Genomic DNA, 144,179 nt, shown 5'->3' with positions numbered 1-144,179 from the left:
CGACCAGTGTGGGCGGTGCTGGCAGGGCCCATTACTCACAATCTTTGCCAGCAACGATAGCCCCATAATTAAACATGAATACTTGTGTTGATCTGTTTGCCCTTGGTGTTTTATTTTTTTTATTTTTTTTTATTGCCCACCACTAAAATGGTCTTGCCCTGATCACGACCAAAACTAAAAATTTACATCCATGTACCTTGTTCTCCTTGCGGTGACCGTTTTTCGCATGGTACTTGATTCCATTGACGTTCTTGTAGCGCTTTTTACAACCCGGGACGGGGCAAAGGTAGGGTTTGTCGTCTCCGATCTGAGGATTCATCGTCCGGAGGATGACATCGGAGGTGTACTCCTCTTGAGTCGTCCACGAATTGTCGCTGTCGGACTCCGAGCCTAACTCGTCAAATTCATCATATTCACTCCCTTAAAAAAAAATTTAACACGGCATGATGAAGTCACTTTGTTAATCATGCCAGTGTGCCCTGTGCTTTTTTGGGTGCCCTTTGCAAAAGGCCAAAACAAACTTAAATTTTCCGCATAAAGTGTCTCTTCGAGAGCGAAGTTCAAGGCCTGTATTGCTGAATTTTATTAGTTTTTGTTTGTTTGCATATCGTTTGAAATAAGCGTGTATCGGCATGCACTGATTCCCTAGATTAAGTGCATTTGGGAGAACCTTGGTATCGATGTTAGGTAAATTGGTTCAATTTCGTGACTAATAAATGGCAACATATTGACTGGGCAGATCTAGTACCTGTACTCGGTGTTATACTTCTGATAGTAGCCACACTGGGTGCACTGGGTTTGGGTCGTTTCTTAACCACTGGTGTTGTGTCATGGTGGACGTGCTTTGCAGCATCGGTCACAAACCTGTAAAAGTTTTTTAAATCAATTTTTTAAAATTAATTCAGCGCATCTATTGAGTTCAACTCCATGGTTGAGATAAAGGTTATAGAACATTTTTATTTTACTATTAATATCCTGATTTGCAGATAATTTGAATAAAGATGGCAAACGACAAACAACAAAAAACAAATATAGTAATGAAAGTCTTTAAATTACATTTTTGACACAATCACATTATCACCTAAGCTTAATTTTACCTCATTTTGTTTACCTTGCTCAATTAAGCATTTACCATATTTCACTTCTTGCTAAATAGCCATTATTAGTAATATGTATTTAAAGAAAAACAACACATGTAGGCCTAATGACTTTTTTAAAAACATTATGCAAAAAAAACAAAAATCAATATTTGTGTTGGATGTTAACTGACATAGCAGTTAGAATTTAATCATTAAATTAAATAATGCAGGTTAATGTTCCAGAATAATGTAAAAAGATCACGGTTTTAACCCTTATAAGATGTAGCAGTGTTCCTGAATCAATTTTAAAATCCTCCAAATTCTGAACTATGTAAACAAAACTGAACTATTTCATTTATAAGATTATTAAACAAAATTTTGAGTACACGATATTATGAGTTTTAAAATCACATGGTAAAACTTGGACTGCTCCGAGTGAAATTTTAAACATTTTAACTGAAATTTTAATTTAATCGGCCACATTTAGCGCAAATAACTGCTTGATATATGCTAGATTGAGCATGGGCAAACACTGCGAATATAACATAATAGAATTTCAAGTGATCATGAAACAGCCACTTTCCTTTTTACCAGTACGAATAAATTGGGGGAGTCAGAACTCATATCAAATGGATCACATCTATATTAAATCGTTGCGGTACCTGCTGCTAAATATAGAAGCCGCCATGCCTCTAGCCACTGATCTATTAGTAATACATCTGCTTTAAATTTAACATCTGCTCTAGCATGGCAAGGTACTGGGTTCAAATCCCACCCAAGTGATAACAGGCATGCAACTGCACCAAAACAGGAGGTTAATAATTACAAAACTTGATTTTGTTGAGTATTTTACAATGTTGAATGGTAAAACGGAGACTAAAAAAGAGGAAATCAGCTGATTATGGTGGATACACGTTCATTACATTAAACACTATTGGGTTTGGGTAAGTTTGTCTGTATACACCCAAACCAAACAGTGCACTCCTATAGTGTCAACAATACCTCAAATAGGCTTATACCTGTGGATTTTGTTTCATTTTTTTTTTTTTTTTAAATATACAGTGCTCAAAAAATCTGCACCCTAGTCAGCTGAGCTCCATGTGTCCTTTAATACCAAGGAAAAAATCCCTTGGTGCCCTTGCCCTTTCAAAGAAGCATACACCAGGCATGAGAATGGGTGATGATAAAAAAACAGGAAAAAATTCAGTTGATTGGAAATGTCAATATTCCATCATTTTTGTGTGCAGCGCGAAGTCCCTTATGGCCGGGGTCCAGGGCCCGCTTAAGGGCCCTGGGAGCTCTGGGTATTTTAGAAGCTCTGTGGTGGTCTCTGATGCATTTCTGATACCTATTTTTCCAGGTAGAAGAGAGCTACTTTTGTGTGATTTTTCCTCTCTTTTTTTTATAATAGGTCTAAGGGAAAATAAGGAATGTAAAGCTCAAACAATTCAAACAATTTTGGGTTAGCCTGCGATTTTGTTACAATTCCAGAAAAAGAAAGGGGGAAACAAATAATAGTAATAATATTGTTATTTTGTTGACGATCTTATCCCTTATTTCTGCCCTTGAAAATGCTTTTTTTTCTCACCAACAACCATTTTTATAGGTTCTTGATTTGAAATTCGGTTGTGTAAAAGAAATTCTTTTGCAATGAAATGTTTGTGATTTTAACGATCCGTCGGCGACGCACATTTTAAAATATATATAGGCCTATTATTTGGCGAGAGCGATGTGTTTTTGTGAAAGAGGTTGTTATTCAGCATAGGGTATAACTGGAACAAGGTTGAGATTAGACCCCAACATAGAAATAGAACCAATGAAGAAAGCACGTCGTCCGGACGTACAGTGTGTTCGCTGGTTCCCAATGTATCTTTCGTTGTGAGGCAATAGCAGGTACCAGTTTACCATGGCCTGCCGGCGATCTCAGATTCGTGCCGTGCCGCTCATTGGTTCGTGTGCAAACCTGCACGTACACAGTACACAGTACACAGTACATGGTGCAAACAAGTGTATTGTTTTTTCAGTAGACTTTTAAAAGTCTCATCATGTGTTATCTTTGCTGCAGCAGCAAGCGCATTACACGCCAACATTATTGAACCGTACCACTATAAATGAAGCAAGGAATGAGGCAAGTTTATACATCTGTCGCTGCTGCTGCATGCATGCGCGATGCCAGGAGGACAACAAGCGGTAAATTGGGCCAGCTGCTGGACGGCAATTTATTGTTTAGGTGCCGGTTTTTCATGAACGACGTGTGGGGATCCGCGATAATATCAATTACAAAGGTAAACTTACATTGTCTGACTAGAGAAGAGGGATTAGAGAAATCCAAATGTATACCCCCAAAAACCTACCCCCCGAATTTTATAGCAAATTCACATCGAACTCGGAGACCACAATTTTGAAAGGAAAAAAAACGGAATTCCGGTTTAAACCGGAAGATTCTCATGCCTGATACACATGTACATGCCTAGGAATACAAGACAAAATAAATTGACACTTGTCAGAAAGTGAAACTTACTTGATGACGTAGCTAAGGGCCACGGCTGAGGGTTGTTGTCCTTCTTGTTCTTCAACAAAATGGGGATCAGAATCTATTGTAAATACAAATAAAACAACAACACTGTTAAATGTCTATGCACGCCTGATACTTCATGGAGGAAACAAAGGCGATTGCCTCAATGCCCCCTGGTCATTGCTTTGGAACCCTCGGAATACTCCCAGTAGAAATTTAGAAGTTCCTTAGGATAGGGTGCCCTTTGCAAGGAGAAAATGCCTTGGTGCCCTTGCCCTTTCAAAGATTAATTATACGGGCCTGTCTATGGTCTATTTTGTTAATAAGCGGGCCATAATTCCAATAAAAGCAATTGACCACTCTTCAACACACTTTGGCTCATATAATTAACACAGCCTAAAGGCAGATACATGTAGGCGCTCTGCATTGAGCAAGGTTCTCTAGTTGTTCGTTTGTTTTATTTTCAAGAAAACTTACACGCACAAAACAAAACTACTATAGCCCCAGATAAATATATCAGGGCTAGAATTTGAAGAAAAATTCCACAAGACTACATGGCTTGAAGCTCAACACTTTTACTACCAGAATTTATTTTACAGTCTTGACCAAAATAAAAACGAAATGAACAAGCTCTCAGAGACGATGCATCTCATTTGAGTTTTGAATATTTCGATACTCTTAAAAGATAATTGAAAGTTAATTTTTCCACAAGGACATCACATACACACAATGTGATACATTTTATTTAATTGAAAAACAAATTGGGTTTGTCCCTTTGTGTGTTAATTGGCCTCCACTAAACCAACAGTGGCCAAGTGTTAATTTTGAGCCCTGTATATTTGCTTGTGAATGTACCCTCATTTGGTTGAACAAACAAATACTAAACACTGAACTAAGGCTACTGCTGCACTACTGAGCACCAACACTCAGAGCACCTACTGCTGCACTACTGAGCACCAACCCCTTTAAAACAAATGGCATCACAATTCAGATGGTTTGTGCCACATTTCACACTTAATCAGCAGGTACCTCATCATTTAAAAAAATATTTGGTAATCATCAGTCTTCAAACTCCAAGTGAAAGTTGTAGAAGAGACAGTCACAGCATAAGAGAGGTGTTCTAATGACCTATTCTTCTGGTTTTACTCCAAACCTATGGGGTGCAAGATGTCTCAGCTAGCAAATACATCGCGATATTTAATCGATATCGCGATTATCGCGATATATCGCGATATATCGATATTTCGATTAAAACCAAACCCATCCGTTATAGCAATCGTTTCCAAATTAATATCGCGATATTCGATAATATCGTGATATCGCCCAAGCTTACTGGACACTACTGGTAATTGTCAAAGACCAGTCTTCTCACTTAGTGTACCTCAAAGGGCACATCCACCACAAGCCTCGGCTTTTAGTATGATGCCTCCATGTTAATGATTGAACATGCATAAAACAACAAACCTTTGAAAATTTGAGCTCAATTGGTCATCGAAGTTGCGAGAGAATAATGAAAGACGAAGTTGTGTGCTTTCAGATGCTTGATTTCGAGAACTCAAATTCTAATTCTGAGGTCTGGCAATCAAATTCAAATATATATTAGTGAGAAACTAAATTGCTTCTTTCTCAAAAACTATGTTACTTTAGAGGGAGCTGTTTCTCACACTGTTATATACTATCAACAGCTCTCCGTTACTTGTTACCTGTAAGATTTTATGCTCATAATTATTTCCATTAAGTTACCAATAGCGTCCAGTGCCTTTAACTCACAGACAAGGTTGGAGTGAACTCTTAAATGTAACTCCACACCAAATTGTTTGGACTTTCAAAAAGATTGGAATGCCTGACCTATTGATAAGCACCTGTTCTTTTGGCCTATGGATCATCATGGCATGCATGGACGAATGTTAGTACAAGCCCAGTCCTGAATCATTGATCACTTTTGCAAATAATTCGAAGGATTTGGGACTGTAGTGTCAGATGTTGGCAAACTTCAACATGACTTTTGACAAACAATCTCATTTGACAGCCTTTTATTTATTAAGCAACGCATTTTCAATGATTCGGGCTTACCCCTTAGGTCTAATGTTTTAAAAATATAATTAGTTGTTTGTAAACTGGTCTATCGGAGCTCAACTTATTTGATTACTTAATCAACTAGTTATAGTCATTGTCACTCATCACATAAAACCATTGCTCAAGGCATACATGTACTCTTCTTATGTATGTCCATGGAGGAATGTCACTGTCAGTCCCTTTCTGCATGTTTCCATTCACATTATTAAAAAAAGCCAATCCGAAGCAGTTTCATCCATATTTTATCACTCCAAGATATGAAATGCAAAGTGTGGGGATAAATTATTTCCTTGACCCTTTTTAGCCAATCTTTAGTGTACTATAAGTAAATATTCTTCCACAAAACTCAAACTCCGCCATCACCATGAATGATGATGCTGTAGTTAATTAATTAGTACCCTGTTGGTGTTTGTTTGTAAAACAAAGAAATACACCATCCATCATTATACAAATGCTGCAAAAACCAATGTAAACAAATAAAAAATGGCTACAGCCATGCTGAATTCCTAGATAGTTCTTCTAGTTTGTTTGTTGTTTGTTTGTTTGTTTGTTTGTTTGTTTGTTTGTTTATTTGTATGATCTTCCCATCAAGGGAACTCGACAAACTCCCACAGGGGGATATAAAAAAACACCAACCTGGCAACAACCATCTCTCTCATACAAACATTGGTTTAACGTTTATTATGGTCATGAGTTGCACAAATCAAGAAATTGTGATTCAGTAACTAGACGACAATATTTATTCTAGTCATTGAGAAATCAGCAGTTAACTGGGGGATTCGAACCCACAAACTTCCTTTTGTTGTGATTGCAAGTCCAGCAGTCTAACCACTTGACCACGGTGAGTTGTGCATGTTCTGTTGTGGTTGTGTGTGTAGAGTCTGCTTATGCGATTGATGCATTAGCTTTTGCCATTGCACTATTTACAAACAACAACAACAACCTACTTTTGACTGACTTATCATTACAACAGTGTACACTAGCTAGATTTATAAATTATAGAACGATTACCGTAAGAAACAAAGCAAAAACACCAAAGCAAGAACTCAATGCGACCATGGAGGAATAAATTAGTTCCTCCATGATGCGACCAATCATGGAGGAAGGATTTCCTTCCTCCATGGACCAACTAAGCATCGTATCGTTCTGACATTTAAACAAACGGGTTAAGAGCTATCAGCTAAGGTAGGCTACGTACGGCTACGCTTCATCTCTCCATTTTAAACCATTTCATCCTTGCCCGGCCCAGCAGTGACACTTGACTGTTTAGTGCATGTGCTCAACAAACGACGTGCGTAATTCATGCTGCGATGATGAGCCATGCAATGACAATAGACAAAAACAAACCCCACACCCGGGCACCGAGCAATTGATACACAAACCTCACAATAAACATGTCGTATATCATCCCAAATTCTAACCTATATGCGTGTCTTCAATGTGCTCGATGAGTTGGCCTAGGGATGAGAATGTGAGAGTACAACCGCTGAACTTGCATGTATTCGTGAAGAAAACGGCCATCTCAGAGACAACGGGCATTCAAGATGATGTTGACATTCTGCCGGCCCCATGTACGTACCGTCGGTTGTTATTATATTTGGTTTGGCGCATGATCTCGCAATCGCACGCAGTAGTACTACACCAGTACTACGTATGTCTCTGTGTGTTTTACATACTAAATAGTACACACAAAACATGCCATCCACACGAACAGTCAAGCACTACATTGTACATGTACATACCATGTATATTGACATACATGATTTTCCCGGGAATCGCCTCGGGATTAACGACGGCTGTTGGCGGTTTTTGAAATGTCAAAAATTGATTCATGCAACAGTTACAAGAATAAAGTCAACTCTCGCGAGAGGTATGCAGAATATATCACGTGATTCGGATGATTTGTGTATTAAAATTTATTGAGAGGAGGAACCGTTTTATATTGTTAGATAAACTAGAGTAGAGGATGATTTTACAGAAAAATTCAAACAGAAAAGTGACAAAATAAAAGTATTGCGTTATTCTTAAGAAAAATAATATCGTTTTGTACGAGAGACGTTCAGCAGGCGAGCAGTCGGGTTTCCGCCCTCTTACTGAACGTCGTTTTTGTACGTATAATAGTCTGGAGTCGGAGAATTTTGCCAATATCCTGCGCGTGCGCTGAACAACCCTCCTGTATACCGGTTGCAATTTTGGTAAGTGGAAAGTCGCCGGATTCTATTGGAATCCAACAAAATTTAAAGTAATCCGTGACTGAAAATACATGATTTTGTAAATATTCAGTAGTATTAGTTTTAATTAATTATTCTGTAGCATTATTTCCATGTAGACAAGCGTACTTGATACCTTAAATCGTCCAGAGATTTGTATGATTTCCATATACCGGCATCTATCTAATTCTTATGTCTTTGCAAACTTTCTTGAATTTCAGACGTCGTCGAGCGGTCAAATATCATCTAATTCAGCATGTATTGTGCAAAACTGTGCACCCCTGCCGCTCAGGCATTGGTATGTATTAAAGTAAATAAATATTTAATAAGGTGGACCTGATGCAAAGTCAAAATGTATGACAAGATTAAAGTGTTTTAGTTCAAATTAGCCCCCCAGCCATTTCAGTTTAACTGAGTGATATGTGTAAAAAAAAAATTACACAATCGACCGAACCTGCTCCGTCTTCGGATTCACAATATCACTGACACACAATATCACAGACACACAGATGAATTGTTGTGCCCACTATCGCCAATGCTCATGCTGGACCCTCTGTGTTTTGCCGTGTGCCGAAATGAATTAGTAAGCAGGTAAGGACAACGTAAAATTAAAAAAAGAGTGGGGGGGGGGGGGCGGGCGCGGGCGGCACGACCAACTATATAAAATAAGTTCAGAAAGAATTCCAAGGGCCCATCCAACAAGCATTGTTTGTACACAATTTTTTCTAGGGTGCACTTGGAAAAATTTCAGTATCCTGCCATCACCACTTGGCATTCGTTAAGATTAAGAAACTAAAGGAAAATGAGTAGGCCGCCAAGGCCTATCTGTATCTAATTTTAATTTAACTCACAAACAAATGAGATATTCTTTTTGCATTTTTGGCTAGTTGCGATCACGTAACCCTCTTGATGGCAGAGCCGGAGGGTTACAAGCTAAATTTGAATCGTATAGGGCGAAATGGCCAAACACGTACAATTTCAACAGCTAGTCAACAGATTTGCTCTAATCTAATTTTACGAGTTTCGAAAATCATGACACAAATTCTAGGAACACTAGAATTCTCAATGTCTAATGAATTCTTAAAAATTCCATTAAGAAAAGATTTTTAAGCAAAAGGATAAAAACTTACCAGATCCCGGAGCGAAACAGTCACAAATTTCCCGGAGTGATATGTTGCACCTGTGTATCATCGCATGTTTTTGCCTTCTCAATACATTCAACGCTTTATATTTTTGGAGTATTGTCATGGAGAATGTTGGTCACTTCATACCCAATTCACTTCATACCCAAGTCGCTTCGTATCCAAGTCGCGTCATACGAGTATGAATTGGGTACGGTTAAAACTACCCTTCAGGTTTTTTTTTCTTTTTTCCATTTCAAACCAAAGTTAGGGAATCGTTTTTGTATCGAAAAACATTCCCTATCTAAGAAAAGCTTTTAAAACAGCAAACGTAGTAATTAACGGAGGAAACGCTTGTGTAAAAATGGAGCCCATATGAGTTAATCGCGCCAAAGTGAAGAACATTATTACATCAGCAATAATAATAATAACTGCATACTTTTTCTACAAAGGATAGTGGTTAACTTTTATTCTGATCTTCCTGCAAGTCATTTTTAGTTACTATGAAATAGTATCGGTGTCGATGTCCACATGAAGTAAATAATGAAGGCCGGCCACATCAGTTGATATACAAAAGTGTTTGGAGAAGAGCTGTCCCAGAGAAATTTGAGTGTTCCAGCCAGTGGTATTCCTTCTCAAAACCCTAGATCTTACAGATAGTGCTGGGCGAATAGTGAAATTTTGATATTCGGATACCGCTGGCCAACTATCCGAAACTAACCGGATATTCGAATAGTTTCTTTCGCCGCTAGAGGGCGCTATTAAAAAAAAATTAAAATATTTATTTTTTTGCCGCTAGAGGGCGCTGTTCGTTTGTGAATGAGATCGTATGGGCGGATTGATATTAGTTGTAGACAGTGTCACTCGGTTCATTCATAAAAATAACCGGATCTAATTTAAAGATGGCGATTTGCTTTCTCTTTTGATCGTGATTGACTCCGCGTGAAGGAAAACTTTCGTAATCTTTGAACAAATTACGTCTGAAATGTCATTGTTTTAACTCTTGATGGAGGTGAGCATACTTAAATACTTAATTTATGCTGTTTATTTCGCTGTCTTAATAGAAGTTTCATAAGGATTCAGACAAAACATTCCTAGCAGTTGTCGCCCGACGTCCGCGGATATACGATATTAAAAGAATATCCGGTTACTTGGTTGTAATTACAGAACTATACGGTTTATAAATAGGTATTCGCGCCCTAAGCGGATATCCGGTTAAGGAAAAAAAGGCATTCGCGAAGCGGTTACGGATAGGAAAACCTATTTGCCATTAACCGGATATTTGAATAATTCGCCCAGGCCTACTTACAGATTGACTATGAACAACTTTGCAAAGGATTTTGTAATAAAATTCAAATCCTCTAAAGGAAGATGACCCAGAGCTGCAGTTAGAGCATCTAAGGAATAGAGTATCAACTGCTGAGCTATCAACTCAATTAAACTTACCATTGATTTTGTCTTTTCCCCCCGTAGTTGGCCAGAAGTTCAAGAGCTCTGGTCAGGCCTCTAGGAACGATCACCAGTCAAGATAAGTCAACCAGGTGAGAAGAGACACAGACATAATGTTTTACATTTAGGTCTTTGTTACTTGTTAAAGGAACCAAGGGTTTAGCCTGGATTTGGTAAAAGGGTGTGGAAATTTCCTGGAAATTTAAAAAACTTGGTGTCCCAATGGGAGACTTTAAAAAGCTTGGTGGCAGCAGACTTACCAGGTAAATTTCCATTGTTTACGTAGTTCTGAGCATCCGCACATTACCGAGAACAATGGATTTTACCTCGTGAGTCTGCTGCCACCAAGCGTCCCAAAAGTCGCCCATTGTTCACTTACAATACATACATGTAATGACACGTATAACTTGGTGGCAGTAATTAAAACAGTGAAGAGACACTCAAATACACCCAGAAGGGCACCAAGGCATTTTTTTCCTACTTTACAATTTCCTCATAGGATGGCCTTTGGTGATCCTATGAGGAATATGTAAAGTCTAATGGAGCATTTCAAGGGCACCAAGGCAATGACCAGAGGGCAAGGAGGCAATCACCTTCATTGCCTCCGTGAAGAGTCAGGCCTGTTCCCCTCTGGCTAACACTATGCGAGGAACTGGATCTTCTTAATACACCTTATACATCAAAAAGTTGTTTTTTATTGTCTGACCTTGCTGACTACTAATTTCCTAACAAGCTACATCCTGCTGGACAGGGCATTTTGCCAAAGTTCCCCAACTGCATTTCGTCCTGTGTATTCTTTAAAAAGTGGACTCCCAAATGGGTTACTATAGAGACTATGAGTGATTTTGTATTGCAGTTTTAGTTTTTAGTTGACTTTTTTATATCTGTCTAGTGTCTATAGCAGGTCTATAGTGACTGAACTTTTGTTGTTTTTCTTCATATAGTTCACCAAGGCGTACCTTGGCAACATATAACGGTCTAGCTGGACTTAACACCACTATCACTGCTACAAAGACAGCAAATGTAACAGCGCTAGTTAATCAGGTAAGATGGTCTCCCTTGCTTCTTCATCAACACAGTGTTTACCTACTCCAAAAAATACGCAAATCATGTGATAACAGGGTGTCTCCTCAAACCTGTCATTCACTTTGTTTTATCTGTGTTCAGTATATTTCTGTTTTTGTGTATTTATTTTTTGTATTGCGTGTATGCAAATAAATTTTCCTCCATGGTAGGACTGGATAAATTGAGTTGACATGAAACGAATTGATTTATATTGAATTGAATTGACAGGCCTGATACTTCACGGAGGCAGCGAAGGCGATTGCCTCCATGCCCCCTGGTAATCGCCTTGGTGAACTTTAAATGCTCCAGTACAAACTTGCAATTTCATCATACATTGTAGGGTGCCCTTTACCAAGAAAAAATTCCTTGGTGCCCTTGCCCTTTCAAAAACGAAGCATACAGCCCTGAATTGAATTGAGTTGAAAACTTGTTGTTTATATGTAAATTTTTTCTGAAGGTTTTTAGTTGTATTTAAAACAAGTATCAGTAGAGCAAGCATTCTTTTTGTGTTTTCCCTCTGCTTAACCATTTTATTTTGTGTACATGGCCCAATTTCATAGAGCTACATAAGCAAAACGTTGACCAACATAACTTAAGGTTACCAGCTTAACTACCTTCAACATGTTAGCTGCATGTTACAATTGTAACTGGTATCCTGCTTAGTTTTGCTTAGCTGGACAATTTTTAGTAATATTTTCTGCTTTAAGCAGCTCTATGAATTTGTTTTCCTAACTGCAAGAGACAAGCATGCTTTACTTTCTACTTACTATAACGTTATTACGATTTTAGTTTTTCCCTGAAACAATTAAGATTTAATGGCCTGAAAAGTCTATTAAAGCCTCCGCCATGTGTACATATTGGTCAGCCCTTGTACTTGGTAAAATGTTCATACTGTTATTAATATCATGCATGAAAATAGTTGAATAATGTCCAGAATAATAAGCTGTCACTTATAACCTTAACTCAACAGTTTTAACCTTGCAATTCTTATGTATTCGTATTTATTTATTTACACTTTTCCTTCTTTAATTAAAATGTATGTTTTCTGTCATTAGGATCACCACAATGATTATTTTAATTGTTTTTAATTCAGTGTAATTTTAAATGTTTAATTTAAAATCTTGCATATCGTTCATGCAAAATGAATCTAAAAGCTTTAGAAACATATTTTTCCCAGCTGCTAAATGACCCAAAGTAAACTCTTTTTCATGCAGGTCCTAAACCGTGGTATCCAAACCTCTGCCGTACAAAAGGATGTTGAAGCCGCCGCCAAGTTCATCGGCGCCGGTGCCGCCACCGTGGGTATGGCCGGCTCCGGAGCTGGTATCGGAACGGTGTTCGGCAGCTTCATCATCGGTTACGCCCGAAACCCCTCGTTGAAGCAACAGCTCTTCACCTATGCCATTCTGGGATTTGCGTTATCCGAAGCTATGGGGCTCTTTTGTCTTATGGTAGCTTTCTTGATTCTGTTTGCTCTGTAGATTAATAGGATTCCTCTAATGGCGTGTTTTATTTTGTTTTTTGGAAGAATGGTTGGTGCATGTTAGCCGCACGTACGTGAGAGACGGGAGGGAGGTACAATGTTGTTCTTGGAACCTTACTCAGGAGGAAACCCGGGTATCTATGGATTGCATTTTAAATCCACCCCCGTTATTACGTGGTTTATATTGAGAGTTATTAATATTCAAACCAAAAAAAAAAACAAATGTGTAAAGATTGAAAATGGTATCCAGTATGATTCCCACGGTTTTAGAATGAAATGGTTTTTCCCATGTGATTCGGTAGATCAGCAGACCAAATTAAACTTTGAAAGGGGGGTGACTGAAGATCTTCAAAAGACATGAATTTCAATCCTGTTTTGCATAGTGTACATGATTTCGATTAAGTGTAGTTTCACAGTTAATTGGGAAGATTTGTCATTTCTACACGTATTCAAATTTATCCCCAATGCTGGCTTCTTTGCGGTTTGGACACTTTCTGTTAAGTATGTAGCCAGCCCTGCTATAGCAAAACACAATCATCTTTATTTCAGTATCATTTAACTTTTATTGATTTGATCTCGTTTGATGTTTTTCCTTTTTTTTACAGAAAAAAAACACACTTTGTTTTATTTGTCTGTGACGACAAAGGATTAACAAGAAATAAGGCCTGAGTTGAAATCACTCTTTTGCCATACTTTGAAACATGATTTCAAATTTGCACTATTTTATAATAACTTCCCTCTGGTAACACATTAATGGAAATTTACCACTTAAAACAGCACAATATGTTCAGCAGAACCAAATGGCCCTTGAATGTTTAGTTTGTTATAAATTGATCCATAGCTTTATTCTATTATGTTTTAATTTGGAAGTTATAAGATTTCTAACTTTATAGTTTATGGACGGCCCCTCCCATCAGGTGGGATGGCCCAAATATTGTTTTCATGTTATGGCGAAATTAAATATTGTGTGATTGATCTTCCCACGAACATTTCTTGTTGGAACTGGAGTTACTTTGGTGTCATAGGGTTTGAAAGAGGACTACTGTACTGACAATATGTTGACAAAGTCGGTTAGTTTGCTTTGTCCTGTAGTTGCTTGAACTACAACCCCATTGGCATATTTCTTTAAAGAAGGAAGCCTTTTTCTTTTTTGCAAACCTGCCAAATCTGTTCATGTTGTGGGGAACAACTTTGAAAATCTCCCTGAGTGTGGAATCGGAAATGCTTTTCCCCTATTATGTTGAATGTAATTACATGTATAAATTATCTCCCTGGTTGCTATGCATGTTCAGGATACGATCCCCCTGACTGTAAAATGCTAGTTACATGTATACTGATTTGAGAACCGGCCCTTAACTTGTGTAACGGTAGTAGCATTTGGGACACTTGTTATGCACCTTGATGCGGAGAGTAGAACCATTGCACATGGTGCTTGGAATGTAATGGACAAACGGTTTGACTGGACGTTGTGTGGCATGCATAGTTCGGGAGATTTTGTGTCAAAACGTTCGTTCGCGTATAAAATGCTTGTGAAGAAGGGTTTATTCATTTTATGGGTGCGAAATTGCAGCACAAACTTTGAACTCTCACTAAAAAATAATGACCATGTGATAATGTGACCCTTGATGGGGTTCAGCAATTGATGCAACGGCGCAAAAGCTATGGAGGGGGGGGGGGGGGGGGGGGGGGCACATCCGGATCCTCCATGAATATGATGATCCAACCGACGCACCTACGAGGGTAGCTCCACTTTGGGGAGGCCGTGCTCTTCGTCTTGGGAACCACGATGATTCTTAAATATTATGTGATGTAGTCTGACTAGAGGATTTGTCTCCGCAAATGGAAAGAAAATGTTATCTTTTGCATGCTGTAATGAGGCAGTTCTGATGGTTTTAACAATCATGTTCCCACAATGCGCTGAAGAAACTTTGAGTTTAATTCAAGAGAGGGCGCTATCTGATGAAATTAAAAATTTCTAAAAAGAATGTGATTTATATAGACCTAGACCTACTCTGTAAAAACTTCAAAGTATTCTCGGCATGGTTTGAACAAAACTGATTTTGTTTGTTTTATTTTATCTTAAAGACCGGGGGGTACGCCACTTCGCCATGTAGGAAATAACTTTTTATTAGTTAAAAAGGGCCCTTTTAGTTACCCTGCTCCTGAATGCCCCATCCCACTGCGATTCATTGTGCAAAACATGGTTGTGAAAGTAAAATCACGAGGCGAAAGTGATTTGCTGTGAATGAAAGTATAAACACGTAATAGATCAAACCTTGAGCTTGTTTTCCTAAATATTCTTTCCCTTTTGTATGTTCAATGACCTATACATGTACATGTAAATGGTTTACGGACAGAGACCCGTTTCATAGGCATAATAATTACTGTTTGTTGGCGATGGACGACTTTTTAGTCAATGTCATTTCCATACAGATTACATAGAACACAATAATTGCACCACCGGGTCGGACCGGCTTCTGAACTTGGGACATTGTCTCCAAACATTAAGTTAAAAACCTCTGTTTTTGTTTTTGTTTTGGCTTTGTCGGCTTCTGCTCATGCACTGCTCGTACGTTTTGGTACATATATACATTGTCTTAGCCGAAGCCTTAAAGTCACCTGGAAGTGGTATTTTTTCAAAATAAAGCTTTTGTCACTAATATATGTGTTTTGATGAGTGGAATGTGAATAAACAGTTAACTAAGGTTTTAAAAAATCAGTTCTTATGTTATTTACAAATTTAAGAGTAGACCCCGACCCGAGAGGGCGCTGTTCGTGACGTCAATCGAGGCAGACGTTGCCTGTAATGCGTAGAGTAAACACAATTGCAAGGTACATGTACGGACCAAATCGTGAGTTTGTACGTTTCAAAAAAAGAAGAAAAAGAAAATTCCGGCAATGCCGACCAGGTGTATTGCTGCTGAATGCAGAAAATGTACCAACTCACGACTTGGACGTACATGTACTTTGCGCGTGTGTTTACTATACGCATTGCAGGCAAAGTATGCCTCGATTGACGTTACAAAAGGGGTAGGCGGAGTCAGCCCCCAAACAACTTTATATAATTATTTTTTAAACATATAAATCGTGACAAACAATTACTTAAAAAATGGTTTTATTGTTCGTAAGCATATTATACTCTTATGTTTGAAAGAAAAACAATTCTATTTCCAGGTGACTTTAACCATGGTTTCAGAAACATCTTACAAGATAGTTCCTTGCTCTGTGATACAATGTGCAGTCGAAACCATGTCTTTTGGGCCTACAGGCTCGCTCCATCAGTTTAAATCTGTAGGACTATAATTTCCTTATAGAGCGTAACTTATCAAAGCCTGAGCCCAAGCCGTGGTTTTGAAAAGGGCCAATCGTTTTTTTTTAATTAATGTATGTACTTTGGAACGTTTTGGCTCATGTTTTTTTTTCTATAAGTCCCTAGATAATAGTTGGGGAAAACCCGATTCAATTGCCAAACCATTCCTGGAAAGTCACCCGAATGCCCTTAACCTGTACAGTTGTACTTTGTGTTTATGCCATTGCATTCACTGTGTGTTGGTGTCAGTTGCACCGGTGTTGTAATGCCAATGATGATATAGCGGTTCGTAGGCCTACTCGATACAACAGCAATTGTTGAACCGAAAACGGAACATGAATATTATTTTTTGTCACTAGCGGCAAGCGCTCGATGTTATTGTGCATGAGCAAAAACCTACCAAGAATTGGCATGCATTATTTTAACCACAACATGACAAAAAGCGAAACAATTCTGCCTTTATAGAGAAGTATCGAGTGTTTTTATTCAGAACAACAGAAGGTCTAGATGTTGAATGGTCTATAGATTTATCAGTATTTTTCTTGAGCTGTTAACGAATGCTGCACGCATTGCTTCACCCAGCCTTTTGTGTTTTTTGTTAACGACTTTATAGGCCTACCATGTCATCAGATGGGTGAGTATAAACTCAAACGAAGTGTGAATTTGTATTTTTTTTTTTTTCACGAATACACTCCAACCCAATCTTCAAAATGCATTATAAATTGGGCGTTGACTGGAGCTTCAAGTTCACTTTGTGTGATGGCTTTTATAAGAACAGTAAATTATAAAATTAACATCATGATGATTTTGTTGAGCTGTTCATTTATAAACATATAATTTGTTGTATGCATTTACCGTGTTGGACTTCACCAGAATCGGACGGGAAACGAGATGCTTAAAATATTATTTCGCCATACGGTTTAAGTGCGCCCAATCGTCATGGTTCAGGTAGTAATAAAGTGGATCATTATTCTCACCAAGAAGTAACCCAAAATCGGGACACACTGACTGCTGGCGGTATAGTAGGGGAGATAGGGGGGGGGGGGTGCCAATTTGAACCATGATTCTTCCATTAAACACGATACGCAACAATAGGCCTACATTTGTATTTATTTTTGTTTTTTCAAATGAAAACGGTGGGTTGATGTTGACATGTCTCAGTGGTTGTCTGTCCATGTATTTCATTTATGTGGACCACCGGGCAATTCGAGTCCCGCCTATAACGAGTCAGCGTGGCTCGGAAGTAAACGGCAAGGCACGGAGTTTTTAAACAAAAAGTTGTTCAGAAATTCACAATAGCTTGATATTATGCCTTGAAGAAAGCACTATCCAACAACGTGAACTTCTGATTTACTTGTACATCACACTCGTACATTATAGGCCTTCTTTATAATCCAGGGGCCAGGACAAGATGGCCGTGTGATAAAAGGTTGTAACTCAGCTGTGGAATGAGATACGCATTGAACACGGCAGTTCTGTGTGGTAAACTGAATAATCATTGAGTCTTCATCAAGTCCATTCCAAGGGTTACTTTGTATAAAATTTGAATTGAACTATGAAGTGTTCACGTGTGTTCTTTCCTGGTGTAAACCTATAATCATTGTATCATAGTTTGGTTATGAAACGTGCATGGGTAATGTGTATGATAGGCAGGTGTGTGGGCGGGGAAACTTGTATACCAACCATGCATGGCCCAGTATTGCTCCATGGTTTCATTGAGCTGCCGCAAGCACCAAAAGTGTCTAAGCTCACCAAATCATGCAGAAGAAGGTTACCAACCAAATTAATATCTCACATGTAGGCCCTACATCTTGTGAGTGGTATCATGCTCATTTCTGCTTGAAGGCAAATGTTCAGCATTTCTTTCTGCCTATAAGCAGCTCTATGAAATCGGGCCCATGCCAGAGCCCAGAAGTGAGGATTTTATACTAAAAAGACAGTCGTCATAACCCATTGAGTTTAGTCTAGTTGAAAACTCAACTCGTCTGTCATAGATTGGGGAGGGACACCATAGATGGAGGCCTTTTGATATTAGGTGGTAGCAGACTAATTACTGCAGGTAAATTGTTCTCGGTAATGTGTGCATGCTCAGAACTAAGTAAACAATTGAACTTTACCTGGTAAAAACTGCTGCCATATATCTAGCGTCCCATTGAGATGTCCGTGCTCCCTCGTCGGATGTCCCAAATTAATGGCTGGACATTTAAGGACAAAATTAATGTATGCGAGCAATGCTGTTTTGCATATCAATCTCCTCTGGAATTATAGGATGCCCTCCTCGGTCAGACCCAGATTTGGGGTCCCGGGGAGTGGAGCCTGATCCATTTCCAGGTAAGGCTGACCCGGAAAGTGGCTATGATTAGGTCGGATTCTGCGTTATTTCTGACCCCATAATGGTACAGATCCCTCTTCATACTGACCCAGGAATGGGTCAGGCCCAAAGTGACCCGGATTCGGGTCAATTCTTGAGCTTTTAAAACGTATTTCTAGACCAATATATATGCCGAGACCTAAAAAAAAAAACATGTCCAACTTAAAGGAACATAACAGAATTGGTTTTTGATAACAAAACAGTTGCTGTATGAGTGATAAACTCCAAACACGAAGTTGATTATTTATTTCTAATCTAATATGACATTTCAGACAGAAATATTTCAAGGGATGTTTTCAACTATCATCATTAGACCGTGAAAGTTTTATGTAAATCTGTGATCTTCACGTTTTTTTGTTTCTTTCCAATTCTGTAACGTTTCTTTTTGTTCATTTCTTTAATTAGCATGGACCCTATGCATTGAATTAACTGAACATAGCTCGTGTTTACAAACGCATGTTTGTTGTTTCTTTTATTTGCAGTGATTGTTCTAATATGGGTGAGTAACTTTTTGTATTGGAGTTCAAAACAAAAATAAGGCACAGCTAAGATGCCATAAGCTAAGATTTAAATACTCAAAGTTGCTTGCATTTGTAACTCTCTCATGTAAATCATTATTTGTTTCATTGTTATTTTGTTCACTTTCCCCTTCTTCCTGTTACGCACCATGGTTTCTGTTTTCTAAAAACGCAGCCTCCTAACGCAAAAAACGCACAAATTGTTCAATTATTATTTGTTGGTGAAACCCCTTATTATAATCCAACATAGGTGTTCGGTCTTTCGTATCCATCATGGTGAGTCTCTGTCACGGTTTTCATTCGCTGGGAACATCCATGCTTACAACTTATATTTGTATTACTATTTACAGACGTCTTCCAAAGATTCATGTTCTCTTAGATTTAAAGTTTTTTCTCAATAAGTGCGTTGGAGCAATGGAATGGGTGATTTTTTTTAAATCAGTATCGAAAACATTTGGGGTGCAGAAGAACGCGTGAACGCAATGACTTTTTTTGTTAAAACATGATATGACAAAACAAATAACTATAATGCTAAAACACCGATATTGATAACTCTTCTGAATCATATTTCCACCCGTGTCATAATATAACATCACGTGGGTTTTAGTTTCGTATAATTGTTACGGTAAAACCCAATCAGGAACTGTTTTCCACAGTCACTTTCAATAGCTTAGGTTTTACATGAAAGCTCATTAATTACAGCAAAAATAAAAATAATAACCAAACCCGTTATTATAATATGGGTTCTGTTCATAATAGTCAGTTATTACGGATTCGAAAAACCGTTATTACGGATTCCCGTTCCATTGTTACGGTTCAAAGCCGTTGTTACGTTCGCGATCTGTAATAGCGAGTTGTGATCCGTTAAACATTTTGTAAGATTGGGAAATCACTGATTTGGACCTGACTTAAAGCCATTATACACTTTCGGTAACAGTATTGTCCAAGTCCCACACTTCGTGTATCACAACTTATATATAAAACAACAAACCTGTGAAAATTTAGGCTCAATCGGTCATCGGAGTCGGGAGAAAATAACGGGAAAACCCACTCTTGTTTCCGCGCGTTTCGCCGTGTCATTACATGTGTTTAAAATAAATCCGTAATTCTCGCTAACGAGAATTTATATTGTTTTAGTGTTTTCTCAAAAAGTAAAGCATTTCATGGACTAATATTTCAAGAGAAGTCTTTCACCATTACCTTCTGTAAATCCTGTAAATTATTTGTAAATTACTTTTATTTCTTTTTCTGTACCGAAAGTGTGTAATGGCTTTAAATGGTACAACGATGGTCATGGTCATCGAAACAGGATTTTAAAGCAACAAATTTTTGTTTAACAATTTTTTCCTCCAAATCGTGAAAAATATGCTGTAGATTTTACGAATGGATAAATCACACGTATTTGTTGCATTATATCACACTCGTTGTCGTGTTTTAGTTTCAAGGGATACAACAATCTATCCCTTCCTCTTTTTCGGTTGGTTTTGAGCAGCAAAGGATAAACAAATTTATCCCTTCCACTTTTCAGCTTGATTTGAGCACCAAAGGATATACAAATCTATCCCCTCCTCTTTTTGGCTAAGTTTGTGCACCCGATATTGACTTTGTTCTCCCAAAGGTATTTTAAGGAGAAAAACAGTATAGTTTTAACATTTTGAAAACATCTTCAAGAAAAGTTGCTATATATTACCAAATTTGTCAAGTTCATATCTTAAAATGTTCAGTATGGTCTGAGAATTGCTCTCGAAACAGGATTTTAAAGCAATAAGTTTTTGTTTTACCATTTATCCTCCAAATCGTGAAAAACATGCTGTAGATTTTACAAATCAACCTAATGTTGCTATGCTACAGTTTAAAAATAGATAAATTCCACTTATTTGTTACAATATATCGCACATTTTGCCGTGTTTGAGTTTCAAGGGATAAACAAATCTACCCCTACTACTTTTTGGTTGGTTTTGAGGATAAACAAATCTATCCCTTCCACTTTTCAGCTTGATTTGAGCACCAAAGGATAAACGAATCTAACCCTCCTTTTTCTTACTAAGTTTGTGCACCCGATACTGAATTTGTTTTCCCAAAAATATTTTATGGAGAAAAACAGCATAATTTCAACACTTTGAAAACATCTTAAGGAAAAATTGCTATAATTATATTACCGAAAAAGGCAAAAAATTAAAAATCGTAGTTAATTATGAACCTGTTTTTTCAAATGTTCATGCATTTATGCACGTATAGGTGTGCCCCCCCCCCCCCCTCCCCGTAATCTGCGTGTGACCCTGTACAACTTTTGGGTCAGAATTGACCACGATCTGGGGCCCAGGGGGACGGAGTCATTTCCGGGAGAGCATGACTCATTTCCCGGGTCAAGTTGACCCAAGATCCGGGTCAGCAATGTGTTATTCAATACTATCTAAGGTTGATAATGAAGTCAGCCTAGTCCAAAAATAGCAGTTGCCCCTGGATTCGAAGAGATTAGGAGCCAGTTTTACAGAGTCTGTACAATTTGGAAGGTACAAACTTCTTAAGCTGCTGCTGCTCTTTAAAGGCAAAGTAGACCTTTGGTTTTTGGAGCCGTTCAATTGTATTAATCCTATACAACAAGACTAACAATTGAATTTTTCATTTCAAAATGGTGGTAGCATTTTTGAGATATCGCCGAAAATCCGAAGTTATGTTCCACAGGAAAAGTAACCCGTAATAGGAACCACAATCTGACAAACGTCACTGGGAGTAGCGCTTCCCATATTTAAGTTTGGGGTATGAAACAAACTGATATCATTTTACATAACCATATTAATTCGAAGTGAAAAGTTTCTCAAAATGCTTTATAACAATCGAAAGCTGCATTATAGGCTTCTTACTAAAAGTGTGTATTGTCATTATTTTTAAGAGTGATTTACCAAACGTGTACCTTTCCTTTAAGCACAAATAATCAGCAAAGCACAATGCTCGCAAAATAACACGAGAAGTTATCAGTCTACAACGCCACGCGTTGTTTACAATATCTTATGTCTTCCCGCTTACTTATGCTTAGTAGAAATTTCTTAATAGACTATTCTGCTCTACAGGGCAGCTTTGTTTCTTTAAATAATATTGTGCATGACCAGTATTTAACAGCCACCAAAGCAAGCATTATCATTTTACTATTTTTAGTATAAAAGCTGTGCTCGAGGGAGCTGGTTACCAGCCTAACATGATGTAATGTTTGTTGCTTGCGTCTGGTTCCGGACGCTGCTTATTTCTTTTGAGCAGATAACTTAGATCGGGAATAAGTTTGTTATGCTTCACTATTGTGCACTGGTTCACCATGAGATTGGGTCATGTTCATTTGTCCCAGTGGCGTTTTCCCAGAACAAAAGTCGTAAAGATGACTCGTCAATATTAGTTGATTTCAAGCAGAATGATAGTAATATTCCACACACACACACAAAACAATGGAAGTGCGGCTGCGGAAAAAAAAAATAATAAAAAATAGGAGTGCGGTTATTTTGTACATCCATGTCTGCCAGTCAGGTGAGGTTGGTGTATCGCCTTCCACCTCTGGGACCCCGGTTCGAATCCTACCGGGGCACTTATGTGGATTGTGTTTTTTAGTCCATGAGGATGTGTGTTTTCCCTGAAATAAATCTCCGGTGATTTCCTCCCACATCTAAAACTGAAATTTCTTCCTCGTCCTGTTTGGCTCTAGTTAGAGCGTTCATGAGACCAGATTCAGATCCAGAAGTCAGAGATAAAAAGGGGGAATAATGTAATAATGAAATGTATGAAGTACATTCATATCTCGGTATACGTCTTTTCAATAGGTTGTCTAGGTTTGTATATCTTGGTGACGACTGCTGTGAACTTATTCGCTTTGATTGTTTTGATCGTGGTGGTTGTCGTTGCATTGTGGAAGATCTACCGTCAACAAAGTTCTATAATTACTTGGTAAGTACCAAACTATAACGGTATTCCCTTAGTCTAAGGGCCTTGTGCAACTTTGTACTCTCCTTGCTGATATTTTGTTTCATAGGGTGTTGGGAGGTCCTGATTTGTTTATAGCCCCCGTCACAATGCGCATGATCGGTGCACACAAAATTCTGGGCGAAATCCGAGTCCACAATAATGACATATTATTATAACAACCATAATGGCGCGCTTGTTTTAAAGAAATGTGGCACACTAGTACAAAACCTGACATTATAGCATACAAGCAGAGTCCATTTTGTATTTGCAGCATGCAGTTTCCGAGGATCTATGTCAAACTTTAAGATATGGCGCCTGTGCATATTGGCTGCTTGGATGAGAATTGCGGTGATTGCTAATAATATTGTGTATTGCGTTCTGAAGCGCCGTTATAGAACAAACAACGGCAAACTTATTTTTCCTGTGATCGAACTACGGGAATCGCAGAGAGAAAACGAAAAAGACCAGGTGAAGTATTTCTTCTTATTAACTTGGCAAACAAGTTTACGATTTTTTTTCCGGGGAGTGCTATTAAAACGAGTTGCGTTACACACCCTTCAAATGCCTAGACCCGCAGTTTCCTGTCAGTTGGGGTAGGGTTAATAGCTAAACATAGAAGCACTGAATGGTGTTTGTAGCAGAAAATAGCAGTAGGGTTCGGGGACTTTTAATGAATGGCCTTCCTGAACTTTCCCGCCATTTATATCCGGAGTTGATATCCTAATCTATAGTTCCTACAGGAAACCATGATGCGATACCTATGGGAAATGATATAAGAAACCATGTCTGTATGTAATAATGCCACTATCCTTTAAAAATGAGAATGTGGAGCGGGAATTTCCATTGGCTTCTGGCATAACTTGTGTTTGCCTTTTTGAATTGTTCAATGAGCTTTATTATACTCTAAAAACTTCCGCGCAGTAGAGGGAGATTGACCAACAAGATCCCGGTCCCGTTGAGCCTGATCCCATTTCTTAACCACTTTTCGGATCAGCCTGACCTGAAAATTCGTCAGGCCTATTGGGACACAGAGCCCAGGTCTTTTGAGAGTGTAAGAATAAAGTCGGATGGGGAGGTTGTATATATGTAAAACGACCTTACCAGGGTGGAACTATATACGGTAAAAACAAAATCGGGGTGTCTAAAGTTAAAACAGGAAAATACACTGCACCCCATCCCCCCTGGCCAAGGTTATAATAGCACAGCAATGTTATCAAAACAAAAAGCGCTCATAGTCTCCCTTACTTGTTATTATGAAGGATGGTCGGATTGTTGTCTGCTTGAAAAAGGGGTAATTAACTTTAAGAAAAAATATATTTTTATGTATAAATTATTGTCGGGATCCAGACTATGTCATGTCCATCAGTCATGTGCAAAAGGGTTTTGGTTTGCAAAGGCCCATGCCACACGAGGCAATTTACAAGAAGGAAATCCGTTCTCTTTTAAAGTTTTTATAGAATGTCTCTTTTTCTAGCGAAGCGTTCCGTATCCACATAGTGCAAATGATTGCCTCCAAGTTGCCTGGAAGTAATGTGTCATGTGTGTTAAGGCCCTAAATGTAGTTTAAACTTGCTTGTGCATTGACATGTTCGTGGCATATGCGAAGGTGTTTAATGAGTTTCGTTTTAAAACACCACAGTCAATATTCGTTCACTGCAAAATAACTTGTGTTTCTGAAAAAAATGGGGCAGAGCAACTTTAATTATAATGGGGAAAGAATCCTTTTTTTAACCATTCATTTAATGGTTCCAAACTCGAACACAAATCCGTGTGTTTGTCAGACCCTTTCCGAATCTGATTGACCCATGGAATCAGGTCAACGAGGTCCACTGTGGATCAACTCTGACCCATTGACTCACTTCGCACAATTCGGTACAGATGTTATCAGTAAGATATTGAATTAGTCAATTTCCCAACATGAGCATGTGCCTTTTCTGATAAAAAAAACACTATAAAAAAACTTTGAGTTTTCGAATCAACGACCTATTAAATATTGTAATAGCCCTACCTCGTAATGGATACTCATAATTTTGGCTAGTGTTGAAATATGGTCGATTGCATTCACCCGAAATCGGCTCACCCTATTAATTACCAAATCACTCATGTGAGCTGTGCATGTTCTTGTGGGTGGGGCGAATACCCAATGGGGAGAGATGTTGAAACGGATCACGGTTAGGCTGAGCAATGAGCGGGCGGGAGAAAACCTGTATCGGGGCCAATCGCTTCAAATCACCGCCAAGAGATTCGCGGCAAACGCTAATTGACTGTCATTGCCGAGCAACTTCATCCAGACGACGGCGAGGTTGGGCATAGACTTCAATCAAGTCCCAATCCCGTGCCATCGCCAGAAAACTATTGTTTTGTGATACACGATAGCTACATTTTGACTGCGGCATGCTTTTAGGGACCTCTCGCACGAGAAACGGGACTTGAATCAAGTCTAGGTTGGCCACGCGCACTGGCAGTACATCAATGAAGAAGATGAAGATGGTAGAATGCTTCCCTTAAAATATTACTTGCTTTGCTTAAGTTTTTGAGAAATGAGCCAAACAAATAATGTTCGTCTCAGGAGACCTCAAAAAACCAACCTCACATGTGAATGATTGTACTGTTTCCTATAATTATGAGGAAACAGCAACAACATCAACCAGACAAAACAAATATCCAGCACAACAATAGAAAGACAACCGAGGTTCTCCATCTTTTATCGTGATTGGACTGAGATTGGAAAAATCACCCTCACTGGTGACTGATTGTATTGTTTCCGATACAAGGAAACAGCAAAAATGCATACAGGATGGTTTGTATTACCCCCATCACAATAGAAATTTATTATCACGCTGTCACCATCTTCGTCATGTTCCCTGTTTCCATAACAGTAATGATTGCTAACAAGTAAACATGGCACCAGACTATTAGTTCGTCCAGCCTCAGTTTGGTTACACTAAGTTGGAATTGAGTAAAATCAAGATGGCCACACCGTGATATTATGTATTTATACCCGCTTGGCCCACGTGACAAACCAGTCTGGTTGGGTGGGGGGGGGGGGGGGGGGGCACGCCACCTTATGTGTCATGCTCTGATTGTCTCCCTTGCACAGTGGTTTAAAACCCTATGTGACCCCGACATCGACAACTTTCTGTACAATAATCGGTCAAAATACCTTCATAATCGGTCAAAAATACCTTTATAATATCTCAAGCATGTCTCAATGTCATCTTTAGGTAGATAAAACGTGGTTGTCCATTAAAATAATCCACAATTTATCGATCCGTGTCGTGATTCACGAATTATTGTGACAATTTTTATGATGTGGTTTTGAAGTCAACAGAGGGCGATATATCTTCCGTGTGTAATGTTAATGTACACGATGTTTTTGGTTAAAAACAGCGTTCTGAAAACTTAGTTTTTGGGAGTGAAGGCGATCTTGCGGGATTTCGGCGCTACTTTATTTTCAAAGCTAAGTAGTCACTCTATCATTTTATGGAAACAAATACAAAAAATATGTTGGCCGTTGGTGCCCGATTGGGAAAATATCCAACGATTTGATTTTTGTTTATTTTCCTTAATTTTGCGATGTAAACAATTGCTTTTTTGAAAATTCTCATTTTCAGGAATAAAAACTCATTTTCGCTAATTTACCGTGAATTTCTAGCCACAACGAATGGTTACTTTACTAATCTATTACATATTTTTAGCACTTCGTCCAGGCCCTTAATGGCTTATTTTAAAGATGTGTGGCGGTATTTTTTTTTATAAGTAGCATTTTTTGACATTTTAGTCGAAGATTTCAAAGCATTTTTGCCGTATCATCAAATCTTCGGTCCGTATTTAATTTTCTACAGTGCGAAAGGTCACTTATACAGGTAATTTAAAAACAATATTTGTTTTCTCAAACAATTTGTATATGCCTACCCTGGTTTTTTTTTTAACATAAGGGTTTGTGATTTTTGCTGAATATAAACATATGTCACAATATACGAACTACAAATCCTTAAAAAACCAGGGTCATAAATTTCAAAAAAATAAAAATTCTTCAACAAATTAGTTCTTCTTGTTCAAGTCACCAAAGATATGTAGTTATCTCAGAAAAAAAATCGGACCTGATGTCTGGGTCTTAAACCACTGTGCCTTGGTTTTTCATCAGGATTCTCGATGTAGACAAAGAGGCAGGCAATGGAAGATTCAACCTCGTACACAGAGGTAGGTGTTGTCATTACGGGGAAATTATAGATTACCACAAACAAAACATTAACAAATCCAAAAACACTTTTGAATTGTTGCGACATTTTCATTATTGTGGTCATGTGTTATGGCACGCCCAATGCAAAGGCAATTTCTTATATAAAAAAAATGAGTTAATGTTCGGTCGTCTGGTTGTCTATGGACATTTTCGGTAATTACTCAAAATAATTATTAGCATAAAACCTTACTTAGTAACGAGTAATAGGGAGAGGTTGGTAGTATAAAACTTTGTGAGAAACGACTCCCTCTGAAGTGATGTGGTTATCGAGAAAAAAGTAATTTTCCACGAATTTGATGTCGAGACCTCAAGCATCTGAAAGCACACAACTTCGTGCGACAATGGTGTTTTTCTGTCACTGTTATCTCGCAACTTCGACGACCAATATGGGCTCAAATTTTCACAGATTTGCTATTTTATGCATAAAAATATGTTGAGACTCGCCATTTAGCTCCAAAGATTGCGGCTACTTGTTAACTCGGGCCACTTAGGAACTGATACACAATCGCCAATTATCAATCGTGAAAGCAAAAACAAAAACAAAAACAAACTCAAAAACGTTAATCTGCCAAAAATCACACACAAAGTTGGATCATAATTATTACCAACTGATTGATTTACACTATATAGAAACAGTTGCATTCTCATTGGTTGAATTCGACAGGTTCCCCGAGGGTGTCTAGAGACACATACGCACCGGTACGTTCAGACTCACCGGGGACCGTCCGTGAAGAGCTACCAGTCCCTCAGTCTTCTCCCAACCCCGAAGCCCGGGGCCAAGACAGGTCCAGTGGCGGTCAGCAGGGCGAGACCAAAGAGGACGACTCGGTAAAGTCTAAAGGCGCAGTGGGCGGACTCGTCCAAAGAGTCAAGCCGACCTTAGCTCGTAAGAACAAGCGCTCCCTGAGTCTTCCAAGAGGTAAAGCCAAGCGGGCACATGCCACCGCCACTAGCAAGCCTCAATTCGATATGAAGAGGATCACATACGAGCTACAGAAAACGGAGCCGTTTCAGAGGACGAGCGGCGAGTGCGACGACGCCCCCGGACCGGAAGATACAGGCACTACTCCCTCCAACAGAACTCTCGAGAGACACCGGGATCGAGCTGGAGATGGGAACGAGTACGCTTCGACTGTGATCTCCAAAAAGCCAGATTGCCTTCCCCCGGCACGTGATAATACAACCAAGGGAGACCCTTTCTACTTCCAGCTGAACTCCAACGCTCAGGAGAATGACGTCGACACGGGAGCAGACACCCGGGCGGTTCGGGGTCGACGAAGCATGAGCGACGCCTCGTTCGTACAGAGTGCTGTCAGCCGATTTCCCCTGAAGATGATCTTCGACAAATCGGGTAAGTCAAACAAACAACGTCAGACCAAGAAGACCAAATCGGAAGATCAACCTCTCCCTATGTTGGAGTCGACACAAGACAATGAATATGAGCGCATCAACCGGGAGGCTTCGCTGGTTAAGAGACCGCGTCACGCGGCAGTAACTACGGCCGAGTCTGACGGTGAATACTCAAAGCTAAAGCGCAATGGGACCAAGGATAATGGAGCTGGCCCTGCCGAAGGATACGACCGAATTTCCGCCGGGGCTTCACCGACATCACCGGATAAGAAAGACGGAAGCAAATCACGTTTCTCGATGATAAACTAAATGAATACATCAGTGCCATAGAAACTGTACCCTAACGGTACTTTATATTGAATGTCACTGGCCCAGTGGTTAAGACGCTGTGGGACTTGCAATCACAAGGTGGTGGGTTCGAATCCTACAAAGCTAACCACTGATTTCGCTATGCCTAAAATAAGTACTGTTGTCTATAGTTGTCACAATTTCTTGATTAGTGCAGTTCATGTTTGGCTTTTGCAGCTTAGTGTTTATATCCCCAAATTCCCTTGACAGGAAGATCAAGCAAGCAAACATGTTAGTGTTGTGCTTTCTTTCTGAAAGCAAGGACCATCTTGGCTGTTAGTACACGGTTGGTAATTATGTTTGTGCTCTAGACTGCAAGGTTGGCTCACTTAGCTTATACTCGTGGTTGAAGAGAAGCCACCGTGATTAAATTTTTTGTTCGGTCATTTTTATATTGAAATTCACCATGTCGTCAGAGCTCCCCATATCCTGAACAAGGTGGTTCAGTTTAATGCATTGCATCACCTGTAGCTCATTGTAATGTACTGATGTATTGTACCAGGATCATGCTGTTATTATTATCATAATATGTCTTTTATCACTTACAATGTTTGTTTCAGTAAAATTATCACAAACTCTGGTTCTCTCTTGTTTCGTTATGAAATAGATCAGTTAAACGGACGCCGATTCATTTCAAAAGAGCTGTAATTATAGCGATGACCAAAATTACAATATTTTGTCCATACTTGACAATGTTTTGCGAAAGATCTGTATTTGTAAAAACCTTTGATTATGATGCATATATGGACATCTAAACTCTATGTACATTTGACGGAGGATATAGTTTGTTTGCCTTGTGCTGGTCACAATACGGTGATAATGTACTCAAGAGAACCATTGATAAGATTGTATATAATAAGAAATAGAAGTTGAAGGACTCATTGTACATGTACTCGGAGATCCAAGATACCCGGTACTCGTAGACTTGGTACTCAGAAATTATAATATTTGGTACTCGGATGTACTCGTAAACTAAGGCCTAAATACTTGTATTCGTTCTCAGGGATCAAATATACTTGGTACTCGGCTGTTGGACTTGGTACTCGGCTGTTGGACTTGGTATTTGGATATCAGAATACCTGGTTCTCGGACACATGTTGTAAAACCTTAAACCTACTACCCAAGCACTCGTATACTTTAGTACTATAGTCGGCAGCACTTTGTACTCGACTGAAAGCTACTAAAAACATCAGACTACATTTCACTCAGCATTTAACTATCCGATTATGCAGAGAAATGCTTTAACTTTTAGAAAATACCCTCAAATTTATTTTGTTTGCAAAGTAAAAAGTTAAAATAATGTTAACAATAATGTCAAATGTATAAAGTAAAGATAACGTACAAATATTTTCAAAGTAATGACAAAGAAGGCTGGCAATTTCTTCATTAATTTTGCTTTTAATAAGTCACGACAAGCACTAGTAGTTCGTCTGCTCATAGGTATAATACTGGCCCCTAGTGCAATTTGTATAGATATCGCAAAACTGCTTTTGCATATTTTGGAGCTCCTGGTAAATGGAGTTTATTGATCATAAAGAATCATTTGTTTTCCAAGTAAGACATTCATTTTTTCAAACGTGTACGATTTTTTTCAAACGTGTACGTTTTTTTGTTATGTAAATGACCCTTTTATCAATACGTACGTGTATAATGACCTTCTAGTTGGATTTGGAACTTTGCATGGTGGAAATACGATATAAAAGGTTTGCGGTAACACCTTATGACTATCTCAAAATGAGTTGGGTGGCTCTGAAAAGAACCGTTGGTTTCAACTCGACGTTTCTATCAGTATGCTCTGAGCTTTCTCCAGAAAAACAATCAGAGCATTCTGATCGAAACGTCGAGTTGAAGCCAACGGCTCTTTTCAGAACCACTCCAACTCATTTAGAGATAACATGGTGTTACCGCAAATCTTTCGAGACCTTATAGTTCTGAGCTGACGACTTCAAGATTTTACTCCGTTGTTTTTTCTATATGCTTGCTTCGCTTTGAATAAAAACTTCCAACAATTATAACAATACAAATGATATTGAGACGATTAATATCATATTCATTGCCATGTCACCTTAGTAATGTGGTCGTATTCTTGAAAACACATTGAACAGTTTGTTATTAAAATGTGACATCGAACGCCAAAACAACACACTTCCCGGAAACGAAAACTGCATGAAAAGTGAACACAACCGAAACATAAGACATGATATCATTGTGATGTGGTGTCTTCAACATTCTGTATGTTGATATACATGCTTTCATTATATGCCACTGTTAATAGTAATGTGGAAGCTCTACTTCTCATCTGCATGTAACTGACGAGCAGAAATTCCCCAGATTTTATAGATTTGGCAGGAAGTGCCCCTTTTTTGGCATGACATTTTGTAAATTGTAGTTTATGGCTATGTAACGTGATTCTGACAACCTTCTTTTGTGGCGTATTCTCTGTCGTGTCAGTGCGAAAACATTATACGACTCTCTCTAACAAATGCAACACCTGTTTGGAAGAGTACCCCCCCCCCCCCCCGCACCACCCCGCGAAAGAAAGAAATAGATATGGAATAAATTGAACAAAACAATAACAAGTTAATGTAGGCTACGGCGCGCGTCATCACACTCGAGAGAACAGTCACTTAGTTCGTTACACCTTAAAGTTTAGACGAACAATTGCAAATAACATAGAGCGGGGTGGCGTTTATACATAAACAACAGCGGTGCCTTTGTTGTGCCTTAAAGAAATTAAAATAATTCTTTGCAAAACTGTACATCGATTTAACATGTTGGGAAAAGGGTTTGTTTATTCATTTACACAATAATAATCGAGTTAAAGGCAGTGGACGCTATTGGTAATTACTCAAAATAATTATTAGCATTAAACCTCACTTGGTAAAAGAGTAATGGGGAGAGGTTGGCAGTATAAAACATTGTGAGAAACGGCTCCCTCGGAGTGGAGTAGTTTTCGAGATAGAAGTAATTTTCCACGAATTTGATTTCGAGACCTTGAGGTCTCGAAATCAACCATCTAAACGCACACAAGGGTGTTACTAGGGTGTTTTCTTATTTCATTATTTTGCAACTTTGATGACCGATTGAGCTCAAATTTTCACAGGTTAGTTATTTTATGCATATGTTAAGATACACCAACTGTGAAGGCTAGTCTTTGACAACTACCAATAGTGTCCACTGCCTTTAAGTCTACACGTGGAATTGTATACGATACTACATAATGCCTTGTTTATTTTGAAGGGTGAAATACCACAATGTAACCGATGACTGTCCAGATATCGCTTTTTAAGTTTTTAACAGAACTTCGAACTATCGATTGAAACTTTATAGGGACAAAATCAAATAGGCTGTCACATATGGAAACCAGTTCTTTATACTGATTTGGCTCACCTTGGGTAAATAAAGGAAATCAATAAATAATCGATTGGATTGATTTTCAATCTAAAACTTTAAGGGTCAGAACCGACCCTTTCCTGGGTCAGGGTGACCTGACATAATGCCCAAGAAATGGGCCAAAGAGGAAGCATAATCCGAGCTAAAGTCCCATTTAACAAAAAAACATTTTCGGGATCAACCTGACCTTGTTTTGGTTCAGCCCCCTGGGAACATTGATTCGGTAGTTTTGTTTGTTTTATTATTTGTTTTTAGATGGCAACGTTTTAAAGAAAGACGTTACCTTGGATCGGACGAGTTGGTCTATAGAAAGCGTTTGAAACCGTTTGTTATGAAATGCATATGGTTAGAAAGATGTTTTAAAAGAAGAATATAATGATCCACACAAGTATCACTCAAAATTGCACGGTTTTCCTTTTACGTCGCGAACTAACACGGTCGGACATTTATTTTTATGGGAGTCAAAAATTTTGCTGGGAGTCAAAAATTTTGCTCCCATAAATGGCAGACCGTGTTAGTCGACGAAGTAAAAAGAAAACCACACAATTTCGAGGCATATTTGTGTTGATCATTGTATTCTACTTTTACAACATCTTTCTACCCATAATTATACACTTTATAACAAACGGTTATACGAATTGACCAGTTGTAACTTGTGATTTTTTCTGTTCACAAAATCCCATAGGGAGGCTTGTTGAGTTAGCTTCGGAGCACAGCCGCCTACTTGTCATTTTATACAGAACGCTTTTCAAAGACCAACTCGACCGATTCAAGGCAACGTGTTCCTTTAAACTTTTTATTGATATTCAGTTAGAAATGAAAACGGGCATACGCTGTAAAAACATCAAGGCATTGTCAAGTGTTCCTAGTGTGTATATATAGAGTAACAACAGGTCTGTATGCAACGGTAGCATGTATGATACTTTATCGAACATTGGGATAATAACCATTTCCCAATGCAGTAGTTAAGTAGTGCAAGCATGATTACTGATGAAACTGAACCCGAAACAACACAACTACCAAGGGTTAAGTTTTTACCAAACATCACACTAGTCGCAAGATGTTTTTATAGGCCTACACAATGGTTTATCTACTGGAAACCGATTAATGTTTCTAATTCATCGTTCACATCTCAACATAATTTCCAGTGTGCATAATCAAGTATATTGCATACAGTTGCGTATTATACATTATTATTTAGATCAATAATTAGCTATAATTTACATAAATTAGCATATTACATTTGAATTAATTACAAATGAGGCCACTCTCATTCTGAAAACACCTGTTGGTTCCATACCGAGAAACCCAAGTGTTCCCCTTCATCAAGGGGCCGTAGGTGCCAGTAACACCCTGTGACAATTTCCTGCTTTATATACACAGAAACGGTAATAAGTAGGTTCCGTTCTAGCATAGCACAACAATATTACAATGAATCATGGTATGAAATACTTAAAGGCACTGGACACTTATTGGTAATTAATCAAAATAATTGTTCTTAGCATACAAACTTTGTAACGAGCCACGGGGAGTTGTCGATAGTATATAACATATTGTGAGAAACGGTTCCCTCTGAATTAACATAGTTTTTGAGAAAGAGGTAATTTCTCACTGAATATTATTTAAAGGCTTCAAGCCTGAAGTCACACACGTAACATGTAACAACGGTGGTTTTTCTTTATTATTCTCTTGCAACTTTAATGATCAATTAAATTACAAAACATGTTCAGTGCCTTTAATGCAGTAGTTCGAAAAACAATAATTGTAAGAGGTGAGGTTCGCATCTTGCACTTTCAGAGGTCGAGCTTCTTCAGAAAACTACTTGACAGAAAATACTATAACGGGAGTGCTTTAAAACTTGTACATAATATTATTCTTGTTTATCGTTTCAAATGTCTTGTTGATATTGTGGTCACTACTGAATAACGTAATTATCGTTCAAAAATTTAGGTCCTCGAAAAAAAAAATAGCACTTCTGCCGTTGACGGCGTGCAATACTTTGACGTCATTGGTTGGATGATACTTTATTATTATTATGGGTGCGTTCGATTAGCTTCCCTGGGTCGACCCCGGTGTGTGGTGTTTTTTTCCCAGGACGAACGTGGGTAATTATCTGCACACGTTCGTCCTGGAAAAAGAAAACGCCACACAACGGGGTCGACCCAGGGAAGCTAAACGAACGCACCCATAGATCCATGCTGCAACAAAAGCGGCTGTACACAAACAAAGAGCTGAACTCCAAACTAATGAATTAACGTGACTGGTGACGCAAGGATGGTCGGTTTTTTTTTGCACATTGGAAATCTGTTTAATACTTCAATGAACTTAAGTTTCTTATTTATTGGAAATATTATAAATGAATTTCAGCAAAGATTGTTGCCGTTTTCGTTCAAGTGGGAGATCAATCTTCATTAGCGCACATAGAGCAAGATAACAATACCATTAAAAATAAACCTCACACACAATAATTGTTTAAAAACAAACAATCTTAAAGGTACTGGACACTATTGGTATTTACTCAAAATAATTATTAGCCTAAAACCTTACTTGGTGACGAGTAATTGGGAGAGGTTGATGGTATAAAACATGGTGAGAAACGGCTCCCTTTGAAGTGACGTAGTTTTCGAGAAAGAAGTAATTTTCCACGAGTTTGATTTCGAGACCTCAGGTTTAGAATTTTAGGTCTCGAAATCAAGCATCTGAAAACACACAACTTCGTGTGACAAGGGTGTTTTCACAGGTTTGTTATTTTATGCATATGTTGGGATACACTAAGTGAGAAGACTGGTCTTTGACAAAAAATTACCAATAGTGTCCACTGTCTTTAAGAAATTAAATTTAAAGATAATGTTAGATTTTAACAATATATTTTATATGTTATTATTTCATCAATGTTGTGTGCTATATTAAAATGACTTATATATACAATTGCACTTGAAATATTTGTATCATGTCATTGTTTCAACAAAAGTGGTCTCTTTAGCTGTTGGGCATGTACATGAAAGTGCAGACTGAGAACTTCGCCATAATGGTTAAAGCCATTGGACACTTTCGGTAAACAGTATTGTCCAAAGGCTCATACTTCGTGTATCACGACTGATATAAAATATAACAAACCTGCGAAAATTTAGGCTCAATCGGTCATCGGACTCGAGAGAAAATAACGGGGAAAACCCACCCCTGTTTCCGCACGTTTCGCCGTGTCATGGCATGTGTTTAAAATAAATCCGTCATTATCGACAACGAGAATTGATAATTGTTTTAATATTTTCTCGAAAAGTAAAGCATCTAATGGAATAATATTTCAAGAGAAGTCTTTCATCATTACCTTCTGTAAACCCTGTAAGTAATTTGTAAATCTGTGACCTTTTTTTTTCTATGCCGAAAGTTGATAATGGCTTTAAAGGAACACGTTGCCTTGGATCGGACGAGTTGGTCTATGAAAAGCGTTTGAAACCGTTTGTTATGAAATGTGTATGGTTAGAAAGATGTTTTAAAAGTAGAATATAATGATCCACACAAGTATCACTCAAAATTGCACGGGTTTCATTTTACGTCGCGAACTAACATGGTCGGCCAGTTATGGAGTCAAATTTTTGACTCCCATAAATGGCCGACCGTGTTTGTCGACGAGGTAAAACGTAAACCATGCAATTTCGAGGCATATTTATGTAGATCATTGTGTTCTACTTTTACAACATCTTTCTAACCATACCGATTTTATAACAAACGGTTACAGAACGCTTTTCAAAGACCAACTCGACCGATCCAAGGCAACTTGTTCCTTTAAGCGCGCACATCTTGTTGTAAAAAACATTTACAGCTGTGAGCATTATATACGTACTATTCATCATTATTGGTGAGGCATGTACAATAATGTTGAAGTTTAATAACAAAACATTTATAGCAGGCCAGCCAAAGCGTGAAATTAAACTTTGGACGACATAGTCTGTTAATGGCTGGCACCCATGCTAGATGTATGGACCATGGGCTCATGAAGACGAGTAATTACATACGTTTAGTCATTAATCAACATTAGTTAAAAATACATTTTATGGATAGATCTATTATCAACATGTGGTTAAAGGCAGTGGACACTATTGGTAATTACTCAAAATAATGTTCAGCATAAAACCTTACTTGGTAATGAGTAATGGGGAGAGGTTGATGGTATAAAACATTGTGAGAAACGGCCCCCTCTGAAGTGAAGTAGTTTTCGAGAAAGAAGTATTTTTCCACGAATTTGATTTCGAGACCTCAGATTTAGAATTTTAGGTCTCGAAATCAAGCATCTAAACGCACACAACTTCGTGTGACAAGGGTGTTTTTTCTTTATTATTATCTCGCAACTTCGATGACCGATTGAGCTCAAATTTTCACAGGTTTGTTATTTTATACATATGTTGAGATACACCAAGTGAGAAGGCCGGTCTTCGACAATTACCAATAGTGTCTATTGTCTTTAAATTGTATATAAACTTCGAATGTATTGGTTTTTGACCTTATTTGACCTTTTGACCTCAAAATTACCTTAACATTCAGAATCAAGCTTGGCATTCATCCTAATCATCTTCAGGAGCCCATGATCCATACATCTAGCATGAATGCCAGCCATTATAACAAACTATGCCCTGGATTATTTTCTAGAGCACTTTTAAAAGTTTGGCTGGTCTACTATTAACAGAATCGAAAAGCAGATTAGGGCGGTTGGACAACTAGTGAATTATAATCTTTGCCAGATTGCTTCTTGAGCGACTTAACCCCTCGTTCTATCCGGTCGTATTTCATATAAGCAGCGTTCTCCCATGCATTTTCAACCACGACAGTTTTACCAGACTGTCCCGCCTCCTCCCTTGCTGCCATGAGGCTGCGCATGAGGCGTGAGGACGCCGTGCGCCTCCGGTACCCCATCTCATCGATGGTCTCGTACAGGACCTCGTCCCCATCTAAGTTATCGTCAACCATCGCCTCGTTGAAGAGCTCTTGCACGGGGAGGAGAAAGCGAGACTCGTCCAGTTGCCTGGAGTTCCTCTTAGCGGAACCCTTCCGGTGGAGGTTGCTGCTGTTGAGCGTGCTGGAGGTACCCTCGTCCCCGGAAGAGTGGATGTTTTCCAGGGTAGTGTTAGCCGTGACCGAGGTCCACCGTGCCGACGAATCGTCATCGTCTGCATCGTACAATTTGAAATAGTGCGAGTCGTAGTTGCAGGGAAGTGGAAGACTGTCAAGGCACCGGGAAGAATCCAAGGAAGTCTGCCGGCACAGCTGAAGCCGGCCACCACGCTGCCTCGAGTCGCCGTCGTGATCCGACAAATCCGGGAGCACACAGTCAAGCTCCAGCTGGGTCGGATCCTGGACCAGTAATGTCTGTTTTCTCGCGGCCAACTCTTCAAGGATCCGGGTGTTCCGACTGAGGTTCATGAGTTCCATGTACAGACTGCTCCCCGTTGAGTGCCGATTACTGATAAAACTATTACACAGCGAAGGTGGGTAACTCACAACATCCGGGAGATCTCTATGCAGGACAGCAGAAGTCGTGTGCTCCAGCTCCCTTTGAGCCGGATGATCCGCGGTTACATGTACTTTTGGCGTAATGGCAGCGAAAGTAGGAACCATGGTCAAGTCGGAGATGTCAGAGGACATACGCTCTGCTTCTTCTCGCTCGTCGTTCCGGACTGCAAACATATTGACTGCAAAGTCACCTTTGCCACAAGAGAACAAATAAATAAAATAAATTAATAAATCTCAATATGTGTACTATTCTTTCCAATTTGCTGTCATGACTCATCCACGTTTTCTTTAGTCCACATTTGACACCAATCACTTGCAAACAAAGTTCTTGGTAAACCAAAAATATTCAGTGAAACTGGACCAATCATTAGGGTTTAAATGTAGTTAGTATAATAATCTCTAATTTGTAACGGTCTTAAAGGGAAATTATACCTTTAGTTTGGGGGAACCTATGTTCGTTTGTTTTAATCCAAGAAAACAATGAAGACGTAGGCCTTATCAAACCAGAACATGTGCACAATTAAATTTCATTTCAAAAAGATTCGGCGAAAATCCAGAGCGGTTTAACAGAATTAGCCCCAATAGGAATGTCGTTACTGCAGTAACGCTTCTCAGATTAAAATTTGTGTTGCATAAATATTGATAATAATAATTTCACATATTCGCCTCACTGAAATTTATCCCAAAATCTTGTATACTATCGAAAGCTAATAAAGACTTCGAACCACTAAAAGTTGTTTATGTCATTATAGTAAGAGTGTTTAAAGGCAATGGACACTATTGGTCATTACTCAAAATAATCATTAGCGTAAAACCATTCTTGGTGACGAGTAATGGGGAGAGGTTGATGGTATAAAACATTGTGAGAAACGGCTCCCTCTGAGGTGCCATAGTTTTCGAGAAAGAAGTAATTTTCCACGAATTTGATTTCGAGACCTCAAGTTTAGAACTTGAGGTCTCGAAATCAACTATCTAAACGCACACAACTTCGTGTGACAAGGGTATTTTTTCTAGTTCGATGACCGACTAAGCTTAAATTTTCACAGGTTTGTTATTTTATGCATTTGTTGAGATACACCAACTGTGAAGGCTAGTCTTTGACAATTACCAATAGTGTCCACTGCCTTTAACAGACGTATATATTCCAACTAAAATTAAAAATTGTACAAAGAAGTTAGTTTCAGAATGACAAACGTGTAATACGGTGACTGTTTTTTTTGCTGATCGAACTATGTGTTTTAACTTGTCAATCTTTACTTTCGTGTTTTCTTTATACCACCACTTCCTTGTAGTGGATTCAGTTATTCTTTTCCGTTTGTTCTTTGACAGCTTGTGTTGTTTTAGTTTCATCGTGTTTCACAGCGAAATCGTTTCCTCGTTTTCAACGTTTTAAAGGTACTGCCGTCGATTTCACCAATTTCTTCCTAATCCTAACTTAGGATTAATCTTAGGTCTTGGGACGAGTTCAGTTCCGTATCCAAAGACGCTGTAGGACGCAGTGAACCAATCCTAAGTTAGGACGGGTTGTTTGTCCTAACTCGAGATAAGATTTATCCTCGCGTTTCGTGAAATCGGCTGCTGGTCACCTTTGGTGAATAATTAAAAGGTACAATGCAAACGGGGACAAAACAAGGAATGGTACACAAATAGGGCTTGTTTATATGACTCCTTATGGCTGTGAATCACATAGTTGAGTGCACTGCACAGAAACCAATTCCCTATTTCGCGAGCTGCACATACCTTTAAAGGCACTGGATACCTTTGGTAATTGTCAAAGACCAGTATTTTCACTTGGTGTACCCCCAGCATATTATGTGAACATTCGGACTCAATATTGGTCATCTATGTGGCAAGAGAATAAAATGACAGAAAAACACTATTGTTGCACAAATTTGTACGCTTTCGGATGCCTAAAATGGGTATTAGGCATAAAGTCTTTTAATATTTGAGAGAGAATAATTATAATCTTTCTCAAAAACTACGTTCATTTAGAGGGAGCAGATTCTCACAATGTTGTATGCTAACAGTCCTACATTGCAACAAGCCGAACGAAGTGACACAGACTAATTCTTAGCTAAAGTCCGAATAAATCTAAACCAATGTTGTATAATATTCATGAAGTGTTTACCCGTAACAGAATCATTTGTATTCCTGAAGGTCACTGTGTTAAATGCGCCCGGTCCCGTCGGTGGTGGCGCCATTCGCTGATGAAGATGTCCCATTTCCACGTGTTTCATCCTGTGAAGAAATTGAACAAAAAAAGCAAATCAGAGATTTCATTATGTGGTTCACATCAGTCATTTTGCTATGACAAACACGTATTGGCTCAGTGCCATGACGTTGATAGTCGGGTGCCCTAACGGATTACTCATGGGATTGTTTGGTGTGTTTGAGTTGAAAAGTGGTACATTACCACAAAATACAATTATGATTCTCTTCGAAAGTTTATCCTCCCACCTACACTGGATCTGAACAAACTGTTGGCAAAGGGCCGACTTCTTACAACACCTTATGTCCCATATAAATACATTGAAAAATCACAACCACGATTGCGCAATCATCAACACCCGATCGGTGTATTAAATGAACAAGTTGATGTGCAACACGCAGGGCGCTGCGTTCTGTGGAGGAAGGGCGTGGTTGAGTAATTCGGTCTGTAATAAAAAATAAAATAAAAAAAAGGCAAGACGGCTAGCCCACTTTTGAAATGAAACTTACTCTAAAGTTACGAAGAGGCAAACTGGCAAAACGGTTACTAGCCTACTTCTTACATGATACATAACAATAAATTTATGAAGAGGGATCTCTACGGGGCTTTATTTAATGGTTGGCACAGGGGGACGGACGCGTGACGCATCGGCCCGGGGGGGGGGGGGGGGGCTCGAGGGGGGGGGGAATGTCATCCCAGCCACAACCCCTTGTTTAGTCACCCTCTGCTTCGTTTCCTGCCAGTAAAATTTCAGAAATCTCAAAGTGTGGTTTCCCGATGTCGGTTTTTGTTGCAGAATTGGGTTTGATGCATTGAAGAACATGATTATTTCATTCTGAGACTCCAAAGGGTTGCTTGTGGCATTTTATGTACAGTTCTTTGGGTTTGGATTGTTAAAAAAAGGTTGAGGAATTAAGGCAATGGACACGTTTGACATTTTGTCAAAAAATACAAAAAGACCAGTACTCTCACTTGGTGTTCCCCTAAATAAGCATAAAACAACAAATCGTTGTAATTTTTTACTCAAAATTGGTCATCAAAGTTGCCAGAGAATAATGCAAGGAAAACCGCTTTTGTTGCAAAAGTTTGTGTGCTTTCCATATGACTAAAAGAACTAATTTTAATATTTGAATGAAAAATTACCTCTTTCTCAAAAAAAAATAGGCCTACGTTACTTCAGAGGGAGCCGTTTCTAAAAAAAAAAAAAAAAAAAAAAAAAAAAAAAAACGTTTTCTTTATTTTAAAGCTAGCCCTTGTGCCTTTTCACATGGATTTATGTTGCACACACGGCAATGTGTTTTGCATTAAGGTTGTTCTATAATGTAGGTCGCTACATTTCATATCCGTCTGATAAGTTGATATCATATATGCACCAGCACCTCATTGGTCGCAAAGCGTCATCAATATGGAAGACACGGCAGGAAGGGGGTCAAATGAAAACGTGTTTCAGAGTCGGGAATGTCCTTCAAAGTATGGAACCACCTGGATCTATCAATTAAGTATTGCGGGGGGTGGGGGGGGGGTTACTAATGTAGGTCTGCAGTCTGATCCAAAGAATACCGCTCAACCTAGATTTTGAAGAAGATAGATGCTTTTGGGGGGTTACTGTCTAAATAATTATAAATGTTGCTTTTTGAATTTATTAAAGGATGGACCTCCCTATACGGTCACCAACAATAGGGATACTACCTTCAATGGTGTTTTTAAGAGCCGTTTCAGACCGACTCGCCACTCCTTTATCCCAATTCATAACTTCCCTTTTCGGGGATAACTGTATTAAGGAAAGGTACTAGGACCTTTCTTGTCTGTACATTTTGTTCAATAAATTGCGTCCTCCCATGGAACTTTGCCAAGGGTCAAATCGCCGCGATACACACCAAACGGTTGTGCGAAATAGATTTTTCATTGAGTAGGCAACCTTTTTATATTGGACTGGTCAATTTGTGTGCATATAAGCTTGCGCGTCGCTTATTGCTAGTCTATGGAGTGTATATACCTCAACCACATTCCCAGGGGTGATCGATCTCGTCACGCCATCTTTTTTACTATAGCGTGCCTCGCTCTCTCGTAACCTCATGGGGCGTTTTGGCGGTCGTAACCAATAAATGTTTCGGTCAATGGCCAGGGATCAACCCATGGCAAGATCAACCGAAACGGTATAATGGTTACGACCGCCAAAACGCACCCCTGGAACTTGTTCATATCTACGTGCCCCGTTCAAGTATCATGGTAACCGCAAAAAGACTCTAAGCTTCAAGTCAAAGGACAACTGGTCCCCTCTCACTCTTCTTCGATCTAGTGACTTTTATCAAACTGTATTTTGAACGTTGCTAAGAAAAAAAGGGAGATGGCTGGTTCGTGACGTCAAATTTATTCAACGTAACTGGAAAATTGTAGTCACCCTTTGGGGGTAAAAGTGCACTCTGGATGGTCATAAATCAGGACACGTCATATTCAGCTGACTTCACGGACTGTACCATACATCAACCCAGATCGATTACTTATTATTAGTCATCTGCACCGTGTCTCCCCCCTCCCCCACATAAACACACCCCTTCGGCCCTTCGATGGTAAAACAGCATAACAAAGAAATTGACATTTTGAGAAAATCAAGTAAGGAGATGCTGTTTTGCCATAACGTTGTTCAAGATTGTATTTATTAGATTGTCAATGAGCCTTTTGAGATATGGCGGGCACTATGGAGAGCACACAGTGTATACGGGAACAAGATTACCTAAATCCAATAGTGCCACTGTGTCCACCAAACGGCGTGAACGTCTCAGGCCTCTTTCAACCGTTCAAATCAATAAATAAACGTTGCTAAAATTCGGAGGAAATGGATTTTTCTTGTTCTAAGGCAGTGTTCCTAATTTGCGTTTGTGTCTTACCCAAGCAGTTGAGCGTGGTGTGTTCCTCCAGCGGAGTTCCGGGCAAAGTACAGAGCTGCAATCATCATAGTGATGAAGAGTAAAGACAGCACACCCATGGCTATGAACGGGAAGATTCCGGAATCTAGAAACAACTCGGACTTCTTCTCGTTCGGATCTGTTCCAAAAACCGGAGCAACACAAAAGAAACCATAGTGGGCTGGCGATTTATGAAGTCTTTATAAATTATTGCATTCTTGAAGTTGCAGTGTTCGGTTTGCGATAGCACCATCTGTGAATATCTACTTTGCTATTATGTATGTTTTGTTGCAAATGAAATACGATGTTACGACTTTCTAGCGGTTTTAATACCAATTAATTACCAACTTTTCATCTGTTTCGAGCAGAGAATGTGATGATTAAAAAGAGAGGGTTATTTTGCCGAACATCAGCGACAACGACAATAATAAAGACAAGCAATTAACGACACAAACGAGAAATCGACAACAGCATCAAGACCAAACAGTGCCCCAATGGCGTCAATGAATACATCTTTGGCTGATAGGTCTTTCGCATTAGCAGTAGCAGCATCAGCAGAGAGGGAAAAAAAGTAGTTTTTTTTATAAAGTAAAAACTACCAAGTAACTTGGAACATTCTCGGCATTATATTTCCAATCTACAGCTCCCGCAATATTCTTTTAAAAAATCAAAACACCTTCCGCTGAATTTATGGCGAACATCCAGGTGATGGGATTGTGAGTTGTGGAAGGGTTCGGGTGGCACTGTTGTATTGGAGATAGGGTTCATGCTAGCCTCATTAATTTTCTCTTCCCGTGTGAGGGAACCAAGGCTAGGGTATATGCTTGGTGTTCTTATTCGGATAATGATATATCTATAAATGTCTTACATAGTTTATTCAAGGGAAACTCCTCCTCCCTATCTACGACTTTACTTTCCATTGTCGTTGCCGGTATCTCATCCACCACACCAACATAGTCCCTCTCCGGGTAAGGTTTACGTGGAGCCAACGAATCCAACGTATCATCAACCTCCTCAGCCGGTGGTAGGGCACCTGAGGGACCGCGGACCTCGTCCGAGTTGACTCCCGTATGGCCCCCGGCGTGGAACTCCTTCTTCGGTGGGAGAGGACGGGTGATGGATAGCGTCTCGTGAGGAGCGATGGGTGGTTCCGTCGCGTTTGAGCCCTGGCTGTTCGGGTTGCCTTGTTCCCTCGTTATAACGAGGTCTTGGCCGATGGTTGACGGCACGTTCTCTCCTGCAAACGAGGTATTTGGAAGAAGAGGAGAGCAATATGATATACAGAAAGGTTTGCGGTAACACACTGTAAGAGAGAAACGCAGGTTTTTCACAAGGATTGTGTGTATCATTGTGTTATAGAGCAGACTATGAGACATGCATTCCCCGCCTCTTTTATTTTTAGCGACTCTCATTTGTACCTAGGGCAACCTGTCTGGCTGCAGATATAGCTTTATACACCTCCTTAATCAGTGGGTACGTTCGTTTAGCTTCCCCGGGTCGACCCCGACGTGTGGCGCTTTTTTTATCCAGTACGAACGTGTGCAGATAATTACCCACGTTCGTCCTAGAAAAAAAAAACCGCCACACACCGGGGTCGACCCAGGGAAGCTAAACGAACGCACCCTTTGACTATCAGTTCGTAGTTAGTGATCCATACATCAACTTTGGCTTTCGCCCTTTTCAAAACGACGGGTTCGGCTTTGGATCCGGCTCTGGCTAGTTTTGCCCTGCCGTTTGACTTGACAATATTGCGCGTGCTTTGCGTATACGCACTTGGGGCATCATGCAAAAGAACGGAGCCTGGAGCCGAAGCCTATCATTCTACTTTGGAGGGATTTGTACTTAAAATGGGATTCCCGTCGGTCTGCAGTCTGTCATCGTTCTTCAGCTATATTGGGCTTGTGGCTTTCTTTATTTGCACAACTGGCTAGTAGAATTTGCCACAACTATTGACAATGGCCAGCTTGGTCACCATCGTGTACACAAATTAATAGTGTCATGATTTGCCTTTTTGTTTATACTGTATAATTACTTCGCGATGTTATTGCATTTTTTTAAATGACCATTAAAGGTAAAAGGTATCAGATAGCCACATTTTAACGTCCCTCGAAGTTGGAAATCACCCAGAGTTTGGTGCTTATAAACCTACCTTTATTGCATGGTTTATCGAGCATCACTTTTGTGTTGTTGGATACAGCTCCATTTCCAATGGCCTTTGTTCTGGAATAAAACGTTTAACAAATTAATGTTAACCACCATTTGAAACAGACAAATATAATTAGTTGTCGCGAACTGCTTACCCACAGTTAACATTACGTGTAATTTGAAATTCAAACACAAGTTAATGGCCTGACGCTTCGCGCCTTTTCTCTGAGGCTAAATGACAGTTCAACAAAATAAACAAAAACACCCAACCAACATCACATTGTTTTACTTTGTGGATGGCTTTTGATGAGTGAATCCATTTTTTAGCGTAGTTTACTTTTACCAACGAGTTGTACAATGTTTTGGGTTCTGTTTTTGATTAGATGGCTCTATAGACGAAGCCCTGGTGATGCTTGGACCTCTCGATCAGTCCCTGTCTCACAGGGCTTCACTAGGACGTTTCTCGGGAGTGTACCATTGGATACACGCCAACATGAATGTCTGCCACTGATGGCGGCATACCATAGCTGATCATTTGGCAGCCTATAGTTGAGTAAAAAAGTCCGACGAAATAAAACCCATCCAGTTGTTTTGTTTCTATGGCATCACATTTCTGGAACGCATCCATGTCTCCACCCCTCTATTATTATTATTTCAAATCGTAAAACAATCTATCTTTGGATTCCTCCTCCTTCTCCCCCTACACTCCGCCGTATAGAGTCCACTCATCGAAACTGCAGCAGGTTGAGTTTGCCGTTTAGGCACTCATGAGAAATGACGTTTCAGCGTAAATTCCAATTAACGTATTGTGTATCTTTAGGTGTGTGAAATTAAGCAAAATTATTATGTGCCTGACCTCATCACATATTTTGTTCAGATTAAGCCATGGGTCTGAGCAATCAACCCTTACCGTCACTCCCGTGTGCAGAGAAGAAACAATAAACGTGTCGATGTGTGTTTATTTAAGTTCAAAACTAACATGTATAAAACGTACTAAAACGTTTGCGCCGTGTAGTTTGCCTTTCAGATTCATACACTGGTCTAATCAATCGATCCCTTAAGTTGTACTCCTGTGTGCAGAGAAAAAAAAATGGACCATAATGTTTGACGGCTTCGCTTAAAAGTTCGACCCCAATTCAAACGGCCTAGTTTGCAGCTTTGCTCAAGCCACGCATGCCGACACAAAGTACCAGATTATTACACTAGTGATTCAAAGGAACTCGGGAGCTGCTAGTCACCACTCCAGCTGTTTATGAAGGTCTTTGGCAATAATCCAAAAGGCCTCTCCTTCAAGCTTTAAGGGACGCCTTTCGACTACAACTCGTTTAGTTTTAAGAACCCCTTAATAATAACGTCAAGAATCAGAGTAATTGACCAAAATGGCCACCTGTCTTTTTGCAGTTTATAAGGGATGAGAATGTCTTTACCCGTTTGTTGAGAGTTTGTGACGAAGTACTACAGCATTATTGAACTAATTCGCACACCCAGTTCCACAGTGCATCCTGTAGACCATTTTACTAGCTGACTATTGACTGTAGCAACCCCCCGACCCAACGAATGTTGTCATCACGTTGAGGGTCAATGCGTAAAGGGTTCCCATCAGGGATCGACCAATATTCATGCGCCAATCTGATTACCGTTAGTTTGTAAACCCACAACTCTTTTTTAATTATAACGTTTTTGGAGGTTATGAAACTAATAGATGTGCAATTATAATAATCTATCATAACCTGGGGTTCTGGGTTTTCACCTTTTGAGGAGATTTCATAAATGTGGGCTTTAAAGTGTGTCCTTTTTAGCTTGGGAGTTGGAGGAGTACCCCATAAAGAAATGGGCGGCAAGTCAGTTTTCGATCTGCCAAAAACTGAAAAGAACACTGCAATTTAGTGGTCAGATTTTATTTTATTTATTTTTTTTTTTTCAGTTTTCAAGAGGCTCAGAGACTATACAAATGTTTTCTGAGAATGTTTGAATATTTAGCATGTAGCATTGTTTGCTATAATTATGGGAGTCTGTGGTGCAACCATCAGGGATTGTGTGGACTGTACGATTTCAAAAGCACCACGTGCGTCCACACACTCTCGTGCCTGACTCCTTCAAAATGGCGGTCTTGATAGCATACTGAACTCATGCGTTGGCTTACAAATTATCCAGTTCTGAAAATGTTAGTTTGTAGAGTTGATGAAAGATGTTTACAGTTTTTTTCAAATGGTCCACCATATTATAAGTTATTTAAAATTACTATAATAGACTAAACGAAACATGAGTGTTTCGCCGATTCATTTTACTTGCCTTTCGTGACACAGTTTCAGTGGCTCTCTTAAAGCAGACTAATTTAATAACAATGTTTTTTATGGAAACTTCTATTTACCGTTCGGTTTCTAATTATAAATGTATAGATGTATAAAATAAAACTAACTTTTGAGCGTTTCATTTCAAAAGTTGGTCGTTTTTTTAAATAGATAATCGCCGAAAATCCGGAGCGATTAGTTCACACACTGACAGTACTGACATATTCAAATTCTGTAGCATATAAACTGATGCTCTGTTAAATACTTCGAAGTGAAATAATTCTAAAAAAGATTGAAACTGTATCGAACGCTGCTGTAGGGTTCTAACCAAAAGTTGTTACTGTCATTTTTGGGGGGTAAGAGTGATAACCAAACCAATACCTTGCTCTTTAAGAATCAGAAAAAAATGGTGAATCAATTGGAAAAACAGTGCCTGCCAGAGATTGTTAGCAAACCTATGAGAGTACACCGTCAACACCATTCACTGGTGAATAAGGTCCCTGCACGACTCCGTGAAGGGGAACTTGAGTCACGCTCAAAGCCGTCAAATCACACCGGTGACATGGGGCAGATATTAGTTTCCCCCCTTCCCAAGTTCCAGAGTCGTAAATGGTTCAAAGACAGCGACAACAAGACGGTGTTTCTTAACTTCAAAGAATATGGGTGTACTTTTTTACAGGGCAATATACTCATGTAACCAGAAATAATGTTGATGTTATGGTACACGCATAAAAGTAACATCAAAACTCTCCGTATAATTTTGCTAGAATAAGATTAGCGCTTGACCTACGCCCCACGGGCGGCCGTCATATAAAAGCTCTCTTTAGAAACAAGAGGCATGCGGAGCAAACAACAAGATGGCGTCAATGAAGGTTACAATTGCCGTCACTCCCCTCTAAGAATGACTCTGACTTTCAATTCAAGAGGAAATGAGAGTGAAATGAACAGGCTCAGCACAACTCCAAAGCCATTGTAAATACCGAACAATAATATACCCATCAGGCTTGTAATAATATTATAAGCCTTCAATTTTGTGATTTTGACTTCCGAGGCTTGTACGTCATTTTTACCCGATTCTAGGTAATTGTTTTACACATATTTCGATTCCTACTGACCCAGCAATGGGGTCAGGACCTACGTGATCCGGATCCGACCCGTGAGTTTTTAAGAGTTCATATTAACCGAATTCTATCCTAATAATACTGTTATCATTGTTACCAATCATAATGGAGAACATTGACATTTTCGTCAATTCTTATCGACAGAGCTTTAATAATGCGCACATCCGCTGTGCAGTGGAAGTCGCTGAGAATGTACACTCTACGACTATTCGATGTGTTTTTTAATAAGTCTGAAAAATCAGTCTGGGGGAATTCATAACGAAACGTTTCCGCTATTGGTTTGATTTTTGTTCTTTTTTCGATCATCATTTTTCCCGCTTAGCGAGGATGAAGATTATTAATACAACGACGTGTGCCCATGCTGAATTACAGTGACTAATGGTAAACGACGACGATTTTGAAAATGGTCGCTAGATATTCAAATGACAACGGACATTATTTCGACGACTAATTCCTGGACCCAAACCTCTGCATAATCAAGATTTCCTGTTGGATTATAATCCAATACAGTAGCAGCAAAAACTACAACAACAGCATCAACATTAATATTAGGGCACATATACTTTTCAACGAAATGAGTTGGGAATTGCGTTAAATTATATTGCATTATAGGTAATGCACGAAAGAGCGCCCATGGCGTCAAATTCGCACTTGGTAGCCATCTTGAATTACTACAACGCAGACGAGAACAAGACCTTTCCATTGTTTACAAACACCGGCCACCATTTTGTAGGGGCTGTCTTAAGTATTGAACACAAAATAGATAACTGATTTGGCACTAATCATCCCTGTTTAATAAAACTTTTCAACCTTTTGTTTGTGTTTAAAGTGATCTTTGTGTTAGGTAACCCATTTGATTTAACAGCAGTGGTACGTAAATTGATCAAGATTGTACATTGATTAAAACAATAGCATAAACAACATTGAAATACAAATATCAAGATGAGCTTGGATTGCAAAAATAGCAGGGCCCAATTTCATAGAGCTGCTTAGCACAAAAATTTGCTTAGCATGAAATTTCTTCCTTGATAAAAACATCATTACCAACCAAATTTCCATTTTTGTTGCATATTGCTTGTTACAGGTATTTAGCTGTTGTTTGCTTATACTGAAAACCACATGGAAATTTGGTTGGTAATCCTGTTTTTATCACGGCACAAATTTCATGCTAAGCAAATTTTTGTGCTTAGCAACTCTATGGAATTGGACCCTGGTGTCAAATAATTAAGCCGCTTACTACAGACATTTGACAGGCAACTTCTCCCCGTAAATTAAAAATATTTAACCCTTAATGTGGTATCCAGGAAGAACTTTATTGTCTGCAGTATATAGATTGTACTTGGCACGTTATCTGCAGTACTGCCCATGATGGTGGTACACGGTGGAACGTCGTTATATAGTGTTAATATGTCCGCTATTGCGTTGTTTCGTTATTGCGTGGGAGGATTTGGTTCTTATAACGGCAAGTTGTGGTAGGCCTACTGTTATACTAGGTTGTATGCTTGAGTACGCTTTTTGTTTAACCTTGGACAGTGCCAGAGTGATCTGTTATGAGCACAATATGAAAAAATCGCAGAACACACATTCTCCAGTTGATGTGCATCATGTGCCAATGGGTTTTTCACAAACAGAAGCAGAAATTCAAAACACACTGCCCCAATGATTTATTTTCCCCGTGATTTCCTAAAGCCTGTATTCACCTGCAAGGTCTAGTCACCTTCCTAGTCACAACTTGTCTCTGTAACTCTCCAAACACGGCCATTTCCATCCACAACACGATCACCAACATCCACATCAGTCTCCTAAATTCCATTTTGTGACCGTCTCGATACAGTTAAAGTCCGTAAAGTTCTCACGAAAACCACGATTTCAAATGGTCCAAAGTTTGTTAGTAGTAGACTTACAGTAGGCGAGCCCCGCCATGTTGAATGTTCATAGCCTCTCGACTGTGTGACGAAGTTAGAATTCTCTCAGTTTGTGCCTCGGCTGTCTTCGTAATACGTGGGCATGACTGTACTCTCTTGTAAACGGGAGTTTGGTCTGGTTGAAAGTTCAGATGACTCATGACTAACGAACCCCCCCCCCCATCCCCCTCCCTCTCGACCCCCACCCGTTCATAATCAATGAAATCAAGTGGCTCACAATATGCATTAGTGTTGATAAACTAAACACGATGAAATCCACACCCTTTAACAAAGATACGAACTGTGCATTTTATAAAAAAGATAAAGTTTTAGCAATGTTTTTTTTTTTTTTTTAGGTATTTTTTTTTTGTTTTTTTAAACAACTACTTGCCTTTTATGTCTCCAGTTTTGATCAGCATCACAATGCGTTTGGGTGGGGGAAAACATTATGTATAACACTGTGTGGACGTCCACAGTGTTTCAAGCCCCAATAAATATGTGGGCTTCTTGTGTTCCCATGTCCACACCTGTTTATGTACCGTTAAAAACATTCGGTTTGCAAATTCTCTTTTATTTATCGGAAACCCCAATTAAAATGTCAGCAGGTTACACGTTATACTAAAGCCTCAAAGCAAAATGAACCCTTGGTATAGTCAACCCACTTCACGTTAATAGTGACAATTAAAGAACTGGAAATTCAATAGACCTAAAATAAGAAAACGAAAACGGAATTTCCCCTGAAGCTCGACATGCAGCAAACTATTTGTAAACAAAGACATTATAATAATTATAAGTATACGGTGTTAACATATGTACATCGGTGTGAAGACCAGAAGATCTTCGCACATATCCCCTGTCCTCAATGCACTTCACTGGCTTCCTGTACATCAGCGGATAGTCTTTAAGGTGTTGGTTCTGGTTTTTCGCACTCTCCATGGCACAGCACCAACCTCCTACAAGAGCTGCTACAACGCCATGAACCAAACCGACGCCTTCGCTCCTCTGACACAAACCTTCTCCGAGTACCCCTCTCTCTTCACTCCTGGGGAAACCGCTCTTTCTCTCGGTCTGGTCCTTCCCTATGGAACTCACTCCCCATCAAACTCAGAAAGGAAACTTCCTTCAACACTTCCAAGAACCAACTCAAGACCCACCTCTTCACACAAGATGCTTCTCCTTCTGTTTATTTTGTTTAACTAACACCCAAACCATCCTCACCACCACAACACCCCAACATCCTCACCACCACAACACCCCAACATCCTCACCACCACAACACCCCAACATCCTCACCACAACAACACCCCAACATCCTCACCACCACAACACCCCAACATCCTCACCACCACAACACCCCAACATCCTCACCACCACAACACCCCAACATCCTCACCACCACAACACCCCAACATCCTCACCACCACAACACCCCAACATCCTCACCACAACAACACCCCAACATCCTCACCACCACAACACCCCAACATCCTCACCACCACAACACCCCAACATCCTCACCACCACAACACCCCAACATCCTCACCACCACAACACCCCAACATCCTCACCACCACAACACCCCAACAAAGGAAAACAAACTAATACAAAACAAAGCAACAGGCAAAAATGAACTATCTGAGCTTTCAGTTCTACAAACTGTGAATATGAAACAAAGACAAGTTCAAGACAGCTGTTTTCTTCTGAGAAAAGTGGAATAAAATTATAATGCCGGATGCGCCTAATTTGTCAAGCAGGGTTATCCTTAAACCTGTCTGCCGGGGTGCCAAACCGGTAATGTTTTATCATAATCTTGCCTTAGATAATCTCATGAAAACTTCGTATAGAATTATTATCCTCAATTAAGTTGTACTATTATTACGGAAACTGTAAGTGAACATCTGCGTTTACAAATGTCGGAGATATTTCATGTTGTTTATTTTATTGTTGTAAACATTTAACGTTGCCTGATAATAATGGGGGTAACTACAGAGCCCGGGAAGGGACAGTGGAAGAAACAAAATGCAGGTGCTAATTATGTTCGAATGAATTAATCCGCGGTATTGCTTCTCGGATTCAAATTTTCGGACATAACAAATTATTGTTATTTTTTTACGAATCGAAATGTTTCTCAAAATGCTTTATACTTTCGAGAGCTGTTGTAACAATTGTTATAAAGACTAATAATAACCGTAATTATTACGCGCCTTTGCTAAAGGATACACAGCGCCAAGTATGTTTACTGTAAGGAGTGGTACGAAGTTTGAGCTATAAGACCTAATTCTTAGCACCATGTATTGCTTTCGCTTTCATCCATTTGATGTTGATTGAACATTGTAATTTCTTTTGACTTGGTTTGTGAACTAGGTTGTGAACTGGGTATTTCCCTGGTATTGTCATGCAAACACGGGTGCCCTTCACAAAAAGAGGAACTAAATTTAGTTCGATGCCTCAATGCACTGATGAGGTTATCTGTTGATTTAAGTCCAAGGTCATGATTGTACAATACTGAAGGCAAACACTAAAAATAATTCATGAAACAACGTTATGAAAAGACACTAAAATCAAACGATTACACAATTTCACTGGGATGGTGAGCTTCTGATTTGACCTGATCTGATTTGATTTGAAGACGGGATCAGTTTGATTTGATATCCATTTGATCGATTTGTGATTTCACACGATGCCCATTCGGAGTGGAGGTTGCCTGCGGACATACGTCTGTTTTGTCCTGGTGTTCTACTGTTTGACTAGGACCAACTGTCACGAAGGGAAACTGCATCATCTCCAAAAGAGGTAAGTACCACGGGCAATTAACGATTCCCTCCCGGGGGCTAATTTGTTTTTCCCAAACAACATTGCAATGATTTGGTAAAAGAGCAGGCCAATTTCATTATGACGTAATTTTGGCGGAAAAAGCAAATTTTGAAAATTGAAAGAAAGGGGAAACAAATACTGCAATGTCGTTTGGGGAAAACAAATTCGCCTCCGGGGGGGGGGGTGATAGTCGCAAAAAATCTGATTACGAAAGTACGAAAACAAACCAAATGGTGGATTTGCTTTACCAACTAAATGCATTGGACACCTTTGGCTATTGTCAAAGACCAGTATGCTGACTTGGTGTATCCCATAACGTAATGCATAACATAACAAATCTGTGAAAATTCGGACTCAATTGGTCATCGAAGACGCAAAGGAACAATTAGAGGAAAACACCACCGTTGCACAAGATGTGTGTGCTTTCATATGCCTGAGAAAGGCTTCAAGCCTGAACTATTTTAAAATTTAAGTGAGAAACGGCCTCTTTCTCGAAAACTACGTTACCCCATTGGGAGCCGTTTCTCAATATAAGTTATACTATAAACATCTCACCATTGCTCATTATCAAGTAAGTTTTAATGCTATAGTTTGATTAACTACCAATAGTGTCAAGTACCTTTATAAACAGCTTGTAATATTGGGTCATGTCACTAGCATCATGAAGGAAAGGCATTCACATTTGAACGTGCACATATTATTCTTGGGGATTACAAGAAACTGCTACTTGACGAGAAGGGCTTGTAACAATTCTCTGTTGCATTTCCCGTATGCCTGTACTATATGTGATGTCGATTTTTTTGTTAATATTATGAAATAAAATACAAACCACAAGGGAAACGGACTTTTTACATATTTTTTTTTATGAATTTGGGGTTGAACACATACGGATTTTGTCTTTGTTCAGTTGGGGTTGAACGAGGACAAACTCTCCCCAAAGTCAATGTAGTAACTAAACTTGACGCTCTTTGTCCCCCTTCCCAGGTCTTCAGACAGCACTCTGTCGTGCCACTGTGAATCGGAGTTTGTAAACCTGATGTGTACTGATGAACCAACAGGTAACAACTGTATTCGTATTTAGTGTTATTAAAGTATTTAGTATTATACATACTACAGAGCAAGTGCCAATGGTTCTGGGGGATGCCCATACACCTCGGTTACAACCCCCCGACAAGCCGTGTTGCTGCTGCTAAAGCCAACAACCAAGGTCAGTGTAAAACACAGTTCTGCCACAATACAGTTCTGCACTTGAGGAGTATCAAATACATTGGCATTTTAAACACCACTTTATTATGTGGTTTGGAAACTTTCCGTTTTCACAAGGGCTCTATCTATTGGAACTGCGTTTTCACCTCGGAACGTCTGAATAACTCGAACGCTTGTTTAAAAATAGTATTAGTCCAAGGTACTTCCTGGACGGTAGGTGGCAGCAGACCTAACAAAAGGAAACAGATTTTTAGTGGCAGCATTACGTTGTCAAGTCATGGTGGACCACATAAAATAACAAAGTTCGTCATTGGTGTCACTTAATTTGTATGATTCTTGTCCCAGTTTCATAGAACTTAAACTAGAAGGCACCGTTGTCCTTTGCGAAATGGATCATTGCAGCGCACTCAATTTGGTGATACACAGTCATAGGGAGTCATGTGGTGCAGCATTATTCCACTCCCCCCCCCCCCCCCCCCGTTTCAAATGTTATTTTGAACAGGGTAACATTTTAAAAGGCTGCACTGTTTGATAAAATCATTCTTCCCTTTCTCTGCATTGACCCAGACTGCACTCCGGACGAAACGCGGTACCGTAACTCTTGCTACCGATTCTTCCAGAACGACCTAAAGTCACACGACGATGCTCAGCTCCACTGCATGCAACGTCACAGCCATCTCGTGTACATCGGCTCATTCGAAGAGCAACTATTCCTCCAAAATGTTGCGACCATTCTTCGGAATGGATCGAGATATTATAACAATGATAACTACTGGATCGGGCTCACCTCTACCCTGAAATTGACTTGGCAGGACGGAAGACCACTCCAGCCCGGCCTGGTTCCCGAGTTCCCCAAGGAACAAGGGTGTTTTTACCTCTCCGGTGAAGAATTAGAATTGAAAGTCGGAAATTGTGAGATGACTAGCCGATTTATATGCGAAAAAGTCACGTCTGAGGGTAAGGAAGCAATTGTTGGCAAATAATCCTCAAGAACTTGACAAAATCAAGTTTATTCATTACTAAGTTTGATCACTATCTAGTGTCAAAGTCAGCACTTATAAATATGAAGGGTTTTTATCCCGCCAGGATCCATCACACAATACGTGAAACTACTATTCACAATTACACTGTACTACAAGCAACTGCAAACAACAAACCTGCGATAATTTGAGGAGAGTTAACGGGTAACACGTAAACAACAGCATTTGCCCATGCATGTCTCAAGATGACAATCTCTAAACAGCACTGTAGCGTCTCACTTGAGATCCATACCTCACATCACCACAGAGATAAATGAGGTCGTGCATGTCTCGAGATGACAGTCTTTGAAAAGCACAGCTTTTCAACACCAGCAAACAAATCTTTCCATATTTCGTTAATTATACACCGTGAACAGAATTAGAGAGAGTACTTACCACACTTACCATATTTTGTGAATGTTGAGAGTTTGGCTGTCGTACTCCCTAATATACGTATTGAATATGTTTTCGTCTGCAGATTGCAAAGGATCGAAGAAGGCAAATTCGTGCTACATGATCTCATCTGAGTCGTCTGCTCGTTTATCACAAGGCGATGCTCAGTTAAGATGCAGTCTCATCCACAGCAGTCACTTACTGACGATCGACTCAACAGAAGAACTAACATTCATCCGGGGCCTTCACCTGGGACATACCAATGTAAATACAACGTACTGGATCGGCCTCAAGTCTGAATACATTTGGTTGGATGGGACAAAAGCAAACTACCAAACCTTCGTTAGAAAAGCCAGAAGCCATGGACAAGGAGATATGTGTTATAAACTTGATCCTTGGAATGGTTTTATGTGGGATGATCATTACTGTACTGGCAAGCGTTATTCTTACATCTGTGAGAGAGAACTACCTGCCCGTAAACAGCTGCACACTTCAGGTATATTGGTAGTATTTCTTCCTTACAGTCGCTATTCTCCTTTTTGTATTACCTGTTTTTATGTCGAGGAGCTTAACGGAACACGTTGCCTTGGATCGGACGAGTTGGTCTATAAAAAGCGTTTGTAACCGTTTATTATCAAATGCATATGATTGGAGATGCCTCGAAATTGCACGGTTTTCCTTTTACCTCGTCGACTAACACGGTTGGTCATAAATTAATGTCCGACCGTGTTAGTTCGCAAAGTAAAAGGAAAACCACGCAATGTCGAGGCAAATTTGTGTGGATCATTGTATTCTTCTTTTAAAACATCTTTCCAATCATTTGCATTTGATTATAAACGTTTACAAACGCTTTTTATAGACAAACTCGTTCGATCCATTCAAGGCAACGTGTTCCTTTAATAGTTCTCTGTGGGGAAACAAATTATCTACCCATTTTGCAACTTGACAACTTTGTGGGGTAGTCTACGGAACTTTATGAAATCAGGGCGTTGGCTTCGGCTTGGGCTAAGGCTCCGCAGCAGGACGTGCGTTTTATCCGTGTTCCAATCAAGTGGAGCCGAACCCGTAGTCCAAAGGCGTGGTTTCGAAAAGGGCCTTTGGAAATGTACCTGTTATATCAGACGCCACCAAGTGTCAAGAGAGCTCCACCTGTGGTATGCTTTGGTTTTATGACACAGTTTTTTAAACTTTCAGATGACGTGTGCTCTCCCCCTCTGGCCAACCTCAATCGTCTCGTCGGGAATGGTTCTATTTGTGTCCGCAACAGCAGCGATGTGTTTGGTATCCCAATCCTCTGTAGGTGCGGAACCGAAGACTGCGTTGATGGATGCAGTTGCGTGATGTTGGATAGGTATAGCCTATTATTTGGAAAAGGCTCTAGAAACTCCGGAATCAAAATTGACCAGGGTCTGGTTCTGTGGGGTCTTACACACATTTCTTGGTCATATTTTTCTTTCCCCCATGGTATGACCCGGTATCTGTGTCAAAGTTACCAAGAAATCGGTCAAACACTGACGCAGAAACTGGGTTTTAAATCTTTAACCTTTCTTTTATCAATGTCTTGGTAACTTTGACCAATAATGAGACCCGGAATCCTCCGTCCCAGGAAAACCTGTCCCCGGATACTGTCCCCCGTGGAAAATTAACGTGGGCCGAAGGAAGGCGCTGTCACAAGAAGATTGTAGAGTTCGCCGAATGGGGGAGGGGGGGATATCTCCGGGGGCGGGGGAGGACGACAACATCTCCTGCCACACCGGTTCAATGTTAACCCGGGATGTTTTTAGAGTTTAATTTAAGCACCATTAGGAGTTCTACAGGAGTAGATTTGATACTCCGAATAATAAAAGTCAAAACCAAAATCAATTATTACAAAATATGTGCGATTGGTTCGATATTACTATAAACTAGCTAAAGCTTCAAATTGTGCAACGATTTTCCTTTGATTCAAATTATGATACCATTGAATTTAAGAAGTTCTAATTTAATTATTTAGAATTAAATGTTACATAAAAAAAGTCATGTTCCAAAATTAGTGCTTCTACTTTCTTACAGGAGACAGAACTTCACGTGCACCTGTGGCTATTGCAGTTTTTCTGTAGGTATGTAAATTGTTACAAATTCTGACGTCATGTACGGAGTTGGTACCTGGCGTTTACAGTCACCAATTAGTAGACCGTTCGATCTCTTTTACTTACTTACTTACTTTTAGGTTGATGGGAATAAAGCAGTTAAACCTTTATGACCCCATACTCAGTTCTTTCCAATATTATGCATCAACTTGGTTTAAACAAGTTGGTTTAGCTTTCGTTCACCACTCGAAGGGAGGTCTTTCCATTCGGAAATAACTCTGATGGACTTCTTGGCGTTCTTTAGTCCTGGGTTAAAAAGCTTTAGCGACGGTCAATCACACATTCTGCCGAGCTTGTGTCTGGTGCTCTTACCCGCTCGGCCAGCACAAACAATTGTATAATGTTGTTCGTCAAATCGGCGTTTACCTTTAATAATATTTAACCACACTCCTTGTTTGACATTCTAGCCCCAGTTCGAAACCTGTCTGTCGATGAATGGCAAGTCACAACCCCGCCTCTCAGCTGCGCGTGTACAGACAGGTCAGGCGATAGTAGGAACCAGACGAACGCGTACGAGTTCCAAGATGGCGCCTTCCGCAGCCTCAACAACTCAAGCTGTGTCGTGAATGAACTGGCGTCTTCCAATTCTGGCATTAGTGTTGGTGTAATCATAGCAGTGTTGGTCACAGTGGTTGTCGTTTCTTTGATTGTTCTTCTCTTTCGTCAAAAAAGATCGAAAAACTCACCTCAAAGCAACCTCACACTCACAGTGTAAGTTATTTTTAAAGGCAAATGATTGTATACCTTTGGCTTTTAATAGGAGACTTTCCAACGCTAGGTGGCAGCAGACATACCGGGTAAATTTCCATTGTTTACGTAGTTCTGAACATGCGCATAATTCTGAGAACAATGGATTTACCCGGTAAGTCTGCTGCCCTCTATCGTCCCAGAAAGTCTCCCATACTCTTTTTATCTGCTGTATCACCCCACTATAAAACCATGGTAGTTTTGGGTGGTTTTCGCAGCAATATAGACGCTGTATTCAGCTGTGACTTTTTTGTGTCCTTCTTAATACTATTTTTGCCTATTGAATACCCTTTACAATTAATAGGTATTGCGGACACAAAACTAATCTATAATATTGGGCTTCTGTTATAGTAAACCAATTAAGACAATCTTCAGGGGACGACCAAGTTGCAGAACTTAAATAACCTTGTGATTTTGCGTTTCCGTTTGTTCTCTCTCCCCACCCCCCAGAGATCCAAAGACAAAGACAGAACTTCCGCACGGTAGGTTTGAAAATGAAAGACACAGTAATATATTGTAGACTTGATTTCAAGGCTGAGATCGCGACTATGTTTTCTGCGTTAGCCAATTGCATGCCTTTGAGTGAACATCTGACGTCACACTTCGAGACTCGTGATTATTTTACGCCCGAGATCTGCCGGTGAGCCTACGTCAATCCTCGGCCATAATCACATTTCACCTACATTCAATTTACATGATATGTTATAATACATAGTGAACACTGCATTTAGCAGACAATTCCGAAGCTCTCCATATGCTTTGATTGGTCCAATGTGATGTTTGCCAGCTGCATCCACATCACATCGGACCAATCAATACACAGGAATGGGAAGCTTATGCTGCACGTATATCAAACGAAATCATTGTATCCAATGAAATCAATGGTTCTGAAACAATTGACCCATGTTTGGTCCTTAAAAAAAAATCATTTATTGTGAATTTTTCTTTGATAGTTTTTCTTTGTTACACATGAAGAAAATGTCCTGCTCTTGAATACACAGTCGTGGATCAACATATAGAACAATTGCCACACGTAAACACTCAAACGTCACATAGGCAATCTCAAACTATGGTATCTCTGTTTGTATGTTTTTATATACAGACTACGAGACCACAACTTCTTCGACAAACAACCTCACAACCACGCAAGAAAACGCCACACCCAATGTTGTTGCAGGAGGGGTCGACGATGACGTATATTATGCCAACCCTGATTACGAGGACCCAACTACAGTAACTCAGCAAATGGATAAGCCAAGGAAACCCAACGATCCAGGAATACCCACACCTCCAAAAGTTGCACCTTTCAACCCGAAGGGAAACGATAGCAAGTATGAGTACGTGAACGAAGGGGGAACTTCAGGTACCAGACGAGACGACGTTCAAAATGAAGGGGGTTACCAGGGGTTGATAAAGCCTCGTGGATGGAGAAAAAACAGCAATGACGACGCCCTTACAGATGCGTACGCAACTCTCGAAGACCCAAGTGGTGTTGAGTCTGTTGATTGACAAGTGAAAATAAGAAATTTTTTAGATTTAATTCAATTCAATTCAAAAATACTTATTAGCATACTTCCTTTCCAAAATATCGATAATTACTTGTACTACGGTGTAAAGCTATCATTAAGTAACAGTAAACATAAATGTGTTGAATAGAGGGATATGGGGCCGTTCTAATAAGCAGAAGCTTGTAAGCAAAACATCCAAACAGACAAAGAAACAAAACAAACAGACAGACATGCAGACCAAAGGACAGACGATCATAAGACATGACACAACGAGTTCATTATATAAGCGACAAGCTGGCAGAACAGTTCAAGCAGAAGCGATATAAAACATTGTAACCAGGATATATGAGGTGGATGTGGTACACATGATATAGACGATGTGACCTATGTTTACATTCAAACCGCCCTCTGTTGACAAAACACTATATACTTCATGTTTCGCCGGGCACTGAGTTGCGTAGTCATAGTAAGATTGCGTACACTTTCTAGCTGGCTGCCAAAACACAAAGGTTTTGCCCGGCGGTATGCGCGCGAATCATGTTATGGTTTTAGTGTGACGTCAGAGGTCACATCGTCTATATGGTGGACTCACACTATGAAACCGTTGGATTTCGGTAAATATGTCTGTATACACCCAAACCAAGCCAGTGAACTCCTGTTAGTTTCCACCATATCTCAAAGACATTGGACACTTTGGGTAATTTACTCAAAATAATTGTTAGCATTAAAAACTTACTTGGTAACGAGCAATAGAGAGCTGTTGATAGTATAAAACATTGTTAGAAACGGCTACCTCTGAATTGACAAACTTTTAAAGAAAGAAGTAACTTCTCACTCAACTAACATTGAAATACTTTAGGTCAGAAGCCCTCTTAAGGGCATCCTCATTGTACTCTTGCAACTTCAATGACCAATTGAGTCAACATTTCTGAGACTACTGGTCTTTGACAATATCCATGTTCATGTGCCTTTAAAACCAGCACGTTGACTTGTACCTTACCCGTTCCAATGTGGCGAAGGGACCCCCCCCCCCCACACACACACACCAATGTTTCTTAAAAAAAATTACACAGTTACACTTATTCGTCTTATTCAATTCTCAGAATACATTGTCATTTCATTTGTCCCTGTAGTTTAATAAGAACCTTCCCAAGACTTTGTACACAAAAATCCTTGTGGGGCACTTAGCAGCGTAAGTCCACTAGGCGCAACGTTTATGGAGCAACTTGCGCCTATAATTCCTCTATCGAGACCCTTTGTTTTTTTTCCGTTTCTGTTTTGTTCTTGGTATCAACCAGTAAGAAGTGTTCGGGGTATGGGGAGGGGGTACACCACTTTCACGAGAACAAAATCACAGTCACATCTTATTTTTCGTTTAGCATGTTTTTAAATTTTATTATATTGATTATGGTGTGGCGCGAGTTCTTTCCATTTCACAGATTGTAGGGAGACAGACATGGTAGCTGTGATTTGTATATTTTATTACATGTAAATATTTATATTGGGGCATGTAGGCCCATATTTCTTTGAAATAATAGTATTAAGAAGAAGAAGAAGAATAGATAGACGAAAAAACTAGCAACAATAATAATACTGATAATACACGTTTTTTTACATAGCATCTAACCCCAAAAGGGTCCCGAGGCATCTCACATTATAGCAGTGTATATTACACCAGGACAAAGGCCCGTTTGTGTACCAGTCAATTGGTTAAACCATTGAGACAGCGGACCAGCCTATGTTGTAAAATATCCAGCAGGTAAAATTTCCTTGCCCTTTCCCCCTGTTCCTCAAGCATTATGCTCTTAGAAGTCCGGGTAAACTCATACGCAGAGTAAGTAACAATTGTTTAATATTAGCCCCACTCAAATCATTGTGGATGGCTACGTAGCAGGAAAAAAAGGTGGGGTTGAAAATAAAGAAAATAGAGTGAGCAACAATTAGAGCAGACATAACTAGTGTATTTTTGTTTAAAACAATCAGATATGTTTACAGCCCGTGCAGAATGAATTATTGCGTATAGTTCGTCGACGTTGACGTAGGTCTCTAATGCCAAAAAAGGAAAATGTTTATAATGATTAACATGGAAATGTTTGTGCATGTTCTTCGTCACCAACATTATTGAGATAACCCAAACAGAAACTATAAGTTTCTTCACTACTACCCAGACGGCATGAAGCAGTGACGCATCCATTCCCCGCGTGTGCATCAATTAAAGAATCGTAAACTGTGCCAAAAAAACAATTGTAGAGTTTGCACTTGTTGTTTACCAAGATGATCTAGCAAGTTGCACTGAAACAGTTTCGTTCTCCGAAATAACAAAATAAACACACTCAATACGAGCTGTAGCCTCTTTTTTGTTACGATCAAGTTTTGGTAACCAATACGATGTTTACTTTGTCAATAGAGAACCCGTGTTAATGAGAGTCATATAGTCTTACCTCATTTTGTGCGTAGAGAAATGATTACCCAAACTTCTACATTTTCAGTAATCACTTGTACCTGTTTGAAAACCAATCGTCTGCGCAATTATATATTGTTTACTAACTCGTTTACTCTCCTTCTTCTTCTTTTTCCTCCATTATACTGACTCAATTAGATGAGCAAAAACGTAATTGCCGGGGCGCGCGCTGCCGCACCCAAGGGGGCGTGGTTCCAAGCAGGGTTGGTGCTCCCACCTTTTACCCCTTACCCCCGCTGCTGAAGCCACATGGATGTGATAAAATAAATGTACAACTAAAATAGTAAATTTTGTTCAATATTTATCATGAGAGACACCAAAATTACCATATCATTCTAGTTCGTCATTATGTGCACTTGTTGTTTTTGAAAAGTTAATTATCAACATAACAAAGATCGTTGATGCAAACTTGTTGAGTGTGCTTTAGTTTGGTTTCGATGGTCAAAATGCGTAGTTATCAACACAGCTTATTAAGGCTGCTCCTTCATTAGGCTGTAACCAGTTGGACTGGTATAAACAGGAAATATTTTATTAATACCAGTTACGCTTTACAAGAAGCGAGCATTACACCTTGTAGACATGAGTTCGCATGTTTCCTTTGGAAAAACTTATTAAATTGGTTGACTTGTATTTCTTTATATTAAACAAATTCGACGTTCAGACTTTCCAGACGTGTTTGGGTTCTCTAGTGTGAACATTTGACATTTTTTTACGTATTTTGAATAACATTCAAACTATGGAAATGTATTGTATTTGGCCTCGTTGGTTGAATGTAACCACATATCAGCTCGTAAGCCTTTGTCTGCTGCTTGTGACACTCAATGGGAGGACTGGTGATACTGCTGGAGTACCATCTACAAGGCAAGTAATTCGCATTACATACTAACTGTATTGTAAGTTTAGTAAAGGAAGATGCTCACGGGAGCTGAGTTACATCTTTGGGGATGGTCTGGCCTCTCATTCACACACTGCAATAAATACATAACATTTAAAGCAATCGTACTGCTGCATCGGTAAACAGTATTGTCCAAAAGCCAACACTTCGTGTATCACAACTTAAAATAAAAAACCTGTGAAAATTTAGGCTCAATCGGTCATCTGAGTCGGGAGAAAATAACGGGAAAACCCACCCTTGTTTCCGCACTTTTTCGCCGTGTCAGGACATGTGTTTCAAATAAATTCGTTATTATCGGTATCGAGAATTGATAATTTAAAAAGAGTAATGCATTTCATGGAATAATATTTCAATAATAAGAATAATACCTTCTGTAAACCCTGTAAATTATTTGTTAATCTGTGAACTTTTAATTTTTGGTTCTGTTCAGAAAGTGTCCAATGGCTTTACAGGCAAAGTATATATACCTTTGGTTTTTGGAACCGTTCGATTGTTTTAATCATAAGTAGTTGGCCACATCTATAAATATCACCAAAAATCTTAAAATTGACCGGGTTCCTGGGACTTGACCCATTTATAGGCCAGTATTTCCAACATCTTCTGTATAAAAATTGCCCTGAAATCTGTAAAAAAAAAATTACGTATAGTATCCGAATCCCAGATGTTAACCACGGTAAATGGTAACTTACTAAAAGGTAAACAAGGTATGGTCACTCTGTATAGTTTGTGCATGCAAATCAACAATAGCACTATGCCCATGTGCTTATTATTTAGAACATCATTGATGTTGATTGAATTTCACAGTTTTGTTCATGGGTGGAGTAGGCCTATAAACAAAACTCGAAGAATACTAATTCGAATTATAAACATATGGTTCTTATTTGTTTCCATAACACAGATTGGTAAATGATCCAGACACGGCGACAATTTGTGACTGTCCAATGTCGTCTTCATTCCTTAGTTGCCAAACATCTGCAGAAGGTACAACTGGTTTGTATAAGCATTTTTGTGCAAAGCCATTTAGCGTAGCCTCTTTGATAATAATAATAATAATTGTGGCTGCTTATAAAGCGCACATGTCCGTCCCCCAGTGACGCTCCTGGCGCTATAACATACTATATTTCCTGCCAGATTGTGGGACTACGTTTGAATTATGAGACCTAATTCTGATAGCACCATGTAATGCTTTAAAAGATGTTGTGGCGCAATTTGCTGTCGATCGGACCAGGAACACCGGGGCGAACCCCTTCTGTTTTCGATAAGTTCACTGTGTTCTTTTACATGCGTTACATAACACATGGGACCAACGGCTTAACGTCCCATCCGAAGGACGAATACAAACGAATGACGAGATAATACTTTGTGAACGCCGAAGCTGGCCGCCTAGTTTGCGAAGCTATACGAAATACGCATGTGCTTAGCAAAACGTGTTTGTTAAAGACGTTGCTTACCAAGAACATGTCACATAAGTCAACTGTTTCAGGCAACTCGGAGGCAATCAACTGCACTGCATTTCAAGGAACACTTTGGCAGCATCACAAGGGAGACATTTTTCCAGCTGCTACTCATCATCCCAAGAAAAAAAATGCGAAAACTGGAATGTGAATGAATTTTCTGATAGGAATGAATGGGCTTGGACTGGTTTAATTTAAATTGCCTCGTGTGACATGGCCTTAAAAATACTTCTCTACGACATTGGCTAAGAAATTTACAAAAACAAAATTCACACACTCTGTTGTGCTCTATTATAAAGCCATGGTGACACTTTCCATGACAAATTATCATTACCAACGATCCCACATTGAATGTCGTTGTTAATCACTTAAAATGCTCAAAATGTCTAATGTTTTTTTGTTTTTTTTAGAATGTGAAGCCGACGAAGTGCGAGACGGTGACTCGTGTTACAGATTCATTACCGAGTCACGCAGGACCCACGAGGGAGCTCTCCTTGATTGCATAGAGCGTAATAGTCACTTGGTGTACATCGAATCCATGGAAGAGCAGAACTTTATAGTCAGCCGGGCATCGACATTGACCAGAATCGATTATTGGATAGGTATTGATTCATTATTAAATTTGTATTGTATTGAGTTTTATTTGAAAAAAAAAAAAAAAAAAAAAAAAAAAAAAAACGGGTACGGAAAAACCCCATATCCTGGAGACGAGTTACATCAATAAAAACATTTAAACTTATAACAAAGAAGGTTAGCAGGAATAATGTTAAATTATGTTTTGAGTTTCCAAGCAGGGAATATGTTCTTTGCAACACAATTCATGATGGTTGTAACATATTTGTATATCTGTGTATTCATTATAGGTCTGTTGTTTCTATCGTTTTAAACTTGTGTCTACCAATGTGTATTGTGGAATCTTTTCCGTGGGATATTTCCCAAACAAAATAGGGATGTTTAGCTGCACGTAAACGCGGGCAAACACGTATACATGAAGGTCAGAAAATTGTGTTGTTTCAAGGTCGCGTGGTGACGTCATGACGTCAACACTTGGGCTTATTGTATGCTCACGTAAGCCGTCGGCACGTACCCACCGACGTGAACAATGGTACATTCACGTATCATAAAACGTGAGGTTTTAACAGCACAAATTTCTGACGGTCGCGTTCACGTATTTGCTCGCGTAGCGCGCAATTTGTTGTAGGCTTATGTTTTAATGTTTGCATGCTTTTAGCTTTTGTTCTGATTTTTAGGTACTTTGAGGGTCCTTTGAGGAATCTATGATTCACAATGCGCTTTGCAAATTATGTTTGTTATTATTATTCTTATTCTAGGACTGATAGCCAAGAAGACCTACACCTGGTCTGACGGCACCGTTCAAGTACCAGAGCGTTTAATAATTGTTGGTAGTATTGGTGAATGCGTCCAGATGCGTCACTCGTCCAATGTCTTGTTGTTCTTCACATCACGTTGCCTCCTGTTACGGAATTTCGTGTGTGAAACTGACACTACTCCAACTGGTATGTGCATGCGAACAACAAACTATGACTTGGCTGAGTTGAAGAGTAGGACCCAGAATCTATATCAAATTGAACTGAAGATGGACCAGAATGACACAGAATATGAGTTAAAATCCCAAACCTACGGGAAGTAATTCAACAATACCACCCTCCGCAAACAATTTCGTTCCAGTTCGAAATATCTTCTTACACCAGTTCCAATCCAGACAAAGTTCTTCGATCAACGTTCCTTCCAATATGCTTCACCTAAACTATGGAACTCTCTTCGAAACAATGTTAAAACCTGTCCCACGCTATAACAATTGAAATCGAAACTTAAAAATATTTTTAATCACAGAAGCGCTTACAGACTTTTTTGGTATCATGCGCTATACAAGAACTGCTTCTTACACTGTAAAAAATTACCGTAATTTTACGGTGAAAAGTACGTAAATAGCGGTGTTTTACCGTAACGAGATTTTTCCATGACTTTACGGTGCAACCCCGTAAATACCGGCTCGCAATGCACCATGGGATTGTTTCAACAAATTACCGTAATTTTTACGGTGATAACGACATTTTTCAATGACTTTACGGTGCAACCCCGTAAATACCGGCTCGCAATGCACCATGGGATTGTTAAATAAAATCACCGTATTTTTTACGGTGAAAAGTACGCAAACATCTACGGTGTATTTTATATAAAAAATAATTTTCTTGACTTTACGGTGTAACCCCGTTAATACCTGCTCGCAATGCACCATGGGATTGTCTAAAAGGAATGACCGTAATTTTACGGTGAGAAATGTGTATATTTCGACGGTGAATTACCATTCTCGCTTTTGCTCGCCAGCCTTTTACGGTCAAAATCCGTATCTGGGCACACCAAAAGAACTCTTGGGATCATCGCGCACGCGCAATGCTTATGAGGAAGTTCAGGCGGGGCGACTAGAGTAACTAGATTAACCCACTTTTTGTACTCTATTGTACAATCCCGTGCTCATGGTGTATTACCTAAAGGTATGATACATCATTGGTTTTGGTTCTGGAAACAATGAGTTCATTCCAATTCCAGTCGTCTAGTTTTCAAAATACCCATCATTGGTAACCTGATAAGGTTTCTATTTCATCAGTTATTCTATGTGGATGTTTGTATTTTGTTATGAAGACCACTAAATGCAGCGTCTGAATTCGAACAGTGCAAATCGAAAGCAGTTGTTGCCTTTTGATGGTATTCAGAACTTTTCTTGAATATCAGCATTTAAGATGGAATTATTTTGAAGGGAGATTATTATCTCATTTGCAGTTTTATGATAACAATTATTTAGAATTATATTTCTTGCCAAATTATTTTGATAATTACCAAAGCTGTATCGTACCTTTAACATATGGTTATTTCCCACTTTTTTAAATACATTACCATTGGAGTAATTGTACTATTGTAATAAGCCATTACAATTACGGTCAGTTTCCACTTTTTCAAATACGGTCCCATGGCAGTAATATCAAAGTGTAATATACCGTACAAATCACGGCACTCTGTGACCTCGTGTACGGTTTTACACCGTAAACTGACAGCTTTCTCACCGTAAAAATCACGGCACACCGTAACTTCGTGTACGGTTTGCAACGTTAAAATTACGGGAATCGGTTGGCATCTCGCTGCACAACCGATTCCTGTAAATTTTACGGGATTTTTTTGTTACAGTGTAATATTACGGAATCCGGTGGTTCTATTCTGACTTGTGGGTGCTCTGAGTTGCCACAATAATTATTTTCTCTCTCAACCTGTTTCGTTCATTTAACTCTACACAGATTCTTCTGCTCTCTGTGGTAAGGGTTGTAGAAACACTTTCCAGATTAGAGTGTTTAATTTTTTTCCAAACAGGTTGTCCCAACAACTGGCACCCTTTTGGCGGTTCCTGTTACGAGGTCGTGCAAGAAAGCCACCAGCGTAGAACTCAAGGTGATGCCAGACGATTCTGCGAAGGCAGGGGAGGTCATCTGGTATACCTCGAAACGAGAGAAGAACTGAATGACGTCAGAATGCTCCTGCCCCAAAACGGCGCCACTTTTTGGACTGGACTGACGATCGTTGAATATCATTGGATGGATGGAACCCCCGCGTTGTTTCAGATCTTTGACCCGGTTAGTGGCGATGATGGGAATGAGTGCTTCAGGATGAGGCCTCACAGTCTCAATTGGAACGACAGGGGCTGCCATAACCTGTTTGGTTACATCTGTGAGAGGAAGCTTTCGTTGGGGCCAATTGATCGTAAGTGGTGATACCATGAAGATACATGATAAACATTCAAAACACAAGTAAGGTTTGCTGTGACATCTGGCTCTACTCTGAGCTCGAGAAGAGCCGGTTTATTCTGCTTGATGTTTCGGTCAGTGTGCTCATGGCAGTTTGGACTCTTGTTGTGCAATTTTTTTCCGCGTCACCATTTTGATTTTCTTGAAGTACGGCATATTTTTTTACTAATTCGACTTTTGTCGCAATATTGAGTTCGATGTTTTATGATAAGATAAGGTTAAGTCCTGCAGCGTATGAGGTCGTACACGTTATTCAAATGTTTTGTTTCTGAAACACTGTGTGTCTTTTGAGGCAATGTTAACTGTTGGGAATTGTTTAAAGACGATGCTCACATGGTGTATCCCAAGACAAGCACACAATAACAAATCTGTGATAATTCTGGCTCAATTGGTCATCGATGTTGCAAGAATATAATCCAAGAGAAACGCTTATGTTGCTTTTAGATGCATGAGTAAGGCATGACACCTGTTTCAGATTCGAGTTTTGAGGTGAAACATTACCTTTCTCTACTTAAAAAAGGTCGTATCTTCAACAATGTTTTACCATATCTACAGCTCTCCAGTACTCTTTATACACCAAGTACGCTTTTTATGATCTTCACCTTGTGGTAGTAGTCACCAACAGTTTTCTTTGAGACGGCCTGTACAGAATCTCCATCCGACCGTTCCCTGTAAAATGGTTTTATTTTAATTTTAGTCTGTTTTATTTTAATTTGTTTAAAAAGAGTCTGTGGATTGTCCATCTTCGCCTCCCGGTGATTTGATGTTTCTCAGCCAGTCTGGTGCCATGTTTGTCGACGATGATGACGACACCACCCCGATACTGCGATCACGAGACACGGGCAATGGTATTGGTGGGTGCGGCTGCGGTCAGACCAAGTAAGCATAAAATGCCCTGTGAACATCTTTGGTAATACTGTCAAATATAATTATTCTCACTTGGTAGGCATATTATATCCCAACATATGCATGTGATATCAAACTTTGACTCAACATTGGTCATCAAAATTGCAAGAGGAAAATCATGCTTAAAAAAACACTATTTTGTGTGCTTTCGAATGCCAAAAGTCTTTTGACATTTGCGTGAGAATTTACCTCTTCTCAAAAACTATGTTACTTCAGAGGGAACCGTTTCTCACAATGTGTTATATTCAACAGCTCTCCATTGCTCACTACCAGCAAGTCAGTTTGTATGCTAAAATTTATTTTGAGTAATTACCAATAGTGTCAAATTGCCTTTTATACACAAACAGTTTTGAATTTATTTAACTTTAAGTGTGTTTGTTTCAGAATGGGCTTCGTCATTAGCCCACACAAGGCGGAAGCATTTTTCTACTATGGACACTCTTAAACATTTCCTGGTCAGAATTTACCCAGAACCGTATGTGTCACTAGGGGCCTGACTCATGTCTGGGTCAGAATGACCCGGAATGAGGGGTAAAAATGACCCGTAAATTGGTTAAACTAACGCATAATCCATGTTAAAATCTCACTAACCATCTTCCGGGTCACAGCCGGACCAATGAATAGATCGGCCCTAAAGGGACTCAGACTCCAGGTGAATTCTGACCTGTGGGAAACAACGGCCAATGCCAATGCCTATAAAAGGCTCCGTTAGATGTTTTGAAACACGCGTTTTTGGTATGGGACATCAGACAGTCTGATGGAGCCGAAGCCGAAACTGCCCAGAGGGCGAAAAAGGTATACCAAACTATAAATTAAAGTGTGTGCTAAATCCGTGACATAGCGCATGGCGGTTATTAACTTGTTCTTCTCATATATGATTTCCTCTTTTCTAATTTTAAACAGTGATGACCTGGTAAGCTGCAGCGTTGGTTCCTGCAAAATGACATTTAGCAACACCGGTAAGCACTGGTAAATGTGTCAATAACTGACCCCGAACTGGCCCTGTAAGCACTAAAAGCAAATAAAACCGTCATTAGACAAACCCTTTCTTAAATAAAAATTTACCCAGCTTATTCACTCGCTACACAGGAACCTAAATGCATCGAAAACAAACTATTGATGGATGATAAGCTATTTTACTATCAACGTCTTTTTGTTCCTCGAATAATCCTTTTAGACCCCAACTAGCCCTTAGCATTAAATAAAATATTGTTAGCCATGTATCATTCTTTCAATTAAAATTTATCCAGCTTATTCACTCACTATACATTAACAAAACTGATAAGAAAACAGGATATTGAGTCATGATAAGCTATTTTACTGTCATTATGTTCTGTCCGTCGAAAATACCCTTTGAACCAACTGTCTTGGTGATGTTAATTATAGATCACCAGTGGCCATCTCAGTTCAACTGTTCATGCTACAGTCACGTTAGGAATACTACGTTTGATCTAATTGCTGATCAAGGATCAATCGTCTGCCCGATTCAACTTTTACCTACTACCCCAATGTCGACAACCACAATGCCGACAACTACACTTTCGACAACCATGCTGCCGACAACTACACTGCCGACAACCACATTGCCGACAACCACACTACCGACAACCACACTGCCGACGACCACATTGCCGACGACCACACTGCGGACAACCACACTGCCGACAACCACATTGCCGACAACCACACTACCGACAACCACACTGCCGACAACCACATTGCCGACAACCACACTACCGACAACCACACTGCCGAAGACCACATTGCCGACGACCACACTGCCGACAACCACACTGCCGACAACCACGCTGTCGACAACCACACTGCCGACAACCACGACCACGCTGTCAACAACCACGCTGTCGACAACCACATGGTCGACAACCACAATGTCGACAAGTGAAGCAGCTTCTTCTTCGACCACGAGTCGAGACGATGTGACCAATGAGGCCGGAGCCGCAAGTGGAAGAAGAGGTGGGGCCGATCGTTCGACAGGACTAACTGTCGGAGTTACAGTAGGTGCTGTGTCGGTCGTTGGGGCAGTCATTGGAGCAGTCGTATGGAAAAAACTGGGCGGCACATTGGCGCTGAAAGCAACCGAAGGGTAATATTATTACACATTTGTTTTAATCATCACAATCATAATTTTAGGCTGTGTTCATCCAGTGTAAGATGTCATTCATTTCTATTTCTTGCAGTTCTTGGCCATGCGGTTCGTGCATAGCCTGATGTCTTCTCTCCATCTTCTTTTCCTTGTCCATTGTCCTTGCTTGCAAATCCATTATTTTCGTTGTCATTGGGCAGTGTGTCCAACCCATAATGGTTACTCCAGTTTGCTTTCGTATTTCTGTGTATTTAATCCTGTCTCTGCTGTCTCCCCATTGCTCTAAATGTGTGCTGCATGGAGTTTATGTTCAGATATCAATGTTGTTGTTATCTGCGGTTTTTTTTCACAGGTTATTGTCGGAAGCAATATCACAGTCTAAAAAAGTCATGAATGAGCTTTGAGCGCAGCTCTTGAAACACAATTTACAGGAATGGTGGTTTATTAAAAATTCTTGGACAAAATCAAAACTTCTTAACTTCTTCAATAACGAAATCAACATGCTCAATTCTTCAATAACCAAATCAACATGCTCAAACAGTTCTGTCAATATTTTTTTTTTTTTGCAGAAGTTTGGGGTCTCCGTTGACACCAAGCGCGCAGTTGGCTGGACCTCAAAGTGCTGGCAGTAAGATGAAATTTTTGTATCCTACAAAATAATGTTCAATTATTTGAAAAAATTATCATACACGTGTCCACCAGAGTCAAGCTCATTATCCAATGTTAGTAATATATGTATGCAGACGTTTATTTATTCAAATAAAATGACTTGTTGGATAGTACTTCTCATCTTATATCTTGTGAGCATGCAAAAACGGCATTAACCCCCCCCCCCCCCAAAAAAAAAAAAAAGAAGAAAAAAAAACACCCCGAAACGCACGTTTTATCATGAGAATAATAAAAAAGGGCAAAACGGTGTAATAACTCGGACACAACTTTATCGTAAGAACGAAAAGTCGCACCCCACAATTTCTCCCTTTTTTACGAAACTGCAAACACCAATGCTGGTTTTCCCCTTAGAACTATGTTAAAGTACCAAACTTGTTGCTAGTAACATAACCTACAAGTTGACTTAAAATTATGTTTGAATGAATGTAGCTTTGGGCTGTGATTAATTCCTTGAATTGCCTGTTTCGTTCTCATTTCTTTAGAACAATGGACAGTTAACCCAATGTATGGCCTCAATGGAGACACACTGGCTGCAGGCAGTGACGTGTTGGCAGGGGTAACCGAAGGTGGTATGTATGGCGTCCGCAATCCTATTTACGAAGGTTGGAAGGGAGACGTCGACCCCATCTAAGTATAACAAACACACTGACGTATTGCATGGATGAACGCCGATGTGTTGCGTCCGCAATCCAACATACGAAGGTTGGGGGAAGACATCTCTCAAAGTAATAATTGAACACATGAAATAACATTTGTTTGCTAACATAATTGTAAAGGTTTACAAAGCTCATTTCTTGTTCTACCTAATCGCCAATGGTTAATCACCGGTCAATGACCGAAACAGCTGGGTTAAGACCGTCAAAACGCACCCATAAAAATCACATGTATACAATGTATAGTTTCGTTCAATCAAAACTTTAACGGGAGTTTTTTTTTTTTTTGTGTAATGACGTCATCCCGATGGCTCGTACATATTTATTAAAGGAACTTATACAATATTTTGGAAGGACTTCATTAGAATTCCATCGGATTCCTATTGGATAATGTAAGGGTCGTAAACATTTGATTAAAGGATGCTTTAATGTTGTAGAGTTGAAGGAAAACTGTTAGAATCCAACATAAATCCTGTATAAATAGAACAAAAATCCTGTACAAATCTACATACTTTGTTTTCCAGGACTCCTATTTGACCCGCTCTGTGAAAATGAGTCAGATGTACACAATTTACAATTTAAAATAGGCTGGAGAGAACACATTAGCAGCATTGATTAAGTTTAATGTCACTAAGCTTTAAGGTGTATCGCATTATATTGCTGAGTTATACTTATACGGATTTTGTTTGTTAGGGAAGACACTGTCATAATATCTTAGGAAGAAAATCAGGTAGTTAATCAAGGAGGAAAAATGACAAACGATTATAATATTAGGCTCAAAATGTTGCCAACTCAGTTAGGATAAACCGTAGTGCAGAAGCTCAACAATTTGTATGGCACCACGAGGGCTCCGTAAGAAAAACGATATTAATTGAATTGATTTGATACGTAAACTATATTTGTGTACAAAGCCATATTACTAGAAAAAGCTAATTTAAAGGAACACATTGCCTGGGATCGGTCGAGTTGGTCTTTGAAAAGCGTATGTAACCGTTAAAGGGTATATGTCACTTTTGTAGGACAAAAAAACACAGATTTACACTAAGCTAACACAATTTGAAGATAATGATAGTAGAAAGCTTCCCTGAAAACATTACGTGCTGAGGTGCTGTAGTTTTTTTGGAAATGAGTAAAACAATGTCATGACAATAGTTTTCGTCTCATGAGACGAAAATTATTTTAATCATTTACAAACATATTTTCATGACATTGTTTTACTCATTTGGCAAAAACTACAGCACCTCAGTACGTAATATTTGAAGGGAAGCTTTCCACTATCATTATCTTCAAACCCTGTAAGTTTAACGTAAATCTATGGACATTTTGAAAAGGTACCCAAATCCCTTAAGTGATATTTATGTGTGGATCTTTATATTATTCTATTTTTAAAATATCTTTCTAATCATTTGCATTGCAAATGATGCAAATGATTAGAAAGATATTTTAAAAGTAGAATATAAAGATCCACACAAGTATCACTCAAAATTGCGTAGTTTTCCTTTTACCTCGTCGACAAACACGGTCGGCCATTTATGGGAGTCAAATGTTTGACTCCCATTGGCTGATCGTGTTAGTTCGTAAAGTAACAGGAAAACCTCGCAATTTCGAGGCAAATGTGCGTGGATCATTGTATTCTACTTTTAACACATCTTTCTAACCATATGCATTTTATAACAAACGGTTACAAACGCTTTTCAAAGACCAACTCGACCGATCCAAGGCAACGTGTTCCTTTTAATGTTGTGGAATCACTTTGAGAACACTTTTGTTAAATCACAAGAGTCATTACTCAACCAACTGATACTTCTATCAATACTGCGTTACCAGTATAATTTTCATTTTAGAAAGAAAAAAAAAAACCGTTGTTGTTGTTGTTGTTGTTGTTGTTGTTGCTGTTGTTGTTGTTGGTGTTGTTTTTTTTGTCGTTGTTGTTGTTGTTGTTGTTGTTGTTGTTGTTGTTGTTGTTGTTGTTGTTGTGTGTTAGTTGATTTGTTCCTCACTGTATGCCTTTGTTTGCTTGTCTCTCTGTTCACATGCTGATTACTACACAGGCCTTTATGGTTTATCAAATCGGCCTCCATGTTGTTCCTTTTCTTTGATTTTAAAATCGCTGCTAGATTAAAGACACTGGACACTTTTGGTAGTTGTCAAAGTACCCGTCTTCTCACTTGGTGTATCTTAACACGCATAAACTTACACAACTGTGAAATTTGAGCGCAATTGTTCGTCGAAGTTGCGAGACAATAATGAAAGAAACTAAACACCCTTGTCTTGAAGTTGTGTGCTTTAAGCTGCTTGATTTCAAGATAGACCTCAAAATCTAATTTTGAGGTCTCGAAATCAAATTTGTGGAAAATGAAAGAAGTGGAGATTTTGACTCATCCTCATTTATTAACATGTTTAGTTTCCATCTTCAATTTCAATGCACATTTGTTGCGACACTGTTAAACCTTAAAAGCAGTGGACATTATTGGTAATTTCTGTTTGTTATAATATGTTATCTTCCTCTTTGCGATTTGTTTGGATGCAGTCATAGGGAAAGCTGTCCCCAGAGATTATGTCCCCATTAAACATGCACTGAAGGGTTGGAAGAAATTGTTTGTTTGCCTTTACTTTTGTCTTAAAGCCGCCCCCCCCCCCGTACAACCGCGCCTGTCCTGATTAAAGTCACCTGGAAATATAATTGTTTTCTTTCAAACATAAGAGAGTATATGCTTACGAACAATACAAAATGTTGTAATTGTTTGTCACGATTTATATGTTTACAAAATATCTAAAGTTGTTTGGGGGCTGACTCCGCCTACCCCTTTTGTGACGTCAATTGAGGCAGACTTTGCCTGCAATGCGTATAGTAAACACACGTGCAAAGTACATGTTGTAACAGTTTGTGGGAAAACTACTTCTTTAAATGGCTGATAGTTAATGTGCATTGTTATAGGCATAACATAGGAGGGGCAATAATTGTTTGGTTCGCTATGGTTGGAATGTCCCGTCATGCATTTGGGCTGCTTTGTAATGGGTTTCGTAGAGTGCACTATAAAACCAAAGGAATTTTATTTTGTGGTTGAGATTTGCGTTGCGGGTGCTGAGAAGGGTACTGTTTGGGTGTGAACCAGCGGACAGCTAGGCCAGCGTTGAGGCTGTGTCGTGTCGACCCGTCTAGCACGGGTAGGGGTCCGGCGGCGGGTGTTTTAAGGCCCATCAGCAACGCAAATCCTCCCGGGAATCTCGGACCCAAGGATAAGCGGTGTCGAAGCCAAAGGCATTGTGAGTAACTTTAAACTAATTTTACTGGGATTTAATCAAGCCATGGGTTTTTCACTAAATGTCCCTTGTTCTAAAATGCATGCAGCCATTGACTATTGTTTGCCTAAAGAGTTGATTATTGTTTGCCTAAAAGATTCTTTGTTGTTGTTTAATTGATCTTTTGGGTATGGCCATTGTGAAATTTGTGAAGGCGTAGCTTTACCGGTGGGTAGATTTGCGTGGGTAGATTATTAGGCTGCTGCTGGTCATTGCTTGAACATCATAATCAGCAACAGTGGAATTTGGAGCATCTATATAGTCACCAACTTCACTTGAGGAAAACAATTAGACTACCATTTTTTAGGATCAGGAAATCATATTTTATGTTCAAGCCCCGCCTACATGAAATAATTTAATTTCCATCCCCAATCGCATTTTGTTCTCCCTACATCAAAATTGCCACTGTCGTAGTTCTTTTGAAGAACCATTTTTGTTTCTTCTATACATCGATTCAAAATGGGAATCAAACGTTTTGAGGATGCAAAAATTGCCCGAAATTATCTGCGATTAAAAGCCCTTGAAAACCATACGTCATTTTGGAGATCCCTGTGCTGCATGCTGCTATGTGGCAGCTACCTTTGAAGCATTGGCCTGGGTCGACGTAACCATGTTTTTATGTGTAAATTTTCATGGTTTATGAACCATGATTTGTAATGTTTATTGCATGTTGGTTTGTAAACCATGATAAACTTACACACAACAAATAGTAATGATTATGTCAATCATAAAAAGGATTTGGCAACACTTTCTATGGTTTACAGAATTGCTATAAACCATTGTAAACATGTCTAAACAAATAAAAGTGCCAACAATTGACAGACGGCGCCCCATACGAAATTACCACAGGAGTGTCGTAGTTCCTGAATTTGGATTTTTGTTCTTCTAAATCGATTCCTAAAAAGGAATCCTTCAGGAAAAACCCAGGAAAATGTTTGAGGATGAAGATCAAAAATCGCCCGGTTATTCGGCCTCACAGTATTCAAGCGCAACGAGTAGTGATTCACGCGCGCGGTCTCGTGAACCTTTCGCCTTGAACTTTGACCCGAGCGGAAGTAATTATTATAAGGCAGACTATTTTCATTTCGCATGACGACAGTTTTGTGTGTGTGGAAAGTGCTACGTGTCGCTTGAAGATTCCGTGTGCAGTCAGGTAATTAGGTTGACAATTCATTTGGCATTTAAAACTTATCTTATTTTCGAAATTGTAGATTAAGTATGAAACATTGTGCGTACATTTTACCATTTGTTGTTACAATAATTTAAGGAGAAAACTGGAAGGGGACTTTTTTTTAGTGCCCGCTCATTTTTATTGACTGTGTCTGGTACCCAAACGTAAATAAATTGTTTTCCTCAATATGAATGATACATACTTGCACCTAGACCTCAGTTTTTAGTCGCCAGACTAAAATATATTTATTTTTATTGGTGCTTGAAATTTCTTGATTATTAACGTAAATTATAAAGTCACTATTTACAAAAGAAATCACCACAAGTATTTCTTATTCGATTTTTTCGGCTCAGCTCATACTCATAGCATCTCATCTTGCTTAAATATTATATGGAACCAATATTATAAGTGCTTGACTGACTCTGTCCATCCAGATTCCATGTCTTGTCTATCTGTCTGCTGTCTGTGTCTCATCTCATGCTCTGTTTTCCATTTTTAATTTCACAATCGGGTCAGTCTACTCTAGTTGTACCATTTCTAACTCCATGGTTGTACGTTGTGTGTAGTAAGTATTTTTCCTAGTTGCATTGAGCTTGTTGACTTGTTTTTCTGGGCTGACTGTCAAGTCCAATGAAATTTGAAAATTGAATGAAAGAGGAAGCTTCTTTCATCATTCATGATCTGACTGCCTTCAAAGTTCAGTTTACACACAAGTTATACTTTCTACGGATAACTTTCCGTATGGCGCCACCACTTTTTCACCCTTTTTTACAAAAAAGGATATCTCATTGAGGTAAATTAGATACTATCTTATTTCATATTGAGTGAAAAAGTGGTGGCGCCATACGGAAACTTTTCCCTTTCTACTAACTACATGTATGTAGGTTTAAAATATCACAATTTATTACCGCCTGACTGATTTGGCTGGCCTGAATTGCCGAAAAAGGCACTGCGCACTGTGGGATGGAATAAGGCCCAAGGGGCTTTCAAAGCCCCCTTTTTCCATCCCATGATGCCTTTTGGCCATACAGTAAAATCAGTCTGGCGATAATGCGATACACCATCATATTATATTTCTCTATCGTCTCCACACGGACGATAGGCCGAACCCTATTAATTTGATAAGACTATTCTAGGGGTACAATTTATGTACATAATATGTATGCTGCCTGCATTACGTAAAAACCAAATCATAAATCTACTTTACTTTGTCCTAATTATGTGAATGGTAGAATATCCTGTGCTAAAAAGAAAGATGAAAACGGGTGTGCACAAATATAGTACGTATTTACTCAAGTGTCCTGTAGGCCAACTACTGCAGACTACAACATGTAGGACTTCCACTATCGTTTCCACATGTACGGTTACCCCCATTTTAATGCCAACATTACACTGGACTGCTTCCACATCTCGAGCATTTTGACACTAATTAGGACAAGTTAATGCAGAGAATAATTGTTCCGCTGAAACAACCTTAAGTGAATAGAAGTTGCGTTGAGTAGAGATGCCCCCTAAGGTTTGATCTCGGAAGTCCAAAACCCAATCTTAAAAAAAAAATAAGTGAAATCAAGTTTTTTACCCTCTCTTGACTCCAATGAAAAAAATAGTTTCAGTTCTCACAGCCTGTTTGTTATTTCATCAAAAAATGTTAGTTGGGTCAAATGTCTTGATACTGGTCTCGGACAACCAATGTTGTCCAATTGTTTTAAAGGCAATGGACACCATGGGTAATTGTCAAAGACCAGCCTTCACAGTTGGTGTATCTCAACATTGTATAAAATAACAAATCTGTGAAAATTTGAGCTTAATTGGTCCTCGGAGTTGTGAGATAATAATGAAAGAAAAAAACACCCTTGTCACACGAAGTTGTGTGCGTTTAGATGGTTGATTTCGAGACCTCAAGTTCTAAATCTGAGGTCTCGAAATGAAATTCGTGGAAAACTACTTCTTTCTCGAAAACTAAGGCACTTCAAAGGGAGCCGTTTCTTACAATGTTTTATACCATCAACCTCTCCCCCATTACTCGTCACCAAGAAAGGTTTAATGCTGATAATTATTTTGACTAATTACCAATAGTGTCCACTGCCTTTAACATTGGACCTCATGAGAGCTGTGCAGAGTCTAAATAAAAATTTTGTAACATATCAACGTGATTTACTTGTCTTCCAAATTATAGATGGTTACGACATATGTTTAACAACTGGACAATATAACACCACTGATGATGAAGATTCCCTCCCTGGCAAATTTCAACGTCTCCGATTAAAAACTGACACCATGGGAGCCAACAGCAGTAGCTTCAGTGAGCTTGACACCAACCCGTTCCTGCAGCGATTTGTCGGCAAGGAAACCATCTTGGAAAGCGATCCGTTCTGGACTCAACTTCTGTCGTTCTCGTTCAACGTTCCTCATAGTAGCTCAGATGCACGACTTCTGGAGGAGTCGATTCAACACTTGTGTAAAACTCTTGGTGGGTACATTTATTTCGCCAATCTCCTGATGATGACTAGAGAATAAGCTTGGGCGATATCGATTTATTTTATTCACGATATAGCGCCGACAATATATCGCAATATTCGATATAATCGCGATTAGTTAAATTTGACATCATCAGTCTTCAAACTTCCAGTGAAAGTTGTAGAAGAGACAGTCACAGCATAAGCGAGTTGTTCTTACATGTATGACCTAATCTTCTGGTTTTACTCCAAATCTATGGGGTGCATGATGTCTCATCTAGAAAATACATCCCGATATTGCGATATTTCGATAAAAAAACAAATCGATCCGATATCGAAATCGTTTCCAAGTTAGTATCGCGATATTCGATTAAATCGTGATATCGCCCAAGCTTACTGGAGAAAGCAAGTCAACATGCCATTGTGCCATGGCAGGGCCTGGAAGCACAGGGAGGCTATGGACTATGTTTGCTTTTGATTTGCCAGTGCCCCTTTCAAAGTGTCACATAGACCCTAGGTTTTTCAAACTGTGCCCTTTTTAAAAAAATAAAATGGCCTCACAGATGGAATTCCAGGCCTGACATTATGATGTTGAAAGGAAAGATTTTTGTGGAGCCAAATAAACATTGAATTAAGTGAATTACTTTTTATAAATAAATTAATTTTTTAAGAGGCGTGTATTATTTATTTATTTTATTAATGGTTTATTTTAATCTGAATAAAAAACAACCAAAAGGTTGACAACATTCAAATTTACAAAGTTTTTACAATTTGTATATAATTTGTACCATACTACAATGTACATTGTCTAAAAATATTCCAGGAATATTGTTCCCCGACTGGGACTCAAACCCACATACGAGACGTGACTTTCTGATGGAATCAGAAATTTCAAGATAATTGTGCATAAGGCCTACCACAACAGTACGAGAATATGCGAAAGCAACACGCAGACCTGTGTTCCTTAATCCATCAGTGTCATGTCATATCATGTGCAAAGTCTGTTTTTTTAGGCGGGCGTGCCTGGAGAGCATTGTATTTGAAAAGTTTAAAAAGAAACTTTGAAAGAGATCGTAACAAGTATAATTTCAGTAATAAGAAGAAACTATAAAATAAATAGTAAACTTGCGGGTACAACCATGTGTAAATCTCTTTTGACTGATTGTTGGCTCTGAGACCGAACCAGCTCTTTTTAGAGCCAACACTCAGTCAAAAGAGATTTGCACATGGTTGTACTCGCAAGTTTACTATTTATTTCTAGTTTTATTTTATTTTCGCCAAACAATGCAGAGCTTCAAACAATACTAATAATTTCAGTTGATTCATTATTTATTATTGACAGCCTTTTTTTGTAAGCGTGGCCTATGCACAAGCTTAGCAGCATCCTTTCATTGTTTGTTTTATTTGCTTTCCCATCTTACAGCCCAGAACAACCTGCAATCAGGTAACCTCTGTACATTGGTCAAAGTATTCCTAAAGAGGGCAGCAGAGCTGAAAGAGTACTCCCAGAAAGAAGAGTGAGTTCTGAATGTTTGAAAAGGAAACTTTACAATTTTTATGCTTAAATGGGTTTGGTATAATGCAGACATGTCTGGTATGAAACCAATGAAGCCTGTAAGTGAACTCGATCGGTAACTGTAGATGTAGATAATTTATTTAGCAAACAGTTGAACAGTGTCTATTAAGAATATCGCCTTTTCACACTATTTCGATATTGTCAAAAACCAACATCGACACTGACGATACTGTCCTTAAAGGCAGTGGACAGTATTGGTACATGTTGTAATTACTCAAAATATTTATTCGCATAAAACCTTATTTAGTAACCAGTAATGTGGAGCTGTTGAAAGTATAAGACATTGTGAGAATCGTCTACCTCTGAAAGGAATGTTGTTTTCAAGGAGGAAGCAATTTTTCACGAATTTGATTTTGAGACCTCAGAATCGAGCATCTGAAAGCACACAACTTTGTATGACAAGGGTGTTTTTTATTTCATTCATATCTCGCAACTTTGTCAACCAATGTAAAAGATGTAACTTTCCACGAATTTGACCTTGAGACCTTAAGTTTAGAATTTGAGGTCTCGAAATCAAGCATCTGAAAGCACACAACTTTGTGTGACAAGGCTGTTTTTTTTCTTTCATAGTTATCTCGCAACTCAGACGACCAATCAAGCTCAAATTTTCACAGGTTTTGTATTTTATGCATATGTTGAGCTTACACCAAGTGAGACGACTGGTCTTTGACATTTACCAATAGTGTCCACTGCCTTCAATATCATATCCTGGCGATATTATTCTGATATCGTCCAGGGTTACTTACTATGTAATTGCGAAGTGGTGGGACCGTGAGAACATTTTATACTTCATTCTTGTTTTCTCATGAAATCAAACCATCCCATCTCCTTCAAACAGCCATGTCTTCATCTGGCAGACGTACAACGCTCTCTTCATCGTACGCAGTGCCCTCAAGTACTTTCTTGAGAATCTTTCTGAGGGGCGCATCATCCAACATCTGTCTGTGATTGTCTCCAACCCGGCCCGGACGGCAGCCTTCTTGGAGGATGGCCTAGAGGGGATTGATGGAGAGAGCGGGTCGATTGAGACTCTGCTGGAGGAGTTCTTACACTCGTTGGTGACCTTGATGGTGGAAGTTCCTGTCATGTAAGATATAAATTTGAAGCTTTAAAGGAGTTTTTATTCCTGTAGAGCAGGGATCATATTTGGGAGAAAAATCAACAAGTGGAGTGAAGGGCTTTGTAGCTCAAAATTTTCTACTGGACCCAAGTTTGTTGTACAAGAACAGAATCAAAAGTCCTGACACTGGCGGAGTTTAACATGCAGGTTTATGTTTGTATTGAACCAGTATATTTTGCCACCACATTCCCCTTTCACAATGACAAACTTGACGGATGCAGTAAACTTTGGCAGATCAGACCTACCTACAAACTATTTATATGCAAACTTGTTGCTGTCAAGTCAACAGTCATAAGGTGTCGCTGAATTAGGGTGTCATGGCAAAGCGGTAAGAACACCAAACTCGAGCTCAGGTGTATCTAATCATTACACTGTGGGTTCGAGTCCCGGTCATTACATTGTGTCCTTAAGCAAGACACTTAACCATGGCTTTGTCCTTCAGGTTGGAAGTTACGCTGTAGGTCCCTTGTGTTGTTAGCAAACTATCAATGCACTTTAAAAAAAAAACACAGACCCACACTTATCGCAAAGAGAAGGGGTTCGCCCTGGTGTGTCCGGCAGTGCAGTTATCTTCAATCATGATGGCTGCACTAGAAAGAAAGAATATGGACATTACCATCATTTATTTACCATTCATAAATACCTCAGACAGTTTCGCTATTCCTATTGGTGAAGAGCGCATCACGTGGGGTGTTTAAACCTTTGATAATGACCAGTGTTTATAACCGGTTGTGAGCGCTAGTCTGAGTGCAAGACGTTTCTTGTTACGGGTGATGCGGGCACTGTCGGTAAGTTGGCCGCGCTGTGTGTGAAAGGAAAACGAGAACGTGTTGCACCAAGACTATACGCGCATGAACGGAACCGGAAACTGTCGGGAAAAAGGCGTCTCAGTCACAACAATGCAACACATAGGCGTCCTACATGTACATACTGAGCTTAAGTACGTCGGAAACCGATAAGTTTTACAGAGTTTCTTACTTTATTACGCATTTTAATCAAAAAGGTATTTATGAATGGGAATAAAAGAGTGGTGACTTTTTTAACGGCCGTTTAAAACCTTGCAGGGTCGATGCCGTTTGATAAAGGCCCTCGCCTTCGGTTAAGGCCTTTATCACACAGCAACTACCCTGCCCGTTTTAAACGGCCGTGAAAGAAGTCGTCGCTACCCTGTTCCCTTATTTATTTATACTACAGGAACTTCAGTTATGTTCTTCATCTGGAGACGATCAACACCCTTCTGATCATGCTGTCAGTTCAGATGTTCATTCCTAGAATAGCACATAAGACGCTCTTCTTTGATTGCATGATGCAAGGCAACTGGTAAGATAACGCCTGATTGTTGTACACTATATCCCTGATACAAAATGTTTGCATCTGTGCCTTTACTTAGAGAAAATGCCTTGGTGCACTTTCCCTTTTAAAATCAAAGGATCTTGGGCATAATGCTTGGCTCTGCTTACCCTTAGCAAAAAAATGAGCGCTTACAGAGAATTTTGCAGTTTCGTCAAGCTTATTTGAAGGGTAAGCAGGGATTTTTCACCTCTGCACATTTGTGCTCCACGTTACTACACATTCTTCGCTTACCATCTAGCGAAAAATCTAAAAATAAAAAAAAATTGGCGCATGCACAGTAAGCAGAGAAGGGTGATCATTAGCGCAGAAATGGGCAGTAAGCAGAGCCATGAAATTGGGCCCAGGCCTAAAGAAGTATGATACCAAGATGTTGAGGAAATATAGATTTACATGAATAGTCCTACTACTAGAGGCATTTTTCCCCATGCCCTTTACCATAGGCCAATTTGAGATACGGTGGACATATAATAATGTCTGAAATCAGCCAAACAAAACAGGCAATTCTATAATGCCACCATATTTATGAAAGACTATACTAGTTGCCATGGTGCCCCTTGAAATAATTCAGTACAAATCTACATTTGTCATGTTGACATGTGCTTTTTACCAAGGAAAAACTTTCTTGCCCTTACAAGAGCACAATGTCAAACCTGCACAGGGCTATGCTTATGCTTTATTCTCTCTGTCTCTCTACAGTGCAAAGGATGCCCACATCTTGGTGAAAGTCTTGCTGGATCATTTCACAAAGCACGAGGAGTGTCCAGTGGAGTTAATGAAACACCATGATGAATCCTCTCCCAGCTTCCTGTATGGTATCACAGCCGCTGTAGCAGGTATACTGCCCCAACCCTCCTGAATTCCTCCCAAAACCTCTTCAAGGAGTTGTGAGATTAGGGGGGATTTTTGAACGAACGACTGAGTAACAATGGCTTACCACTGGGTCAGGCATACCAATTTTTCCAAGTCTAAAGAAAATCTTCCTGATTGCAAAGTGCAGATATTGGAAGCTCTGATACTGAATCTCTTAGCCCTGTGGAACATCCCTGGGGAGACCCCAGGAGGTTTTCCCCCAATGGGTTACCCCAGCCCACTTTCACACTGTCCCCGCCTAGGTCCCTATTCCATGGGGTTCTGGTTGCACATTTCAATAATACCCCATGGTTTTACTGCTTACCCCTACTCAAGAGCAGGGGTTGCAATTCCCTGGGATATGCCCATCTTCCTGGGTAGATAAGGGGTAACGGGATCCGAGTGTGAAAGGGTCGGCTTTTATGCAATTGGGTTGCCCCTCGGGGAATTAGAGTAGTGTGAAAAGGGCTATAGAAATGTTGTGGGTCTGACCACATGTGATTCACGTAAAATGTACAGTAAAACATGAGGAATCTTACTCTCAAAGTGTTACAACCAAGATCTATCTGGTGCAACCAAGATCTATCGTTGATGATAACAAAAGTTTAAAACCCGTTGGTTTTACTTCACCCAATAAATTCATTCTTACTCTGTTTGTGAATTTGTATTTCTTTTTTCTCTGCATTTGATTTTATTTACTGTAATGCGCACTAGTGTATATTAATTTTGGTCACCGCGCAATATAAATGTCCGTATTATTATTATTACACAATGTATAATGTTAGGTGAATTGGCTCAATAGAGCTGAGTCTTGGTTTAGCTTCATAACTCAAATATGTTTTTCTGCGGTGGGTTTTGAGTGCATATATTCTTAAAAATCCGTCATTTTCATGATGCAGCTCCCAACATTAAGGAATTCCCATTTTTGTTCGTACTTTCACAGTCTGCCAGACGCGCGTTACATTTGCGTGTTAACGCTGTGCAGTCAAGATACAGAGACCAAGAATTCATGCGTCTTGCATCATGCGTCTTGCACGCGAATGTATATATGCAAACGCACGGCAACAGACAACACTGTGAGAAAACGATAAAAACTGGAGTTTTTTAACGTTGGGAGCTGCATTATTTCACGAAAATGACGGATTTGTGAGGAATATTTGAGGGCCAAAACCCACCGCAGAAAAATGTATGCCGCCATAGAATGTGAATCTGTTAAATTTAGTGGCTTGTTGCAGGTAAGATTTGAGTAATGAAGCTTTGAAAAATTTTCACCCCAGAAACGGGCCTTAATAGTTAGGACTCTGTATCTGTGTACAGAGGAAGAGTCCTACATAGGGCTAAGTTTTTGTTGTACCTTTTCTCATGTTTTTGTATTTGTATCCATCCACAGCCGGTCTGTGGGCCGTCCTGACCCTAGGTTACGGCTCCAAGTCCAGCAAGGGTGAGGAAGAGGACAGGGGTCTATTAGCCAATCAGAGTCTGTTACTCCTGATGGTTCTGACTAATCACTACACCTATGAGAAGGGCATACACAACCCTTACAGGATGGCGCTCTGTACCTTCTCAAACTCACAAGGTAAGGTTTTTTATTGTCTGGTCTCAGAATTCTTTCTTTTTTGGCAGCCAAAAAAATTCCATTGATGCCTCAATAGAACCATTGCCCAATTTCATAGTGCTGCTTAACGGTAAGCAAACTTTCATGCTTACTGTAGCACAACAAATTTGCTAAAAGGTGTAAGCGTATTTTTTAGCAAGAAATTTAGGCGACCAGCTTGCGCTTTCACCATGGATTTGCGTTGTGACGTCATTCATCTCGGGCAGTTAGCACTGGAAGGTTAGCATTCCTTTTTGTGTGCTTACAGTTAGCGGCACTATGAAATGGAAATCGTACAGAAAGCACAAAATCATCTGTTAAGCAGCTCCATAAAATTACATCCCAAACTATTATCCCTGCTAGCCTCAATCCTAGCATCACAAGACCCAGACGGCTACTTCAAGGTGAGGGCTACGACCCAAATCAACTGTCACCAGGGGCATGTTGCCACCTACGCCTTGGTCCGAAACAGGGTTATCCTCTTCACAGTCTGTAAGAATGTAGGCATGGGTATCATCCACTAGGAGCCACCTACTCCTGGGGCTGAAACAGGGTTACCCCCTTCACAGTCCCTAAGGATGTAGGCATGGGTATCATCCACTAGGAGCCACCTACTCCTGGGGCTGAAACAGGGTTACCCCTTCACAGTCTGTAAGGATGTAGGCATGGGTATCATCCACTAGGAGCCACCTACTCCTAGGGCTGAAACAGGGTTACCCCCTTCACAGTCTGTAAGGATGTTGGCATGGGTATCATCCACTAGGAGCCACCTACTCCTAGGATTGAAACAGGGTTACCCCTTCACAGTCCCTAAGGATGTAGGCATGGGTATCATCCACTAGGAGCCACCTACTCCTAGGGCCGAAACAGGGTTATCCTCTTCACAGTCCCTAAGGATGTAGGCATGGGTATCATCCACTAGGAGCCACCTACTCCTAGGGCTGAAACAGGGTTATCCTCTTCACAGTCCCTAAGGATGTAGGCATGGGTATCATCCACTAGGAGCCACCTACTCCTAGGGCTGAAACAGGGTTACCCCCTTCACAGTCTGTAAGGATGTAGGCATGGGTATCATCCACTAGGAGCCACCTACGCCTTGGTCCGAAACAGGGTTATCCTCTTCACAGTCTGTAAGGATGTAGGCATGGGTATCATCCACTAGGAGCCTGGTTGGTAGAGCAGATTGCACTACTTATGCCTTCCCAACTTTTTAAGAAGCAATATTAGTTAAGTGCCTTGCTGAAGGGCACAAGTGTCATGACCGGGATTCAAACCCACACTCAGCTGCTGACAACACAAGAGCTTGGGTCCGATGAACTGGATCGCTCGACTGACCAGGAAGCAAGTGCCATGAGTTTTAATGGCACTGGCAAAGACCAGTATTGGTGTATCCCAACATGGATACAATAATAAATCTGTGAAAATTATAACTTGATGTTCTATAGTTATCATGGTTATAGGGAAAGAAAACAAAACCCTTGTTGCATACATTTGGGTGCTTTCAGATGTATAAAAAAAGCTTCATGCCTTAAAGACAATGGACACTGTTGGTAATTGTCAAAGACCAGTCTTCTCACTTTGTGTATCTCAACATAATAGATAAAATAACAAACCTGTGAAAATTTGAGCTTGATTGGTCGTCCGATTTGCAAGATAACTATGAAAGAAAAAAAACACCCCTGTCACACGTAGTTGTGTGCTTTCAGAGGTTTCGAAATCAAATTCGTGGAAAGTTACTTCTTTCTTGAAAACTATGTCACTTCAGAGGGAGCCATTCCTCACAATATTTTATACTATCAACCTCTCCCCATTACTCTTTAGCAAGTGAGGTTTATGCTGATAATTATTTTGAGTAATTACCAATAGTGTCCACTGCCTTTAAGTCTTTTAATTTTTGAGTGAGAATTTACCTCTCTCTCAAAACCTACTTTACTTCAGAGGGTGCCGTTTCTCACAATGTTTTATATTATCAACAGCTCTCCATTGCTCCTTACCAAGTAAGTTTTTATGCTACCATTTGTTTTGACTAATTACCAAAAGTGTTCAGTGCATTTAAGTGGTCCTTATTTTCTCCTCAGACGGTGGCTCAGCCGGGACTCCAGGAGGTACCATGCCGCTCTTCAAGACCAACTTTGCCAACCTGTACGAGGCTTTCTGCAATCACCTGAAGGAGGATCAAGCTACGTTACTCCTCTACTCACTCCTACATCAGAATCTCAACTTCAGAACCTACATCCTGTCCAAAATAAACATTGACCAGTTGGTAGGTTCACTTGATAATAAAAGTGGCTTTTTATATTTCGCTCAAATCCGTCACTCAGCTCATGGGTCTCGTGCATTATTACCCCCTTGGGTGGATTTCACAAAGAGTAAAGACTAGTCTTATCTCAAGTAAGGACGAGTTACTCACCCTAACTAAGAACTAGCCTTAAGTTTATGATATATCTTGGGGAGTAGTCCTAAGGTAGGCCTAGTCCTAACTCTCACCGGGCCATTTATTGAATTCCTTAAACTTTCTCAGCTCCCTGGAGAGTATACAGCCTGTGCTGCTAAGTATGTAGCACACTCAGCTTTAATCAATTACAATAACCATCTCTGCCCTCGCAGGTACTCTTTTTACCCCTGAGTGCTCAAGGACACAAGTGTCTTGACCAGGATTCAAACCCACACCCTGATGACTTAGCCACAACAACTTAAGTTTGATGCTCTTAACCTCTCGGCCATGAACACCCCAATGTTTGTTTAAGTTCTGGGCCCAATTTCATGGCTCTGCCATGACCTGCTGGTTTTAAACGGCCGTTTGAGGACTTGTTGCCTACTCTTTCTGCCCTTAATATACATGTAACAATACAGTTAAGGCATGATTCTTCACGGAAACAACAAAGGCAATTGCTTCAATGCCCTCTGGTCATTGCCTTAGTGCCCTTAAAATGCTCCAGTTGAAATTTACAGTTTCCTCATAGGGTGCTCTTAATCGAGGAGTAAATGCCTTGGTGCCCCTGCCCTTTCAAAAATGAAGCATGCAAGGCTGAATTAACATTCTTGGAGTCCTTTTGTTTGGAGGCAATTAAAGACAGTAGACACTATTGGAAATTGTCAAAGACCAGTCTTCTCACTTGGTGTATTTCAACATACACGTATGCATATAATAACAAACCAGTGAAAACTTGAGCACAATTGGTCGTTGAAGTTGCGAGATAATAATGAAAGAAAAACACCCTTGTCACACGAAGTTGTGGGCTTTCAGATGCTTGATTTCGAGACCTCAAATTCTAAATCTGAGGTCTCGAAATCAAATTCATGGAAAGTAACTTCTCTCTTGAAAACTACATGTACATCACTTCAGAGGGAGCCGTTTCTCACACTGTTTTATACCATCAACCTCTCCCCATTACTCGTTACAAAGAAAGGTTTTGTGTTAATACTTATTTTGAGTAATTACCAATAGTGTCCACTGCCTTTAACAGTAAACTCAGCTTGTTTATTTGTTCTCCTTTATCCTTTTCAGGTGATACCGCTTCTCAAGATTTTATACTACGCTCAGGATCGTAACTTCCATCATATCTACATGGCTCTTATCGTTCTCCTTATCCTCAGTGAAGACGATGCGTTCAACAAGAGTGTCCATGAACTGGTAAGAATTGCTAAAATGTGTAAATCTCTTTTGAAAAAGGTTGGTTTTGAAACGAACCGGTGGTTATGGAGTTACAAGTCTCCAACCTCACGTTAAAATGGTTGAACATGCCATTCGAGTATTTAAAATTTGTTGTATGCTTATTTTGTGTGATCTTCGAGTGACCGTAGTTAACCAGTGATGACTACTAAACTGGTGAAATTGAATGAGCTTGGTTGTAAAATTTTATTAAAATTGGCCAGGAAAACCTACAGTAATAAGAACTCATGTACAGTGTGGGAATGCCACATATAATATGTTGGAGTGCATTTAACAAAGGAGCTGTGTCATCATAAAAAAAATAATAATAATAACATTGAAGTCTTATATAGCGCACAGTATCTACCAAACAAGGTACTCAAGGCGCTGAATATATACAAACTTTCAGAAAGATAGGTAATTGCAGTGATGAATTTTGAGACCCAGTTATTTAGCACCTTATAAGGGTTAACAAGGTGCTACTGCGCATACAGCAGCCACAGCCAGGAACACCGGGGCGAACCCATTCTCTTTTCGAAAAGTGCACTGTGTTCTTTTACATGCATTACACAACACATTGAACCAACGGCTTTACATCCAATCCGAAGGACAAAACAATGGTTAAGTGTCTTGCTTAAAGGAACACGTTGCCTTGGATCGGTCGAGTTGGTCTTTGTTATAAAATGCATATGGTTAGAAGGATGTTTTAAAAGTAGAATACAATGATCCACACAATTTTGCCTCGAAATTGCGTGGTTTTCCTTTTACTTTACGAACTAACACGGTCGGCCATTTATGGGAGTCAAAAATTTGACTCCCATAAATGGCCGACCGTGTTAGTCGACGGGGTAAAAAGAAAACCACGCAATTTCGAGTGATACTTGTGTGAATCATTATATTCTACTTTTAAAATATCTATCTAACCATATGCATTTCATAGCAAACGGTTTCAAACACTTTTCAAAGACCAACTCTTCCGATCCAAGGCAATGTGTTCCTTTAAGGACACAAGTGTCACGGCTGGGGATTCGAACCCACACTCTGCTGATCAGAAAAACCAGAGTTTGAATTTGGTGCTCTTAACCGCTCAGCCACGACACTTCCACATGATCAAAGCAGGGCTGTGGATGTACATTAAATTATGAACAATCACTCAGTATCCATCCACATGAAGGCGGTAGCTTGTTAGTTGCTATGGTGGAAGCAAACTCAATGGCTCAGTCAGTTAGTCTTCATCGTTATGTCCCATAGCTTTTTTTGGTATAGAGGACGCTTTAGTATTGCACTACTTGGTTTGAGTATCTACTGACAAATTTAACCAAACCTATGTCGTAGTGCTGTGTCCTTAATATCTCAAAATGGCTTATGGTTTTGCGGCTGTTGGGGTGACACTGCACTCTTGATGATTTGGCTCCACTCTTGTTGGTTTTCAGTCAGTCTGATGAGTCCCTGATCTTTTTCTTGATCAATCCCGTATTGCGCTGAGCGTCCTTGCTTCCGAGCACCCTCCACAGACTCTGTTTATGCTGACCTTAATCAACATCAATTAAAATGAAGACCCATTGTTTTCCACTTTTTTCTCTCTGTTGGTTCAGGTCGTGAAAAACATCACGTGGTACACTGAAAGAATTTTGTCTGAAATAACCCTTGGTGGTCTGATCGTGCTCGTCAGTATCCGGACAATTCAGTACAACATGACTGGTATGAGGGTAGGTACACCAATATTAATTTAATTTCGTTTATATAGCTCTCATAGCCGTCACTCAGTGATGCTCAAGGAGCTTCGATATTCAGTATTTTCCTGCAAGGTATTGTTTTTGAAGTATGAGAACCTTTTTTTTAGGAAGTAGGGATTCATGTCATAGCCAAAAACTTGATCTACAAAAGGTAACAACCCCGATTATTTATCATCAATATGACCGCAGAGACAGCAAGGGTCCGTCGCACCAATCTCCTGTGTCCACGTCCTCCAGCCTCACGCCACATGTGGTCAATTTCGCTAGGCCGGCCAAGTTGTTGGGCCCAGGATGATCGAGGACGGCCTCTGGGTCTCTTCCAGCCAGGAGCCGGTGCTAGGCCTCCCCAGTATTTATGCAGCTCTATAAAATTGGACTTGGATCACCTAATATAAATTCAGATGTAAATTTGTTATGATTCGGTATTAGAAGCCTGCATGATTCTGGTTTACACACAGAAAGTACTACATGTATATTAGCCTACAGGGATAGGGTTGGTTTTTAAAAGTTTGAGATACTCTGGACTACCCCAATGTGCATGTTGTAGCCCACTAGTCGTGATATGTTGTCCTGTCTCTGACAGTGGTGTTTGTAAATTAAGGCTTAGCCTGAATTTGATGTCAAACCTCAAGGCATGAGAATTACGCCAGATACCTTACCTTGAGCTTACGTCCAGATCCGTATGAATGCACCTTTGACCTCGCATTCGTTTCACAAAGAGATTGGCAGTAAAACCCTTTGTAAAACAAAATTACATGTATGCACATGTACATGTACATGTACACAATATACAACCATTTTATGCATGCTGCATGCAGACAACCGGCAGTGCTGCTGACAAACATTACCTTGGACCAATCACAAACACAACTATTGAAAGCTTACGCCACTGCATGTTTATCCAGTGCAATCATTGTATCCAATGAAATCATTTGGCATGTTAGACCAGTGCCTATCCTTGCAGATAAAGACAGGGGACCAGTCTACATTTAATTAAGGCCCGGCTGATGTGTTTTTACATGTTGAGTGGGCAGTGAACCAGTGTATCTTTTATGGAAGATAGCTGGTGTTGACATACAAACCCATGGTTGTGTGTGACACCAACAGAAATTATTGTTGTGTTTATAATACCCAGTACTGGTTGAATAGCGCCCTCAATTGGTGGTGAACAAATAATTTATGCCCATATGTTCAGTACAGGAAGTTTTACACTTAACTTGACTTAGCCCTCTGAGCATTTTATCCCACGTTTGCCTCTATAGGGCAGGGAGGCAGAATGAACATGGTCCAATTTCATAGAGCTGCTTCAGCACAACAGGATTGTGCTTACTTGACCTAAGGTTACCAGCCAAAATACCATGTAACACATGTGCAATTTGTGACTGGTGTGCTGCTCATTTTGCTTACCAACAACTTGAAAGCAACATTTTCTGCTTAAACAGCTAAATGAAATTGACCCCCTTGAATCGACATTTGAACACAGTACAATGGCAAGGTTCATTACTAACAAGCCAGGCATGCAACTTTTCTTCAGATCAGCAGATTTTCTCCCTTTTTTAATCTTAGTTACACCATTCAAAATAAAAAATACTGTACAAAATCATTGAATTTTGTAATTTCCTCTTTTTTGATGAAGTTACAGTTGCATGCCTGACTAGCGTTTCTTCATGTATCCTAGTGATTAAGCATGCAAAGTTTCTGTCAATGGGAACAACTACTTCCATCTCGTTATTTGGCATCCCCAATGGTCTAGTGGTTAAGGAATCTGCTCTAATTTGCGGGGGTTATGGGTTTGAATCCCACCTAAGTAGTTTAGGCTGTAAGTTTTGTTCTCCATAGGACTTGGAAAGCACCAAGTATACAGTGTCATCAAACATCGGAGTAAGGGTTAACCTACCTCAAAATAACCAGTTGTAAAGGAGCAGGCTCAACCTAACTTTTCTACAAAAATGGAATAAAAGAGTAACACAGAGGTCTTTAAAACGGCCATACATAACCGGCAGAGCCCTGGTGGAGTCCTTTATCGTACGGGCACGGCCCTGGCGATTTTAAATGGCTATAGGCCATGTTGCCACTCTTTTATTCCTTGATGATTCCTCGATGATGTTTGACTTTAGGGTGGTTAATCATGCATTCACCACATGATGTTGTATTGAAGGCTGGCATCAATCAAAACTACAGTGGCTGATACTAAATGGTCAAACAGTAGGAGGGTTGACTGTATAGGATGTCTGTGTACACCACATGATGGTACACTACAGGTTGGCATATTGAACTCTCACTACAAGATATTGTGATTTAGGCTGGCATGTTTTTGTATCAAAACCACAGTGGATGATATTAAATGGTCAGCCAATAGGAGGGTATCTGCATACTGTACACCACATGATGTCATAATACAGGTTGGCATACTGAACTTTCACCACATGATATTTTGGCTGGTATCAATCAAAACTATAGTGGATGATGTTTAATGGTCAGACAGTAGGCGGGTTGACTGTGTATTGTATCTGCATACACCACATGATATCATACTACAGGCCAGCATACTGAACCACATGATATCGCTGGTTTTTACTGGTAAACCCAAAATTCAGTTCAGATGGTGACTACTTAAAGGGAAGGTACACGTTTGGTAATAACTCAAAACAAATATTAACTTAAAAACTGACTTGGTAACGAGCATTGGAGAGCTGTTGGTAGTATAAAACATTGTGGGAAACGACTCCCTCTGAAGTAACCTAGTTTTTGAGAAAGAGGTAATTTCTCACTAAAAATTAATGTTAAAAGACTTCTAGCTAGAAGTGTTTTATTCCTATCTGAAAGCACACAAATTCGTCCAACAAGGGTGTTTTTTATTTCATCATTTTCTCAAAGCACTTAAGCAGCATGCATCAGAGTCCAGCTTTCTCCAGAAGATTATCAGAGCATACTGATAGAACGTTGAGTTGAAACCAACGGTTCTTTTCAGAACCACCCCAACTCATTAGAGATAGTCATTACATGGTGTTACCACAAACCTGTCCAACAAGTATTTCCACCATGCAAAGTTTCAAATCCTACTTGAAACTCGCAACTTCGATGACCAATTGAGCCCAAATTTTCACAGGCTTGTTATTTAATGGTTATGATGGGATACACCAAGTGAGAACACTGGTCTTTGACAATTACCAAACGTGTACAGTGCCTTTAAAAGGAACGTGTTCTCTTTCTTTTCTTTGTCAGTGTATACAAAGGAAAGTGTTTTCAAGTACGATTCATTGAGGATTAATGACTAAGATTATGTAATTTTTTTAGTGGTAAAAGTAAGTGAAAAACTAGTGTTTGCTGTTTCTGCGTCGTTTTATTTCTTAAAATGATTTGACACATTGCATGGTGAGGTATCAATATATTTTTGGTTCATGATAAGGCCATGTGTATCTACTTGTCAGGTAGAGTTTGTTCTTTTAGAGAACTGTCTTGCTATACATGTACTACCGTGGAGTAGATTGTTCAGATTTCCGGAGATTTCTCAGTTCCGAAAAGTACTGTTCTGCTCTTAAACTACTACCTGGGCAGAAGGTAGAAAATCAGCCAGAACTACTACTTATAGGATCATTGTTAACTGCACTACCGCAGAGTGAGTTCTTATTTCTTGTCATAGAAATGATTGACTGAGGGGTAGGTAGGAATTGTTATATTTAAAGGAGTTGAAAATCAACACAGAGCACGCTAGGCATTACTGATCAAATCTTTACGTTTGACAAGGCAAGATCCAGATTGATGAATGTTTAAAGTCTGTCATGTTTTGACAAGGTGTAGACACCACTACAAGAATGAGTGTTTTGGTCTCTGGCTTCTCTCTCTCTCTCTTTAAAGCTGTCAGTGGTTTACCCAATCCAGGGTTCAGGCACATAGGCGGTCAAGGACCTATCAGTCGAAACGGCATGTCAGAACTGAAGAAGGGGTGACGCGGCACTTTTGCAGTACCCCACAAATTACCACACAGCCTCGATGTTATGAAGAAGCTCATCGCACTCGAGTCTCGCTGGGGGGCAGGTGGCTCCGTAAAGGCTCTTCTTCTTACCTAGGTGTGGTTCGAAACTTAGTCACGGTCGTATGAAGTGTGTTTACTCATTGTAAAGGGATTGCAAAGTACTTTGTGAGTACTTTTTTGTAAGCGGCTCCGGTAACAGTTGTTCCCCAACCGCAAAATCCACCTGGTGCCGGTTGCGCTAATTGACGCGCTTTGCGGCTGTCGGTAGTAGTCGGCTTGCCGCAACGTGACAGTTGCGCACTATCAGTCGCTAATTGCTTGTCTGTGGCAATTAAGAAAGTGTCGTCAGACATCATCATCAAAAGTTCCGAGTCTCGGTGAGATTTGATCTCGAAGCCTTGGGATGGATGTTGTTTCACAAGTTGAAGTTCTTCGTACTTGCTTGGCTTTCTGGAGTCAGTTATGGAAGCAATTATACGCTATCTCGCAAAGGAAATAAATAAATTGTCCTTAAGACGCTGTGGATTAACGTTGATCAAGACATCCAGTGTCTCTTTGAACTCTTTAAGGTGCTGTCATTCCAAAAGGTACTCCTAAAGTTGAATCAAACTCGGTTGACAAAAATAGACATTTCTGAGACTCGTTAAAGTATTTCTAAGATCATAAGAGTTTGGGTTCCTTAGAAAAAGAACTGACAATGTCCGCTCAGCGCTAACTGCTACACACACACACAAGAAAGGAACTTGCAATTCGCTTGAGGTTCAAAAATTAACATTTTCCACTTTTAATTGTTAATGAAAGTAACCTAAAATGTACATGTACCACCTGAGGAATAAATGGATTACTACGGCGCAGTTTGCAGACATTTACGAGAGGATCCAGTTGGAAACATGTCCAAAGACAATTTGGTCAACTGTAAAGTCCACCCTCATCTTGGAGACCCCACCCCTCACCCCACCCAACCAGACAGAAAACAAAATGTAATCGTAATGATAATCCAGAGCATTTCTACCACACTATGCAAATAACACAGTGTAAAGGCCCAGTCACACTGCAGAGATAACAAAAACGATAACGATTACCACGCAAAGAGAACACGTTCTATTGGTTGAAATGCTCCACACAGAATACGCACATGCTCGTTCAACCAACAGAATGCGTTCTTTTGGCCTCGTGATCTGTATCGTTTACAAAACAAAATAATCAATACCTTTTCTGTATTGAGTGCATGCATCCCATAGATCTTTGGAACAAACCTACACCGTTTTGTGACATCAAGTGATCGGCAGTATTGGCCCCAACTGACACTACCGGAAACCCTCCAAACTTCCACGTTCCCTGTTCGGTTCCTTCCAGACTCTGAGTCTCCACTTGACAACGCCAATGACTTGAGTCAAAACAAAAAACTCCCTGGAAAAAAGTTTATCCCCTGCGCCTGTCACAGATCGTCTTTCTTGTAAAACGGCCCGAGCCAGTCGGTCTACTCAGGTGATTCAATTACGATGAATCCCTGGTCCGATGTGAGCCCCCACTAATACAGAAAATCACCGACTCATACCTGTAATGGCTCCCACAGTCTGCGCCACCTGATTATTGAAAGGGCGTTTTACCTTTTTTTTTCTTTTTTTCGGGGGCACAGGCTCACGGCTGCTCAGACTTTGTGGCATCGTTGAGTCAGCTGGCGACGGTGTGTTTGCTGAGGTAGCTGCTGGTGGACTCAAGGATTTGATACATGGTTTTGGTTTTCAGGTGGGGGTTACATGTATGCCTAGTGGCGGGTTATGTGGTATACTACACTTATGTTGGTGAATGTCATTATTTAGTGAACTTGACAGTGATTACTTGCAAAAAGTTGACCAGTTCTTAAAATGTGTTGCCTTGTAAATTCGTGAAAAAAGCCCTCTATTGGTGAACATGTTTCAAAGTGTCTCAAATCGAATACCCTTTTTTGTTTACGTAGGTCACGATTGTGGAGAGACAAAATACCATTAACGAGCCTTTTGCTTTAAATTGACCAAACCCTAAGAATCTGTTACCTAACTCAGTGAAAAGGCCCTAGGTGACCATGCTTCAAAGTGTTCCAATTTGGGCACCACTTTTTGTTTAGGTCATGATTATGGACAGACAATTTACCAGTCAACTTATTACCTTTTGCTTTAGTGTAACAAACTGGTATTTAAGTCCTGTAGAATGTACATGTATAGATTTTTCCAATAGTCGACTTTTGAGTTTGTTTCAACTGTTCTATCTCTGAAACTTCAATGGCTATCTCCAACACAAGCATATAGCTAGAGAGAATTTATGCTGAAAACTATTTGGAGTGAAATTTTCTACAATAATGGCAATGACTTTCAAGCCATTGTAATGCTTTCCTAAAAGGGTAAAGTACAAAATATCTTTATTTAGTTTGAACCAACTTGTTACATTCTCTGTTCATAAGTGCCAGCCGGCGTTAGATAAGGAATTACCAGTGCCATTAAGCCGGCAGCAATCTCGGGGCTTGTTTGACGTCCGAATCATTTGTGCTGGCGACGGTTGAGGTGGGGCTCTGTCTAGGGCCACAAAGTCAAGGTCAATGACTGGCAGATCACAGTCGGCTTGAGGTTTGTTTTTAGGGGTTGCATTTTTTCTCTCTCTCTCTCTCTCTCTTCTTTTTTTTAGGCAAGTTCACCCCAAACAAGGCTAAAAACCACTCTAGGTAAGGGGCTATAAGAAGACTCTCTATGCGCAAAAGCATGAACTCTGCCATACACCAAGACAATCAAAAAAAAGTAACTATAAATATAAATATGAATAGTGAACTTGCAGGTACAACCATGGGTAAAATTTCTTTTGAAGGAGTGTTGGCTCTGAAAAGAGCCGGTTTGGTCTCGACGTTTCCAACAGTATACTCGTCTTCAGGAGAAGACAAGCAGAGTATACTATTCGAAACGTCGAGACCAAACCGGCTCTTTTCAGAACCAACACTCCTTCAAAAGAGATTTTACCCATGGTTGTACCCGCAAGTTCACTATTCATATTTATATTTATAGTCACTCTTATTCTCCACCCCATGCAAAGCTTCAAACACCATTAAAGACAATCAAAGTTCCAAAGTTCGAAAGCTATGTTTTCTCGTTAATACTGTATGATGTTAACAAATGACCGCTCTTTAGACTTTAACGTTTGCAAACCATGGCTGTTAGGCTGGTTACTCGGTCACCCAAGCGATCACTCCTATCTTACAGCAAAGTACATTCCTATCCTATCCTTAAAAGTACATTAGACAGGTTTAATTTTCAGGCAAGTTTTTGTTTGTGTGTTTGTTTGTTTGTTTGTTTGGGTGTTTGGTTGTTTATTTGTGTGTTTCTTTCTTTCTTTCTTTCTCTGTTTGTTCTTACAATAGATTCATGTAAATGACACATAAATCAGGTGCCCAAATTTAAAACAGAGTATCCAAAAGACGTCGCCAGACACCCCTCTGGCTTACAATAATGTCTGGCACTATACCAGTACTGTGTGTGTGTCAATGGATGAAGTGGTGTATCACGATACCTCTTTTCGTGAAAACCGCAAACGGGAAATGTTGTGGTATATTTGTTAGCTTTGCTTAATGAAAAAGTAAATAATAATAATATTGAACATTTCTAGTGCGCAATGGCTTTCAATGATGACACTCCTGGCGCCAAAACAAGAACTCTACTATACACACAAAGACAACCAAAGTTCCAAAGTTTGAAAGTTATATTTTCCGAAATATTTTCAGCTCTACTGTTTCTTACAAAAAAATGGTAACCAGTGAAAGAGTGCTGTATGACTGCCGCCTACTATTATTATTATCAATTCAGATAACAGAAGAGGTCAGATGTAATTAAATTAGATGCTAAGCATGAGTTTCAAACAACAGTTTGCCTCGCTGTAAAATATTCATTGAAATTATCGCCTAATTCAGTTGTAGCACACGTCATTGCATGGAAGTGAAAAGGTACATCGACACGACACTAATCCATCCATCTCCACTGCCTTTCTAAGCTCCCCCACTTAAAAAAAAGTCCGACCTCGGCGAGAGGTGCAGGAGTGGGCAATGTGAAATCACGCTGCTGCAAGCCAACCACACATGTGTGCGATCGTTCACTGACACAGACTTTGCGTCCTTGTCAGAGAGGCTTGTTAGCGCCAAGCTCGGAATGACTTTTGACAGGGATTTAATCCGTTCAGGATGAATGGCACGTCATCACGCCCATCTGGCTGTCTTTACGCATTTAGGACTGGATTTACAGGTGTGGTTTGGTGCTGCTGGGAAAGGGGGAGGCAGAATCTATCAGCAGGCCTGATACTTCCTGGAGGCAATGAAGGCGATTGCCTCCATGCCCCCTGGTCATTGCCTCGGTGCCCTTGAAATGCTCCAATAAACATCATCACGCCTTTCTGGCTGTCACGCATTTAGGACTGGATTACAGGTGTGGTAGGCAAGGCAGAATCTACCAAAGCTATTCTGGCCTCAAAATTGCCGTGGTGCCCTGTGCTTTTGCTGTGGTGCCCTGTGCAAGGTTCTAAGTTGAAGCCCTGCTTTTTAGGAGGCAGGGTTGCATTTACGTCAACACTTACTTGCGCGGACACTGTATGGTACCTAAAGTGTATCTAGTCATGAGGATGCAAGGTGTTTGATGTATGGCTCAGGGATGGAGTATTGGTCTTGTTTGTAGAGCCATGACCCAGTGTTTCTCTCGGGTCAGGTTCCTCAGATTTGCGGTGCCAAATCATTGAAAATCATTGAAAAGGGCCAGACTATGTTTTTTGTCGAACCTCTCTTTGAGGTAGTATTGACCCCTTCTTGCATTTGCGTCACACACGGCGACTGATGCCACGCTCACCATGTTGGTCGCCTAACGTGTGCACTTCACTGCATAACGCACAGCATAGAGTTATACATGTATATAAAAACGCACAAGGAAATTGCCCACTAGTATGGCGCATTCAAGATTTTTCTGATGATGACGTCAGGTGAAATGGGTCAATAGATCAAATCAAAACATATGCACAGCTACCAATGCTTACTCCATTTCACAAGTACAATTGGTGACTGGTGTCCTGCTCATTGATGCTCAGCAGAAAATGTTTGAGCAATTATTTCTACTTTAAAAGTAGCTCTTTGAAATCAGGCCCAGTTGGGTAAAACAGGCTGCACAGTGCACTGACAGGTTTTATGTCTAAATACATGACAGAAGAACATTCATCATTCGCTCATTTTTGTTTTGAACTACCTCTGGCAAGATTAAATGTTATCACTTGTTGCACATAAAATATGCCGCATGGCTGTTGATTTGACATTGACTGATCATGTTCTGTAGCTAGGGTGGACAATCAGGTAGTGTGTTTCATCGGTCATGTCAGTGAGAAGGTAAATTTTCCAAGAAATTACACCCTTGTTGCACAAATTTGTGTGCTTTCAGATGCCTGCAAAAGGCTTTAGGCCTGAACACTTTCTCAGATTCTAATGATTAAGTGAGAAACTACCTCTTTCTCCAAAACTACGTAACTTTAGAGGGAGTTGTTTCTCTGTGTTTTTTTCCTTCTGTTCGCCAAACAGTATGGTTTGGTCGGATAAGTTTACCGATTTGTATGTCATTGGTGATAATAAAAATCAATAAAACAATAAAAAAATCAAAAAAATCAATGATATTAATAATAAAGGAGTTTATAGCACCTGTGGTTTTCATGAACTCCATGAACAGTTCTTGTTACTGGTCAAATAAGTTCACAAATTTTGTGTCAGTGGTGAAGTACATGCAGTAAAACTCTAGAACATTTGAGATGCCCCCTACTCCAAGTTGCCGTTAGTCAGCTGTGTGACTAGTTCATTGCCCATCATCCAGGGGGAGTAAGTCATACAGCCAGCACTGCTACCCCAGCACTGTGGCTTCAGCAGATACAGCCTCTGATTTCTAACTTCCTTCAGTAAATGAGGGTGGGACCGTGGGCAGAGTACACTTCAACTTCTCTACTCCCCTTGTTTATTTGATTAAGAAGGGGGCTTAATCCGCTCGCTCCCTCCCGAAAGATATGATAGGTTGCCCGAAACTTCCTGCATCAAATTGGTTGATTATATAAGTTGGTGCTGTGCGGGTTTCTTTTCCCTCAAGGTGGGGGAGAAGCTTAAGGGGGGGGGGGGGGGCTGAAACATCTCTATTAAAGAGGACTTATAATAATAATGTACCTATAATACTTTACTCCAAGTTTCTTTCCCTCCAGGTGTGGGGAGTAGTTTAGCGAGGGGTGGGGGGGGGGGGGGTTGAGTGAAGTGGATTACATGTTGGAGTGTTATCTCTATTATAGAAGACTGATAATAATAATGTACCTATAATACTTGACTCCAAGTTTCTTTCCCTCCAGGTGTGGGGAGGAGTTTAGCAGGGGGGGGGGGTAGGTGTGTGGGGTGAATGTCGTGTTGGAGTAGTTTCGGCTAAAATGTCATTAGAGGACTGATAATATGAATGTACCTTTTGTACTTGACTCTGAAAGCTCTTTCTCTCAGTACAGAGTGGGGGGAGGAGCTGAGGTGGATGACGTGTAGGATATGTAGGAGAGTTGGCTACAATTATAGAGGCCCAATAACAATACTTGACACTGAAGTCCTTGTTCGATCCACTGGAACTAATGCCTCATTCTATGATGGTTTTTCTTGGGCAAGTCGAAGCACTGTGAAGAATCTGCATTTATACGAGTCAAACACTTAAGGTTGAAGAGCTATGAGTTAAACCCAGGGCTCAACTTCATAAAGCTGTTAAGCAGAAAAATTTGACACATTTCTTTGCTCAGCCAAAACTGATTGATTGCAACAATGTAAAATTTGAATTTAGGCTGGTACCCAGTTTCTGCTAAGCGTTTTTTTTTTTTTCCTGGACGAGTCAGGAGCACTTTAGAATAACCTGCATGTTGAACTGAAGGAAGAGCTATGGTTAAGCCCTGGACCCAATTTGACAAAGCTGTTTATAGGGGAAAAGTCAAATTTGCTAGGCAAATTTGGCTAGGAAGCACTTAATTGAGTGGGCACCAGTTGCAACACTGTCAACTTTGAATGTTGGCTGGTACCCCTCTTCTGGTAAGCAATTTTTTCTGTGCTTACAGGCTTTATGAAATGCGGCCCAGTGTTTTTTATTTTAATGAATTATTCATAGAGTATGAAACATCCTTGATTCATAATTTTTATGCAAAGTGCTGAACAATTTACCAATCAAACTTTAGACTTTCCCAAAAACGCTTTATAAAACAAATCTAAGGTGAATGATTGTTGTTTTCCCAGGCAGTGTGCATAATATGATGTTTGCTGACCTGCTGATCCCCATTGCTTCTGTTCGGTTTGGACTTTTGGGTAAAGATTTGAGTACAGCTGCCTGTTCAGAGGCATTGTAAGAATCGCTCACAAGCTCCCCACCCCCCTCACCACCCCCCTCCCCCCTAACCGCAAGAGAAAGTCACCACTTAGTTTCAATAAACGGTGGCCCCAACTGATTGTTGCGTCAGCATTCCTCGCTCCCTCGCAGAAATCTGAAGCCTATTTTTTTGTAAACATGTTTAGGGTCCAAGCCCGCTCTTTTTGAGAGAGGCCCCCTCTACTTTTTTTTCTTTTTTTTCTTTTAAAAACAAAACAAAAAGGATACACTTACGTGATCTCAGATGAAGAAAAAATTCTTGAAAAATAGCCCATCCGGTTGTCTTAAAAAATGTGTCGGGTGAGTGACGTACGTGCACAGAAGTTGGAGTGCAAACGACTCTATTCATGAATGTCATGTCAGCAGGACCCGCGACTTTACATATGTTATCATTTTCTTATAACTAATGCACTCTTCGCTGCGCTATGAAGACGGCCATTGATAACCAGTGATGCTGGTTTAAAGTATCTGTATTAATTTAATCAATCAATAGTCAATCAAAGGCCTTGCATGAACGTGGTCCATTTTGCTAAAAAAAAAAACCTCTTCCTTCCTTTTTAAAAAAAAAGGGCAGGACACTAAACATGTCTTTTTTTTTGCAAGCCTCAGCGAGGGAACTAGAGGAAATCAGGGGGCTTACCGCATAGCAAGCTCAGGGAATAGAGTTATACGTTGCTAATTAAGACCAGGCTGGTTTGATACGGGGATATTAGTGTACCTTACACATCCTACAAGTCACTTGTTGTTGGGATCGAATGCAAAGAAGAAATGTCCACGTTTGGTTTGTTTTTTTCTCTCAATAAATTGTTTTAATTTTTTCTGGAAGTTGTTTAATTTGCTGAAGTTATGGGCTACGTGTAATCTAGGTTGTGGAGACATTTCGGAAAACAACTTACTATATCTTTCCATTCAGAATGAAATTATTTTTTAGTTGACTTTTTTTCTGGTAGTCTGGAAGTTGTTTCAAGGCAGTGGACACTATTGGTTATTACTCAAAATAATTATTAGCATAAAACCTTACTTGGCAACGATTAATGGGGAGACATGGGAGAGGTTGGAAAACACATTGTGAGAAACGGCTCCCTTTTTGAGAAAGAAGTAATTTTCCATGAATTTGATTTTGTGACCTCAGATTTAGAATTTGAGATCTAGAAATCAAGCATCTGAAAGCACCCATCTTCGTGTGACAAGGGTGTTTTTTCTTTCATTATTATCTGGCAACTTTGTTAAATTTTCACAGGTTTGTTATTTTATGCATATATGTTGAGATACACCAAGTGAGAAGACTGGTCTTTGACATTTACCAATAGTGTCCAGTGTCTTTAAGTTAGTAAAGATATGGGTTATGTGTCGTGTGGAGACATTTTAAAAAACAGCTTTAAATATCTTTCCATTTTGAGTTGAAGATTTTGGTTTTTTTTTGTTGATATTTTAAGATGTCAGGTATGGGATAGTATCCACACATCTGATCTTTTGAAATGTATATGTATACATTCGTTGATGTTCTTTTTTTTTGTCATTAACCTAAATTTTAATCAGAGCAATATACGGTATTGAATATTTTTATTATCTGACCTCTCCATATTTGTGCTTGTTTTTTAACTTTGTTTATGTTGTAAACATGTGATACTAGTACTATTTCCCTGTGAAGCTGCCAACAGTGGCTTGTTTTAAACATTTGCTCGCCTGGAATTTCGGCGTTGAAAGGGCAAGCAGGCCATCTTCCCTTTGCAAAGGTTTTAGTTTTAGTTTAGTTTTATTAGACTTTACACTGGCATAAAAGTATAAATATACAAGTCGATACATACATGTAAAGAAACAATGAATCAAAATAGCTTAAAAATACCAAGCCTGTGAGTGGCGAGGAGGAACATGTGACCAGCACCTCTACAAAGCCGTCCTGCCACAAAGAATGTCCCCTGAAACCCACCCACAGTTAAACCCCCCCCCCCAAAAAAAGGGGGGGGGGCACATCATTTTAAAATTTTGAAAGGGCATCAAGGCAAAGACTAGAGGCAACGAAGGCCAATACCTCCATGACCTCTGTGTAATTCCAGGCCAGGCCTGCTTTGAAATAAATAAATGAATGGTAAAAAAGTGTTGTAATTAAGCACTATCATTTAAGGCAGTGGACACCATTGGTAACTACTCAAAATAATTATTAGCATAAAACCTTACTTGGTAACGAGTAATGGGGAGCTGTTGGTAGTATAAAACATTGTGAGAAACGGCTTGCTCTGGAGTAACGTAGTTTTCGAGAAAGAAGTAATTGTCCACGAATTTGATTTTAAGACCTCGGAATTAGATTTGTAGGTCTCAAAATCAAGCATCTGAAAGCCCACAACTTTTTTTTCATTATCTCACAACTTCGATGACCAATTGAGCTCAAATTTTCACAGGTTTGTTATTTTATGCATATGTTGAGATACACCAAGTGAGAAGACTGGTATTTGACTATTACCAATAGTGTTCAGTGTCTTTAACATCTTCTTGTTTCCCCTTCTTTTTCTATTCTCAGGACAAATATCTGCACACCAACTGCTTAGCAGCTCTGGCCAACATGTCTTCCCATTTCCACTCGCTGCATCCCTACGTCACCCAGAGAATAGTCAGGTACCTGTCCAAGAACTCTAGCAATAAAGTGTGCATTCTTAGCTTGTTTGATCATTTAACCCTCCGGAGACAATTCATTTACTGTCATCACAGTGTGTTCTCTTAAAATTAACCTTTTTTCGAGAGCTTATTGTACGACGCTAAGAGCAAAGAGCGTTGAATCGGCGCCTTATCATTTCTCATTGGTGTATTGATTAAATTTGCTTTACTGAGAGTCCCTAGCTTCTCAACCAGAGTTAATAAATGATAAATTTTGTGGACCTCTGATTCAACATTTAACTTTGAAAGACCCCAATTTCATAGAATTGCTTCAAAGCAGTTGCCTAAGTATTGCTTAATAATTTTCTGCTAAGCAGAAATGAGCAGGATGCCAGTCACAAATTGTACTTGTGACTTGGTAGTTTGGCTGGTATAAACCTTATTCTGGTAAGCAAAGTTTTTCTATGCTTACAATGTAGCTGCTTTTTGTGCTTAAGCAGCCGTATGAAATTTGGCCCAGATCTCTCAGGGGGCACCTGTTGTTGCATTACTGAGCCATGTCAGTCGGGTTGACATAGTGGTATCTTCACCTTACATCTCTATGGCCCTGGGGCTACTATGTGGTTTGGGTTTTCATTCCCTACCGGGTCCCAATTTCATAGAGATGCTTAAAGGCACAAATTAAGCCAAGCAAAACAAAACTGTGCTTTCCAGAATAAGGTTACCAGCCAAAATGCCATGTCGCATGTACAATTTGTGATTGGTATCCTCCTTATTATTGCTGAGCAGGGATATTTTAAGCAGTATTTTCTGCTTTAAAACTCAGCTCTATGAAACCGAGCCCTGATGGCAGGGGCTTTCCCTGTAATGAATCTCTGGGTTTTTTCTTACACATTCTAAAGCCATGTTGGCATCATTTTTTATTCATTTATTTTTTGAGGGGGGGGGGGCGTAAACTAACTGAGCAAATGGGTAAGAGCATTTTAAGTCCAGTGTGAACAGCCCAGGAAAATGTCACCCAGGTAACTTAACCGTGTCCAATGGGTAGTCTTACTGACCACCCCTCAGCCCATGTAAACTAACCTAGTGAAACTGTATAATGTTGGTCACATTAAGTGTGGATATTAGGCCCAATTCACCACCGCCTAGCTGTGTAAGCGTAAATATGGAGTAACATGGAGTACGTTGCCACTAACCTGTGAGGTACGACTCTTAGCTTACGGTAAGCAGAGCCATGAAATTGGGCCCCAGTCTTTGGCATTTGCCATTGTTACAATGTATCCTTAACAACCAGAATTAATGAATGGAATGAATTGTTGATATTTTTGTGACTGTTGCAGCATGTTTGAGTCGTTGACCAAGAAGCATGATCGGATTGTTGCTCATCTTAGAGAGCGCTCAACACAAATCCCTTCAATCGAGGAAGATCCTGAATGTGAGATCCTGGTAAGCCATTTATATCTATACATTTAAAGCATTATGATTATATCTACAATTAATTACCTTTAAAACAAGTTTTTTGCCTTAATTACCCCAAAAAGTTTAGATGCCATTTTGGTACACGGACACTGCACATAGTTTTAGACTATTATGTCCTTGTAGCACAAACCTGCATTGCATGCAATAAATGGGGAATAACCTCTCAGACCAAACTGATCATCACCCCAAACCAAGGCCAATTTTCATATAGCTGCTAAAGCAGAAAATATTGCTCAAAAGGCTCTTGCTGAGCATCAACCATTAGGCTACCAGTTACAGATTGTACATGAGAAATAGCATTTTGGCTGTTAACAAAGTTTTGGTAAGCATAATTTTGATTTGCTTAGCTAGTTTTTTTGTGCTTAACAGCTCTATGAAAGTGTGCCCATACCATGAGCCTGTGACTTGCCTGGTCAATAAACCTCACTGATACACTGACTCCTTATTCCTTCTTCCAACTCCTTGAAGATGTCAGATTTGGCTGTCTTGGAGGACAGCATTAGGATGGTGTTGGAGATCATCAACTCCTGCCTCACCAACATGCTGCCCCACAACCCTGATCTCATCTACACACTGCTCTACAAATGTGAAAGGTTCACTGGCTTCAAGACGCATTCCAAATTCTACGACATCATACAGAATATTGATACCGTAAGTCTCAAGAATTAGATGATGAACTTGCATCAGGGATAAAGAATATTAATTTTGTTTGTGTTTACCCATACACCGATGTGGTTTAGGACTGTATACTCAGAGTCTTGTGAAAAAAATTCACACGTAGGCATATTACTTGGGTGTGATTCGAACTCACAACCCTTGAGCATAGAATGTAACCTAATTCTGCAAAGTAAAGTTGTTTGTGCTTAGCTACTTTGTCTGCTTAAGCAGCTCTACAAATTTGGGCCCAAGGTTGCAGAGGCCATGGCCTCTGTGTACATAATTCCTGGGGTGGATTTCACAAAGAGTAAAGACTAGTCTTACCTCGAAATAGGAACGAGTTACTCGTCCTAACTTAGGACTAGCCACACGTTTTCTCATAATCTCCTAAGTTAGGACTAGTCCTAACTCTTTGTGAAATCGACCCCAGGCCTGGTTATTAAGTTTTCTGCCTTGTAGTTAAAAAACTCCCTAATATTTCAAAACTTTTCTTTCTTATTTTATCTCTAGGTTCTTTCGTATTTCTCCAAAAGACTGGAGCATAAGGAGCACCACAATTTAACAGCACACCAAGTGTTGGACGTCATTAAACAGGGTATCTTGCAGTGGCCCAGAGATAGACTCAGAGTAAGTGCCGAAGCCTGGGTATTTAGTTCAAACTAACAAAAGTCTGTGGACGTTTTACAAGTTGTAAAGTATTCTAAAACTGAGAAGTCTCCTGAATTCTGAAAATCTACTTCGCAGTAGTAGAAAATATCAAGCAAGACAAGTTTGTTAAAAGAACATAATCTACCTGGCAAGTAGATACACACATGGTGTTACTGTAAAGCAAATGTTAAAGTATGTTGCCTTTTTCTAGAACCAATCCTAAAGTGGAATTAGAAACTTGGTGTGGTGGGAATACAATCAGGTGTGGTTTTCTATAAGTATGCTCTGATATGGGCCTACTGTTCAAACTATGTTGAAAACTCACTTGTTCAACTCACTATGTTGAAAACTCACTTGTTCAAATCTTTGTAGTTACCCCATTTTGCAGCTTGTTATTTTCTGTTAATTGTGTTTATTTCTCATGTTTATTTTTGCTTTTGTTTGCTTATTTTGTTTATGCATTGTTCTTTATTTTGGTGCTGTTGCCCTGGTTTACTATAGTCTTTACCTGGACACCAGCACCATGCGCTGTTGCCCTGGTTTACTATAGTCTTCACCTGGACACCAGCACCATGCGCTTAGAAACGTAGTATTAAGCGCGGTATACATTTTTATTATTGTTATTATTATTACTCTATTGGGAACCCTAAAGGCAATCAGAACATACTGACTGATCGGAACGTATACTGACTGATCGGAACGTATACTGACTGATCGGAACGTTGAGTTGTCAACCACCAGTTCTTCTCACCAGGATTTTAGCTCCATGTAGATCGATTTTTTATGGTTGGCTTTAAATCAAATTTGTTTGGAAGTTAACCATGGATGAGCAGAGTATCAAAACTACATGTATTCATGATTATACATGATATATATGGGGGCCATCATTGCTGAAGAGCAAATCTGGGTGAAAGCTGTTCTTTGCGGCAGAGTGTAATTTTCTCAGAGTGCTGGGCAAAATTTGTCAGAAAAACATTCCACCACTTATGCGCGATCACCAAGTCATTAACGCGCCAAACTGCATTAAAGTATAGGGTAGCAATAGCGTAAACCTAGACACACCTGGACACGTACGGGAACGTATGTTAGTGAAATTGTGTATGTTTGTCTGAGATCCGGATACTAAGCTTAGTGTTTTTAGCAATAGTGCTAATAGCCTAACGCTGCTTCTGTTGCTGTCTTTTTCCCTCTTACAGAAATTTCCAGACTTGAAATTCAAATATGTCGAAGAGGACCAGCCGGAGGAGTTCTTTATCCCGTATGTTTGGTCGTTGGTGTATCATTCCTCCAATTTGTATTGGGATCCTGATAGGATAGAGCTCTTCACGCTGAACTCCAGCTAAGAACCGAAGGAGATTTTCACCAATGGATGGAAGGTAGGATCCTTCCTGTTTTTCTTTGTTCCTCGTCTCCTTTCGACACCGGAAACTGAATTGTTTGTATAGGGAAGATGATCTTTGTTCTCAGGCGATTGAGGAAACATTGTATTTGCGACAGGTCCGTTTGAGGATAACTTCACATCGTTTGATGAAACGGAATAATTCAAATACGGAGGAAACATGAAGAAAATTGAGGAAACATGGTGTTTGCGACAGAAGATTCCTTGGGTATGCTTGAGACAGGCTTTGAACCATTTGATTGAAACGGAATAGTTCAAATACAGAGGATGATATTTTATCTCACTCAATTGAAGAAAAAATTCATTTGCAACAATGGACCCATTGTTATCCAGGATAAACTCGCATCGATTGATCGAACCGGAATAAGTAACATACGGAGGAAGATATTTTCTCTGATTCAATTAAAGAAACATTGGATTTGCAACAGATGATCCCTACATTATCCTTGAGGATAACTTTGTATGTTGGACCAAGGGCGTGAACTGTAATCTTTAAGGAAGTGCGACTAAGACTTGGAGAGATAGACCAGAATGATCCAACGTTGACATTCAACGTTGACTTGATTGCTCCGAACATGCTCTGAACATCAACAAATTTGATCAGTGAAAGCTCTATCAAATTTGGCCTTATGTGAGTTGACAATACTTGGTAAAGCTGATTGAAGTGACAAAAAGCAAATCGAGCAGTTGAACACAGTTTCTCCCAGCATAATGTGATGATGTGTAAAAATGGTGTTTGCTTTGGCTCAGTCAACGCAAGCATGCATAGATCAATCCACGCTGACCTGAGCTGTGTGTAGTTTTTTTTTTTTTAAATGACAGCATCAATCATTGTGACAGAGTCAATAACAAATTATGTAATGGGAAACGTTCTTGTGTCAGTAAATCATAATTTCTGAAAAAGTTCTTGTGACATGGTGTTAGGTATCTGTTATAACGACTACTTGCTCACTCTTAATAAATGTGACAATTTTGAACAAAAAAAGGACAGAACAACTAAATTGATAAAATAGTTAGCGATTCATGTACATGAGATGTACTGAAGGATTTATTAGTACAGCTACATTTTTTGTTTTTTAAAGTTGAGGAAAACCCCCGAAGGCAGTATGGTTATTGAAGCTGTGTATCTTGGCATTGTCTTGAAGACATCAAGGGTTCAAGCTTTTGTCTACAGTTTTAAAATCTTAGATTTACGATTATGCAACTTTTTAGTTGATTTCCAAACTGTGTTTTTTTTTTAGTGGCTGAGAACAACTGTTAAAAGTTGGGTGACTGTCATCAGACGTGTTTGTATAATTCTTTGAAAATCGTTGCATCAGTATGTTGTGTGAAACAGTTGGATAAGATATTTGCCAGAAAGAATTTGAACCTGTGCAATCCACTTTCCTTTTTTTGTACATAATAGACAAATAAAAAAATAAAAACTTTCTTCAATATTTTGTTATGATGAAATTGCAGTGTGTTGTTATGTTAAGAGGTTTGATGATGGTTCTAAAATCTTGTGTTATATTATATTTTTACTTCTAAAAGAATCAGTCTGGATTTGGAATTGGTGCTTCAGCCAAGCCAAGTGCGCCTCAATGTGAAATAACTGATAATATCTACACATGGACTATCATAAATGCACACACTCTGCATTTATAGCATTTTCTGCAACCCTTTATTGTTTACTCAGAATCGTTGAACTCCAGGCTTTTATTACAGTTTCTATTGATAAAAAAAAAAAAACTCATACGCATATGAGTAAATGGGTTAATTGATCCAGAGTGGTCTCCACAGAAAATAAGTTTCACTAAACGACCTTATAAATATTATGGATATTGAGTTGCATTTAACGACCTTACAGCACTGAGCCAACGTAATACACACATTAAGGGGGTGTTGTCTAAAGTCGTAATACATTTGTGAAGTTCATCCATAAATTACTACTCTTTATAGAAACCCCTCTACTCCAAGATTAGTACTTAAATTGAAATTTTGTGTGGGCGTTATAGCTTGATCGTTAATTGATTCCTTTGAAATGAGATTTCAACAAGAAATTTAACACAATATTTCTCTAAAAGTCAGATGAGGCAAATAAAGACTTCACCGTTCATACTGTGGGGCGACGTTCTGGAGCAACTGTTGTGGCATGTTGTCATGGCGATCAATATGCAGCACGAGCCCTAGCCAATACATGTAGCTGCCAATTTGGACCTGGGCTCGATTTCACAAAGCAATAGATTTCGTTGTATGACAAATTGTCAGTAATACCATAGTGATTTGTATTGTGATAAAACACTTCACTTACATGTAACAACTATGACTGATTTGCAGTTTAGATCAATCCATGGAGGAAATTTATATAGCTGTTTGTAAAATCGGCCCCTTGTCCCAATTTCATCTGTTTGCACAACAACTTGCTAAGCACAGGAACATTTTGCTAAGGAGGAACAGGTAACCAGCCAAAATTCTATTACGTTTACATTGTTACAACTGATGCCCCACTAATTTTTTAATTAGCAAAGAAATTTGCTATGCAGAAAACAAAATTATAAACTGTATAAAGTTGGTGATCGATCCCTTGGCTTAGCAAATAGCGGTAGCCATCTTGTGTAAATTGCTAAGCAAATTACTAAGAGTCTGAAATGTGATAAGCATTCAATAAATTCCCAGTTGTTAATAATGAAATTGGGCGCTGATGTACAAAATTTCCCCGTTTCAAAAACGGGTAGACAATAACCGGTCCAAATCCAACTAACCAAACTTGCAGACTTCTCTTTAGACTAGATGTTGACCAAAATTAATTGATTACGTTTGTAAATTATTCTATACACAGAGACCTGCTGAGGATAGTCTTACTGTACATGTAGCTGTACATTTTGTAAATAATGTATTGAACTAAAACAGACAGAAATATTTGTTATCTAATAGAGTAAAGTATTATTGGTGTATAACAATTATTTAGCCAGAGTTTTTTAAACTGACAATCTGTGTGAATAATGTATAATATACAGACTTTTTCTGTACTGAGGCAGTATAAAATTATATCTTCATAGTAGGCCTTTACATTGTAAGGTGTATGGTAATAATACAATCAACGATTTTCCTGAATCGGTCCCCAAAATATTTGTAACTGATTTATATTACACCCAACTTTACATGGTGCCGTTTTATGGCCGAGCGGATAAGACCACCGGACTCTGGGGTTTCTGATCAGCGGATTGTGGGTTTGAATCCTGGTTGTAACACTATTGGTAATTACTCGAAATAATTATTAGCATAATAATAATAATAATAATAATAATAATAATAATAACCGTAATTTATAACGCGCCTTTGCCAAAGGATACAAAGCGCCAGGTATTATTACTGCAAGGAGTGGGGCGAATTTTGTAAGCATAAAACCTTTCTTGGTGACGAGTAATGGGGAGAGGTTGATGATTTAACGCATTGTGAGAAACGACTCCCTCTAAAGTGCTATAGTTTTCGAGAAGGAAGTAATTTTCCACAAATTTGATTTCGAGACCTCAGATTTAGAACTTGAGGTCTCGAAATCAACCATCTGAACGCACACAACTTCGTGTGACAAGGGTGTTTTTTTCTTTCATTATTATCTCGCAAGTTCGATGACCATTTGAGCTCAAATTTTCACAGGTTTGTTATTTTATGCATGTTGAGGTACACCAACTGTGAAGGCTAGTCTTTGACAACCACCAATAATGTCCACTGCCTTTAACTCCTTATTGCTGTGTCCTTTAGATGGGACTTAAAGCTGTTGGTTCCGTGTGTTGTGCAACTCAAGTAAAAGAACCCAGTGCACTTATTGCTTTAAGAGAAGGAGTGCTCTTCTAGCTCTTCTTGGTTTGATTGGCTTCATTGTCATACATTACATGGTGCTGAAACAAAGGAAATAGTGATCATACTTCAAAACATTGAATTCGCATACCTTGCAGAAAAAACCCAACTAGGCCTAGGCGCTTTGAGATGCACATCGGGTGTAGAAAAAAAAAGTGCGATACAAGAACTACATGTACATATTAATATTATTAATGGTTAAAACCTAGTCTGATTTTTATTTTTATTTGTAGACACCGAGGGATCAAAGGGGTTTTGTGTTGTGTGTGTTATTACAATTGAGGTCATTTTTTATTTGATTATGTGTTAAAATACACCGGAGGTGTCACTAAATAGACTAAATCCACACAATTGACGAACAAAGAGCCGTCCTTGAATATCTGTGTCAATTTTTTTATTTTTTTTTTGTATTACCTTGTCACCTTTTTTTACCAATTCAGATTAAGCATTTCGATATAATTTATGATTTAAGGGGCTGTGTTATAAATCATGATCAAAGAAGGCCTGTGGCTGATGTAATTATGAACTCCAACCCAGTTATTGTATGCGCCGTCCACATTTATTTGTAGATATCTCTCCATTGATATGATTTGGATGAAGAGTTTCCATGCAGTTACTGCAACTGTCCATTGTTTTATATGAGCTCTCCGTAGATAATAACAATAATGATAAGCCATTTTTTATATAGCGCTTTTCACACCCGAAGAGCGTCTTACAGCGCTTCCAAAATTATTACCCCTGGTCACTTTGCCCAGCCCTTAATTCATTCCTTAAACCATCTTGGCCCCCTGGTAAGTTTACCCTTGGGTGGAGAGAAGCAATAATTGTTACATTTAGGTGTCTTGCTCAGGGACACAAGTGTTACGACCGGGACTTGAACCCACACTCTGTTGAACAGAAGCACCAGAGCTTGAGTTCGGTGCTCTTATCCGCTCGACCCTGACCCCCCACTGATATGATATGGAGGAAGGGTTCCCATGCAGTATAGTAACTGGGCGATAGTTTCCAATAGACCCCATAAAATATGTAAAACACATGTATTGACCCCTTGCATGCGCGTCACACGCGGCGACTGATGCCATGTTCACCATGTTGGTGGTCAATAGGCTTACCTGTAAACGCCGCGTCACCTAAAAAAGCGCACTTCACTGAATAACACACGTTGACATTGACCACCAAAATGGCACATCCAAGATTATTATGATGATGACGTCAGGTGAAATGGGTCAATACACGTAGTGTGTGCGCACTAACATTTTGGTTAGCAAAATGAAGGATCATAGTGCTGTTTTTTATTTAGCTAATGGCAGCGTGACACAGATGCGATTGTGCGTCTGCTTAGCGCACATCTCTTTGACGTTTGCCAACAACGAGGCATGCGTGAATGTGGCTACATGTAGCATAATTCATTAGGAGGGTCTATTCCTTGTCCATGTTTACAGCCACAGGCCTGTTTTGTATACATGCCGACACAACCCTCTTTAACAATCCCACAAATCTCAATATTGAGAAATATTGTCTGTAGAGTGGTCAATTTTATGGTGGATAAGTGTTGTAATTTTTTGTTTTATGAAGCTCAAAATTTAAATGACAAGAGTTGCTGTTTTTTTAACCCATTTGATTCAAAAAGGAATTTTTGAGTTGACTAAATAAAATTAAATCACAACTTGACTAATTAGCTTATAAATACCTGTCAAGTTATTTTTGTAAGTACGTAGCTTGCCTACAAGCATAATGGTCTCTGTCCGTTTTCCATGTTTAAAATTAAAAACACCTTTTTTTTCTTCTTTTTTTAAGAATCTCATGTATGTAAATAAATCATTTGGAATAGATGGACGGAGCCACTATGAAATAAAGGATGGAAATAGGAAGTGTTTGTTTTTGTCCAATAGCTATATTCTGTTTTTGTCTTTCCGATAGTCGTCAACAAGTCTGGTAAACAGGTATAATTGATTCACTGAGGAGTGACACTTCTTTAAGGGTGCAGAGCTGTTTAAGCTCCCCACCCGCAACATCAACAACAACAACAACAGCAATAGCAACAACACAAGGACAAAAGGGAGAAAGAAAATACAAACAAACAGACAAGAAACAAAATGTTAAAACCTAGAATTGCGGCAGCAGCAGCAACATCAACAGGGTCACCAACAGCAAAAATAGAAGGGAAAAAGGAAATACAAACAAACGGACAATAACAATGTTAAACCTAGAATGGCAGCAGGCATGTTATTCATCCTACATAAGTTTGATTTCCATTTTTGTTGGTCCTCAGAAGTTGTTTTTTTGGAACCGTTCGGTTGTTTTACATCTTAAGAAATGTAGATATACTTGTATACAACAAAGCTAACATGTGAAAATTTCATCTCAAAAGGTGGTTGCATTTTTGAGATCCAGAGCGAATATGTCCACGGAGAAAGAATAATCCTAATAGAAATACACAATCTGAGAAATGTTACTGCAGTAATGCTTCTCAGATTCAGCATAAGAACTGATATCTTTTTACAATAACCACATTACTTCGAAGTGAAATGTTTTATTTTATTTCAGCCACATCCAACAGCACACGCGCCAATGACAGGATGGATAAAAACATTAAGTGCTTTATACTCTCAAAATGCTTTGTACTATCGAAAGCTGTCTAGGATTCTAACCAATAGTTTATATTTCAATATTTCTAAGATTGATTACAAAACGTATACCTTCCCTTAAAATAGCCTGGAAAGTCTACGATAATGTAAGCCAACCTATACTTAATACATTTTCCTAGACCAAATATCGTGCCCGCGGCAGGTGGTTTAGAATCCCCTTAGCTGAGGTGTGTACATCCAGACGCTTTAAACCCATGCCAGCCAGTATTTGTAATAAATATGTGTTTTTTGAAGGGAAACACAAAACACACAAACATACGGAAAAACCAATAAATCCTTAAAACCAGATGTTCAGGATGGACTGTATGTGGGATGATTGTTCTTCCCTAGGCTGTTTGAGCTGACCATGAGGAGTGTGGTTTCTTTCCATGCTCTGTCCGGTTTATAGAAACAGGTGGATGTTTCAGTGGCCGACTTAATTCCAATTCAGTCTAATAATTAAGCATTTACACTGCAATGTCTCTAGCATTTTTTTCTTTCTTTTTTTCTGTAATAATATTTAAACAGCTTGTATTGCCGAGGCTCCTAAGCTGCACTAGGTAGACAATGTCACAAAGTGGAGCGGTAGAAGCATAGGAGAGCTGAGAAGAGCAGCGATTGAAAGAGACCAGGGCCCAATTTCATGGCTCTGCTAATACCGTAAGCACAGAATCAGCGCTTATGGAAGCAGGGAATTTTGTGCGTACGGCAAGCCTATTTCACGGGTTAGCGGCGAATTTGGGCTTCTGCGCGTGCGTACTCCACGTTACTAGGCATTCTACGCTTACAAGGCTAGCGCAAAAATTTGGCGCTTGATCGTAAGCGCAGAATTCGGCGGTAAGCAGAGCCATGAAATTGGGCCCATGTGATGGCGGCGACTCCAGGAGAGCGACCCCATTACAATTTGTAATTGAACGTAGTTTTCAAGAAAGAAGTAATTTTCCATGAATTTGATTTCGAGACCTGGGATTTAGAATTTGAGGTCTCAAAATCAAGAATCTGAAAGCACACAACTTCGTGTGACCATGGTGCGACAAGGGTATTTTTGTTTTTCTTCTTTTTTTCTTTCATTAATATCTCGCAACTTAGACGACTGATTGAGCTCAAATTTTCACAGGTTTGTTATTTTATGCATTTGTTGAGATACACCAACTGTGAAGGCAGTGTTTGACAATTTCCAATAGTGTCCAATGTCTTTTAATATGGAAGTTAAGAAAAATACCGAACAATTTTTAGATACAAAGATAAACTGTAGAGGCCTTTGTCTTCATTGTAAGACTTGGTTGTAAAGCTCTCCAGGCCTGGATTTACACAGATGCCATGGCCTTTATTGCCCCTAGTATTGGCCTTGGTGCCCCTTCAAAAGTTTCCAATAGACTTTAAGATTTTCTGATTGAAGCTGCCCTTTGCAAACTGAAAATGACTCTCAGCAACTCTTGATTCTTTGTAATAAATTTGATATAAAAAGAAGTGGCAAAAGTTTGCTTTCAAATTATTAAAACTGAGGATGGTGCTGCTCAAACTTATATTTCGATTTGGGGTGATTTTTGGTGGGGTTCGAACCCACAACCCCTTGCATTCTAAGCAACAGAAAAAAATGATGTAATGGGGAGAGGTTCAGAATCAGTTAGCCAGCTAGAAATGGCACATCACACATGTACAACCTCTGACTGGTATCCTGCTCATTTTTGCTCAGCAAAAAAAATGTCAAGCAACATTTTCTGCTATAAGCAGCTCCATGGTAAGCATACTTCGTTTTTAAAAGAGCAAGTGCATCAAGGCATTTTCTCCTTGGTAAAGGGCACCCTATCATGAAATTATAAATTTCTACTGGAGCATTTCAAGGGCACCGAGGCAAATGACCAGGGGGCTTGGAGGCAATCGCCAATTCGTTGCGTCCTAGACCGGCCCAATGTCAAAATTTGCTTAGCATAAAATTTCTTCCTTGATAAAAACAGGATTACCAAACAAATTTCCAATTTTACTAGTATTCAGCTTTTGTTTGCTTAAATTCTGAAAATCACGTGGAAATTTGGTTGGTAATCCTGTTTTTATCAAGGCAAAAATGTTCATGCCAGTAAATGTTTGTGCTTAGCAGCTCTATGAAGTTAAGCCCAGGTCTTGGATCATGATTGCTGGCTGTATGTTTCCTGTCTTATGGATCATTGTTGTGTTCAGGAAACATGGAAGAGACCCATTAATGTATAGTCAGAGGGGGGTTGGGGGGGGGGGGGTAAATGGGGGTGCCACCACCATATCTGCTCCTTCAATGATTGTAATTCAGATGATATGATTATAGGATTTCCTGAGTCGATGTCTTCTAATTGATGTGGGATCGTGACGTCCCTGTCCATGTCACGACTAACTTCCCGTACATGGCTCACATTGTCATGATTGTGACATTAATGTAACAAGAACATTGAAACAAGGCAGCTTCGCGTTGATGCCACTGGCTCTTATTCATTCAAAATGCTGCACTTAAAGACACTGGACGCCTTCGGTAATTTTCATAGACCAGTCTTCTCACTTGGTGTATCTCAACATTATATGCACAAAATAACAAACCTGTGAAAATTTTAACTCAATTGGTCATCTAAGTTGCGAGACAATAATGGAAGAATAAACACCCTTGTCACACTAAGTTGTGTGCTTTCAGATGCTAGAATTCGGGACCTCAAAATCAAATTCTGAGGTCTCGAAATCAAATTCAAATATTTTAGTGAGAAATAACTTTGTTCTGGAAATCAACTTTACTTCAGAGGGAGCCATTTCGGCCACATTGTTTTATAATGTACTATCAATCTCTCCATTGATCACTAACAATTATGCGTACAATTATTTTGAGCAGTTACCAATAGTACAGTGCCTTTAAGGACATTCGTGTTCTTCATGACCTTAGTACTGTTTTCATTGTTTTAACGGCCTTGAATTTCGCTCTTTTAAAAAGGGCCAGGGAAGATTTCATCCAGCAAGTTTGCTGGAAGCAAAACATGTAGGCTGAACTGATTTTGTGCACACTGAATGCTTATATAATGAGTACTAAGCAAAATGGTGATTATTTTATCATAATTGGTACATGTTGTGTAGCATTTTGCCATGCTATACAAGGGAAATTGTTCACTGGGGGCGCAAGGGCGCAATTTCCGTCTGCAAGGGACACTTCTTAGAGGAAATTTAAACTTGTATTAGAACTTTGTCAAGGGCACCACAGCCTAAGCGCAGGGCACATCATATGCTGTAGTGGTTGTTTTCTAGGCCTGATTGTACACATGTTGTCCAGATTATTCTAAAGAGAATGGCATAATTTGTGAATCCATTTCCGCAATGCAACGACCAACCGAACTGACAGATTTTAAAAAACTCTTACACAATATAACTAACATCGAACGCATCCTTATCGCTCCAATCTCAATGAATTCTCCAGTGGCCAGTCACCCTAACCCCCTTACTCCTTATCTACAGAGTGCTGTCCCCACTTCAGTTTGACGAGTCATGGCCCAATCGTGAGTGAGAAAGTAGGGAGGGCTCGTCTGATCCAATAACTCTAATTACAGACAATTATACGACTCCACCGTGTCGGGAGAGGCCCAAGGCCGCTTGATTATCAAGACCTCTTGATCTTTAGCTAGATCTGACCAAATGTACGTAACTAGGGGAGGGGGGGGGGGACACAGACAGTGATTTTTAGCGCACTCCACTTCAGCAAACCCCTTTTCCCCCTCAGTGGTGCTGGATTTCACACGCCTTCCTCCCATGGCGAAGGGTTTATTATGGTAGGACTTGGTGGCTGTTGACAGACACCCGCTTACTTAGGTGAGAATGGCTTTTATTGGAGAGGGGGAAATGCTTTTTAGTTTTTGGTTTGTGAATTTTTTTTTATTGAGGATCAGTGTCTTGGCTGCGCCATGTCGCAACTTGAAATTGAAAGTGATATGTGAGGTGGGGGGGGAATTGTTTGGTTTGAAATGTGATTTTGTGTAAGTGATTTTAAAGGGTGGTCCTAAGATAGTTTTGACCAGTGCTGACACTCACATCGGTGTCTGGGTAAAAAAAAAAATAATAATAATAATATTCTTTATCCCCGATGCAAATTTAACATCTTTTATATCGCTGCGGTAACCGCTGCCAAAACATAGGATTCGAACTGCCTCTAGCTACCGGGCAACCTCGGTAGCCTGGTTGGTAAGACACTGCTCTAGAATTGAAAGGGTCGTGGGTTCGAATCCCACCCGAGTAATATGCCTGTGATACTTTTTCACAGGACTCGGGAAAGTACTGAGTATACAGTGCTAACACACACATCGGTGTCTGGGTAAAAAAAAAAAAATTAATAGTTTTGACCAAATGATATCAAGACCAATTACACAGAGCTGGTTAAGCACAAAAGGTTACCAGCTAAAATACAGTCTCAAATGTGCTGTTTAACACTGATCTCCTGCTTCTTTTAGCTTAGAAGAATTGCTTAGCACTATTTTCCCCTCGAGAACAAAATCAAACACTTTGATCTCTGCTGGTTATGCTCCGTGCGTGGTCAATTTAGGTTGAAGTGGAAGGCTACCCTTAAATGCCTGCAGCCTGAACTCCCAAGTTATTAATATTCATACATGTAGGTGAGCTTTTACAATTTGGCCCACGTTTTTGTTTCTTATTTTTGAGGTTTATTTTGCAGCCATGTTCTCTTTGACATTCAGACTCCACTGCCACCAAATGCATCATAGCCTTTTTCACAAACTGAATTTGCTAGTGAGTTCCCACCATCAGCATGTTGTTCGAGTTGTGTTTTCCCTTTACTATTGAAACAATTTGGAAACATAAGTATTAAAAGACCATTCTCCTTTGGAGAAAACAAGTGAACAAAAGCACATGGCAAGTCAATATCTTGCCCCTGACTGCATGATGATCGTTAAAACTATTGAACCATGTTTAATGGAGTCAAAAAATAGTCATAAAAATGTCCCCATCCGAAAAAAATAATGTGTGAAAACAATTGTTAACAGTTTGTTTATAACATGAACTTTTTTAGTTCATTCTTTGTATCATAAACCCCCCCTTCCTATGTATAAAAAAGAGGAATGAATAAAAAGGCCTAAGGTTCCTAACCTCTTTTTTGTATGCCAGTGATATTCTTTCTATCCCCCCCCCCCCCCTTAGAAAAATTTTGTTAAGTCGACTGAAAAATCCATTAAAGGATTTGTGAATTCTTTGTTTCACAAAACACAATGTCCACAGATTTACATTAAACTTAAACCATTTGAAGATAATGATAGTAGATTTTGAGAAATGAGTAAAACAATGTCATTAAAGTAGGTTTTTACATGCTAAAATAACTTCTGTCTCATGATCACTGAGACAAAATTTTTTTTCATGACATTGTTTTACTCATTTCTCAAAAACTACAGCACCTCAGGGAGTAATATTTTCAGAGAATCTTTATCTTCAAACTGTGTAAGTTTAATGTGAATCTGTGGACATTGTGTTTTTTGTCCTACAAAAAGTACATAGACCCTTTAGAGCCATTTGTACATTTACAGAAATGTAGGTAGGCCCTTGTACTCTATGTAATGCTCCTACTTTTTGTTACAACCATCATGCCCGTTTTAAATTGTCCACTTGATTATTTTTTCGATAAAAAAAAAGAAGTATACACTTAATTTTGTTTGTGATTGATTGCTGAGGGTAAAAAAACTAACTGCCGGCAGAACTCCCTAATACCCTGATGAAAGATGTCTCAATTCCTTCTCTCCCTCTTGACAGTTCCATTGCTGTGCCTTGATTGACAAGATGAAACATCGCAAATTACCGACAATTATATGATGACGACACATTGTCGGGAAGCTCAAGGACGCCGGATTAAACAAAATACACTTGAACCCTCGTCTATTTCCGTCAAGTTTTTATTTTATAGTTTTTTTTTTATTAAGCTAGGGAACGGAGCGAGGTATTATATACAGGTCTTAGTACTTTTTTTTGTCATGTCATTAGTCCTCATCAAAATTTATTGCGAGAGTATGTCATGATATATATTTGCTCATAGGGAAGTTTTTCTTTTGATATTTTGAAAATAAATTTTTGACGCCAAAATCTGATTACCGTAAAGAGCTTTAACGTAAGGTTGACTTGAGTGGGATGAGATGTAATGAATTTTGTTTTGTTTTATGTTCTCTTTTTTAAGTTTGTCAATTTAGTTTGTTTGATGTATTTTTTTTTTTTTTTTTTCTGTGTGACTTCTTGATTGGATGGTTTTTGTTGAGAAGTTTGTTTGCACGATTCGATTTCCTCTTCCAGTGTTTTTCTTTGAGAAAATTGTCAAATGTATTGATTTTGTTGGCCTAATCTGTTTGTGGAATGGTTTCCCAACACCGAGTTAAAATAATAGGCATTTATAGAGCGCTCTTTACAAAAAAAAAAGTACAGTAGGCGAATAAATTTATGCAGTCCGCACTCGTAAATGATGAGAAAGACAGGAAGGTTGATTTAGAGAAAGGGATTAAAAAACTTTCCAATCTGAAAACATTTCATGCATGAAACGTTTTCAAGATTGTGTATTACAATTATAGATTTTTCTTCCTGCATTGACTTTTACCTGCTTCAGATTTTTAGTGAAATATCTCAATAAGCTACAATTCTTTGATACGATGTTCACAAGTTTGTTTTATGGTACGTAATATCCAGCAATATTTGAAAATGAAATCCAACCACCCTTTGAAATGAAATGTTCACAGGTTAGTTTTAGTGCATGTACATGTACATAATATTCTTTCATATAGACCTTTCTTTTGCAACGTCACAGCCCGAGTTTTTGCCAACCCAGATTGGAAAACTATGGAAAGCCGTAAGTGCAAATTAAGAAAAGAGCGCTATTTTTTGTAACAATGTAACCAAATTTGTTGATTTTGTTAAAAACAAAACAAATAATTATGAGAGGTATTTTATTTAATTGAAAGTTTGCAGAGAATGCTGAATTTGGTTAAAACATTTCTTTTTAAGATTTAGTGTTTTACTAACATTCGGCCGACCATGCCAACCAAGGCGGTTTGTTTATCAACAAAAGAAAGGTCTATACATGTAGGATTGAAACAACCAACTGGTTCCGAAGACCAAAGGTGTACATTGCCTTTCAATACACCTGAACTGAGGCTGCAGCAGCTATATATAGTCTGGGCCCTTTTCAGCATGATCAGATTTAGTATTCATTATTACTATTGTACACTGGGTGAAACAAAGTTTTATCAAAGCTTCACCTGCATTTTAAAAAGAAAACGTCCCCCTCCAAAAAAGGAAAAGACAAATTTTGATTTATGTCTCTTTAATGGATATTTGTTGACGGTCAGTAATCATTATGACACCAACACAGCTCAAGTAATTTTCATTAACTTCCCCTCGTAATTGCTGGAGCTCAGGAAAAGTTTAATTCTCTAATGTGGCTCTTCCTGTGAACTAGCCCTCCCCAATCACTCATGCCACCCTCTCACCATATATTCCTTGATTTTCGTTTTAATCTCATACTAAATAAAAAAAAACAACCCCATACCTGAAAATAGTTATTTCACCTTGTCCATACATGAAAATAGTTATTTCACCTTCAGTTTAACTACTCACTGCTTTGGCAAAAAAAAAATGAGCATAAGTAAAGACGTGAAAATCAAGTGAAATCGTCCAAACGTGAAAGCAGTTGTGTGATTCACACAACCTCCTCGGTATTTGATTGGGTGAGGTCGTTCTGACCTACAAATGTCGATCCTGCTTGCCATCCCAAGCTCTTATCTACATCGGCAAAGATCAGTCCCAGCACCGCAAAAGCTAGCACTGGCACCTCTTCGCCAATTCAGAGTTAATTGTCCCCCATTAAGGATAATTTTTGTCTGTTTGGATAAATCCCACATCTTTGCTAGCAGGCTGCTTGCGGTTTTTTTTCCAGCAGTGAGTGCGTTTTTTTGCAATAATTGCTATCAGTCGTGATGGCGACGTGAGGTAGCTATGTGGATGACACGACTGGATGAATTGCTCGTTAGGGTCACAATGAAGTTATGTCATCGGCGTTGACGCAAACTCACTTGAGTTGTTGTTTTGATGATCAGCAAAGATGCCATACAGAGATTGCAGTTTCAATTGTATTCAAGCATGTTTCTTGTTGTTCTCAGCTGTTGGCGTTTTTTTTTTTTGTAATTTTTGTCCAATGTTTCTTTTTTAACAAAAAAAACCTAATTGCTTCTGGGTGACGTGATATAGTAGCATGCCTTATTGTGAATTTGAAATTGTTAGCAGGCCTGGTGGTCTTGTTTAGAGCTGCCACTTGTACGTTTGATTTGAATAAAGTCTTGTACAATGACTTGCATAATCACCAGTTACTGCTTAATTGAGTTCCTCATACTAACTGACTAAAGAGACAGTTGCTGTGGCACAGGGTCCAGGGCAAGCTTTTGCATCAATAAGAGACGGCAAACACCCATATAGAAATCTGAATGAATCTGTAGACCAGCGTGGTTCCAGGGTTTGGCCATCAGGGCCCAATTTCAAAGAGCTGCTAAGCACAAAAATTTGCTTAGCATGACATTTTTGCCATGATAAAAACAGGATTACCGACCAACATTCCCACGTGATTTTCAGGAATAAGCAAAAAACAGCTGAATACCAATAACAAGCAATATGCAACACATGGAAATTTGGTTTGTAATTTTGTCTAGGAAGAAATTTCATGCTAAACTTTTGTGCTAAGCAGCTCTATTAAGTTGTGCCCTGGAGGATGCTATAAAAGCTTGCCCAGAAAATATGACATAGCACGTTTTGTATAGTCTGAGGACATTCAAATTTAAGTGGTAACTTATACAAGCGAGTCAGTTACATTTTGCCTGGCAAAGTGTTATAAATGGGGGTCCAAGCTGGGTCCACTGGATGCATCTAAAAGGGATGTGGCTATTAGCTGGAAAATATTGATTCAAATGTTCTTGCTGAGCAGACTAGGTGCTGCAGCGCGCACTGTACAGCCATTTGCCAGGAACACTTAGGCAAAGCCCTTAGAACCCTTTATAAGTGTTCTAGGCTCTTTTACACGCATTACACAACACACGGAACCAACGCCTTTAGGTCCCCCAATTTGATAAAGCTACCAAAGCACAAAAAGTAGCTGCACAAAAAGTAGTTATTGGTTACCAGCCAAAATACCATATTACTTGCATAATCTGTGATTGGTATCCTGCTTAGCAGGATAATGTTAAGCAATATTCTCTGCTTTAAGCAGCTCTATAAAATTTAGCGGTGGAGTTTGTTTTACTGCCAGGGACTTTTAAAGAAATAGACACAATTTCAGATATGACATTGAACTTTCATTAGGTCCTTGGTTGATGGGTAGACAGTGTCAATTGGTCCTAATCCCGGTAACCCCAGGTGACCCAAAATGAAGCCTTTTTTATGGTTGAAGAAGGCAGCAAAGAGATAAGCATACTTGGGGAGTAGCACTCTCTCGCTCTCTCCCGATTAACACCCTGGGTCTTGGGCCTTATTAAGAAAGTCTTTGGGGACTGGGCCTTCTGACTCGCGCTGTACTTTGGCGATAATCCCATGTCACATGCAGTTTGGTTTTATTAGCATGAGTGTGGGTTTACCTGCGCTTTTGCGGTTTATCATAATTGCTTACGAGACTTGAGACCCAGGGGGGCTGTTCGTTGATTTACCCCTCTGATATTATACTTTCAAGAAGTTACTTTTGCTTGGTTTAAACAAAGAGACTGGTTATGAATCAGAAAAGGTTTCTGGGCGACTTCTTTTGGGAGCGTGATACATCTTTAAGAGTGTCTTAGTTCAACTGAAGAGCTACCCCACATGTTTGACAACAATTTGTGCCTTGCAATAGTTCCACCAAGAACGTCCCTACAGCTTAGTCAAAGATTTATGCATAAGTTCCAATAACTTATGCAATGATTATTGGTAAATTAGTCAGTTTGACTTGCATTTTGGGACAAGTGCTGCATTTGGCTTGTATAGGCTTTTTTTAAATACACTGTTTGACTTTTTGAAGAATTTGAAATGTAATGTGGTTTTGGATTGTGTTTACAAATGTTCTGACGGCGGTCGTGTGAATGGAGTGTTGGTTCATATCCCTGTCTTGACACTTGTGTCCTTGAGGGAGAGTCCTAACCATAAATTGCTCCTCTACACCCAGGTGAATAAATGTATACCTGCTAGGGCTGAGACACCATTGTGTTTGATTAACTTTGTAGTGCTAATATTAAGCAGCTTGAAGTAATGTGCTCACCAGGGAGTTAATGGTCTAAGTATATGCTTGATGAACAGGGCCCAAAGCGAAAGTTCCTTTCATAAAGGCTGTAAGCACAAAAACTTGCTAAGCACAGAAAAGTATTGCTTAGCAGAAACAGGTAACCAGCCAAAATTACATTAAGCGCAGCATTGATGTGACTGGTGCCCCATTCAATTTTTGCTTAGCAAAGAAATTTTTCCTTAAAACAGCTTTATGAAAATGGGCCCATGTGACCAAGTCTAGCAGTTTATCTTTCAGTTTTTCCATACACAATTATTCCTCTGATTGCCAATACTACTGGACATGTAGGTTAACATTTTCTAATCCCCCCCTCTGTTCTTTATACAGTTAAACAGCATTGGCTCCTTTTGTTCACAAATTTGTCATACATGTGTGACTTCTCTGCCCGATCTAGCACCTCATGCAGACAAAAAAAAACTAGCAGTAATTGTGGCCGGGCAATGACCGGGGAGCGTACAGAGAGACAAAGTATAAAGTACCAGCAGAATTGAAGAGATTGATCACCCTTTTAGGGAGGATTGTGTTTTTTATGGCCAGTAGGTACTGGCATCGGCTACAATGCGGTACATTAATTAAAGCCGAGAGACACATGTACAATTCAAGCAATTTAAGATGTCTGACGCATCACCTTGAGAAAGCCCATTCAAGTTATTTATTTTCCTGTGACGGTCCGTTGCAAAACAACTTATGTGATATTGTGGATGAACTTTAGGAAACAAAACTGAGATGCTTTGATTGTGATGATAAGTATAGTAATAATAATAACAGTAGTAAGACTTGTATTGCGCACGTATCCACCCTGCTGGGTGTTCAAGGCGCAGAATGCGATGTGGCAGTGATACGGCAAGGGCACCAACGCTTCTGGGTTAAAGGGCAACCTCTAAGAGGAAATTGCAAGTTTCTTATTGGAACATTACACAAGGGTCACCATTACATTGACCAGGGGGCATTGAAGCAATCATCTTTGTGAAGTACTGGTGTTATGTACTGGGGTTATATCGGTGTAATGCTTCGGTTGTCAAGATGGCAAGTGCACTAAGACACTTTTTCGCCTTGGTAATGGGCACTTATACGAGGAAATTGTGAATTTCTATAAGATCATTACAAGGAGCACCAAGGCTATGACCAGGCATGGAGGCAATCTCACCTCTATAGGTGGTTGGGCAGTTCCACTAGTCAGGTGAGGTTTGCGCAGGCACCAAGTGTAAATCTTTATGGAAAAGTGTTGGTTGGTTCTTTAGAGAACCGGTGTTTGACAACTCAGTGTTTCTATCAGTATACTCTGATTGTCTTCAGCCCCCTAAAGAACCATGCAAAGAACCATGTGGTAGCGTTAATCTCCCCAAGATTGCTTGTGCAGCTGCTGATAGTTTACACGCCCATTCCAAACTGTAATTGGTGTTATTTTGAATGAGCATTTCAAGTTAACTCTATAGATGACATTACAATTTTTATTATATTTTTGTTAAAGAACAAGTCGCATGATACATGTATATTTCATTTGCTGCAAAAGAACCCCGTGTTATCAAGAGCGTGCATCTTTTGGATATTTCTCTTCAAGATATTATACGCAATTACCGATAGTTCACACACCCTTTCCAAACTAATTATAATTAATTTGTAGAGTGGTGTTTCCCGTTGAGCATGTTTAAGAGATTTCTGGTATCTTTATTTCCTAAGTGGGCTTAAAATTCCCTGTAGAGAGAACCGACATGCCCTCTTCCCTAGATATTTGCAAGATTGATGCCGCGACTCAGAAACTAATTCAATTATGTTATTTGTCATCAAATGTTTTCTTGAAAAGAACAAAATAAATAAACATGTCCAGGCCTAGAATTTCATCTTGGAGAGGGCAAGTTCGTCTTCAGTTTGCAAAGGGGACTTCTTCCATAGGAACATCTTAAAGTCTATGCGACACTTGTGAAGGGGCACCAAGGCCAGGGCAACAAAAGCCATGACCTCCATGGCGTAGGTGCCCATGTAATTCCAGGCCTGCATGTCCTAACATGCTATGCCCTGTGGTCGGTCCCCCCCCCCCCCCCCCCCACACACACACAAAAAGATCTGTAGGATTGAGAAATTTCCAGACTTAATTTGTTAGCCCATCATGAAAAAAAAAAACAGTCGTTGTTTTTGTCCACCTCCCAAAGAAATCCTGCTCTTTCATCTACTTCTCCAGTGCTTAAAAAAACACTGTTCCCAATAGCCCTGTGACATTCAACCACCCAAGGGTTGCCGGTTTATCACACCTTCTTCTTCTTTTTCTGTCAGCAGTGACTCTCCTACCCCTGAAAAATGGACATAAAAGGTAGAATATTTACCAAAACCTTCCCTTTCAAAATGCAAACCAGTCTTTTCATTCCCCCAAAGAGACCTGTCCATGCTTTTGATTTACCTTTAAAGTGTCCTTGGAGACACATTTTTAAGTGTGAACTTAAACCACCCACCTCAGCCCCTTCCCCCTAAACAAATCTGAAAAAGTTAGTTAATTTGTTTTCTTAACTTTTAAAATTGGACATCCTGAGATTGAATAAGGGTGTAGCACGAGTTGTGGATACGAACAGTCTTCACATCGATCATTGTGTATGCGCTGTCACATCACTGAAAGATTGGCTATTTTTAGACAAAATGTTGCCAACTTCTTGTGGGGTGTTCAGTAGTTTGATACAGTTGCTCTGACCTTGGTACAGGCAAAATATAACATGAGAATTGTGTGTGTTTCAAAAGCATTCCTCCAAAAGGAAGTATCATCACGTAAGGGGAACTTGACCAAAAAAAACTCTCACAAGGGGATAACAGCCAATCTCTCTCATACAAACATCACACCTGGAATTTCATCTTTGAAAGGGCAAGGTCGTTTTCATTTTGAAAAGGGCACTTCCATTCAAGAATCTTTAAGTCAATGGGAGAATTTTGAAGGGGCAACAAGGCCAAGACCAGGGGCAACGGAAGTCGTGGCCTGTGTATTTCCAAGCCTGAAACCTTGGTTTAACTTCAATGATTATCAATTGCAAAAATCATAGAAGTTGTGAGTCGGTAACTAGAAGACAATAACTGGTTCTATTTATTGTGGAATCAGTAGTTAGCTTGGTAGGATTGGAACCGACAACCTTGTGATTGCAAGTCCTGCAGTCTAACCACTGAACCACGGTGATTAGGCCACTGTGTGTTTAGTACTGAAAATCTCTTTTCAACCCAAGTTGTCAGATGAAGATGTTATAGTCAGTTTTTCTTTGCTCAACCCAAATGGTTCAGTCGATCCCTTTATAAGGATCAAGTACAAAGTGGTACCCACTAAATAGGAGACAACCAAGTCCTTGGTGTGAGTGTCCCTCGTTAAAGGCACTGATGTTTGGTAGTTGTCAACTCAAAGACCACTTTTTTAACTTGGTGAATCCCAACATGTATAAATGACAAACCTGTGAAAATTTGGTCTCAATTGGTCAAAGAAGTTATAGGAAAATAATTAAAGAATTGTTTCACAAATCTGTGTGCTTTCAGATGCCTGAGCTGATTAAAATATTTTGGTGAGAAAAAGTACCTCTTTCTCAAAAACTCTGTTACTTCAGAGGGAGCTATTTCTCACTACAATCGTGACAATGTTTTATCCTATCACCAGCTCTCCTTTGCTCTTTAACAAGTAAGTTTTTATGCTAATATAAATTTTGAGTAATTACCAAGCATGTGCAGTTCCTTGGAAAAATAGATTAGCAAAGTATTTCCGCACGCGTCGAAAAAATTAACTAATTTATTTTGAACTGCAATAGATTACATCTTAATCTCTTGGCTTTTGGCGTGGTGTTACTTTACTTGTATGCAGACTTTATCAGACACAAACTCCAGGGTGAATTCACAAGTGTGAAAGGGTGTTTTATTGCCTTAGGTCTGTTGCGTGGATGTGCAGTTTTTTTCTTCCTTTCCGAGAACTACCATAAATTTACATAATGGCTTTTTATGAACAAAGCCTGGGCGACTAGTGTCAAAGTCGCAACTACTGATTGCGTAGTCGAGTTCTGACTACTGTTTTTCAACTACTCGGTTAATCAGGCTGCCACCACTACTTTAAAAATACATGCGACTTCCGGCTTGTGATGAACCAATTGTGTCGCTCACAATAATCGTTTGATTGCGCTTTATATTGGTAACCTTGTCATTGGCCCAATAACATTCCTTTTTATCTTTCTCAACTCCTTGGGGAGTATACAGCCCTTTTGGCACTCTGAAGACTTGTTCAGGCTCAATATCAACCTCTACCCTCCCAGGTACCCATTTATACCCCAGAGTGAAGAGAAGCCACGGTATTAAAGCATCTAGCTAAAGGACACAAGTGTCATGACTGGGATTCGAACCCGCACTCGTAGCATTGTTAAGTGGTTCTATGAAATTTGGCCCACTGGGTAAAAGAAGCTGCAGCAAATTTTCACAAAACGCTAGGATTAATCCTATCTCGAGTTAGGACGAGTGACGAGTAACCCGTCCTAGGAAGAGTTTGGTGAAATCGATGGCAGGGTTATTGAGATATGCATGGTTTCATCGCCACCTTAGTTTTCTTCCCTCCCCTTGCCCCTCCCATTCCACTGACCCCCCCCCCCCAATTCTCCCTGCCCCCCCCCCCCCCACCCCCACCCAAATCATTTACTGATCTCTCCTGGATCATAAAAGTAAAAAATATGTGTTATCAATAGCTACAAAATGTAGCTGAATCTACTTTAATGCTGAGGCAATTTACAGGCAATCTCCAAGAAGGGAACCCATTCACATTTTGAATGTTCTCATATTTTTCTTTAGGATCATAAGAAATTATTGGAAAAATTACTAATTTGCTACTAAGTGGTCATGTTGCATGTACTGCAGTTGGTTGTCTCCAAGTTACCTGTACTAAAAGATGCTTCCCGATGTGGAAGTACTTTGACTGTCCACTGTAAATGCTGCCCTCTGTGGCCCAATGTTGCCAGAAAAATAGCTTGGTGTACATTCGACTGTGCACTAACTCAATGAAGTAATCTACAGTTTCAAACTGTCAATACAAAAAAAAATGAACTTCCAGGTATGCCTACATCTTCCAGAAGCTAGACTGGTATGATGTCTTTTAAGTGAGGAAATATAATTAGCTGTTGCAAACTGTATGCATACAACGGATCTGTGGTTTAAGTACCAAATATTAAGCTAGTGACCGTATGTTTCGACCCTATCTGAGTCTTTCTTGAAGGCTTATGGAAGTCTGCTAGGGTCAAAACATTCAGCTACTAACTTACTTTTGCGTTCTTGTTAGTGAAGAATAAACTAACAGATGGTGAGCAAAACTTACAATTTGTTTAAAAACTTCTTGGATTTGTTTTCAGTTATAATTTTAAGTAAATTTGCGGTGACAAGTGTTTCATGACACTTATACTTAATATACATTTTCTCTGACACTTATACAACCCAAAAAACAGAACTTCCTGAAGACTTAAAAATAATTTTACACGGGTGAGCTGTCAAATTTGTGAAATTTGTCTGCAGTTCATTGAACTGTTAGTGTCAGTGATCTTAAGAAGGGTAGGTTCACACATTGGTAAACACTAAAAAAATTAATGACCATAAAAACTGACTTTGTAGGAAGCACGGCAGCTGTTGATATTGTAAACTATTTTGAGAAAGAATTCCCTTTGAAGCAATGGTTTTGTTAGTTTTCATCCAAAAATATTTTGAATCTGAGAAATGATTCATTCATGAATAATTCTCAGATTTCTGAGGGTAGGTGTCTGTTCCCGAATGCTGGGCCCAGAGAAGCGGTTTAATTGCTCCATGGTTTAGACCCACTGCCACCTCGCTAAACGTGGATGGATTAGACTATGGAGCCTGATACTGCACGGAGGCACCAAAGGCATTGCCTCCAAACCCCTTGGTCATTGCCTTGGTGCCCTTGAAATACCCCTTTCAAAAATGAAGCATGATACATATAATACAGGCCTGATGGAAGTCCTTCATGATTTGACGTTCTTGTGAAAAGACCATGACAGGTTTTTTAGCTGTTTTCTCAGCAAGTAGACACTGTAATCAGCTGAAACTTTCAGTTGTGACTTTTATTGTATTTTTCTTGAGAATTTTATAAATAACATTATGACGGGAAAAACCAATCAATGACTCTTTTTTTGAAGGATTTTGAAACGCACCATGAGTCTGCAAAATGAGTTTTTGTGAACCGTTTCGACACTAGTTAATCAAGAGTTGTTAATGTTAACCTAAAAAAAAGCTGACTAGAAGCTGGCTTAATACTGGGACTATTTCATAGAATTTTATTGATATATATTTTGTGGTTAGCTTGTAAAAAAAAAGCGGATGTTTGGGTTTTTAACAGACAGACAGAATTAAAAGCTTATTTTATTATTTTTAAGAAAAAGAGTGAAACGTCACTGATGGTCCATGACGCACTTACAGCTTGGATGGGCACAATACCTTCTATTACTACAAAGTGTGACGTTTTTAAACACAGGCACAGAACGCTCTATGAACAGAACATAATAGACACAGTTTTTAACTGTATCATTAGGAAAGAAAAAATGTATTGTTTGGAGAATGCGTGGAGACTCGGTGGCTGGCTGCTACATTTCAAAAGCTAATAACTGTTGTCGCCTGGTAGATAAAAGGACTAATCCCTTCTATTGCCGTAGTGGTGGGCTATATATATATCATAGACACTTTGTGTTTCATAATGCATTGTCAAATGTATAGTACATCATGATGAGGCGGGGGCAGTGGGGGGGGGGGCCATGATTCTTGTCAAGCGGAACTTTCCTATGTAGGATACAGCAACTGTTATAGTCTTGTTCCAGTTGACTGTGCTCCTACTCTACAAAAGATTCTGCTTGTTTTTTGTCTGGTCTATAAGCCGAGACATGTGTACTAATAATTCGAACATAAATCATTGACACTAGTTCCACTGTGACCTATTTCTCGCTTCCCATTTCGCAAGTCGGCTGAAGACGAGTGTACGGAATAGGGTGCTTTCGGTTGTTGGCGTAAGAGTCTGAGACCAGTGGTAGATTTCACAGAGAGTTAAGATGAGTTACTCGGCCAACCTTGGACTAGTTTTCTTCAATGACTATAGTATTAAGTTAGGACTATCTTTGTGAAATCAACCACTGAGTTGTTGATTCACATCTTTGGAAAATTTGTGCATCCTTGTTGTTGTTGTCGTTCATTGTTTGTTTTTTTCACCCGCACTAAATCCTGTCTGGAACAAAGTGTCAAGTCATCTTGGTTCCTGTGAATAATTATGTCATAATGCATCTCTTTGGGATGTTAAAGATTTTAGAGGGTCGTGATTGATATTGGTGACTCAGTTCGTTCTAGGCAAATAAAGGTGTGACCAAAAAGGAAAAAGTTGTCCACCCAATTTGTACGGTATAAACAACTTAATAAAGTATTTAGTGACAGTTCTTTGTAATCCAAACAATCTATTAGCAGTCAGACTCCATTCTTATGTGGTCAAGGCATGTTTTCCTCGATGAAATGCTCATGGGTAGCCCTTTTCACACTAAAACCTCTTTCACACTCTTCTATTCCCTGGGGAATTACACCCCTTTCACACTTGGATTACTTTACCCCCCTGATATAAACCTGGAAAATGTGCAAACCCCTGCTCTTGAGTAGGGGTAAGCAAGAAAACCCTGGGGTATTCTTGAAACGTGCAACTGGAACCTCATGGAAAATGGACCGTTATGGGAGGACATCCTGAAAATGCCATGGGCTAACGATTGGGTAAAAAACCTCCTTGGGCCTCCCCCATGGGGATAACAGATACAGTGTGAAAAGGGCTTGGCTTCAACCCATTATGACCACGGAGCACAGCCAAGATCGAAAGTGTTTGATTTTTTCCTGAGGGAGGAAAACCGGATTGTCTGGAAAACTCTCGTGGCACAGCAGAGAACCAACGCACAACTCAACTCACATATGGCCCCGACCGGGAATCGAACCGGGGTCACACCTTGGTGAGAGGCGAGCGCTTTACGCACAAGCCCACCGTGCCATCCAAAGGGAAGTTGTTGAATCTTTCAACCATGTATTACAGCTGTGGACGTTTGTGTTTATAAGTGTCATACAACAAGTACCCATACCCTTTAAGATGGCAGCTTGATTTGTTTGTTTATTTACTTATATTATGGTGTCCCTCTTAAAAAGGATGTAACATAGCCAAGCAGAAATTACTTTGAATAATGCTATCCCAACAAGTACGCCACAAGAATGGGAACAAAAGTAGAATGAAGGTAAATGACAATGTGTGTGTAAAAGGCTGAACGAGTGGTACATTAAGCCGTGATGGATGTTTTATTTTCACAAATGTGATTTGTTCACTTTGGGTTCCCAAAAAAGAAACATCAATTATTCAAGCATCCTTGAAATGGAAAAAATCATATAAATGATAAATTGTTAATTATTTAGACTGAATAAAAGGTTTGATCTTGCCACAAACTAAAAGGATGTGCATTTATTCCTCGTGGATAAATAGACCCCAGGATTTTACAGTATATAGTCCCCCATATAAATAATGCAGTTCGTGCGGTTAGCAATTTTGCCTTTCAGTCCCTCCTAACGCCAGGTTCTAGTAATGTAACGAGACTATGATTGATAACCTGGTGCTTCAGAAAAATACCCACATTTGCATAATTCCTGTCCCATTCTCCCTACGGAGGTCAGTGAGAAAGGTAGCCGTGAGGTCATCGGAGGACGTTGGCACTGTGTGTTGTCACGGCGCGGCAGCGGCGGAACGACAACAGCATGGTGTATAGCTGGATGAATAGAGATACAAATAATCTCCATTCTATACAAAAAAAATGTGTACACTGCTGTAATCAGTGGACCTTTAAGGCCATACCTTTTGCTTGAATGAATTCATTTCCATTGGGTTTTCTATCAAACATGTATCTATTCGTTTTGTATACACTGTATTCTTATTTTTGACCGGGGCCTCATGCATTTGACATTGGATATTGAGTAAGTTGTGACACGGATTAGGCTAGTTTTTTATTTAGTGTCGGCGGCGCCAGCTCATATATTGGGAAGGCAAGCTTAAATTTCAGGGGGAACACCGACTAATTTGTTAAGGGGCAAAATATCCACAGTGATGACTAATAGAAGGCTGATGTAGCAACATCCAAAAGAAATCAAAAATACTAAGAGGAGTTGAATCTGAATCACATGTCATTGTCGTGGAGAACCAGAAGTAAAAGAGGCAATATTGTATCAATCTCATTAAAGGCATGGCCACCTTTGGTAATTGTCAAAGACTGGTATTCTCACTTGGTATATTTCAATATTATGCATTAAAGAACAAACCTTTGAAAATTTAGGCTTTATTGCATGGTCATTGAAGTTGTAAGAAAATAATGAAAATGAAAACGTCATTTTTGCACAAATTTGTGTGCTTTCAGGTGATTGAAAAAAGGCTTCAGGTCTGAATTTTTAACAAATATTGTAGTGAGAAGTTAACTCTTTCTCAAAAAAATACATTACTTCAGAGCACATAGTAAGGACAGAATCAGAGGGAGTCGTTTCTCACAATGTTTTATGCCATCAACAGCTCTCCACTGCTCATTACCAATGATAACATACATTTGAGTAATTACCAATAGTGTCCCATCAGTGCCCTATAGAATTCAAGAGGGGGGAGTCCATAACAAAATCCTGCAGCTCTCTTATCCTCAGCCATGATGGTGCAAGAAAGACACAGAGAGATCGGATGCACTGGGTCCAGTTTGACTGGGGCCCTCTCTCTCTCACTCTTTCACACCAGGATGCGACAAATCGCCACTTGCACACAGACATCAAGTCGCTGATAGTGTCAAACTCTCTGGGAGGTTTCGAGAGAGAAAAGAAACACCGTAGCGGAGATGAAGTAGAATGATGTTGTGTAAATCTGTTTATGATACAAGAGATCATGACGATGTCACTGCTCTGCCGATCGTCTAGAGTGTTTGCTTTTTTTTGTTATGGGGGCGGGAGTGTGCTATTCAGGGGTAAGGATCCAGGGGGGGGGGGGGGGGGGCTTGACGAGGATCCGAAAAGGTCAAGCTGTCAATGTTTGCGTGGAATTGGGGAATGTATTTCCCAGCTGTACATGTAGTTGTGTTCATTGGTGTCAGGATTTCGCAGGGTCCAGCATGTGGGCCTGATACGTCATGGAGCCAATGAAGGCGATTGCCTCAGTGCCCCCTGGTCCTTGCCTCGGTGCTCTTATGCTACAGTAGAAATGTACAATATCCTCATAGGGTGCCCTTTACCAAGGAGAACATGCCTTGGTGCCATTGCCCTTTTGAACAGGAAGCATGCAGGCCTTTGGAACATCCAGCCCCTCTTCCATCTGCCGAAATGAGGTGTTCAAGTGAATTGTTCCCCCTTTATTATTCCCACTGTTGAAGGAAGTACATGTAGGGGCTGGTGGGTGGATGATGTGAAGAAATGTCACTTTCTATCTTCTTCGTGTCTTAATTTCTGGCGATATTTATTAAGTGTAAATTTTCACAGGTTGCAGCCCATCCTTTGTTTGAATGTCTCAGTTTTATTTTTGGAAAAACAAAGAAAATGTTACTATTTTGGGACTTGAACCTGCGACCTCGGGATTAACATGTCGTGCACCACCAGCTGAGCTAAAGAGCTCCAATGTTTCTTTGGGGGTGCCAGTCAGAAGCCATCCAACCTGTCACTGCCAAGTAGCCAGGGATCTAAGTTTATGATACAACCTTAGAAACTTTTCAAGCATATAATATTTCTTGCCTTGGGGCTTCTCTGTAATCACTGCCTTTCCTCCTGACATTCATGGTTTGGTGGGGGGGGGGGGGTGTTGGAGACGAGCGTTGAGATTGTTTAGCACAGTGAAAGAAGTTTCATGGTCTTAGTTTTGTTCAATCTAGTCTGTTTTTAGCAATGGATTATTTGTTGTCAATGGACAAAATTTTGTGAGTTTGTCAAATGTTTTCAAGTGAAGTATCAGTGCCATGCTGGAATTTAAGTGCCCTTTCCAACCAAGCAACACTGAAGATCTCAGAATAGGGCTCAGTTTCTTCGCTCTAACTGCTTTAAGCAAAACAAGAAGCTAAGCACAAAACAATTTTACTAAGTAGAAAAAGGTTACCAGCCAAAAACGCTTATCACATGTGCCATCTGTGGCTGGTTTCTTGCTTATTATGCTTAACAGAAAATGGATAAGCAGGACTTTCTGCTGAAGCAGCTCTAGTGGGCCATTGGCTCAATGTTTTAGAGCTGCAGAAAATACTGCTTGATATTTTTCTGCTAGGCAGAAACCACAGGATACCAGTCACAAATTGTACTTGTGACATGGTAGTTTGGCTGGTTACCATATTCTGGTAAGCACAATTGTGTTGTGCTAGTTTTGTTGTGCTTCAAAAGCAGCTCTATGAAGTTCGGCCTTGGTCTTGTTAAACAGGGCAATGTAAATGTAGGTTGAAGGTGAACCATGTATAGTGCTCTTTGAATGTGAGGTTACATGTATGTAGGCGCTATTGAATTGAATTGGCTGACAGGAAGCCAATGTAGCTAATAAATTATTAGGGCGTCATGGTTGTACATTTTAAAGCCAGTTAATAGAGGTGCTGTCACAGCATTCTCAACAGACCCGACTCACTAATGTTTTTTATTCAAACTCTCATTACATCAGCCCCAAAGCAGGCTTGTGATTTCCTCTTCGAAAGGGCAAGGCTGTTTTCATTTTGCAAAGGGCACTTTCCATCGAAAGTCTTTAAGTAAATGGGGAACTTTTTAAGGGGCACCGAGGCCATGGCGACTGCAAAGGCTGTGGCATTTGTGTAATTGTTGGCCTGCCCGCACACATATCAATCTGGTAAGCTTTGCTTTGCGAAATCAAGTTAACCTGGAGGTTTTGTGATTAATCCTTCGCTCCTTTTCAGTCATCTAAATAATCCCCCCCCCCCCCTGCAATAAAAATAATTATAAAAATAAATACATATTTTTTTGCACTCCAACAAATACTGTTTTTAAATCTCCTTGAAAGTCTCTTTGATCAAGCTGCCACGACGCCACTAAATGGTCACGCAGATTTTTTCAAAAGTGGCGTCAGTGAGACAGTGTGTCCGGCTAGCTATCCTAGCGACTGTGTCATTGCACGAGAGCTTTCAGGAAGTGGAAGTTAATCTAATTGCGAAAAATTGCGCAAACCCTTTTAGTGTTTTATTGAAGATTTTCTTTAAAAAAAAATTGTGACCCTTGGACTTAGAAGGTTTTTGGTTATTGATATTGTAGGGACTGGATGGAGAGTCCAAAGTGTGGCTTTTATTTCTGAACGACTTTCACTGGTTGGTGGAAAATGTGACTGTTAAAGACAGTGTGCACTATTGGTAATTGTAAAAGACCAGTCTTCTCACTTGGTGTATCTCAACATATGCATAATATAACAAACCTGTTCAAATTTTAGCTCAATCGGTCGTCAGAGTTGCGCGATAACTATGAAAGAAAAAAACACCCTTGTCACACGAAGTTGTATGCTTTCAGATGCTTGATTTCGAGACCTCAAGTTCTAAACTTGAGGTCTTGAAATCAAATTCGTGGAAAATTACTTAACTTTCTCCAAAACTAGGTCACTTCAGAGGGAGCTATTTCTCACAATGTTTTATACCATCAACCTCTCTCCATTACTCGTTACCAAGTAAGGTTTTATGCCAATAATTATTTTGAGTAATTACCAATAGTGTCCACTGCCTTTAAATAACTCATCAAACTATGCAGGCCTTGAATTTCGCTCTTGAAGGTCACTGCAATTATTCCTCTGGTAATGGGCACTTCTATGCGGAAACTGTACATTATTTGGATTTGAACTGATACAAAAGGGCACCACAGCAAAAGCACAGGGCACCATGGCAATTGCTGTGGGAAATTTGGGCTATTTTGAAGCCTGATTGTGAACCGGCAATTTTTTGTTTTTATTCAGCCGAGCATTTCTAGGATGAATGTCTGTGTCATGATTTGAAAGATATTTTTGTGTGATTCGTACATCTGTGAATTTGCTGTTTGTAGATTTGATTCTCTTTCCTGCTTTTTTTTTTTTTTTCTTTTTGATTGTTTTCTACACTGAAAATGTATAATTAGATCTGCCTACGTACCTACCCCCTCTTACACTTCAAGTTTAGATCCGCCCCCCTTTTCCAGCTTGTTTTGCAGCAAGTACGCTTTACTGCTTTTTACACCCGGTCACTGACCTCCCTTATTGTCATTCAGACGAGGAAGCCAGCCAGAGGACAACTGTCGACCGACCGTTGCTGATACACAGAGCACTGATTCCTCTCTCAAAAAAATTATGAGCCAACGAAATCTAATTCCACTGGCATCATTCATTTATAGCCAAGGGCATAATATATCGTAAGAACACACACCATTGTCTGTAAAGACATCACTGGGGTGTTTCAATGGATTGTACAAATAATAATAAGCTGGTAATTCAATGCTTGGGTTTTGCTCTCGTAACCATCTCTGCCATTGTTTGGGTGGTTGGTAGGAGAGCTGGCGACGGTATGGCGTGGACTGTGAACGTCACTGAACAGCAGAAATGTTGTGAGGGGAGAGAGAGAGTCAGAGCGTGCATATGAAATGATCCGGCGTTTTTTGCCCATCGGTTATTTGCCGAGTCTTAGAGTCGTTTAGATGTCTCTGTTGGTTTACACGGACTCATTTTTTTAATTGGATCAATGTTCAACATTGACCTAATGCATGTTTGCTTTTACAGTAATGGATCATGCACATGTACATTCAACTGGTCATGTTACGTGTACATCAATCATCAGGATGACTTTTTAAAGGCTTGAGAACAAAACTTGATAAATAAAATTTCATAGGTAATATGAGAGCAGCATTTCCATGTTTTAAAAACCCAGGCCCAAATGCATGGCTCTGCTTTAAAAAGAAAAGAATTGGCTCGCCGTAAGCAAAGAATCGGCACTTACTAAATCGGAATTCCATGTCAAGCGTATTTTCACGGGGTTAGCAGGGAATTTCTGCTTGTACGTACGTACTCCATGCTACCCTTAGCTCGAATCGGGGTAGCTACCCCCCCCCCCCCCCCCCTCCCTCCCCTCCCTCCCCACACACACTTCCCCAAAAGGGTTTACCAGGGCCAGCAATTAAAAGGTGAAAAGGTCAACTAAACTTCTGCAGAAATTCCCTGGGAAACGTGTCTAGTTTGAAAGTGGTAAAGGGGGTCTGTGAGTTTAAAGGCAAAGTAAGCATTTTTTTTTTGTTTTTTTAACCATTCGATTGTTTTAGTCCTATAGTGTAAATGTTGATTCAATGAAATTAACCTGTCAAAATTGCATTTCCAAAGGTGTAGTGACATTTTTTAGATATCACTGAAACTCAGGAACGGTTATGCCTGTGCATAAAGTATAGGAACATACATTGTGTACAATCATGGAAACAATTAATGCACTAAAAGTTTCTCAGATTGAAATATTTTTGAATCCCTCTCTCTAAAACCACACTCTGTTTAAAGCCAGTGGACACTATTGGTAATTGTCAAAGACCAGTCTTCTCACTTGGTGTATCTCAACATATGCATAAAATTAAAAACCTGTGAAAATTTGAGCTTGATTGGTCGTCGGAGTTGCGAGATAACTTTGAAAGAAAAAAACACCCTTGTCACACAAAGTTGTGTGCTTTCAGATGCTTGATTTCGGGACCTCAAATTCTAAACTTGAGGTCTCGAAATCAAATCTGTGGAAAATTACTTCTTTCTCGAAAACTACTCCAGTTCAGAGGGAGCCGTTTCTCACAATGTTTTATACTACCAACCTCTTCCCATTACTCGTTACCAAGTAAGGTTTTATGCTAATAATTATTTTGAGTAGTTACCAATAGTGTCCACTGCCTTTAAGTGAATTGTTTTTCAAAAATAGTTATACATTATCAGCTGCTGCAGTGCTTCTAACCGAGTAAGTTTTGATGGTAATAATTTGTTTTTATTTTAATTACAGGCCTGTGAAGAAGGGCTAGGGCACCAAGGCATTTTCTCCTTAATTGTAAATAAAGGGCACAAATTGTAAATTTCTACTGGAGCATTTTAAGGGCAGCAAAGCTTTATGACCAAGGGGCATGAGGCAATCACCTTCATTGCCTCTGTGAACTATCAAGCTCTAATAACAAAGGGTCCTTGATTATCCTACTACATTTTATTCTACTCTGATTTGATCCAATTTCACACCCATTCAGTGTATTTTTACTGTCCAAAGTTGGAGCCACAACATAAGAATACATAAAAACACTGTTTATTTCCCTCTATAACAACATCTAGCACCAAACCAATAAAAAAACACCCTATCTTTAGCTGCATTCACTGTGCATGTATCACTTTAGAGAAGAAAAAAAATAATTCCCGCTAATTTAAAACCGTACCCAGCCCCCAGTTATTTCATCAGACACCTTGACTCCTGCCAGGAAATTGCCATTTTCTGTGTGGAGCACAAAACTGTTGCCTTTTTTTCTCTTTCTTTAGAGATCGTCCTTGGCTTGATTGGTTGAGTCAGCAAGGAAGGAAACCTGAATGGAATAAGTATTCATTACACATTAATGAACCCTCTTGCCAGTCACATACAAAGAGTGTACTCGTGTAGAAGCGTTTGCGGGATAAATTGTTGGGACTAATGAAATCGGAGAGCTATTCCAAGGTCAACCCAGTTTCATTGAACCCCTCATATAAACACTTGTTTTTCAGAGAACAATTTCATCCAGTAATTCTGCGTAGCAAAATATTTAGACTGAAATTTGGATTTGAATTTGTATATAATATATTCTTACCACTTTATTTAGAGCCAAGGGAGAAGAGAGAAGACAATGAAGAAATTTCAGGTTTAGATGTGGGAGGAAAGACTAAGAATTATTCCAGGGAAAATCCATGCAGTCAAGTGGGGAATGTAAACCTTATCCACATTTATAGTGCCCCCGGTGGGATTTGAACTCGGGTCCCAGTGGTGGAAGGTGAGGCAAGACCAACCTGACCACCTGAACATGTTTTGTACACTGACTGATAGCTTACTTTGAGCAGCAAATGATGATTTTTGATTAGCAACTGATACATTTTGTGTCCCTTTCACACAATAGCAATTTAGCAAGGGTCCCTTGCTAAATGGTAGCATGGTCGTTAAATGTTTACAAAATGCACCCCGTATGAAAGGACAAAATTGTGTTTCCATAAAGGATGGCAAATTTGAGAAGATTTCACCAGAGACAGTCCAAACATTGCTGTGTCACACAAAGCGAAATTTTGCTCAAATTAAGCAAGGGACCCCTGCTAAGTTGCTGTCGTGTGAAAAGGGCTTTAGATGCAATGTATGATTTGGAGGATGTCGATCACTAAGATGCAACATGTACATGCTAGATACGTGTAAGTGAAAAATAATAATAAAAATAAAAAGTAATACGTCACCATTGAGTTTCTGTTTAGAGGATTAGGCTCGCATGGCTAGGAAATAGATGATTCATTTCACCCCCCCCCCCCCCCCCCATCAATAAGTCTACCCCAGTCTGCTGCCTCTTGTTTGCGGTAAACACACACAGAGAAATAATATTGGCGAAAATATTACAACAGACTGACAAGAGAAAACATTTTCCCTGGCACCAATTTTGTTTCGCTAATTTGTAACTAATTGCCCATAAACATGTTGGAATCTCCCAGGGAAACTTGTCTTGTGTTGTTCAATCGACCGTCTCCCATGCGGACCCAGACATTGCGTAGCCAGCGATACCAGGTCGGCATTTATAGTTACCAGGTTCTCTGGCACCAGAGGGCCTCTACAATTAAAGCGTAGCAAAGAGAAAAGAAACCTCTCTCCGTGGTTTAGAGGGGGAAGCGGACTTACAAATTCAGCCCCATGGCTCATTAGTCAGATATAACTCTTCATTGTCTACGCAGCCAATACTGGCGGCATTGTGCGCTGACTTGTAATGGACGTGTCCTCGGATGGTAATATTTCTTGTGTCTGATGTGCATGGTCCATTGGGTATATTTCTTGGCAATTTTGAACGTGGCGTGTGGATGGGGAATTTTTAGTGGGGACAATCAAACCACGAGAATCAATACTAATATTGGAAGGACCTTGCGATGGTGTTTGAACTGAGTGCTCTTGAATG

At 39.6% G+C, this 144,179-nt stretch overlaps 6 protein-coding genes across 9 annotated transcripts in view; 4 read left to right on the top strand and 2 right to left on the bottom strand.

Annotated features, from left to right (window-relative positions):
* The window catches only part of LOC117288070 (juxtaposed with another zinc finger protein 1-like), an 11,098-nt gene extending 3,815 nt beyond the window's left edge, over positions 1 to 7,283 (bottom strand). The window contains exons 1-4 of the mRNA XM_033768767.1: positions 7,092 to 7,283; positions 3,601 to 3,673; positions 749 to 864; positions 197 to 420 (exon numbers count right to left, since the gene is read on the bottom strand). Coding sequence (XP_033624658.1) covers positions 197 to 420; positions 749 to 864; positions 3,601 to 3,673; positions 7,092 to 7,209 — 531 coding nt within the window. The 5' untranslated portion in view covers positions 7,210 to 7,283. The remainder of the gene's footprint in view (positions 1 to 196; positions 421 to 748; positions 865 to 3,600; positions 3,674 to 7,091) is intronic.
* A 474-nt stretch (positions 7,284 to 7,757) lies between these two features.
* On the top strand, positions 7,758 to 13,985 carry LOC117288266 (ATP synthase lipid-binding protein, mitochondrial-like). The gene is made up of 5 exons (XM_033769051.1): positions 7,758 to 7,865; positions 8,102 to 8,178; positions 10,475 to 10,542; positions 11,395 to 11,494; positions 12,730 to 13,985. The coding sequence occupies exons 2-5, from the start codon at positions 8,137 to 8,139 to the stop codon at positions 12,994 to 12,996; spliced, it is 477 nt and encodes a 158-aa protein (XP_033624942.1). The 5' UTR covers positions 7,758 to 7,865; positions 8,102 to 8,136; the 3' UTR covers positions 12,997 to 13,985.
* A 2,461-nt stretch (positions 13,986 to 16,446) lies between these two features.
* LOC117288298 lies at positions 16,447 to 31,946 on the top strand. Of its 2 annotated transcripts, none has more exons than XM_033769103.1 (5): positions 16,447 to 16,942; positions 19,162 to 19,178; positions 23,004 to 23,127; positions 27,293 to 27,348; positions 28,053 to 31,946. In XM_033769103.1, exons 1-5 carry the CDS (start codon positions 16,929 to 16,931, stop codon positions 29,045 to 29,047), a joined length of 1,206 nt encoding a protein of 401 aa, XP_033624994.1. In that variant the 5' UTR covers positions 16,447 to 16,928; the 3' UTR covers positions 29,048 to 31,946. The 2 variants fall into 2 exon arrangements, with proteins under 2 accessions (XP_033624994.1, XP_033624993.1); XM_033769102.1 differs by having other exon boundaries at positions 19,085 to 19,178.
* Positions 31,947 to 36,969: 5,023 nt separating this feature from the next.
* On the bottom strand, positions 36,970 to 50,724 carry LOC117288039. Its single transcript, XM_033768722.1, has 6 exons — positions 50,564 to 50,724; positions 45,252 to 45,322; positions 43,971 to 44,339; positions 43,085 to 43,241; positions 40,116 to 40,225; positions 36,970 to 38,178 (listed from the first exon to the last, which is right to left on the bottom strand). The coding sequence occupies exons 1-6, from the start codon at positions 50,722 to 50,724 to the stop codon at positions 37,178 to 37,180; spliced, it is 1,869 nt and encodes a 622-aa protein (XP_033624613.1). The 3' UTR covers positions 36,970 to 37,177.
* A 2,519-nt stretch (positions 50,725 to 53,243) lies between these two features.
* Positions 53,244 to 60,794, top strand: LOC117288038. Its single transcript, XM_033768721.1, has 9 exons — positions 53,244 to 53,356; positions 54,362 to 54,435; positions 55,151 to 55,540; positions 56,081 to 56,491; positions 57,190 to 57,346; positions 58,048 to 58,094; positions 58,532 to 58,835; positions 59,322 to 59,353; positions 59,974 to 60,794. Exons 1-9 carry the CDS (start codon positions 53,244 to 53,246, stop codon positions 60,378 to 60,380), a joined length of 1,935 nt encoding a protein of 644 aa, XP_033624612.1. The 3' UTR covers positions 60,381 to 60,794.
* A 15,697-nt stretch (positions 60,795 to 76,491) lies between these two features.
* On the top strand, positions 76,492 to 110,492 carry LOC117288075 (dymeclin-like). Of its 3 annotated transcripts, none has more exons than XM_033768773.1 (15): positions 76,492 to 76,603; positions 79,987 to 80,280; positions 81,690 to 81,783; positions 82,681 to 82,929; positions 84,157 to 84,282; positions 85,012 to 85,148; positions 86,555 to 86,740; positions 88,837 to 89,021; positions 90,267 to 90,392; positions 92,006 to 92,119; positions 106,053 to 106,147; positions 107,467 to 107,572; positions 108,074 to 108,256; positions 108,773 to 108,889; positions 110,107 to 110,492. In XM_033768773.1, the coding sequence occupies exons 2-15, from the start codon at positions 80,088 to 80,090 to the stop codon at positions 110,251 to 110,253; spliced, it is 2,058 nt and encodes a 685-aa protein (XP_033624664.1). In that variant the 5' UTR covers positions 76,492 to 76,603; positions 79,987 to 80,087; the 3' UTR covers positions 110,254 to 110,492. The 3 variants fall into 3 exon arrangements, with proteins under 3 accessions (XP_033624664.1, XP_033624663.1, XP_033624662.1); XM_033768772.1 differs by lacking the exon at positions 76,492 to 76,603 and adding an exon at positions 77,725 to 77,792; XM_033768771.1 differs by lacking the exon at positions 76,492 to 76,603 and adding an exon at positions 78,281 to 78,375.
* The last annotated feature ends 33,687 nt before the right edge of the window (positions 110,493 to 144,179 follow it).

The sequence above is a fragment of the Asterias rubens genome, chromosome 3 (assembly GCF_902459465.1).
Source record: "Asterias rubens chromosome 3, eAstRub1.3, whole genome shotgun sequence".
NCBI lineage: Eukaryota > Metazoa > Echinodermata > Asteroidea > Forcipulatida > Asteriidae > Asterias > Asterias rubens.
The sequence above is the reverse complement of the archived record's forward strand: the minus strand, read 5'-3'. Positions and strand labels throughout refer to the sequence as shown.

Excerpts from the sequence above, each read along its gene's own strand:
- LOC117288266 (XM_033769051.1), top strand. The coding sequence starts at position 8,137 with ATGTATTGTGCAAAACTGTGCACCCCTGCCGCTCAGGCATTG. Across the intron at positions 8,179-10,474 it reads CCCCTGCCGCTCAGGCATTG|TTGGCCAGAAGTTCAAGAGC; the intron begins GTATGTATTAAA and ends TTCCCCCCGTAG. Across the intron at positions 10,543-11,394 it reads AGTCAAGATAAGTCAACCAG|TTCACCAAGGCGTACCTTGG; the intron begins GTGAGAAGAGAC and ends TTCTTCATATAG.
- LOC117288298 (XM_033769102.1), top strand. The coding sequence starts at position 19,136 with ATGTTTGTTGTTTCTTTTATTTGCAGTGATTGTTCTAATATGG. Across the intron at positions 19,179-23,003 it reads CAGTGATTGTTCTAATATGG|GTTGTCTAGGTTTGTATATC; the intron begins GTGAGTAACTTT and ends TCTTTTCAATAG. Across the intron at positions 27,349-28,052 it reads ATTCAACCTCGTACACAGAG|GTTCCCCGAGGGTGTCTAGA; the intron begins GTAGGTGTTGTC and ends TGAATTCGACAG.
- LOC117288039 (XM_033768722.1), bottom strand. The coding sequence starts at position 50,724 with ATGAGTCATCTGAACTTTCAACCAGACCAAACTCCCGTTTACAAGAGA. Across the intron at positions 40,226-43,084 it reads CACCACGCTCAACTGCTTGG|GATGAAACACGTGGAAATGG; the intron begins GTAAGACACAAA and ends ATTTCTTCACAG. Across the intron at positions 38,179-40,115 it reads TACAAATGATTCTGTTACGG|GTGACTTTGCAGTCAATATG; the intron begins GTAAACACTTCA and ends CTTGTGGCAAAG.
- LOC117288038 (XM_033768721.1), top strand. The coding sequence starts at position 53,244 with ATGCCCATTCGGAGTGGAGGTTGCCTGCGGACATACGTCTGTTTTGTC. Across the intron at positions 54,436-55,150 it reads GTGTACTGATGAACCAACAG|ACTGCACTCCGGACGAAACG; the intron begins GTAACAACTGTA and ends GCATTGACCCAG. Across the intron at positions 59,354-59,973 it reads AAAGACAGAACTTCCGCACG|ACTACGAGACCACAACTTCT; the intron begins GTAGGTTTGAAA and ends TTTTATATACAG.
- LOC117288075 (XM_033768771.1), top strand. The coding sequence starts at position 78,288 with ATGCTCTGTTTTCCATTTTTAATTTCACAATCGGGTCAGTCTACTCTA. Across the intron at positions 78,376-79,986 it reads ATGGTTGTACGTTGTGTGTA|ATGGTTACGACATATGTTTA; the intron begins GTAAGTATTTTT and ends TCCAAATTATAG. Across the intron at positions 106,148-107,466 it reads GTCACCCAGAGAATAGTCAG|CATGTTTGAGTCGTTGACCA; the intron begins GTACCTGTCCAA and ends TGACTGTTGCAG.